This window comes from Macrobrachium rosenbergii, chromosome 49, assembly GCF_040412425.1.
Source record: "Macrobrachium rosenbergii isolate ZJJX-2024 chromosome 49, ASM4041242v1, whole genome shotgun sequence".
NCBI classification, from domain to species: Eukaryota; Metazoa; Arthropoda; class Malacostraca; order Decapoda; family Palaemonidae; genus Macrobrachium; species Macrobrachium rosenbergii.
Genome location: NC_089789.1, coordinates 806,045 through 950,223, shown reverse-complemented (window position 1 = coordinate 950,223; position 144,179 = coordinate 806,045). Strand labels below are relative to the sequence as shown.

General features: G+C 45.9%; 1 protein-coding gene, 1 non-coding gene and 1 pseudogene across 2 annotated transcripts; all 3 read right to left on the bottom strand.

Annotated features, from left to right (window-relative positions):
- Positions 1–54,907: 54,907 nt before the first annotated feature.
- LOC136832001 (zinc finger protein 585A-like) lies at positions 54,908–129,204 on the bottom strand. The gene is made up of 7 exons (XM_067092485.1): positions 127,363–129,204; positions 127,112–127,168; positions 74,710–74,883; positions 73,096–73,717; positions 72,602–72,845; positions 71,419–71,603; positions 54,908–57,255 (listed from the first exon to the last, which is right to left on the bottom strand). Exons 1-7 carry the CDS (start codon positions 128,553–128,555, stop codon positions 55,876–55,878), a joined length of 3,855 nt encoding a protein of 1,284 aa, XP_066948586.1. The 5' UTR covers positions 128,556–129,204; the 3' UTR covers positions 54,908–55,875.
- Positions 129,205–133,227: 4,023 nt separating this feature from the next.
- LOC136832465 (5S ribosomal RNA) lies at positions 133,228–133,349 on the bottom strand (annotated as a pseudogene).
- A 1,495-nt stretch (positions 133,350–134,844) lies between these two features.
- Positions 134,845–134,950, bottom strand: LOC136832456 (U6 spliceosomal RNA). The gene has a single exon (XR_010851221.1). It is a non-coding gene; the product is annotated as a U6 spliceosomal RNA (small nuclear RNA).
- Between the last annotated feature and the right edge of the window lie 9,229 nt (positions 134,951–144,179).

The window sequence follows — 144,179 nt, the reverse complement described above, 5'->3', positions numbered from 1 at the left end:
TAGATTCTAGGCTAGCTATCAGGCCTCTAGACCTACGGTAAATTTCAGTTTCTACGCCCTCACTCTCGGGCAAATGGGCTGGCAACTGTGAGTGCCCTACCACCAAAACTCTAATACCATGCCTCGCCTAACCTCCCATGGGGGACTAGCACTTGGGTTGATCTGGTTCAAAGGACCACTAAAATGTCGGGAATTTCCTCGACAGATGTCACTGATTTTCGTTGTGCCGATGGACTGCATGATCAACCCACGTACTACAGAAGTGACTTAGCCCCCATACAAGGATAAACGAGTCACGTACCAGGTTTTCTCAATTTATTTACAAAAATAAAACCTCAATCACCACCCTTACACAACAATCACACAAAACCTCCAACAAAAGTTCAGCAACGAACTTACAATCCATGTGCCCGCAACACGAAACACGTGGGCTACATGACTGCCTTCAACCTCAAGAAATCACTGAAATTTAATTACAATTAAAACAACACCGCAGAACACAAACGCCCAAAAAGTTATTCTCACCCAATCACTCTCATTACACACTACAAGTTACAACTATGTAGGAGCATTCACAGTTTCATACTTTACACCAACCTTTAGGAGCCCAAAATACACGTCTGTTCCTAATGGGATCTCTGGACTGACAAGTGAAATAATGGCGCGAGAGTCTCACTTCCCTGTCCAAGCAGGCGGTTGCTAATTGGGATAACTTATTTCTACACACTTGGTCTTAAGGACTCCAAACTCACAACAAACCACTCAAACAAATAACAAGATGAAACATGACGTTGCATACTGCGGCTGTATGTGCATTTCTACAAAATATGCAATAACAGTCGTGTTTATGACGTGCCTTGACCAGTAAGTTCCTGCCATTCTGTGAAACCCCGCAGAATCGGCGGGAGTTTGGAGCGAAAAAATCCTGTGCACTGAACTTTTTTGCGACAAAACCCATCATTTGTTGGAAAAGACGTTTCTTGAATATAGCCTAACCTACACTAGGGTATTCAGTACCATGTATACATATATGGTAGCCTAGCCTACACTAAAAAGTGTACTCTATACATATACGGTGTAGTAATTATTAATATCAGCTAATTCTGGGGGCTCATGGAGATTGACTTATGACAATTGAATACAAAGAGAAATTGAATAACAAACAAGAATTAGCTTAACCTACACTATGGTATATCATATACATATACGGTAGCCTAGCCTACACTATAGCCTACTGTACTCTATATTCACATATTAATATAGTATTGCACAAACGTCAACATAATGAATATGCATCTTTTCCATGGATCTTTTAAAATGTTATGTCTTAATTCAGTGTATCCCATAATATTGTATATATTCTTATATTGCTTGTATTATATAAATTGTGGTCATAGCGATCAATGTTTTGGTGTGGAAATCGATTCGCGGTAGGATTTATTTTAGTGCATTATAACTCAGTTCAAACACTTTTCTTACATCTAGTTAACATAAATGAATCTAGATACTTTATTTATATGGGACAAGGTTATTTTTCGTTATACAGTGTTTTTAAGTCGAAATATAACTTAAATACGTCTCGTTGTGAAATTAATTTAGCTATTTTTATCGTTAATAGATGACGTTGGCCATTTGGGGTCATGTTTGTTTTGTGAAAAAAAAATTAATTCCGTTCATTATTTTCACTTGATTTCATCATAATACAAGCTTTACATATTTATCTGTTATCGGCATGAAAACAGCAGTAAGATGTGTTCTTTCATGCCCAGTAGTTTTGATTAAAATACTTTCTCTCCACTTTTAATTACTGTTGGGTTTCTTCCATGTTGCCAGTGCACAATAATTTATGGTCATCAGCAGCTTGAACATTGTTTTCTCAGCTTCAGCTACAACTTGCACCTTAAATTTATCAGTATATTTCCTTGCCGATCTTTTATCTGTGAATAAGGTATAATGTAAAAGTATTATATCAGTCTATTCTACTTAATGTAATTTATGTATCAACTACAGTAATTGTTTACTAGCATACGATGGATTTGAAATGCAAGCTAGCGGCTGTTGTTAGTGATTCGGTTATAAGCAAAACAAGTTTCGTTTGGTTGTTTGTAACAATGCATTTACACAAGAGTATAACGTTACAGACAATACTTTTATCATTCTCTTTTACTTTTCAACTAGAAGATGGGGTAAAGAGAAGGAGGAAAAGAAGTCGATCTATTGTGATTTGGTCTCTCTCACTGCCTGATTGTACGCTGCTGCCTGCGCTTGTGGGAAATTTAAAAATATTTGATAAATATTGTCGTATTGGTATTAATTACTTACCCCATCGCAAAATCGAATTATCGCAAGGCTAATTATCGTAACTCGAGCACTACCTGGGTACCTGAGTATTTGATTAGTTTTTTCACAAAAAGTGCATTTAGCCATGAAAATGAGATGAAAATACAGTAATTAGTGAATATTTCTCAGTGAAAAATACCTCAAATGGGCGAATTTTCCACGAATAATGTGTATATATGTTCCATAGAGAAATCTGTGAATAGGTGAGTCCGCGAATTGTGAGAACGCAAATACAGGGTCGTTTACTGCATTCTTCAAATAGGCTATTTATTATGAAGATATGCCAATAATATATAAGGTAAAAAAGGTTTTATTACCCTTTAATTATCAGTTTATTTCATAATGTAAATCTTTTCACGCATGTCGGTCGTTATTGCATCTAGGCTGAGGCTAGCCTACCGATAAACATAACTTAAGATATGAGAAAAATGCTTCACTTTAAGGGACAATCGGCTGTAACGGACGACCTTCCCCCCCTTTAGTCTGCTAAAGCGAGGTTTCACTGTACATAATATATACTGTAATATTGAATTTTTAATTGTTTAACTATGCAAGTCACTTCATCTCTCTCTCTCTCTCTCTCTCTCTCTCTCTCTCTCTCTCTCTGTTATTGGCAACATATATATTTTGGAGGGTAAAATGTTCAAGATGACATTGAAATGATATTAACAATATCATTTCAAAGATTAATACAGTAATAGATAATAATTTAAGGTATATATTTGATGAGATGATACTGTATACATTTTGAGTATTTGAACTTTCAAGATAGAAAGCATTTTTAGAGGGGGTGTTTACTTATTAGTGGATTTTAACTATTCATAAAGGGTGGGGTTCTGGTGCATCCCCTACGAATACAGCAGGTTGACTGTATATATATATATATATATATATATATATATATATTGTAAGGAACCACAGATCTCATAGGTTCTCGGTATGTTCAGGTTCTTTTTTTCCTGATTGTTAACTCGTACCAGTATGATATTCGGTAGGCCACTGTCAGATAATAAACAATTCAAGGCAAAAATCTCAAAAAGGAGGAGGTCAAGAACACACTAGACGAATTAACAAATACGTTTATTACAATAAACCAACTTAAACTACAAAGAACTCCCCTTGAAAACTGGAACGAGGGAGGAAAAGACACTCGCAAAACATTACACAAACAACCACCATTCGCCTAGCTAACTTTCGCTCAAGATAAAGGGACAGGAATAAGTAGAAGGTAGAAAAAACAACAATTGCACCTGGGCGTAAGTGCGCTAACACGATAGAAGGAGAAGCAAGAATAGAAAATAATCATATGCCTAATTAAACTAATAACAAAAATACATTTACAAAACATACTTTAAACTTATTCTAATCCAAACTGGAGAGATATACATATATACGAATACATTGTCGATCAGTAAAATCGTCCATTCACAAATATAAGCAGCTGAGTGCTACAGTGGAGCGTCGTCCTTGAATCCAGTCCACACTTAAGGCGTGCACAGAGCATCCGAAAAAAAATAAAAAGGTATGAAGAGTTTCTTAAACACATTTAAGTGGATCTTACGCTTTTCTTTGGCGCTGGGAGGCCCCGTAACGATCCCAGGATGTTAGCAGGCTGAAGGCGAGGGCAGACGAAAGGTGCAGCAACACCACACAGGACACTCGGCAGGGCACAAGAGTAATGCTTGGCATAAGGGTGGGGGTGCCACCTACGACCAGAGTCAATAAATAAAGATGCCAACACAGCACACGGCTCATAGGGTGGCAAAGTAGTTTGCATCACCAATAGTCGTCTCCAAACAAGCAGTAGGGGTGCCAAGGAAGTGTCAGGCGTAAAATAAATATCTGCCTTCAGAAGAAAAAAGATGCTAAACATCCTCTAAGCGGGACCCGATGTACACACTGACTGGAGGCAACATCCAAAGAACTCCGCGTCAATTCCGAATTGGAGTCGGCAGCCGAGCGACAAGCGGCCAGACCATCACCAACAAGCATGAAAATAAAAACATTCTTACATGATGATGTATCTATAAGCATAAAACAACCGTTGAGGGGAGGTGAAAATACCCAAGTCCAGCCTTCAAGAGTCAAATGATAAACGAAAACAAAATTTTTAAAACTGGACAAAACTAATAATAAATGTACTTAAATTTAAATAAATGGGTATGCAAGAAATGAATTTACGTTACTTCATTATACCTCCCCACCAACAAAAAAAAAATAATTTATTTTTTTTAAAGTTAACATTTCAGATGAAGAAAAAAAAAATTGTTACTCTACAGAATTATATCAATAAAGGAAAATCAAAAAAACTCCATAACAAAAAGCCAAAGAAATAAAATAAAATGACATGAAATTAGTGTTTAAACCTTCTCGAATGAACGAGACAAGACATCTGGAATTATATTATCCCTCCCTGGTACATGCTCTATTTGTAAGTCAAATTCCTGTAATGAAAGACTCCACCTTAAAATCCTCATATTTTTGTCTTTAAACCGCTGGATAAACACCAATGGATTATGATCAGTATAAACTATGATAGGATAAGGAGTAGAACTCAAATAAATAGCAAAGTGATTAATAGCCTTTACTAGACACAGAGCTTCTTTCTCAATCGTAGAGTATTTCTTCTCCGCCGGTGTCAATTTCCTCGAGAAGTAAGCTACAGGGAGAAGGTTGGCGTCGTGATCTTCTTGCAGGAGTACAGCGCCGAGTCCAGTATCACTTGCGTCTGTACCTAACCTGAAAGGAATGTCAAAGTTTGGAGAACGTAATAGGGGATAACTAATTAAGGTGGCTTTCAGCTTTTCGAAAGCCGCCTGACACTCGTGAGACCAAATAAATTTCACGTCTTTCTTCAGTAAATTAGTCAGGGGAACGGCAACGTCCGAAAAATTCCGAATAAATCGACGATAGTAGTCGGCCATTCCAATAAACCGGATTATTTCTCTCCTATTACGAGGGGCCGGGAAGTTAGACACAGCCTCTAGGTTTGCTTTTTTGGGAGCAATATTGCCCAGGCCCACTTCGTGCCCGAGGTAAACAACTTTTGCCTGAGCAAAATCGCTCTTTCTTAAATTTACTACCAGACCAGCCTCTCGTAATACTTTAAATAGTGCCTCTAATCTTTGAAAGTGTGTTTCCCAGTCATCACTAAATATCACCAAGTCGTCTATGTAGACGACACATCCTTCTAAGTCTTGGGTTATGAAATTCATCAGCCTTTGGAAGGTGGCGGCCGCATTCTTCATGCCAAAGGGCATAACCTTACACTCATAAAGGCCGTCCCCTGTCGCAAAGGCTGAAATCTGCCTGGCCCGAGGTGAAAGACCGACCTGCCAATACCCTTTCAGTAAATCTAATTTCGTAATAAATTTGGCAGACCCTACACGGTCAATACAGTCTTCTCCCCTGGGCAACGGAAAGGAGTCAGTTTTAGTAACAGCATTTACCTTCCTGTAGTCAAAGCAAAGGCGATGTTGACCACCCTCTTTTTTGACCAACACAACAGGAGAACTCCATGGACTACAGCTGGGCACAATTAAGTCATTTTCCAACATGTACTTTACCTCTTCTTTAACAATGTCCCTCTTTGTGGGATTGAGTCTATAAGGACATTGCTTAATCGGTTTAGCCTCTCCGATATCGACGTCGTGTTCAAGGACCGTAGTCCTACCTGGTGTGTCATGAACAAGTCTTATACTTATTAATCAACAATTAGTGAGGAGGATTTTTCCTCGTTAAGGTGCTGAAATTTAAAAGGTAAATTATTTAAAATTTCTGAATTACTAGACAAAGTATCATGATTAACAGACAACTTATCACTAACTACAGTATCTACCTCTACATTAATTAAAGAAACAGGATCCGTATATACAACTTCTACACCATCTAAATTTCTACTTATAAAAGGTTTTAACATGTTAATATGACATATTCTTGTTTTCCGCCTTTTACCAGGAGTTTCAATAACATAATTAACATCATTACACTTTTTAAGTATTTTCCAAGGTCCCGAAAACTGTGCCCTAAGCGGATTCCCGGGAATGGGCAACAACACTAAAACTCGATCCCCAGGATTGAAGGACCGTTTTTGAGCACCAATGTCATAATTGGTTTTCATAACTACCTGATTTTTACATAAAATTCTCCTTTGCAAATCTGACTTTTTCTGCCAATTTCTCCTGGGACAGACAAATAATTCAAAACATTGACTTCAGGAGTCTCTCCTTCCCAGTGTTCTTTCAAAACCTCCAAAGGACCATGCACACTATGGCCGAAAACAAGCTCAAAAGGAGAGAAACCCAAAGCCTCGTTTGGTACCGAACGAATAGCAAATAAAGCGAATGGGACTTCCTTATCCCACTCCTTCCCTGTTTCAAAACAGAACTTTTTCAATACAGATTTCAAGGTCTGGTGAAATCGCTCCACCTGGCCTTGACTCTGTGGGTGATAAGGGGAAGAAGTCACGTGACAAATACCTAATTCACTCATTTTCTTCTTAAAGAAACGACTTGTAAAATTAGTTCCACAATCATATTGCAATTTCTTTGGTATGCCAAACTTTGTGAAGAAACCAATCAAAGCCTCCAAGACCTTTACACCACGAATACTTCTCAGAGGGACAGCCTCGGGAAAGCGGGTCATCCTATCAATTATAGTTAACAAATATTCATTTCCCCGCGCGTCCGCGGGAGAGGGCCCACTACATCTATGACCACCTCCCTAAAAGGCTCCCCAACTGACGGGATCGGGATGAGGGGGGCTTTAGGTATCTTTTGATTAGGTTTCCCAACAAATTGACAAACCCTACATGAAAGTACAAATCGCTTTATGTCGGAACGCATTCGGGGCCAAAAGAAATATCGAGCTATTTTCTGAAAAGTTTTTCTTACCCCAAAATGTCCCGCAAGATTGCTTTCATGATCTAAGGACATAATCTTGTACCTATAACTCTCAGGAATTACTAATTGTCGGGTTACCTCTACCTGGTCGGCAGGTGCATTCGACGACCTGCTAACCCTGTAGAGTAACCCATCTAATTTACAAAATACAGGTTTACATAAATCATCATAATTATTATTGATTTCAACACCTCCAAATTCTTTGTTTTGGGCTTCTTTAAGTGCCCGAAGATTCCATTTCACATCCTGTAAAACAATAACACTATCATTAAGTTAGTCTCACTGTCAGTCTTTTGTCCATTAATTATATCCGCGTCAAGTTCTACCTCGGCGAGGTCAATCTCTTTCGCCCGAGACCTCGTCACAACCGAGACAGGCTTGAAAAATTCTGAAATATGCTCGTGGTCGTTCGCCACACCGACCACAGTCAAAATAGGGAAAATAGCAGTTTCATTCTCAATAGACAAATCATTGGCAAATATCATATCGATACCAGGGACAGGTAGAACATCTACAACTGCCAGCCTAACCTCACCATCAAAATATTTAGTCTCTACATAAAATTTCTCTAGTGGGTAAGAGTTTACCGTATTCGGAAACCCACCTAGAATAACAAAGATGTCGTGCTTCAAATGCACAAAATCGGTGGGGACCGACCTCCGTATGCGACTGAGCAGTCCCAGTATCTCTTAAAACCTTTATCTTATGTCATTCCTTTTGTACTTTCAGAGGTAGAAAAACTGTTCGTCTGTGATATACCTTTCAGAATTTCAAGTCACTTAGGATCCTGCTCAGCAGGTTTTCTGCATAACAACATTGTGAGCTCTGTTTTCTATCTAAATATTTTGTTCTGTGAAACATTTCGCCTCGTGACCTTGGTTACAAACAGAAACTATGCCTGACTCCGGGCCTTCCCTGCTTCTACACATTTCAATTCTGCCTCGTTTGCCACTAAACTACCATTCTTATTACTACTGTTATTACCACTACTATTATTATCAGATCCGGGTTGTCACATTCAGTAGGCTACGTCTGTGTTGTGAAAACCTCATGCCGATTATTTCGGGGAGAACTGGTTGTGTGTGTTATTATTATTACCCACCTCGGATATATCTGCCTTAGACCAGCAGGTACTCGTCAGCAGCTATAGCTATTTCTTGGAGTGAGTCAAGCTTTAACTCTTCTAAATGTATTTTCAAATCCCTAGTTACCATTCGCTTAAATTCTTCTACCGAGATTATCTCCTTAAGTTTGTCAAAATTGTCAATTTCCTTCGATTTGAGCCACTCCTCAAAGAACTGTTCCTTGTGCCTAGCGAACTCTACAAAAGTCATATTTGTCTCCTTCTTGAAATTCCTGAATTTCTGTTGATAGGCTTCCGGCACTAAATCATAAGCCCTGAGAATAATTGCCTTAACAGTGTCATAATCACTAGATAAGTCCTCACTTAAGGTATTGTACACTCTCTGGGCCTTACCTTTAAGACGACACTGGACCATAGTGGTCCACATGTCCTTAGGCCAATTCAGCTTACGCGCTATCCTCTTGAAGGAAATGAAAAACTCCTGTACATCCTCCTCGTTAAAAATAGGAACTAATTTTAGAGCAGACATTAAATTAAACCCATCACCAACAGTATGCTTATTATCGCTATTATTATTCTTAAGCATTTGCAATTTTATTTCGTGTTCTCGCTCTTTCGCCCTCTCTTCGGCTTGAAGTTGCAAAGCCTTCAACTCCAATTCCTTAATTTTGGACTGCTCGCGAAGTATGCCGAGCCTTAACTCACTCACCTGATCATTACTCTCTTTACCTACTTCCGTGCTATTATTATTGACGTTGGCTTGTTCTTTCTCAGGAACAGTGTTTTTTTCCATGATTTCATAGTTAGTCTTAGCAAACTTCAAAACTTCCCGCAACAACTGACCCTTCCTAATTTCTGTAGGTAAACCTAAGTTAAAGAATTCAGCTAAGTACCATAATTCATCCCTCTTCAAATCAAATATATTTTCCTCCCAGTTAGGGTTCTCAAAGAATTCAGCCACCGCTAAATCTACCTGACCTTCAAAGAGAGACATGACTAACTAATAATGGCAAATTGAGAAAAAAAGAAAGAAAAAAAATAGACACCACACGACTTAAACGAATAGCAAAACTAACTCCCCCTTCCTCACGCTCCTTCCTTTTGAGACAAACCGAAGAATGTTTACTCTGTCAGCAGGATCCTGATACACGGTCGCCAAAATATGTAAGGAACCACAGATCTCATAGATTCTCGATATGTTCAGGTTCTTTTTTTCCTGATTGTTAGCCCGTACCAGTATGATATTCGGTAGGCCACTGTCAGATATTAAACAATTCCAGGGACAAAAATCTCAAAAGGAGGTCAAGAACACACTGGACAGATTAACAAATACGTTTATTACAATAAACTAACCCAAACTGCAAAAGAACTCCTTGAAAACTGGAGCGAGGAGGAAAAGACACTTTTATAAAACATTACACAAACAGCACACCATTCGCCTAGCTAACTTTCGCTTAAGATAAAGGGACAGGAATAAGTAGAAGGTAGAAAAAACAACAATTGCACCTGGGCGTAAATTACGCTAACACACGATAGAAGGAGAAACAGAATAGAAAATATCCTTAAGCCTAATTAAACTAATAACAAAAATACATTTACAAAACATACTTTAAACTTATTCTAATCCAAACTGGAGAGATATACATATATACGAATACATTGTCGATCAATAAAATCGTCCATTCACAAATATAAGCAGCTGAGTGCTACAGTGGAGCGTCGTCCTTGAATCCAGTCCACACTTAAGGCGTGCACAGAGCGTCCGAAAAAAAAATAAAAAGGTATGAGTTTCTTAAACACGACTGCAAGTGGATCTTACGCTTTTCTTCGGCGCTGGGAAGGCCCATGCGATCCCAGGATGTTAGCAGGCTGAAGGCGAGCAGGCGAAAGGTGCAGCAACACCACACAGGACACTTTCGGCAGGGCAAGTAATGCTTGGCATGGGGTGGGGGTGCCACCTACGACCAGAGTCAATAAATAAAGATGCCAACACAGCACACGGCTCATAGAATTGTAGCAAAGTAGTTTGCATCACCAATAGTCGTCTCCAAACAGCAATGAGATTTTGAGGAAGTGTCAGACAATAAAAATCATCTCTGCCTTCAGAAGAAAAAAGGTGCTAAACATCCTCTAAGCGGGACCGATGTACACTGACTGGAGGCAACATCCAAGAACTCCACGTCAATTCGGGTGGAGTCGGCAGATAAGCGGCCAGACCATCACCAACAAACATGAAAGATAAACATTCTTATGGGTGATGTATCTATAAGCATAAAAACAACCGTTGAGGGGAGGTGAAAATACCCAAGTCAGCCTTCAAGAGTCAAATGATAAACGAAAAAAAATTTTTAAAACTGGACCATTAATAATAAATGTACTTAAATTTAAATAAATGGGTATGTTACAAATGAATTTACGTTACTTCATTATAATATATATATATATATATATATATATATATATATATATATATATATATATATATATATATATACTGTATATATATTTCTTAAAATATCTTAAAACAAACCTACAGTACATGGCTAAAAGTGACTAAACAGAAAAGGTCAGACTACTTGAAAACAACTAAAATATATGGCTGAGAGAAATCACAAAATGAACAAGGTGTGTGAGGACGTCTGGGCATTTAACGAGGAACAGTGCTTTAATGAGAAAATTGACTCTAAAGTCGTAAGGCTCAAATACTCGTATTGGGCTAGGGCTATTATTTCGAAGTTTTTCATATCAATTTGCATTTTGCAGATTGCAGAGTGATTTCTCATATTTGATAATTCAGGCCTGGACAATCTGCATCCCGTCCTATAACTGACGCCCTGATGACTACAGACACGGACTTTCAGTAGCCGTCTCGTACATCCAACGTAGGTTCCCAGCTCGCACTTGGGACAAGTATATTTGTAAATGATGTTGGATGCTAGAGACAGGCACAGTGTATCCTTAGTCTGAAAAGAGACCCGAGCATTAAGGGTTTTCGAATAGGTTTAATGATATTTACAAACAGGAATTCTTTGCTAATGATCTTTATAACTTTTTGTGAAACTCATCGTTGAACAGGAAGGAAGTAGCGTAGCTATCAAGTTTGGGAACATCATAAATGACACGTGGCTCACTAAAATTCATATCTAACAACTTTCTCAAAATTCTGTAAAAGTGTTTTAGAGGAAAACAATTATTTCTAAAAAAACCTGTCAGGAATTATGACGAAGACTCTATGTTTCATAATTTTAATAAGTCTCATTTTAAACAGCTTCTTAACTTGGCCGTGCGGGACACGGTCTTTGTTTTTAATGGTACTTCCTTCAAATAAGTGGAAGGGATGGCGATGGGTAGTCCACTCAGCCCCACCTTCGCTAACATCTTTATGAACTCCCTGGAGGAGTCATTCTTAGATTCCTGCCCCTCCAATCTTTGCCCCCTATTTTATCGACGTTATGTGGATGACACATTCGTTCTTTTTAGACATGAATTTCAAATCACCTGTTTCTAGATTTATTAATGCCCAACACTCCAATATCAGGTTCACCATGGAGAAGAAAATACACAAATCCCTCCCTTTCCTGGACCTATGTATTTCGTGGAACTCGGAGGGTTCCATACTAATATATATAGAAAGAGCACCTTTACTGTGTTGGATACTAATGTTTACGGAGAGCGTTATTTTGATTTTAAATTAAACGCTATTTTTACACTCCTCCACAAGGTCTTTACTTTTTCTTCGTCTCGGCAAACCGTCCACGGGGAAATTGAGTTTATGACAATTTTTTTTTAGAAATAATTGTTTCCCTTCAAAAATTTTCTATAGAATTTTGAGAAAGTTGTTATACATGAATTTTCAGGAGCCACAAGTAATTTATGATGTTCCCAGACTGGAAATCTAAGCTAAATTTCCTTCCTGTTCAACGATATAGGTTTCTGAAGTTATAAGATCATTAGCAAAAGAATTCCCGTTTGTAAATATTAAACTTATTCAAAACCTTTAATGCTCGGGTCTCTTTTCAGATCTAAGGATACACTGTGCCCGTCTCTAGCATCAACATCATTTACAAATATACTTGTCCCAGAATTAGAGCTGGGAACCTACGTTGGATGTACGAGACGGCTGCTGAGTCCGTGTCTCTGTAGTCATCAGGGCGTCAGTTATAGGACGGGATGCAGATTGTCAGGCCTGGTTATCAAATATGAAATCCTCTGCAATCTCTGCAAAATGCAAATTGATATGAAAAACTTCGAAATAATAGCCTCAGCCCAATACGAGGACGAGCTTACGACTTTAGAGTCAATTTTCATTAAAGCACTCGTTCCCTCGTTAAATGCCCAGACGTCCTCAACACCCTTGTTCATTTTGTGATTTCTCTGCTGTTCTCTTTGTTTTCGAGTAGTTTGACCTTTTTCTGTTTAGACACTTTTTAGCCATGTACTGGGTAGGTTTGTTTTAAGATATTTTAAGAAATGTAATATATATATATATATATATATAGATATATAGATATATTATATATATATATATATATATATATATTTATATATATACTATATATATATATATATATATTTATATATATATATATATATATATATATATTTATATATATATATATATATATATATATATATATATATATTACCTGTCTACTTTATCAACCTTAATGTTCTGCAGTGGTCCAAAGGCTAAACAGAACCTTCTCCTAATTTTATTTACATTTTACCACGGTTTTATCAATTATCATCTTTCAATGCCAAAACCTAATTTATTTCCTACTTACAACTACAGTTTTATCAAAACAACCTCCTGTGCCCAACAGCTATTATACTACCAATAATCACAATGCAGTAAACCCCCATACTTGCAGTTACATTCCAAACCCTCCAGCGAATAGTTAAAATTTGCAAATACTTGCTACCCCCCCCTCTAAAAATACTTATAACTGCCTATCTTGAAAGTTCAAATACCAAATGTATACTTGAAGTAGTATCATCGTACATCAAATATACCTTAAATTATTATGCTATTACTGTATTAATCTTTGAAATTATATTATAAATATAATTTAAAGTCATCTTAAACATAGTATTACCATAAAAATACATCACGTGCTTCTATGCCTTCCAGCCAAAGCAGAGAGAGTTACCACTTCAACTTATATTCAACAAGGCTGGCTGAGGCAAAAGAAAGAGAGAGAGAGAGAGAGAGAGAGAGAGAGTTTATCTCTTTAATCTCTCTGACAACAAAAAATTTATGTTTTTTGTCTTCCAAAGATGTAATACCTTTACTACACATTTTTAAAACACTATGAACATACACACACACAAACAGCATCTTTTCCTGAGAGAGAGAGAGCGAGAGAGGAGAATAACTCCTTACTATATCAAAAGATTGAAATCCTTGAGCTTCTGAGGGCAACACTCCTTCCCCTCCAGCCAATATGTCAAACTGTTAAGTAAACTGACATTTACCCTCCCCCTCCTTTTTCAGGTTGAGCATAAAAAGACTGGGAACCACTATTTGTTTGTCTAAAATGTAAAAAATTTACTATAAATGCTTGGAATATATTATTATTATTATTATTATTATTATTATTATTATTATTATTATTATTATTATTATAAATCTTAATATTTGAAAATTAGTGCTTATTAGGTAAATCATTTATTTATCATACAAAAGAAACATACACACATATTACATGTCGGAAAAATTCTCTCATCGAAATAAGAGAGACAGAGGGAGAGGGAGAATTATTATTTTTATTTAATGTTATTATTTAATCATATTAAACTTAATATTAATATTTGAAAATTAGTACATACCGTAAATCATTATTTTATCATAAAATGCACCCTCTGAAAATGCTTATACTGCCATCCTGAAACACTTACATACCATTTTAATATAACTTCAATAGTACTTTAATATAATTTTAATATTTCATTCAATAGAATCATTTGAGCATCTATCTTTGCTTTGTGAATGGAGGAGAAAACTAACAGCTGTCATGCAGTGCAGACGTGGTTTCGGATCTCCTTGCCTGACTGTCATTAAGCTCTTATTATCCCAGTGGGATCTTAATGTATTTTTGTGTATATATTATGTGTGTTTGATATTTATTATTACAAACCAACGATTTGTGATAACCTTGCATAGCCGTCGTTCCCCTGCACTGTGTCTTGGGTTGACGGTCAAGGGCGTATTTAAAGGCGTATAACCGAGTGGTAATGTTTCTCTCCAGTAGCCATTTATTTACATACTGAAGGCGTTCCCTTGTACAGTCAGAAATATTAGATTGGGACGTAATATCTTCGCTCCCCTACATTGATCGGGATGTAAGAGTTCACTTCCCTTCTTGGTCTTCCGCCCTCCGTGTACAAGGGCATGACTACTTCCTTCCTACATGTGCTGAGTGTTGTTTTCACCGCCTGCGCTTAGGAGGTTGTGGGCGTCGTCTGTAAGTTACGCTTCCACGGCACCCTTGGTGGCCTCCCCTCTGTCCTTTTCTCTCCCCGTAGGTTCTTCCTTTCTCTCCTTCGGTAGAGATCTCTCTCTAGAGATCTCTCTCCTTCGCCCTCTTCGCTCGCTCGTCTGGCGAAGACCGTGAGGGGGGCGGTGTCGAGCGACCTCTTCTTGGGTACCTCCTCTCGCTGCATGAGGCAATGCCCTTCATAAGCGAGAGGGTTTCCCTCTCTAATCATCTTTGCTTTTCTTTCAGGTTGACAGTGAGCATCGCGGTGTACAGCAGTAGTTGACTGAATATCTCCAGGGGATATCTGCATGAAGGAGTCGCATGGATTCATTAGTGCTGCTTCAGTATCGACCACAATAACTGGCTGGATGACGTAATTCCATGTCAGGATCGTTCCGACTCTGTTTCCAGATGTGGATTGATCGCTGTCATTGCTGGCCTTCATGTATGCTGTGGCAATGCCTCTGGCATATCTGTGGTCCATCTGCTCCTGCTGTTCCCTGTGTTACGCTCCTGATCATGCCTGCTGCTTCTCCTGGTGGTCGTGCCCGGGGCCGCTTCTGTTGTGTTCCTGCCAGCTTCCCTGGAGGTTAATATGTCCGCCATCGTGTAGAAGATGTCAGCATAAAGGTGAAGGAAGTCACCTTGTGGAAGTGACGTTCCTGGCTCTTGCAGTAGCTCCTGCCTTCCGAACTGCTGCCGTAGCTCCTGCATTGGTTGTCCTGATAATGCCTGCAGCATCTCCTGGCGGTCGTGCCCAGGGCTGCTTCTGTTGTGTTCCTGCCAGCTGCCCTGGAGGTTACGATGTCCGCGATTCTGTAGAAGATGTCGCCGTGAAGGTGAAGGAAGTTGCCCTGTGGAAAGTGACGTTCCTGGCCGTTGCAGTAGCTACTTTAAGGAAAGTTTTCTCTCCCTTTTTTTGTTTATTTCTCATTATTCCAGCGTTACAGTTTTCTTCACGTCGAGACTAGCCGTGAATACTTGGTTTCCCTTCCCAACGGACTCCACTTAAAACCGAGAAGCAGTCTTGAAATCCCACCTTGAAAATGTGTCTTGCCTTCCGAACCGCTGCCGTAGCTCCTGCATCAGCTGTCTTGATCATGCCTGCTGCTTCTCCTGGTGGTGGTGTCCTGGGCCGCTTCTCTTGTGTTCCTGCCTGACTGCCCTGGAGGTTACCATGTTTCGTGTCCACCATCCTGTAGAAGATGTCTGAGTGGAGGTGAAGGAAGCCGCCCTGTAAAAGTAGCTGCCGTCTTCTTCATCTTATCTTCGATTTCGTCTTCTGCTGCGTCTTCCTTCCTCTCCCGAGGTCCAAGGGGTCCCGGGAATCGGACAGACCTCCATCGGCCAAAGGAGAGGAAGGCTGCTTCTTCCCCTTGATGCCCTTGGACGTCCTGGGACTGCCTCCTTCCGGAGCAGTGGGTCTCGTTAGCTCTTCGAACTTCGGTTAGGAGGCGATTCGCATAGCCCTGGGTTTTGTGTTTCCGGGGCAGCGGGCGCGCAGACTCTCGGTCTGCGATCGTTCCAGTCTAGAGGTTCTGCCTCTAAGGCGGGGGAGCTGCTTTGAGCGCTGGATTACATGACCTCCGAGTGCTGAGATTCTATGGAATATCAGTATCTGATCTGATCTGGAAGATATTCCTCGGCCTGTTCAGGAGCAGTGTGAGAGAAAGGGCCAAAGCACCAGGTGTCTCAGCCCTTCCGTAGCACCACAAGCTCTCGAATGCTTACCAGTGCTTGGTGGGGTTCCCAGCCCGTAGTGTCTCGATTCTGGCGGTTGAACACCAGAAGAAGCAGGAAGATTCCTTCAGAGGTCCTGTGGGACTTCTAAGGAGACAGCTCTCTTCCGGAGACAAGTTTCTCTCGTTGGCTCTTCCCGCCCTTGGGTGGGAACCGATTCACATTCTCCTGTGGGGTCTGGCGTTTTGAGGGCTGTGAGAGCGCGGCCCTCACAGCCCTTCTTGGAAGTCTGCGTCTAAGACTGGTTCTGTGCCTGGCTCTTTTGATCTCTTAGGAAACTGAAAGCAGCCATTCCCCATTTTTGGGAGTCTTGTGGGTAGCTCGAATTCTATGAATCACGAGCGCTCTCCTGACGAGAGGCACAGGACGAGAGAAAGTGCCAAGACACCCAGGTGTCTGGGTGCCTGGACGCCAGGTGTCTGGGTGCCGAGATGCCAGGTGTCTCAATACTACCTTACTTCAGCTTCGCCGGTTGCTTGGCAGGTTTCATTCTTGTGTCTTGAACCTTAGGGTTCAAGCATGCAGGATAGCGGACACAGAATTCCCCTTTGAACCTTCTTCTCGATGGGCCTCAGCAATAGCAATAGTTCATGGCAGATGAGTTCCTCCCTGTCCGGTTCTGATTGTGTTCGCGTGATTGGCTCGGCTCAGCTCAGCCCCTGGTCGCTCTTACAAGACTGGCTCGGCTAGGCTCGCTCGGCTTGCTCACCCCTCCTAGCCCTTGGTCTCGCTTGCGAGACTGGCTCAGCTCGGCTTGGCTTGCCCGCCTGCCTCCTGTCCACACGCATAATACCTCCCAGTCTGGGCGTGATCAGCTCGGCAGTGTCATGCGGCTCAGCCCCACTTGGTTTTTTCTGAATCGGGTTCTCGGCTCTGTTTGAATGAACTTTTTTGCTCTTCCCAGGAAAGTGCTTTGCCACAGCACAAGCCCTTTTCTCCCCTCGTGTAGCAGTAATCTCCTTCGGTTGATTATCGCTTATGGTCCACCTCTCCTGCTGGTTTTACTGGCATGACAGGTAGGGGTGCTCTTTCTCTTCACCTGTTCTCTTTTCCTCTTGGTTGTTCCGAGGGGCGCGAGACAGACAGAGAGAGCTCTTCAGAGTTTGGCTTCTTGGTGTGCTTTCGGTGTCGGTCCCCCGATTGTCTCATAGTACAACCAGGTAGCCAAGGAGGGTTTCATGGGATCTGTCAAGGCTCCCTCCAAGGGCAAGAGGCACAGGAGCTTCAAGCTTCAGAAGCAGCGAGGGTTTTCAAGTTGCGATTGCCCTCGTTTTTCGGAGAACTTCGTGACGATTCGTCAGCGCGAGGATCCCCAGGACAGGACCGCAACTCCCCCAATGAATAATCTTCATCACTTGCAACCCTTGCAGTTCCTGAGGGGCTGAGTGTTGAGGGCTGCTGCGGAGACTTAATATATATCATTTCATCCAGGAATCTGCAGTAGGAGAGCTTCCAGGTCGATACTTCTTTCTCCCTTCCCTTCTTCCCTCCTCCCATACGGGAAAGAGAGTGGAAAAGGCATGATTATGCACACGCACTTTCCTAGAGAGAAGGGTAGTAGAGGCCATGTTCTGCAATCTTCTATCGAAGCCTGGGACTTCTTAGGAGTTGAGGGGGGCTGGCTTGAACTCGAGGTTGAGTCAAGATGACTAAGACCCCAAGGTCTTGGCCACTGTCCAAAGAACAAGGCAGTGCCCTGGTACGAACCTTGGTTACTGAGGTATCTGGTAAATCTCTGCAAGAGAAAAGCAGAACCAAGTAGGTTAGTTCTAAAGAGTCGAAACCAACTCGGGACTTATGAGCAGGAGATCTGAATTGGGACAAAGTCCTTCTTCTTAGCACCAGAATTGTCCACAGAACTGCAGTCAGCCAGACCCTTCAAGGCAAGAAGAATTCGTATTCTGTAAAGGCAGGGGAGAAGCTTGGTGTCTTGACCTGAATGAACTCCTTCTCTGAAGAAAAGGGTTCATCTGGTTGAGAACGGCTCTTGGAGCAAGGACCGGAGCTGGCAGTGACATTGCCGAGACCTGGGAATGGTTTCCTTCAGGAGAAGTATCTATTTCCCTTAGGTCTCTGGAATTCTTTTCATTCTGCTTCCTTTCCCATGCTCCCGATTCAGGAAATGCCAGCACTGCTAGAGCTAGTGTCTCAGTATCCTGTCATCTTGAAGCTTCCCCATGGCAGAGAATGGAAGTCTGCTTCCCATTCCCCAATCCTTCTTTCCTCTTTGAAGCGTGAGGAAGGAGTTAGGCTAATGCTTGATTGAAGGAACCTTCGAATATGCTTGCATATTCCCTCATCGTGTGTCTACTTATGGATTAGCTGATTGAGAATAGGCACAGACCTGTAAGACTTTGTCTTGAAGGTGTGGGACAGACATTAGTACCTTCTCGGCATCACCATCCTGGGCTCAAGGCGGCCTTCTGGCCTCTGGTTTCAGGATGAGTTTTCGTACTCGGTAGTTCGTTGGACAACAAACCACAGTAGTGGCATTTGTCGACAAACAAAAGGGAATCGTTTTTTCCTCCTGTTCCATCTGTCGACATTTGCAGGTACTCGAGTGTTCTATAGCACACTCGACATCTCAATTAGCCAGATGCATCCCCGGTGGGGATGTATTGGCAGGTGAGCTTGGCCTCGGGTTTGAGTGATTGGGACAGAACGTGCTGCTCACTCAAAGATTCACGAAGAGATTGCTCGACTGAGAAATCCCTACCGTCTTTCTGTTGCCTCCCTGAACAAGTTGGTAGTTTTTTTCTCGCTCCTTCATACCAGACCCAGGGGCTGCTACAGCGTAGCATGATGTCTTTCTGGAAACTTGATATCTACATTTTTCCCTCTGTATTTGTCTGTTTCGCAAGGGGTTCTGAAGCATTGCTCAACCTGAGTTACAGACAAATGCGAAGGCTGCCTCTCACCTGACCTGATGCTTGAGCATCGAGAAAGTATGACAGCCTCCTGTAGCAGCTACACAGGCGGTTCTTTGGGCAATGCGTCCCGGTGTGTTTTGGGACTGGAGAGATCATCCAGCTTCCTTGCAAGCATAGGCTTTCGCCGAGTGGCAGCGGCTATAGCTGGATATCTCTTGAAGTCCTCTGCGATACTCCCAGGGACTGGAGCCGTCTTCGTTGGTGGCTTTCATTGCAGAACTCCTTCTCGGGTCAGAGTCGCTCTTCAAGTCTGGACTTCCTTGTCTTCTCTGCCGAGGGTTGCTTCTTTCCCTTTCATTTGTGAAGAACGTAGGCCCTTGCGACCTAGTCTTCTATTTGAGGTAGCCTTCTCCTCAGTCAAGATTTAGCTACGGATGAGAAGCTTCTTCGGTCTTGCTGTCCCAGGGAACTGTTCTCTGGGTGGCATGTGACTCTCGTTTAGGGTTCCTGTCCCATGCTGCATGTGCCCTTACAAGAGTCGTTGGTTAGAGATGTGCCCTTGTAGGACCATCTCTCATCTTGCTCCGGCCTTGGCATAGAAGATGGAAGAATAGGTGAAGGGGATCAATACCTTGACTCCTCAGATGTCGTAGGTGGACTCCGAATCCTTCGGCATCTATTGTCGGGTTCGAGTTGTCCTTGTCTCCCCTCCTCCTTGGACTTTCTATCGATGATCCAGATCATTCGTTACTTTTGTCTATTGGCAGCTGTGGTACTTTCTGAAAAGGCTCGACACTCCTAACCTGGATGTCGTTGACATTTTCGCTAGTACTCTCTCTCCCCTAAGGAAGAAGTGCCTAAGGACGCATCTTCCTCCTGACCTCATGAAGCGATTGAAGGAGGTACTCAACAGCTGACGACGACGATACCAGTACTTTCCACCCGAGAGCTCATGAAGCCGATGGCTTGGTCCATCCCTCGCATTCCGGAAGTTTCTGTCAAGCTGGAAACAAGGCGGTCTCATAGACCACACTCTTGTCTTCGTGTGGTCTTGCCCACAGGCCGCTGGAACTTTTTTCGCCAGCGCTGGTGGCTGCTCAACAAGTTGTGTTTTCTTACCCGGCTCCTTCAAGAGGACGAGTAGCATCTTGCCTAAGGTGTTGGTTCTGGAAGTGAGAAAGATACTGAGAGTGACTGGCCTCTCTTCCTCCTCCTTCCCCGTCCTTCTACTTCTCCTCCTTTGGGATAAGAATAGGACTCAGGCTAACAAGTGCTGGACCTGGTAATGATGTCAAGCACCCGTTCTATTTTTCTCCTAGAATCATGACAATTCTGCTCCTTCCTCTAGCAGGGGAGGAAGGAGGTCTGGCAATGAGAAACCCTATCTTGCTTTCCTTACTGCTCCGATAAAAGATTCTTCCAGCCTATTTGGTATGAGTCCCATTTCCTCCCACTCATGCGAAAAGGTCCAGTATCTGACATTTGATCTTGCAGCTCCTACATCTGATCAATATGTCAGGGGCTCAGGTACTCCTCCTTGCTCTTTCGATCGGAGGAGTAGCCCAGGTGTGTAGAACTCCAGTCAGTTCAGGAGACCCACTCAGATTCCTCCCTCCAACCAGTGAGTCTTCCCAATGTAAAGGACCGAGGGTTTGTATATCGTGTCAGGACAAATCACAATTTTTAAAAGTAAATTGTATTTTCTAATATACAACCTGAGGTCCTTGTCCCATATGCCCACCTCATGCCACCCCTCAATCTGAACCTGGACCAAAGGCAAACTGGAATGTTTACATCCCGGGCAGGCGGAGTATTCCGCCTACACCAAGCGTGAATTACTGCCTAGCCACCTTGCTCAACAGTTTAATGGCTGTTTCCAGCCTACACTGAAAGTAATTCCTAATGTCCACCACAGGACCCAAGGAAAAAGTGTCCAAGGACTTGTGTGCAACATCCCGGAGGTAGAAGGAGGTGAAGGTAGTCTGTTGGGACCACACACCCGCCTTCAGCACCTGTGGTACCGACATATTCTTCCGGAATGCGAGGGATGGACCAAGCCATCGACTTTGTGAGCTCTCGGGTGAAAGGTACCGGTATCGTCGTCATCAGCTGCCAAGTACCTCCTTTGATCGCTTCACGAAGTCAGGAGGAAGATGTGTCCTTAGACACTTCTTCCTTGGGAGAGACAGTACTAGCGAAAAACGTTGACGACATCCAGGTTAGGAATGTCAAACCTTTCGGAAAGTACCACAGCTCCCAATAGGACAAAGTAACGAATGATCTGGATCATCGATACAAAGTCCAAGGAGGAGGGGAACAAGAAGGACTCGAACCCGACAGTCGATGCCAATGGATTCGAGTCCACCTCTACGACATCCGAGAAGGAGTCGAGGTATGATCCCCATCCCTGTTCTTCCATCTTCTACGCCAAGGCCAGGGTAAGATGAGAGATGGACCTAAGAGGGCATATCTCTATCCGACGACTCTCGTAGGGCAATGCAGAGCATGGACAGGAACCCTAAACGAGAGTCGCATGCCACCCAGGAAACAGTTCCCTGGGAGATCATGACTGAAGAAGCTTCTTGTCCGTAGCTAACTCTCGACTGGGGAGACGAAGGCTACTTCAGGTAGAAGACTAGGTCGCAAGGGCCTACATTCTTCACAAATGAAAGGGAGAGAAGCAGCCCTCAGCGGAGAAGACGAGGAAGTCCAGACTTGACGAACAGCGACTCTGACCGAGAAGAAGTTCCGACAACGACACCACCAGGAAAGACGGATCCAGTCCCTGGGACAATGTTGCAGAGGACTTCAAGGGATATCCAGCTATATCCGTTGCCGCTCTGCGAAAAGCCTGTGCTTGCAAGGAAAGCTGGAAAGTCTCCCAGTCCTGAACACACAGGGATGTACTGCCTCAAGAACCGCTTCTTGTGTAGCTGCACAGGAGGTTGGGTCAAGTGGAATTCTTCTCGATGCCTCGGCAATCAGGTGGGATGAAGGTGAAGTCTTCAAGTATTTGTCTGTAACTCGGGGTGAGCAATGTTTGTGAACCACTAGCGAAACGGACAAATACGAAGGGAAAAAACGTCGATATAGAGTTTTCACCAAAAGACAGCATGCCTCAACAGAGCGGTCCCTGGTCTGGTATGAAGGAGCGAGAAAACACTACCGACTTGTGTGCAGGGAGGCAACAGAAGGGCGGTAGGGATTTCTCAGTCCAGCAGTCTCTGCATGAATCTTCGTGAAGAAAGAGTGAGCAGCATGTTCCGTCCCGATCACTCAAACCCGAGGCCAGGCTTGCCTACCAATACATCCCCACCAGGAATGCATCTGGTTAATTGAGCTGTCGAGTGTGCAATAGAACAACACTTGAGTACCTTCAAATGTCGAGATGAAAACAGGGGAAAAAATGATTGCCTCCTGTTTGTCGACAAATGCCACTACTGTGGTTTTGTTGTTCAATGAAACCAGTGAGTGCCTCAAAAACCCATCCTGAATTCTCGGACGGCCAAAAGGCTGCCCTGAGCCCAGGATGGTGATGAGAAGGTACTAATCGTCTCGGTCACACAAATTCAAGACAAGGTCTTACCAGTGTGCGCCTATTCCTCAATCTGTGAATCCGTCCGTAGACACAAGATGTGAGAGGAATATGCAAGCATATTCTTAAGGTTCCTTCAATCAAGCATTAGCCTAACTCTTTCCTCATACATCAAAGAGGAAAGAACAGGGAAAAGAAGCAGACTTCCATTTTCCACCATGGGGAAGCTTCTGCAAGATGACAGGGTACCGAGGCAATTAGCTCTAGACGGCTGGCATTTCCCGAATCGGGAGCACGGGAGAGGTGGTGGGATGAAAGTTCGATGGAAAGAATTGCCGAGACCTAAGGGAAATAGATACTTCTCCTGAAGGAATCCATTCCCAGGTCTCGGCAATGTCTTGCTGCCAGTTCCAGAGACTCGATAAGTATCATTTCATCCAGGCATCAGCAGTTGCAATCTTCTTCTGAAGCCTAGGACTTCTTAGCTAAGGAGTTGAGGAGGGGGGCTGGCTTGAACTCAAGGTCGAGTTGAGATGACTAAGACCCAAAGTTCTTGGCCATTGTCCAAAGAACAAGTCAGTGCCCTGGTGCGAACCTTGATTACCGGGGGTATCTGGCAAATCTCTGAAAGAGAAAGGCAGAACCAAGTAAAGGTTCATTCCTAAGGGTCGAGCCAACTCAGGACTTACAAACCGGAGATCCGAATTGGGACAAAGTCCTTCTTCTTAGCACCAGAATTGCCCAAAAAACTGCAGTCGGCAAGACCCTCCGAGGCAAGAAGAATTCATATTCTGTCAAGGCAGGGGTGGAAGCTTGGTGTCTCGACCTGAATTAACTCCTTCAAAGAAAAGAATTCATCAGGTCGAGAACGCTCTCGGAAGCCAGGACCGCGGCGGTCCCTGACACTCTCGGCCCCTCGGAAACTGCAAGGGTTACAAGTGATGAAGGTTATTCATTGGGGGAGCCGCGGTCCTGTCTCGGGGATCCTCGCGCCGATGAATCGGCCCAAAGTTCTCCGAGAACACAGGGGCGATCGTAACTTGAAGAGGAAGACCCTCGCTGTTTCCGATGCGTGAAACTCCTGTACGTCTCCCCTTGGAGGAGACCTTGACAGATCCCATGAAACCCTCCTCGGCTACCTGGTTATAATACGAGAATTGGGGGATCGATACCCAAAGCACGCCAGGCAGCCGAACTCCGAAAGAAAATTCCGTTGGAGCTCTCTCTGTCCGTCTCGCGCCTCTCGGAACAACCGAGAGGAGAAGAGAACAGGTGAGGAGAAAAGAGTATCCCTACCTGTCCTGCCAGTAAGATAAGCAGGAGAGGCGGACCGTGAGCGATAATCAACCGAAGGAGATTACTGCCACATGGGGAAAGAAGAGCACTTGTGCCATGGCAAAGCACTTTCCTGGGAAGAGCAAAAAGTTCACTTTCGAACATGCCGAGAACCCGAATCGGAAAAAACCAAGTAGGGCCGAGCCCTTCCGAGGCTGATCACGAAACGCGATCCAGCTGGTCGGTATGCGGCGGACTGGGAGGCAGGCGGGCGAGCCGAGCCGAGCCAAGCCAGTCTGACAAGCCGAGTCAAAGTCGGCTGAGCCAGTCTTGGCAAGCCGCACGACCGGGGGTCGAGCCAAGCCAGTTGAGCTTAACACAATCGTAACTGGGCAGGCCAACTCGTCTGCTGTGAACAACTGCTAGTTTCCCGAACTCTAAACTCCTTCGAGGCCGAGGCCCCGAGAAGAAGGTTCAAAGGGAATTCTGTGTCTGCTATCTTGCATGCTCGAACCCTAAAGTTCAAGACACAAGAATGAAGCCCAGCCGAGCAACCGAAGCAGCTGGCGGTCAGTATCAAGACACCTGGCGTCACAACATCCCAACACCTGGGTGTCCCAGCAACCAGACACCTGGGTGTCTCGGCACTTTCTCTCGTCCTGTGCCTCTTGTAAGGAGGGCGCTCATGATTCATAGAATTCGAGCTACCCACGAGATTTCCGAAAATCGGGAGCGGCTGCTTGTTTCCTAATAGATCGAAAGAGCCAAGCACAGAACCAGTCTTAGACGCAGACTTCCAAGACTGGCAACGAGGGCGTGGCCTCGAGAGCGCAGCCCCCGAAACGCAAGATCCCACAGGAGAATGCGAATCGGTTCCCGCCCTCGGGGCCGGAAGAGCCAATGAGAGAAACTTGTCTCTCTGAAGAGAGTCAGTCCCTTAGAAGTCCCGTAGGACTCCCAAAGTGAATCTCTTCCCTGCTTCATCTGGTGTTCAACCGACAGGATCGAGACACCAGGCTGGGAACCAACCGAGCACTGGCAAACACTCGGGAGCGCTTGCGGTGCTGGCAGGAAGAGGAGCCAAGACACCTGGGTGCCTCGGCCCTTTCTCTCCTGCACTGCTCCCGAACTGGGCCCAGGAAAATCTCTCCAGACCAGATCGGGATACTCGATATTCCATAGAATCTCGAGCACTCGAAGCGGCTCGCGAATGAGCGCCCAAGCAGCCCCATCTTAGAGGCGGAACCTCTAAGACTCGGGAACAGGATCGCAAACTGAGGTCTGCGAAAAACCCATTTTCAAAACACAAAACCCAGGGCTATGCGAATCGGTTTCCTAACCCGAAGGTCGGGAAGAGTCAACGAGAGACCCACTGCCTCCTCGGAAGGAGGCAGTCCCAGATGTCCAAGGGCATCAAGGGGAAGAAGCAGCATTCCTTTCCTTCGGCCGATGGAGGTCTGTCCGATTCTCGGGACCCCCTTGGACCTCGGAGAGAGAGGAAGGAAGACGCAGCAGAAGACGAAATCGAAGATAAGATGAAGAAGACGGCGGCTACTTCCACAGGACGGCTTCCTTCACCTCCACTCCGACATCTTCTATAGGATGGTGGATACGAAACATCGTAACCTCCAGGGTAGTCCGGCAGGAACACAACGGACGCCGCCAGGACACCACCACCAGGAGAAGTATGATCAGGACAGCCGATGCAGGAGCTATGGCAGCAATTCGGAAGGCAGGAGCTACTGCAACGGCCAGGAACATCACCTCAACAGGACCACTTCCTACATCTTCACGCCGACATCTTCTACAGGATGGCGGACATCGTAACCTCTGGGGCAGCTGGCAGGAACGCACGGAGCGGCCCGGGCACGACCACCAGAAGCGGCAGGAATGATCAGGACAGCCGATGCAGGCGCTACGGCACAGGTTCGGAGAGCAGGAGCTATGCAACGGACAGGAACGTCACTTCCACAAGGCGACTTCCTTCCCTTCACGCCAACATCTTCTACAGGATGGCAGACATCGTAACCTCCAGAGCAGCTGGCAGGAACACAACGGAAGCGGCCCCGGCACGATCACTAGGGGAAGAAGCGGGCACGATCAGGACATCCGATGCAGGAGCTATGTTAGCGGTTCGGAAGGCAGGAGCTACTGCAACGGACAGAATGTCATTAGAAAGTCACCAGCAGCGACAGGAGCGATCAGGCGGCTGCGGCAGGAGACCAGGAAGAGCAGCCCAGAGACTGTCGTCGAGTTGACAAGAGCATAACACAGGGAACAGCAGGAGCAGATGGACCACAGATACGCATACATGAAAACCAGCAATGACAGCAATCGATCTACATCGGCGGGAACAGAGTCAGAGCGATCCCGACGTGGAAATATGTCATCTAATCAGGTATTGTGGTCGATCCTGAAGCAACACTGAATGAATGTCGGGACTGCTTCATGCGAGATATTCTTGATGATATATCCAGCCAACTACTGCTGTGTCTGCGATGCTCACTGTCAACCTGAAAGAAAAAACAAAGATGATTAGTAGAGGAGGCTCCTCCCGCTACAAGGGGAACTGCCCTACGCAGCAGGAGGAGGTACTCTAGAAGAGGTTGCCCGATCGCTCCCACCCCTCTGCCCGGTCTTCACCCGACGAAGCGAGCAAAGAGGGGCGAAGGAGAGAGATCTACTAAAGGGGAGAAGGAAGAACCTACGGGAAGAGAAAAAGGACAGAGGGGAGGCCACCAAGGGCGCCATGGAAGCGGAACTTATCGACGACGCCCAAACCTCCCACTCAGCCCGCAAATCTCTAAGCGCAGGCGGCGAGTAACACTCAGCATAAATAGGAAGAAATTAGTGATGCCCCTTATACACGGAGGGCAGAAGCCCAAGAACGGAACTAACTCTTACGTCCCGATGGAATGTAGGGGAGTAAAGATATTGCGTCCCAAACTATATCTCTGAAAGTACAGGGGCGCCTTTAGTATTTACGTAAAGGGCTGCTGGAAAAGAAGCATTACCACTTGGTTACGCTTCTCCAGTTATGCCCTTGGCCGTCAAACCCAAGACACAGGCAGGGGACGACGGCTTATGCAAGGTTATCACAAATCGTGGTTTGTATTAATAAATATCAAACACACATATATATAAACAAAAATACAGAAAGATCCCACCGGGATAATAAGAGCTTAACGACAGTCAGGCAGAGAGAACGAAAAAACACGTCAGCAACGCATGACGGCCGAAAGCAAACTGGAATGTTTACATCCGGGCAGGCGGGTATCCCCGCCTACCTGGCGGTAGTTACTGCCTAACCACCTTGCTCAAGAGTTTAACGGCCGTTTCCAGCCTACGCCTGAAAGTAATCCTAATGTAAAGGATCGAGGGTTTGTATATTATGTCGGAACAAATGAAGGTAAATGATTGAATATTACTAGAATGTAAGATTTTTAGCTTACAATTTTTTTCCGACCATTTCGGTTTTCAAAGTTGACCAAAGGTTGAAATTTTGGCACATCGTGATTTATATGAAAATATTTCAAAGTTGATAAAAGCTACAACCATGATTTTTTTTTGTATACAACATGAAATTGCGCACATTATCATATATAAAACTTTATGTAATGGCTAATATAAACAAAAAAATTACGACAAAATGACAAAGAACTTTTTTTCGGCAAATCTGGTGGAAATGGAAAAAGTTTTTTCAAAAATTCACCATAAATCGAAATATTGTGCTGAGACTTCAATTTGTTTGCAAAATGAAGGTAAATGATTGAATATTACTAGATATAAGAGTTTTAGCTTACAATTGCATTTTTGACCATTTCCGTCGCCTCAAAGTTGACCAAATCACTGAAATTTTTGTGACCGTTTCTGTTAGCCAGCCCGAAGATTATTTTTAGTCTTTTTCACTTCCCATACAAGTCCAGTCAGCGTTTAAGGGTTAACAAGCATAACTGCAGGAAACAGCAGGAGCAGATGGACCAGGATGTGCCAAAGAATTGCAACAGCATACATGAAGGCCAAAATGACAGCGACAGATCCAATCAGCGGGAACATTGTTGGAAATCAAGAAAAGGAATTATGTCGCAAGCCAGGTATTGTGGTGATCCAAAAGCAACCCTAATGAATGTCAGGACTCCTTCATCAGAAGATATCCCCAGCTACTATCCAGCCAACCACTGCTGTGTCTGCAATGCTCACTGTCAAACTGAAAGAAAAAAGCAAAGATGATTAGAGAGAAACTCCTCTATTTGAAGAAATTGCCCTAAGTCATGCGAGAGACTCCCCACCCATGCCTGGCCTCACCCCTCGCGGTCTGTGCCAGATGAGAAGAAGGGCAAAGGAGAAAGGGAGAGAACCTAACTCTAAGAAAGGGCCGGAGGAGGCCAGAGTTAAAGGGCTGCATATCACTCCTGATAACACAGGCGACACAGATTCAGCCTCCCCTGCAAACTCTCTAAGTGCAGGCAAAGAAAACAACACTCAACATGTAGGGAAATTCATGCCCTTTAAGAGCTTTCAAGAAAGGAAGTGAACTCTTACGTCCTGATCAATGTAAAAATAAAATATTAAGTCCCAATATCACAATTTTAAAAGTAAATTGTATTTTCCTAACTATACAAACCCTTCTTTCACATTAGGAATTATTTTCAGCGTGGCTGGCAATGGCCATTGAACTTTCAAACAAAGTGGTTAGGCAGTTAACTACCCAATCCGGGGGCGGGGTACCACCTGCCCGGATGTAAACATTCCAATTTGCCTTTCGGCCCAGCTATCAGATTAGAGGGTGGCATGAGTGGGCATAAAATGTAAAGGACCTCGGGTTTTATAGTTAGGAAAAATACAATTTACTTTTAAAAATGTGATTTGTTCCAACACAATATACAAACCCTCGGTCCTTTACATTAGGAAGACTCACTGGTTGGATGGAGGAATCTGAGCGAGTCTCTTGAACTGACTGGAGTTCACCACCTTTTCTTCCCTTCCTGGTCAATAGAGCGAGGAAGGGAAAACTGCCACTCACAAAATGATCAGTTTGTAAAAAACTTGATCAGTTGTCAAACTTCTGGGTCCCATTGCATGAAAGATGAATCATCAGTTCATGCAAAGTAGGCTAGGAAGAACTTGGAGTCAGGATGACATTAAGGCAATCACAAGCATTGGGTTTGTCTTATAGTCATGGTCTCCTTCCCCACCTTGCAAGGGGAAGGAGTGGGGTTGCTTTTATCAACCTGAAAATGGAAAATAGAACGGGAGCTCCTGCTGGGTGTTTACCTGTATCGACCGCCAGATCCAGTACATAACGGTACATCCGCTCCCTGCCCGTGGGAAGAGAGCCAGAATGGGGAGAAAGACGAGAGGTCCAGTCACTCTGCATTCATTCTCCCAATCACAACCATACATCTTAGGTGAGATGCAACCTGTCCTGTTAGAGGAGCTGGATAAGTTACACAACTTGTTGAGCAGCCACCACAGGACCCAAGGAAAAAGTGTCCAAGGACTTGTGAGCAACATCCCAGAGGTAGAAGGAAGTGAAGGTGGTCTGTTGGGACCACACACCTGCCACCAGTACCTGCAGAACCGACATATTCTTCCAGAATGCGAGGGACGGACCAACGCTGTGGATTTTTTGAGCTCTCGGATGAAGCGTACTGGTTTCGTCTTCTCCTGCAGCAGAATACGCTCTCCTTATCGTCTCACGAAAGCCAGAAAGGGATCGTGTTCTTGGCACTTCTTTCTTGGTCGAGCCAATACTAACGAAAAGTCGTTGACACTCACCCCGGAGATGTCGAGTCCTCTTCAGATAGCACCACAGCACTCTAACAGGACACAAAAGCATCTCATCTGGTTCATTACCTACAAAGTCCTCTAGGGAGGGGATCATGAAGGACTCGAACCGTGCGTCAGGGACCGATGGATTCTGAGTTTTTGCTACGAAATCCAGGACGAAATCGAGCGTAACTGATCCCCATCCCCTCGAGTGTTTAACTTAGAAAGAAAGTCCGTGCAGTTTGCCAACTCTCTTTGCCAATGCCAGGGCCAGCAGGAAGACAGTCTTGAGGGTCAGATCCCTTTCTGACGACTCCCGTAAAGGCTCGTACGGTGCACGAGTCAGGCTCATTAGAATGAGAGTCACATCCCACAAAGTGGACCTGAGATCCCTGGGTGGGCAAGACCTTTTGAAGCTTCTCATCAGTAGGGAGATTTCAAAGGAGGAAGAGATGTCTACTCCTTTCAGCTGCAAGACTAGGCCGAGTGCAGCACAGTAGCCTTTCACAGCTGAAGGAAGAGATACCCCATCCACAACACCAACCACAAAAGACGGACCACTTTCCCTGGTATACTGCTGCGGAGGATTGCCTGAGGTATCCGGCCATCTCCGTTGCTGCACGACACGAAAAGCCTCTCGCTCGCAGGAGATGGTGAATAACCTCCAGCCATGAAGACACAGGGAATGCACTGCCTGGTGGTACCACTCTAAGTGGGGTTGACACGAACAGGTCGATGAATGGACGTCCCCACAGGTCAAATAGCCTTTCCATCACTTCCGAGTAAAGGGACCATTCAGTTCTTATCACCTGATTCTGGCAGCTGAGTTTGTCTGCCACGACATTCCTCTTGCCTGGAATGTACCTGGCTGACAGCTCTACCGAGTGAGCCATGGCCCACTTGAGCACCTGCATCACCAACTGGTGGAGCGAAAGGGATACTAGGTCCCCTTGCTTGTTGACGTATGCCACTACCATGGTACTGTCGCTCATCAGTACCACAGAGTGTCCTATCACTAGATCCCGGATGAATGGGTATTTGAAAATACGTATGCTTCACGTCCACCATAAGACTTAGAAGAGGGAGGGGAAGAGGAAGAGGAAGACGAAGACGAAGACAAGGATGACGACGACAGTGATGAAGAGGAAGGTGAAGACGGGGATGGTTGACGAGCACGTTTCATCATCATCTTTTTCTTGTCAAGTAGAGATAAGACCGCGTCCTCCAGTTTACCGAAAACAGACCAGGGGTCGATGGATACTGGGGCAGGAACAGCAACAGGAGCAACTGGTCAAGGTGACACGTGCTGAGAGCATCCGGTGTCAGGAGCATTAGGCAGCGCAGGGAACGTTGGGCAGTCTGGAGACAGCACTGGTAACGGTGGAAGCGAGGCAGGAGGCATGAGAGCATAGCCGGGAGGTGGCTGAGTGACTGAACAGACCGGACCGGACAGCATCGACACTGAGATGGCAGGGGTAGGAACTGCATATGCATGATGAGTGCCCACCAAAGTGACTACGCTCTTTGGCAGTACAGCAGTAACAGTGGTGGTCATAAGAGCCTCCACCATGTGAGTAGTGGGGGGAGGGAGCAATACCCCCGCCCATGCAGCAGAGCTGATATGCTCGAGGAGCGAAGGCAGATCAGGGTTGCCAACCATCCCAAGCGACTCTCACGCCTGACTCAAACCCAGCACAGAAACCAAACCTGAGGAAAACACAGGGTGGGCAGGGGCACCCCCCTAACCCAGGGATCAGGGACTCTGGGTGAGGTGGAGAACTGAGAGGGGTGTAGGCTAGGTCGACCAATCTTGCCTCCTTTGTGACCACGGATGCAGACACAGGGGACAGGGAGAAAGATTCCATCAGGGGTAGCAAGGGAAGGCCATCGGGACTCAGTAAGACTGAGAAGGGAACCACCATCGGAGTGGAAGGAGCCGAAGACAGCCCCTCCGACACCTTAGATTCCTTCCGTTTGTATCTGGGCCTCCGAGAGTACCTATCCCACTGCTCAGGGGACCAAAGCCTACACTCATCACAGGGGTCATCATCAGTACAGTCAGGGGGGTCGTTGCTCCCTTTACGACATTTTAAGCAAAGGGAGTAGGGGTTGGATTCCGTACTACAACGAAAGGCGCCACATTTCTTGTCCTTGCCAGGGCAAATCCGATGCACAGGCTTATCCAAGCCATGGGTTTGTAAAAGATCATCCATATTACAAACATGCACAAATACACGGGGAACAAGCCAAAATGAAAACAGGAACAAACACACCGTGAGAAGGTTGAAGCTTTAGCATCCAGGGAAGCCCAAGCAGAAAGTCAGGAAAACACGTCCGCTTCAGACGAGGCTGGAAAGTAAAGTGAATGCGTGAATCTGGGCGGTTGGTACCGTGGGCTTCCCACTATTACCAACCACATGCCCAGCTGGTAGTAATACCAACACATGCCTTATAAGTCTTTAGCGGCCAGTTCAGCTACGCCGAAAGTATTCCCCACATGTAAAGGACCAAGGGTTTGTATTTGTGTAGGAACAACAGGAATGTTTGCATCCAGGCAGGTAGGTAAAAACTTTAACCATAGAATCTTCTTGAAAATAATCCCAATATGTTTACCACGCCCAAAATACATAAGGAATATATCCTTGAACTATCCTAACCTAACCTAACCTAGAGGCATGACAAAAAAAAAAAAAAAAAAAAACCGAGGCAGCAGCCAACTGTCTGGCCGAACCATAATACAGCTGGGGAATATGCTTCCTGCCTACCTGGCAGTAGTAGTTACTGCCTAACCACCTTGCTCAAGAGTTTAAAGGCCGTTTCCAGCCTCCGCTGAGAGTAATTCTTCCTAATGTAAAGGACCTCAGGTCTGTATATCGTGTCGAAACAGTCCATAATTAGCAACCAAAAAACTGTAGAAAAAGTCAAGTTATAAGGAAATCGCCGCTGCGGAGCTACTACTTAGATCTACCAAATAAACTAAATAATGAAAACAACGGTTTAAATAACGGTCAATTAACATTGGCAATCGTCTCCTTAGGAGTCGAGAGACCGACAATGCCTATCTTCATTCAACCATATTTAACTCAAAAACTCAAATTTCACACAATTTTTAACTCACGAATTCAATTTAAATCATTGATTTACCTCTTTTTACCTCCAATTCGATCACTCAGTCAATATTTCCGGTCGAAATTGATTGATTTCTGTTGATCTCCGGGGCAACTATTCGAATTTCGACGACACCATTATTTGTTTGTTTACACTCACTCGACCACGTTCCACCAAAGATGATTAGGTCCTCTATTTGAGTCATTTTTGGGTTATTAATTATGTTTTATAACATTTTAGACTTATAGAAATGTAATAGATATAATTATATGATATTAATTTAATATAAAATTAAGTTAATTTACTTATAAATGTAATTTATGAAGCATTTTTGGCGATATACTTATTTTCTACCGTAGCTAATAAGTTTAAGTACCGTAAAAGTGTATCGCAAATATAGAAGCTTATTTTACTTATATTTATGGATTAATAGTAAGATATTGTAACATGCTGAACTGATAAAAATGTAATAAATACAATTAAATCATATTGTTTATGTTGTAAATCGAGTTATTTTATTGATAAATAATATAATCAATGAAGCATTCTTGGGGTGACCTGTCGGTCTCTTATTGTAGGTAATCAAGGGTTAAATGGGAAAAAAGCACGTTAAAAGAAGATGGGTTAAAAACTACGTCTTTTGACATGTTACATTAATATGAGTATAATAGACACAATCAATATGTATTACCATCTGCCTTTTCAGATTAATTTCTTGATTGCCTCATTTGTAAATACATTCAGTTTAACGTAACTTGATACTCACTTCCCATGGTGACCTTCCACTCCCTGATTAATTACTGATGATTAAGGTACGTCATCCCTCTTTTCCCATCCGTTTATTACATTCTGGGTGCTCTCTGTTGGCCCCGCAAGACAGTTCATGATAAAAAATCCCCATACATTCCTCCTACAGACCCCAGCACGTAAAAGTGGTGATTCCTTGCTAGGATTCCCAGTCGAAGTAGCCGATAATTAGCCTTGCTATTTGCTAAGACTAGGAGCGAAACGAACCAAGGACGATATTGTAAAGTCCCCGCTAAGCAAGTTTTCTTTGATGACGGCCCATTTTCTCTGTACCTACGATTCGTCACGGTGGCCGGGCTAGGTCACGAAAATTCAATTGTTTAAACTGTGTATGCAATTATTTATCTGTTCATCAACTATGTACTGTGTATTTCTTCTTTCGCAGGCGTCAAGATTATACTCAACTCTAATTCTGTCTATTGTTGCATTGTATATTGTACTCGTTCACTGTATTTATCTATTAATTATTATCGACCTCAGGTCACCCTTGCTTCCATTGTCTTCCGCGGCCCGACGCAAGTCGGCCGCTATATAAATTGATTGGACCTTGAATAAAGCAGCAGTAACTTTTACCTGCTTGTTTCTTTAGCACCTCTTATAGTGGTGACCCTGGAGTGGTTCCCGAAGCCATTAGCGGACCCATACGGCAACTCAGTCTTGGCTTCAGGAGCTTACTCTCGCCCTTAGCGGACTAATCACGGCGCTGAACCAGCGTTTGGGCGTGCTGACTCTCGTTGGCAAAATCACCAGCGTCATTAGCAGACTCACACGGTGTGCTCCCAAGTGCGTTTTGACGCGAGTACCCTACTCCATATAAGAGGGCAAAGAGCGAGTATGGACGCGGACATCCCCTCCCTCGTTCAATTAACCACTGACCTCGCGGACTCGGAGGTATACCTCCCTCCCATATCACCCGCGCCCATTCCCTCGCCGAGGCTCTCACACTCCTCCACACCCCTGCCCGCGCCCCGCACTCTCCCCAGCCCAGCGAGCCAATCCAGGGCCGCCCTATCCATAAAACTGCAGCCGTTTACGCAGGGGAATCCATCGGCGTGGCTCTACAGGGTCGAGAGCCAGTTCAGGAGTGCGGACCTAAACAACGAGGTGCTGCAGGCGGATATAGTACTCAATGCCCTGCCAGAGATCTACAGTAAGCTCGTCCCGTGGGTGTCTAAAGCATGCCCCTTACCTACCACCTCCTGAGGAAAACCCTCCTCCAGACATGCTCCCTCGACCTCGCCATCAACCCGCAGCAGGATCTGAGCGTTATGGAGTCATGTGGCATGATCCGAAACAACCACACCATCCCAGACACCGACGGCAGCAGAAAGAAGTGCGAGATAAGCCTATCGCGGGAGATCCTCCTCCGTCAGCTCCTCCCAGAGGTCCGCACACAAATCCCGGAGCCCTACACGATGTCCCTCGAAGACCTGATCATCTCAGCACAGCACTTGATGGACTCCGTAAAGGCAACAAAGCGGGTACCAGCGCCCACACTCCCAGTCAGCGCCATCCAGCAGGAGAAGGGTGCAGGGGAGGAGGTCAACGCTGTCATCAGGAGGCACCCAACACCTCCCAACAGGTGGAATTCCCCGAGTCTTTGCCATTACCACGGGTGGTTCAGCAAAGACGCCTGGAACTGCCTGCCGCCCTGTTCATTCGCCCGTTCAAAAAACGGAGGAGGCGGCAGGCAGCAGGACAAACCGCCATGGCAGCAGAAGAACCCAGGGGCCCAGAACCAATAGGCTTCTATGTCCGCGACACTGTCTCCGACAGGATGATGCTGGTCGACACGGGGGCCGTTAGATCAATCTTCCCGACATCTAGAGAGGACCGCAAGCGGGAACCGGCTCAGGCTGCCTCCCTGACGGCCGCCAACGGGTCCCCCATCCTCTCCTACGGTACCAGGCCCCTGTCGATCTCCATCCTTGGCTGGAGGTACTCCTGGGACTTTGTCGTTGCGGACGTTAGGACCCCACTCCTGGGTGCGGATTTCCTGGAGCACTTCAGGCTGGCAGTTGACGTCGGTCGGAAACGCCTCCTAGACACAGACTCCTGCCAGTCCCTCCCGTTGGCAACGGGACCCAAGGCGCCCACCATCTGCTCTGCCGCCCCCCACCAATACTCGCAGCTGCTGATGGAGTTCCCTGACATGTTCAGGCCCGAGCTCCGCCAAAAGTCTGGGACCCCAGCCAAACATGGCATATATCACCACATAAAAACAAAGGGCCCCCTGGCACAGGCTTCCCCTCGCCACCTTTCAGGAGGGGGCTTCCTAAAATGGAACAGATGGGAATCTGCAAGAAGGCCTCCAGCCCGTGGGCCTTCCCCCTCCACATGGTGCAGAAACCGGATGGTTCCTAGAGACCCTGCAGTGACTACAGGCGACTAAACCTGGCAAAATGGAAACATGCAGACCTCACGAATTCTATTTACAAGTTGGATCTCTAAAAATAAAAATTTTTTAAAGTAAATTGTATTTTTCCTAACTATACAAACCCGGTCCTTTACATTAGGGATTACTTTCTTGGAAAACCCGTTGAACTTCAAACAAGGTGGTTAGCAGAAACTACTCCGGGAGGGTTCCTGCCCGATGTAAACATTCCAATTTGCCTTTCGGCCCAGGTACAGATTGAGGGGTGGCATGAGGTGGGCATAAAGTGTAAACCTCGGGGTTTGTATAGTTAGGAAAAATACAATTTACTTTTAAAAATTGTTATCTGTTCCGACACAATATACAAACCTTCAGTCCTTTACATTAGGAGACTCAATGACTGGAGGGAGGAATCTGATAAAGTGTCTCTGAACTGACTGGAGTTCACCACCTTGTCTTCGCTCTCTGGTCGTGAGAGCGAGGAAGGGAAAAACTGCCTCTGACAAAAGATCGGGTTGTAGGAAACGCAGGATCAGTTGTCAGACTTCTGGGTCCCTTTGCATGAAAGAGGAAACGTCAGTTCATGCAAAGTAGGCTAGGAAGAATTTGACGTCGGATGACAATAAGGCAAATACAAGCATTGGGTTTGTCTCATAGTCATGGTCTCCTTCCTCCCCTTGCAAGAGGAAGGAGTGGGGTTGCTTCTATTAACCTGAACGGAAATAGAATGGGAGCTCCCGTTATGTGCTTACCTGCCTCGATCGACCGGTCCAGCTTGTAACGGCATGTCCGCTCCCTGCCCGTGGGAAGAGAGCCAGGATGGGGAGAAAGAAGAGAGGCCAGTCACTCAACATTCATTCTCCCAATCACAACCGTACAACATAGGCGAGATGCAACCAGTCCCATTAGGGGAGCTGGATAAGCTACACAACTTGTTGAGCAGCCACCACAGGACACAAGGAAAAAGTGTCCAAGGACTTGTGTGCAACATCCTGGAGGTAGAAGGAGGTGAAAGTAGTCCGTTGGGACCACACACCCGCCTTCAGCACCTGTGGTACTGACATATTCTTCCGGAATGCGAGGGACGGACCAATGCTGCGGACCTCGTGAGCTCTCGGACGAAGTGTACCGGTGTCGTCTTCTCCTGCAGCAGAGTACGCTCTCCTTATCGTCTCACGAAGCCAGAAAGAGATGGTATTCTTGGACACTTCTTTCTTGGTCGAGCCAGTGCTAACGAAGAGTCGTCGACACTCAGGCTGGAGGTGCCGAGTCCTCTTCAGATAGCACTGCAGCACCCTAACAGGACACAGTAGCATCTCGTCTGGTTCATTACCTACAAAGTCCTCTAGGGAGGGGATCGTGAAGGACTCGAACCATGCGTCAGGGACCGAAGGGTTCCGAGTCTTAGCTACGAAATCCGGGATGAAATCGAGCGTAACTGATCCCCATCCCCTCGAGTGTTTAACATCAAAGGAAAGTCCGTGAAGCTCGCCAACTCTCTTCGCCGATGCCAGGGCAAGCAAGAAGACGGTCTTGAGGGTCAGATCCCTGTCTGACGACTCTCTTAAAGGCTCGTACGGTGCACAAGTCAGGCTCCTTAAGACGAGAGTCACATCCCACGCAGGGGGCCTGAGATCCCTGGTGGGCAAGACCGTTTGAAGCTTCTCATGAGTAGAGAAATCTCAAAAGAGGAGGAGATGTCTACTCCTTTCAGCCGCAAGACTAGGCTGAGTGCGGCGCGGTAGCCTTTTACAGCTGAAACGGAGAGAAGCTTCTCTCGGCGAAGGAAGACGAGGAAGTCTGCGACCTGCTGAACAGTAGCTCCGACCAGAGAGATACCCCTTCGACGACACCAACCACAGAAGACGGACCACTTTCCCTGGTATACCGCTGCGGAGGATCTTCCGAGGTATCCTGCCATCTCTGTTGCTGCGCGGCACGAAAAGTCTCTCGCTCGCAAGAGATGGTGGATAACCTCCAGCCGTGAAGACACAGGGAATGCACTGCCAGGTGGAACCGCTCTGCGTGAGGTTGATGCAGAAGGTTGGGCCAGGGGGGGATCTCTCTCGGTGCCTCGGAGAGGAGAGCTAGCAGGTCCGGGTACCAAACGGCCTGGGGCCATTTGGGTGCCACCAGAGTCATTCTGAGATTTGGGGTGATCATCACTCGGCTGATCACTCGGCGAATCAGGCAGAATGGGGGAAAGGCGTAAGCGTCGAGATTGTCCCACGGGTGTTGGAACGCGTCCTCCGCAGCGGCCCATGGGTCCGGCACAACAGAACAGAACACCTGGAGTTTTCTGTTGTGCTGGGTGGCGAACAGATCGATGGCTGGACGCCCCCACAGGTCGAACAGCCTTTCCACTACTTCCTGATGGAGGGACCATTCGGTCCCTACCACCTGGCTCTGGCGGCTGAGCTTGTCTGCCACGACATTCCTCTTGCCTGGAATGTACCTGGCTGACAGCTCTACCGAGTGAGCCACGGCCCACTCGTGCACCTGCACCGTCAACTGATGAAGCTGGTGGGACACCAGTCCCCCCTGCTTGTTGACGTATGCCACTACCGTGGTATTGTCGCTCATCAGTAGCATGGAGTGTCCCATCACTCAATCCTGGAACTCCTGGAGGGCCAGGAAGGCTGCCTTGAGCTCCAGGATGTTGATGTGAAGGTGCTTGTCATCTCGGTGCCACACTCCCGAAGTCAACAACTCCTCCAGGTGTGCGCCCCATCCCTCGGTCGATGCGTCCGAGAACAGAAGCATGTCCGGAGGGGGAGTATGCAGGGATACTCCTATTAAGAGGTTCCTGTCGTCTAACCACCAGTGAAGGTCCTTTCTCACCTCCTCGGAAAGAGGAATGAGGAAGGACTGGGGGTCTTGGGACTGGGACCAATACTCCTTTAGTCTCCACTGGAGAGACCGCAGGTGAAGATGCCCGTGGGGTACTAGTTTCTACAATGATGACAGGTGACCGATGACGACTTGCCATTGCCGAGCTGGTTGCTCCTATCGTGACAGGAACAACTGTGCTGCCTGCCTGAACTTGCTGATACGAGAGTCCGAGGGAAAGACTTTTGCTGCCACCGTATCTATCAGCATGCCCAGGTACTTTGTCCTCTGCTGGGGGGTAAGATCTGACTTCTCCAGATTTACCACGATCCCTAGATCCTGGCAAAACTCGAGGAGACGATCCCTGTCCTGTAGCAACAGCGAGCGAGAGCTCGCCAGACTAGCCAATCGTCGAGATACCCGTGCGAGTGGGCCCAAGCTGACACGAGAGAGAAAACTCTCGTGAACACCTGGGGAGCGGTCGAGAGCCCGAAGCAAAGTGCCCTGAATTGGAAGACCGACTCCCCGAGGACAGTACTTGCACGAGGACGGATGGATGGGTATCTGGAAATACGCATCCCTCAAGTCCACCGTAAGCATGAAGTCGTTCTCCCTGATGGAGGCTAGCACAGTTTGCGCTGTTTCCATCGTGAACCGAGTCTGGCGAATGAAACGGTTCAAGGGAGAGAGGTCTATGATCGGTCTCCATCCCCCTGAGGCCTTCTCTATGAGAAAGACGCGGCTGTAAAAGCCTGGAGACTGGTTCGACATGACTTCTACAGCACTCTTGTTCAGCATGGCTTGCACTTCTTGCTGTAGTGCAGTGTCCTTCGACGAACCTGGTAGATATGTTTGGAGATGGACCGGAGTGTAGGTGAGGGGAGGCCGAGACTCGAAGGGTAGTAGATATCGTTCCCGAAGGACATCCACTATCCAGGTCTCGGCTCCGTGTCACTGCCACGTTGCCCAATGGCTCGACAGGCACGCCCCCACCTTCGGCAGCTTTTGGGGGGGAACGCCGCCCCAAGCGTTTCCCCTTCTTCTTCTTACCCTTGCCCCCTTTACCGGCTTGGAAAGAGGGCTGAAAAGGGCGGGAGTGACCTCCCTTCTCGAGGAAGAAGAAGGCTGGGTGTTTCCTCAGGACCCCTTCGAAGACTGGGACTTCTTAGGGGCCGAGGAAGTGCCAGCCTGGCCCAAAGACCTGGCTGCAGTGGGATGAGAAGACCCGGAGGTCTTGGCCACTGCCTGGTGAACAAGCCGGTCGCTGTCATCGGCACGGCGCTTGTCCACCGCGGCGTCCACCAACTCTCTAGGGAAGAGAGAGGAGGAACCCAGCAACGGTCCATTCCGAAGGGCGATAGCTGACTCGGGACCTACGGACCTGGCAAAGCGAGAGAGAACAGCGTCTCTCCGCTTTAGCACAAGGTTTGCCCACAGGTTTGCAGTCTGGTGGGCGAGGTAGGAAATGGCCCTACCTCCAGACTGGCACAGTCTCCCAAAGGCGGAGTCTTCCCCAGGTACGATAGCGCCTGAGGAAGCAGCTACCTTCGATACTGTGAATGACACAGATCGAGCCAGGAGACTGCTTGGAAGGCCGCCATGGCGGTGGCTTCAGGGTTGCAGCTTCTTGCTGAGAGAGGGATATGTTCTCTGCAGTCAATTGCTGCAACGACAGACCCGGATCCAAACGAGTCAGGTCCGGGTCAACCTGTTTGGTCAGCAACGCCCCTTCCGCTGGTGCGTAGAAACGCTTCTGACGAGGCAGAGGGGGAAGAAGCTTGTCCGAGCGGCTCGATCGAAGCGAACTGTCCTGCCCAGACACAAGACCGTTCACCTGATCGAGTACCCCCTCAGCAAGCGTGGACCACGGCAGCCCCACCAAAGACTTGGGTTCCTTCTTGGGTCCCCAGAAGGATTCGAGGCGCAACGAACGATCCACAGACGAGGCCGTGGTCCCTTCCCCGAGGTCATTGTGCTGACGAATCAGTGCGATAACCTCTGCAAAAGTCCTCTGTATTTCGGGGGTGTCCGCATCCTGGGGCAGAGGACCCTCGAGTCCTTCCAGAGTGCGGTCCTCCCAAACTACTCTCCCTGCAGGAGGGAGAACCTCGGCAGACCCCCGAGGACCTTCCTGAACTACGCAGGCATAGGACCTGGTCAAGCCAAGGACCGAGCCAGGTGCATACCCCCACGCAGTAGAACTCTGAGGAGAACAATCCCCAGAGTTCCTCCTCTCCGACTTGCGCCCCCTGGAAGAAACTGAAGAGGCGGAGGGGACAGGTGAGGAAGATCGGGCACTCCCACTGCCTTTACTGGCAGAACCAGCAGGGGCAGTGGGCCGAGAGCGGTCACCAACCCACGGTGATGACGAGCCCCTGGGTTGAGGAGACCGCTTCAGCCCAGGTGAAATGATCTCCCGAGGAGAGCGGAGCGGCTCGCGAGAGCCGAGCCGTGCACTCGCCTCCCCCGAACCAGGCTGGCCGCGTGGACGTGGCCGGGGACTGGGAGGAGTCGAACACGCGGCTGGCTGGCGCGAGCTTGCGCTGTCCTCTGGACGCGCCCCAGACTTCTTCGAGGCCGGAGCCTCTCAGGAAGACTGAGTAGGGGACTTCTTCCCTACCTCTCCTTGCGTTCGGCCCCGCGGGGCTGAAGCACTGTCCCGGGAACCTGACTTGGCACTTGAAGGAGTGCCAGCAGGAAGAGACGGAGCACCTGCATGCCCCGGCTCTTTCTCTCGCCCCACGCCCTGGTCCGTACGGCGAGAAGTGTCAACCGTATCAGACTGGGGTACCCGAGTCTCCTTGGAGACCCGGGTACTCGGAGCAACTCGCGAACGAGTGTCCGACACAGACTCGCTGGCCTTAGATGCAGGAAGTTTCTTAGGCGCAGCGGGGGGAGTGCCGACCTTGGTCTGCACACCCTTGGTTCCCGGTGCCCCTGGCCCAGAGGCCGGGGCAGCGGTTCCCTGATCCGCAGATCGGGAAGAGCCGACGAGAGATCCCACTGCCTTCCCTGTGGAAGGAGGCAGACCCTTAGAAGTCTCAGTACGAGGTTTCTTAGGGGGGGAGAGGCAGACTTCTTCTTCTTCGGCTGCGAAGCCTCGGAAGGAGAAGCGGAAGAAGCAGCAGACGAAGACGACGATGATGAAGATGAAGACGATGATGACACCTTCCTAGACCTCTTCTTCTTCTTCTTCTTCACCATCTGCTTCAGGCAGCAGTCAAATCCCCAAGCCAGGAAAGCGCGGCCGCCGACTCAGGAACAGCAGGAGGGGCTGCAGCAGAAGGCACATCCCGGGCAGCGACAGCGGAGCTTGGGCCAGCATTTGCCTGGGCGGAGAGAGCCGCGCGTCTATTAGGAACAAAAGTGGGAGGGGCCGGGAATGCAGGCACCGCCCATTCGGCGTGAAGATTCTAGTCGGGCCGCGCCAGGGTCGATGGAATGGGGATGGAAGCAGACGAAGGGCCGGGCTGGAAAGTCAGACGAGGAACTGTATCCGAGGACAGGCCATGGTCAGCAACGGGGCAGCGACAGTCACATATGGATATGATGACGTCACCATGTAGAAGGGGCCACCATGCGTGAATGGAGCCAGGAAGCCAGGCGGCAGTGGAACAGCGTGCTGTCCCGCGGATGACGCCGACACTTGGATGTCCAGGTGCGAAGCCACTGAAATCGGCATCTGGACGAACCTCGAGAAGGTGACGGTTGTCGTGGTGGCTGTCGTTGCCGCGTGGGTCGTGACTGGAGGGGGGGGCAGGGGAGCCAATCCCTCCAGTGCCGAGCCAGGTAGGCCCAGGTGTAGCCAGGATGTGCTGGGATTCAGTGTCTGGCTATCCAGTCCGGGACCTGAAGCAAGAGCCGGGTTAGAAAGTGAAGCCTCCACTCGCTCCGGAGGAAAAAACTCCCCTCCGGAATGGGAAGAGACTTCTGAGAGGATGTTGCGGTCCAACTCTCCCCGCGCCCCTCCACAAACGAAGAAACGTAAGAGGAAGGGGAGGGGGAGTCCTCACCCGAGGGAGAGGGAGCGAGAAGGGGAAGTTCGCCGGGAGGGAGAAACGAGCCTGACACATTCGCCACCAATGGAGTCGTCGGGGGCGTATTTCCCTCGGACGACTCCTTGGTAGGCTTATGACGGTAATGTCGCCTCCCTTCGAACTTGCCCCATTACTCGGAGGACCACAAACAACACTCACTACAAGTATCGTTGCGTGAACACACACGTCCCTTGCAAAATGTACAGAGGGCGTGTGGGTCCACGTCGACTTGAGATCTAAAAGAATTGCATTTCTTCCCCCCTACCCCGGGACACACACGCTGGGGATAGGAGGGCTTAGTTGGTTTTTCCATGGTTGAAAAGAAAAAACAAAGAATTTCCCACCAAAGAGAAGAAAAATTGCTGTCAGGCAGAGAGCGGCGAAGATCAACGTCCGAATGCTACGACGGCCGAAAGCAAATTGGAATGTTTACATCCAGGCAGGCGGTACTTCCGCCTCCTGGACAGTAGTTAACTGCCTAACCACCTTGTTTGAAGTTCAACGGCCGTTTCCAGCCTACACCTGAAAGTAATCCCTAATGTAAAGGACCGAGGGTTTGTATATTGTGTCGGAACAATCATATTTTCAGGTACCGGTCGCACCAGAGGATATACCAAAGACTGCCATCATCACGCCTTTCGGGTCCTATGTGTTTGCCTTCTCTACATTCGGCCTGAAGAACGCTGGGGCGACTTTCCAGCGGCTCATGGACAGCATCCTTGGGGACCTAAAGTTCTGCGTCTGCTACGTAGATGATATCCTTATATTTTCCAGGTCCCACAAGGAGCACCAGAAACACATCAGGGCAGTCCTGCAGCGCCTGCAGGAGAACGGCCTCGTCATACGTTTTGACAAATGTGCCTTCGGAGTACAGAAGACTGATTTCCTGGGCCACGAGGTATCCCCAGATGGTGTCCGTCCTCTCACATCCAAAGTCGCAGCCGTCACCAGGTTCCCTGTCCCCACCTCCGTCAAGGCCGTCCAAGAATTTCTCGGGATGATGAACTACTACAGGAGGTTCATCCCCGGGATCGCACACACCACGGCCCCTTTGACGGAGACCCTGAAAGGCCGACCAAAATCCTTGTTGTGGGGACCCAGTCAGCAGCAGGCCTTCTCCCTGACGAAGGCCGCCCTCGCTGAGGCAACCGCCTGGGCCCACCAAGATCCCAGCGCCCCCCTCCAGCTGACAACAGATGCCAGCAACGTCGCCTGTGGTGCTGTCCTGGAACAGGTAATAAACGGCGCCCCCAGCCCATCGTCTTCTTCAGTAAGAAGTTCAACCCCGCAGAGGCCCGCTACAGCACCTTTGACAGGGAACTCTGCGCAGTATACTGTGCAGTCCGGCACTTCAAGTTCCTCCTGGAGGGCACGCCCTTCACAATCTATACGGACCACCAACCGCTGGTACACGCCTTCACCAAGCAGGGGGATGCGTGGTCCTCCAGGCAGCAACGGCATCTCTTGGCCATCGCCGAGTTCACCTGCTCCATCAAGTACCTCCCGGGCAGAAAAAACACTGTGGCGGACGCCCTCTCCAGAGTCGAGCTGAATGCAGTGCAGCTGGGAATCAACTACAAAGACCTCGCCAGGGAGCAGGCCGCCGACCCAGAGACCCCAGCCTATCGCACCGTCATCACGTCCCTAAAGTGGAGCGACGTGCCCCTCGCCCCCGGAGGCCCAAATCTCCTCTGCGACGTCAGCACCGGTCAGTCCTGCCCCCTAGTGCCAGGTATTCAACATCATCCACGGCCTGTCACACCCCTCCGGCAGAACGACGGCCAAGCTGCTATCAGAGAAGTTCGTCTGGCACGGAGTGCAGAAGGACGCGAGGACCTGGGCAAGACAGTGGCTCAATTGCCAAATCAGCAAGGTGGGGCGGCACACCGAATCCGGGGTAGGCGAGTTCCCGCAGCCAGGGCGGTGTTTCAGCCATGTGCACATCGACGTCGTCGGGCCCCTTCCCCCGTCGGGCAGGTCCAGATATCTCCTGACGGTGGTTGACTGCTCAACAAGGTGGCCCGATGCCACCGCCAGTGCCTGCGAGCGCCGAAGCCCTATTCTCCAGGTGGATCAGCCACTTCGGCGTCCCCAACCACATCATGACCGACATATTCTAAGTTCCTGTCCGAATTGTGGTCTGCCCTAGCCCAGCTGCTGGGGACAGCTCATCACACCACCACGGCCTACAACCCAACTGCCAACGGCCTGGTCGAGCATTTCCACAGGTCCCTGAAGGCGTCCCTTATGGCCCGATGTACAGCTGAGAACTGGAAGTACCAGCTGCCGTGGGTCCTCCTAGGGTTGAGAACCGCCCCCAGGGCCGACAGCGCCCCTTCAGCAGCCGAGAAAACCTACAGCGAGCCCCTTGTGGTCCTGGGCGAACTAGTGACAGGGGATCGCCACATCCTATCGGTCCAGAGGCTTCGCGAAATCGTCGGCAAGTTCGCCCCCTACAAGAGGACATATACCGACAGGCCGGTCACCTTCACGCCGCCCCGGGGCTGGCCTCCACTACCCACGTCTTCGTCAGAGATGACGCCGTCCGCCTGCAACTGACCAGGCCCTACAGGGGGCCCTTCCGTGTGCTGGAGCGGAACAGCAAGGCATTCCTGCTCGCACTCCACGGGAGGGACGATTAGGTGTCAATCGACCGGGTCAAGCTCACCCTCCTGGAGGAAGACACAACCGCCAGCACACCGCACCCTCCGCCGCCGCAGCCACTGCCGCAGCCATCGCCGCAACCAGGCCCTCGCAAGAAGCGGAAGCGTGGCCGCCCCCGGAAAAGGCCACCCACACCCACATCCAGCCACCCTCACGCAGCCGGGGCACCCATCAATGCCCCAGCAGATTCGCTGATTAATCAGACATTACCTACATCTTGTGGGGGTGGGGGAGTATTTGTAAAGTCCCCGCTAAGCAAGTTTTCTTTGATGATAGCCCATTTTCTTTGTACCTACGATTCGTCATGGTGGCCGGGCTAGGTCACGAAAATTCAATTGTTTAAACTGAGTATGCAATTATTTATCTGTTCATCAACTATTTACTGTGTATTTCTTCTTTCGCAGGCGTCAAGATTATACTCAACTTTAATTCTGTCTATTGTTGCATTGTATATTGTACTCGTTCCCTGTATTTATCTATTAATTATTATTGACCTCAGGTCACCCTTGCTTCCATTGTCTTCCGCGGCCCAACGCCAGTCGGCCACTATATAAACTGCCTGGACCTTGAATAAAGCAGCAGTAACTTTTACTGCTCGTTTCTTTAGCACCTCTTATAATATTTAATTTATCAATTGTTTCACAAAGGCAATACGGGCGACCGAATTGAAGCAAGAGTGAACAGGTAAGGGTATTATCAAGTCTTGTAAAATTAGGGATACGTTAGGAAGAAGAAGATGGGGAAAAGTGTTATTATTAAGAAAATAAAAGGGAAAACACAATAAGAGAGGTGAAGGCTTCAAATTTTCCAAAAGCAGTTCTTAAGTGAGCGAGGCAGAGGAGGAGGAGCTGCCCGCGAGGTGCAAACGTTTGTCTCTAGAATAGCAGCTGTGCTGGGCTCCCAGATGACTGATCATTAGGAATTAGGAAGTGCTTTGCCAGGGATTTATTGCATGTGTTAGCCGGCAAAAGTTAGCTACGAGTGTTGTTCGGAAACAGTTAAGGCAGAGAAAGTGTACAATTTCTGTGTGGTAATGTGTAGGCCGAAAATTTGCAGTGTTAAAACACGCGTAGCGACCTCTGGCAGTCAGACACTGGACCAGTAGCTCCTCCCAGCTTGGCACATGCGCATATCAGAGTCCCCCCACCCCCAATCATTCAAAGAGCGTCATTCAATTCAAACTAGTATTCCATGTTAAGTAAAGTAAGGGCATTACTGATGTTCTAAGTTAAATACAGTAATTCTCTTTTGCGTTCAACAACCTGCTTTTAGTCAAGAGAGTTGAATGTTCCTTTTTTTTTAGATTTCAAACCCTCATTGTTGTCACTCGACTGAGAACACGAGTCTGCCATCAGCTGTTTCCTGCGTGCCTCAGTTCCACATCTCATTCACGCCGAACGAATTCCATTGCTTTTCGCCCTAACTTAAACCTAACAAAAATACCTTGATATTTTTTAGAATAATTTGAAAACCCTTTTCCACCATATCACTTGTCGTGACGGGAGCTAGCCAGTAAAATTACGTAAATATCAAAGTTCATTTGGAAAAAAAGTAACTTGGCTTAGTTTTGCACAACATAATTTATTGTAAGAAAAGGTAGAGTAACTTAAATCATAACGAATACGTTCCAATACAAATACGCTCTCAGAGAGAAAGAGAGAGAGATTTTCATTCATCATAACAAGGGGAATACTAAAATTAATAAATGAGTATTGAAAAATAAACCCACTAATTCATAAAGCCAAGTACAATAAGAATTTTCTTTTCAATTTACCCAACCTTTGTATTTTAAGATCCCATTCAATTATTCTTTTTACTCATTGACACATAGTGCGCAAATTTATATATTAATAAATGAGTATTGAAAACTAAACCCACTAATTCATAAAGCCAAGTACAATAAGAATTTTCTTTTCAATTTACCCAACCTTTGTATTTTAAGATCCCATTCAATTATTCTTTTTACTCATTGACACATGGTGCGCAAATTTATATTACGCGCCTGTGTCCACTGAATTGACTCCCATCTCCATTTTTCCATTGCGTGCTTCAGCTGAGGAGTGAATTCTCGTACGTTTCATAGAGCGAACGTACCACCATTTAATAACAGTTATCAACTGTCGTGCACAAGTAGGTATTCATTGTTCAAGACTTGCGTATACCACAAGCACCAAACACTATAACCTTCCTTTCCTCATGTCAGGAAGCAACCACTAGTTCTTAGGACTAGCCACCCACGAGTACAAGCCCAAGGGTTTCCCTTTCCACAGTGCCACTAATCTGAGGCACTGCCAGCCAATTAAACTACTGAAGCACTTACCTTTCTACTTTCCCTTTTACTCCGTACTCACATTCTGCCTCAGGCAGAGTGCCACCAAGACAAAGTAATCACATAAGCCACTGCACCTGCACCTGAGATACAGAGTGCCAACAACAGTGCATCCGCTCATAAGGACCTTAGCTCCTTCAGGATCACTCCCATTTTCCAAGTGTTTCCGCCCATAAGGAATATTCTACCTTCAGGATCACTTCCATATCTAGCAGTGTATCTGCCCCTAAGGACCATTCCTCCTTCAGGATCGCTCCATCAGTGTTACCTTCACATGGCACACTCAACCACAGTGCCACCTTATTGAAAGGTGCCACACCACTGAAGCGCCACCAAAGTATGGGACACTTCCCCTGTAAAGACGTCAGAAGTCTCTTCATTTCGCATCAATCACGTTATTGCATTGCATTTATTAACATGTCGAGAATCTCAGTAAATATTCATATGTAGAATTTCCTGGCCTTTCCACCGATATATGTTTTGTCATTGTATGTTAGTATGCATCTTTAAATTGCCAAATGTTTACCTGTCAACAAACACAAATCGCTCAGAGTGCAGGTCGCGGCAATCAGAGGCCGGGCACCACATTTCCGTCCGCACTCTGCTATGTCTACCTGTGCCCAGGGAATAAAAAGCCCACACCAAAATCACTTTCATGTATCATAATAAAGTTTTCATTAACCTGCCCATCTCACAGACTCATCATCAACATAGAGCTACGGGCTGCTCTAGAAGCAAGAGCCTGTGCCGGCACAAGGCCAGCTAAATCTAAAACAACAACAAGAATAAAAAGTTTAGTACCCAGCTCTCTCTTTGCCCTCACAAATCCTGTAATAATAATAATAATAATAATAATAATAATAATAATAATAATAATAATAATAATAATAATAATTATTTTGTATGTCAGTATGTTTTCACGTGACCTATTATCTATAAATTTAATATTTAGCATCGTCTGTTATATAAATATAATTCATTTCTTTATATAGGGAAATAAAAGAGGCCTATTTCATTATGCTCTATATGGTTATATAACAAAATTTACCTATGGTGATAATTAGTTTTATGTATTAAAATAACAAGTAAAAAATACGCCAAAGTTTCTTCGGCACAATTGATTTTTTTGTACAGCTGCTACAGTGTATAATCAAGGCCATAAAAAATAGATCTATCTTCCGATGGTCTCGGTATAATGCTGTATGAGCCACGGCCCATGAAACTTTAACCACGGTGGGGTTGTGGTCTATCCTATGTCGTTGGCAGAAGCATGGTCATGGCTAACTTTAACCTTAAATAAAATAAAAACTACTGAGGCTAGAGGGCTGCAATTTGGTATGTTTGATGACTAGATAGTGGATGATCAACATACCAATTTGCAGCCCTCTAGCCTCAGTAGTTTGTAAGATCTGAGGGCGCACAGCATAAAGTGCGGACAAACAAACAAAGCCAGGACAATAGTTTTCTTTTACAGAAAAATAAAAATCTTAGTGTATATACTATTAATATTTTAAAAATATCTTTTGAGTTATCTTTCTTTTTTACCTGTAATAAAATACCTAAAGTTAAATGAAATTAATTTTAAACTTGGATATAAAAATTTCTTTCAAATCATCTAATTTCAATAAGTCCGTGGTGTCATGTCAATGCATTGTGAATATAATTCACTCTGATGAATAGATCATGTTCATACTGAGCTAGGTCATAGGTCACAGGTCAACCTTCTAAATCACCAGTAGCCAATGCCTTCTTCCCCCAGGGTCTAATGTGGGGAAGGAATCACTGAGACTGCCTTATGTACGTTATGCTCTCCAGATCCCACAGAGGACTGAAGGAATGGTTTTAAATGAAGCAACAAAGGATAAAGAGTAATCATATGGGAAGTGACAGCAGGACCTTCTTGTCTCTTGATGGGACAAAGTCAAGGTTAGGTTAGGTTTTGTGAGATTTAGGCTGTCACGCAAGATTGAAGAAAGGAAACAGGAATGGAGGTGAAGTAAAAGGATAAAAATGGATGCAGAGAAAGCCTTAAGAGGTGCAAAAAAGACGAGCAGGAAAAAGGTACTGCTGCTTTATTGGTGACCCAGGCGGTTTATATAGCGGCAGACTGATCGTCACTAAACCAAGAATACGAGAACAAGGGTGACCTGAGGTCGATAACAATTAACAATAAATACAGTGAACGAATACACTTTGAGTTATAAAAATGGACAGAACTGAAGTTGAATACAATCTTGATGCCTGCGAAAGAAGAATACATGATATACAAATCGGAGACAGGTAAACAATATACAAATCGGAGACAGGTAAACAAATATATTCGGTTTAAATGATTGGATTTGCGTGACCCGTCACGCCAGGTGTGACAAATTGTAGAGGCAAAGAAAATGGGACGTCACCATAGAAAACTCGCTCGGCAGAGACTTTACAAGTTGATATCAGGAAAGAAAGGAGAAATTCATAAAAACAGAAGATAAAAGAGTCCCAAACTACAGCAGAAGATGAGAGAGAGAGAGAGAGAGAGAGAGAGAGAGAGAGAGAGAGAGAGAGAGAGAGAGAGAGAGGAATGAATTTGCTCCTCACTTAATCATCTGGAGATCATGAGATTCCACAGCTGCACTGTAGACAGACTATTTTATAGACATTTTAGTTGTAGCCAAGATGGGACAATTTCTCTTCATGGAGGAATATTTTCAACAATTTCTCTTCATGGAGGAATATTTTCAACAGTTTCTCTTCATGGAGGAATATCTTCAACAATCTCGTTCGTCGTCACCTTCGTAAATGTCTTGACATCAATCAGCAGCAGCTTTGCCCTGTTATAGGGTTACAAGCAACACGAGCTCTCACTCTCTCCTTTTCTGTCCTGCGCTCTTTCTATCTGCCTGAACTCCCCTACAGTCTACTGTAGGTGGCTCTTCTCTTTCTCCAGGATTTCACAAAGAAGGAAGGTTTCCCTGACCGATTGTTCCTCACCCCTTCTCAGAACAGGAACAGGGGCTGGAACATCAAATTTAGGCCAAAGGCCAAGTGCTGGGAGGGACCTATGATGAGGTCATTCAGGGCTAAATGGGAAACTGAGAGCAGAAAGGTTTGAAAGGCATAACTGGAGGAGGAGGAGGAGGAAAGACTTTTGCAGTAGTGTCCAAAAGCACAGAACTGGTTGGAGAGGAGGTTGCCAAAGTAGCTGGGGTCCACTGGGATAAGGAACTCTTTTGCAGAGACTAAATGTTTGTAGGTGTTGAACAAGGAAGCTTCTGCTGGGATGTCCAAGGAAGGCCACAATACATTCATAAGCTCCTTTATCTCCTGGGAACACCTCAGAATGAAGCACAGATGATGGCCATTACAGGAACTGACACTGTACTAATTACATAACCAAACAGTGTCCTCATGGGTTGCCATCTGGTCAGTGTTCACCCTCCCCCCTGCACCATACATGGGGAGAATGGCAGACACCATCCCCCTCCCCCCTGCACCATACAAGGGGAGAATGGCAGACACCATCCCAGCAGCAGGAGCTGGGATCAAGGTTGGAAAAGGTGTGGAAAAGGAGTTGAGAGAGGTATTGCGTTACCCTCTGAGGCACCAACAGTATCTTCTTTGACTTCATCGACGTCCTGGAATTCATGGCCTCTTTTTTTTAGTTCTACAAGAGTTTCAGGACAGCGTGATGGGGCACTCCATGGTGTTGACGAGCAACAACACCATGGTGGTGGCATATGTCAATAAGCAGGGAGGCGTAGTTTCCTTTCAGCCATGAGTTGGTGGTGCAGATGGGCGAGTGGGCAGTAGTGCACTCAGTAGCGCTGTTAGCCAGGTATGTTCCGGGGTCTTTGAATGTGGTGGAAGACAAGATCAATTGCCAGAGGCAGGTGACAGGGACAGAATAATCCCTACACTTGGACATTGTGGAGGGGCATACACCTTCCCTCCATTTCACCTAATTTGTCTGGTGATCAACAGGTTTATGATCACCCTGAATCTCACGTTGACTATGGTGGCTCCAAAGTGGCCACACGCCGAGTAGTACCTGGACCTGCTGACTCTTTCATCCGAGGTCCTAAGAGAGACTTCCCCATGGAACAACCTTCTGTGCCAGGTGCACGTCAAGAGGTATCACCAGGCAGTAGAAGCACTGGCACTTCAAGCCTGGAGACTATCCAGAGAGTCCTGTGAATGAGAGGGTTTTCTTGTGACACAGTTAAGGAAATGTCTGGATACCTGAGAAAATTCTCTGAGGCTGTGTACCAAGGGAAATGGGCCATCTTCTGTGGTTGGTGTCATCGACAGGGTATCTTTCTAGTCAGAGCTTCCTCTTCAACAGGTAGTGGACTCTTTTGTCTTCCTTCACCGAGAGAAGCTTCCCTCAGTTTCGGCCATTAAGGGTTACAGAGCTACTCTTGGCAAAGTCTTTCGGTTGAAGGGGGTAGATCTCTCGTCCTAGTGGGAGATCTCCATGCTTCTGAGAAGCTTCACACAGTTTTGCCCACCTAGGGAACTCAGGCACCCCCCCCCCCCGTGAGACGTGACTCTCGTCATGAGGAGACTGCCTTGTGCGCCATACAGGCTGTTGAGATAGCTGTCAAATAGGGATCTGACCTTCAAGACCTTCCTTGCTTGTCCTGGCTTTGGTGAGGAGAGTAGATGAGCTTCAAGGCCTTTCCTTCCATGTTAAGCTCTGAAGGGGATGGGGATCTGTTATGCTCGAACTGGTCCGAATTCATAGCGAAGACTCAGAACCTGTTGGTCCCTGATGCCATATTTGAGTCCCTTTCTATACCCTACTTAGAGGGTTTTGTAAGTAGTGATCAGGACAAGCTGCTACTTTATCCAGTTAGAGTGTTGCTGTACTACCTTAAGAGAACTTGGCAGCTGTGGCCTGAGTGTTGTTGCCTCTTCGTTAGTACTGGCTCGACCAAGAAAGAGGTGTCCAAAAACACATCTTTTTCTGCCTACACGAGATAATCAAGCAGGCGTATTCTTCATCTATCGAGGTAGACGGGAATCCGGTCCAAGTGAGTGCTCACAAGGTTAGGGCATTGCTCCATTCCTTGCATTCTGGAAGAACCTGTAGGTTCAGCAGGTATTACAAGCAGGCATGTGGTCCAACCAAACCACATTCACCTTGCTCTACCTATGGCATGTTGCCCATAAGTACTTGGACATATTCCTTGGGTCTTGTGGTGACTGCCCAACAAGTTGTGCAGCTCATCTGGCTCCCCTAAGGAGATAGGTAGCATCTCATCTAAGGTGTTCATTAAAAGAGAGAGAATGTGGGTGAGTGACTGGTCTCCTACCTTTTCTCTTTTACCTTTCTCTCTCGCAGGACAGAGAGGCAGGTGGTGAGTTGTCACCTGCTGGACGGACGAGTTACACAGGTGAGTGCAAGACAGGGACACTCTGTCTTTCATCTTTTAGTAGAATGATTAGATGCATGTTCCCCTCTCTCTTGACAAGGGGAGGGAGAGATTGACTGACAATAATCCGTTGGTTTTAACTAGCAAGTTTTATTTTCTCTGACACCATGGGGTTCATCCAAGCTTTCTTCAAGGTAACCATGCACACTCATTACTTCAGCCCAGAGGTCTAGCAATTGCAGCATCCCATATGTCCAACAAGCTACAGGTGTGGAATTCCTTCCTCAGCTCTTCCAGACCAGGAAGGCATTCTCTGAACCAGTTGATTTAGAGAATTCCAGACTCCCCCCACCAATAGGTAAGACTCCTCCATAAAGAACGAAGGTTTGTATTTGTGTAAGAACAAAAAGCAAATTTTTTGGTAATTTCTATTTTTCCTAACATACAAACCTGAAAGTTTTTACATTTATGGCCCACCTCAGCCACTCATCAGTCTGGTACCTAGGCCAAAAGGCAAAGTGGAGTACAGACCCATAGTAGTTAATGACCGTGTCCGAAGTTTAACAGCCATTCCAGCTCGTGTCTGCAAGCCGAATCCCTAAGTGAAGAACTTCAGGTTTGTATGTTAGGAAAAATTCAAACTAAATTAATAAAAATTTGCTATTTTGACTCCATCCTTTAGATGACAGTATTTCTCTGTTTTGAAAAACGTAGTTTTTATTACTTTCCAGGAAGAGCTCTTGAAAAAGACGATTATTTCTCAGGTTATGGGAAAATCTGTTTGTTTTCATTCAGTACAAGGTCACTTTAATGGTAGTAACTGGATAAACACCTAGTCTAACTGATATAAGACAACGACTTAAATTTACTTACCTGTTCTTGTGGTACTGTCCTCCTAAGTCAGTTCATGACCTTACAAACCAAAGAAAGACTTACAAGACCAACTGACAAACCGTAATTGAGAGCGCTTGCAACCTTCCGTCACCAACACAAACTCCTGACTCCCTCACTCACTGTTTGTTTTGTTTTCCTAACTCGCATCTTCTGTATATACGTCTTATAACATCACAACAACAACCATTGTGCTGCCATTCCAAACAGAATGAGAGGACTGGCTTTACATACACCCAATACAATGAACAGCAGACTTTGTCTCTATTTCTTAAACATATAACACCTCCACCTACTTCAGTAACCCACTTAATGAAAGTAACAAAATACAGTAATAATGATTAAATGGATAAAACTACTCTACATAATATTAGAACTGAATTACCTGCCCCCTATTCACCTGAATAATGAGATTTCAGAACCAACAGATAATCAGTTACAAGTAAATAGTAGTACACCATATACTGATACTGCTACTTCAATATTTACTTGAAATGGTAAAAAAAATTACTTCAAAATATGTAGGGTTTATTGATAGACCAACAATGTGGCGGGAGTGTACAAAAATACAATTGGTTTGATACAAAACATAGGAGAATGTTAGCTTATCAAATGCCCTCAGGTAATTCAAATAGTATCCGATACATATGTGAGAAACATAAGCAATAGAGGCAGCCCCAAGTTACGATGGAGATCTGTTCCTGAGGCAGCGACTTAAGTCAGACCTTAATAATAATTCATTTCAACTCACACAATCTAGATACAGAAGATAAAGTGATAAAAATGATAATTGGCAATAAATACAGTACTTAATATGAATAAATACAGTACTTAATATGAAAAAATTCTAAAAATGAAAAAAGTGAAGAATTCTTAGCGTTGTAAGATCAGATCGACGAATGTCGAGACTGTCATAACCCAGGGACTCCCTGTACTGTAGATGGTAACACTGAAAACTGATCAAGTTGACAATACAAGACTTCCCATGCCGAGGAGTTACATAAGTTCTCTAGTGCTTACATACCAGACACACACGCTTACTTTCTGCACTGATCAGCTACATAAGATACATACCATCACTAGGGCTTACATACAAGACATGCACAACAGTCACTGGTTTCTTTAGTTAATGGACTAAGTGAGGACTTATGAAACAAATGTCCAAGAAATGACCTTGTGTTGTAATGATGTATGATACATAACGCTGTTCTGTAATGACAATGTGTTCAACTGGCGACTCTTAACACAAACCTATTTACATATGATTATTCAATAAATCTGTTATAAATTAAGTACTACAATATCTTGAAGCACTACAACCAGATTTTATTGCTGATGTACGAATCTAATATTCAGAACAGATTTTACTTGTTGCTGTAATTTGTAAAGTAGGAGTACAATAATTCACTGTTGTCTCTGCGTTTATTAGGCTACTCAGAAAAGGAAAGTTAAAGTGCACAGCATACCATTATACATACATATCTCAATACTTCTCTCCAGTATGTACTGTCATATGATTTGTAAGACCTCGTTTCCTGGAAAATGCTTTCCCACATTCCTTGCACATGAATGGCTTCTCTCCAGTATGTACTGTCATATGATTTGTAAGATCTGCTTTCCTGGAAAATGCTTTTCCACATTCCTTGCACATGAATGGCTTCTCTCCAGTGTGAATTCTCATATGACGTGTAAGAGGTTGTTTCTGGGAAAATGCTTTCCCGCATTCCTTGCACACGAATGGCTTCTCTCCAGTATGACTTCTCATATGAACTGTAAGATCTCGTTTCCTGGTAAATGCTTTCCCACATTCATTGCACATGAATGGCTTCTCTCCAGTATGTACTGTCATATGATTTGTAAAATCTGGTTTCCTGGAAAATGCTTTTCCACATTCCTTGCACACGAATGGCTTCTCTCCAGTATGAATTCTCATATGAACTTTAAGATCTGATTCCTGGACAAATGCTGTCCCACATTCCTTGCACATGAATGGCTTCTCTCCAGTATGAATTCTCATATGAACTCTAAGATGTTGTTTCCTGGTAAATGCTTTCCCACATTCCTTGCATATGAATGGCTTCTCTCCAGTATGAATTCTCATATGATCTGTAAGATAATATTTTCTAGAAAATGCTTTCCCACATTCATTACATATGAATGTTCTCTCTCTGGTAGGATTAATTTTCTTGTAAAATGCTTTCTCACAGTCAGTGGATCTGAAAGGCTTCTCTCCATTCTGACTATTCCTTGTTTCTTGTTTTACTTCCTTTTTGCAAGTTAGTGGATCTTTTTCATTTACTACTGAATTCATTTCATAAGAATATTCATCTTCATTAGACTCACAGAATACCTCTGGCTCTATTTTGATGTCCATCAATGGATCCAGAGACAAAGAGTCATCATTACTGGTTTCACTAAAGGCAGCCATGTTGCTGTTTTCTTGCTTTATGGAAGGTAGTGGTAATGCACCTTCAGTTTCACTTTTCAAAGGAAATTCTAAAGAATGTTCTGTATTCATTCTTGGCATGTGTCCTTCAACATTCAAAGCATTTTTTTCCCGATACGCTACAGTTGGTGAATCTTTTTCAATCTCTGCCGAATTCCTTTTACATGAATATTCATCATCTTCATTAGACTCACAGAATACCTCTGGCTCTATTTTGATGTCCATCAATGGATCCAGAGACAAAGAGTTACCATCACTGGTTTCACTAAAGGCAGCCATGTTGCTATTTTCTTGACTTATGGAAGGTAGTGATAATGCAACTTCACTTTCACTTTTCAAAGGTAATTCTAGAGAATGTTCTGGGTTCATTTTAGCCTTTTGTCCATCAATGTTCACAATATCTTTCCCCCCAGTAAGCTACAGGTTGATATTACTGTACTACTGCTTTAAACACTTCTTCAAACAAACTGAATCACATTAAAATACATCGACCTCTTTATATTTTCAGTGAATACATAATGCTATGCAAGAATGATACATAACCCTGTTCTGTAATGACAATGTGTTCGATTGACAATTCTAACACAAAACTGCTTACAAATGGTTATCCAATATATCTGTTATAAATTAAATACTTGAAGGACTACAACCAGGTTTCATTGCTGATGTATGAATCTAATATTCAGAACAGATTTTATTTGTTGCTGTAATTTGTAAAGTAGGTGTACAATAGGTCACTGTTGTCTCTTACACTTTACGAGCTGCTATTGGTAATGTTACATGTAGTACCATCAAACACACAAGCATTCCCAAAATCTTGATGCTGCTCAAAACTGACAAAGGAAGGAAGGCTCTTCTGAGGGAGAATCTGAAATCAAAGAATGCAACAGAGTTAGGAAACATAATACCACAACTGAAGCAAAATCACAATTTTTAAAGTAAATTGTATTTTTCCTAACTATACAAACCCGAGGTCCTTTACATTAGGATTACTTTCAGGCGTATGCTGGAAACGGCCGCTGAAACTTCAAACAAGGTGGTTAGGCAGTTAACTACTGTCCGGGAGGCGGGAGTACCGCCTGCCCAGATGTAAACATTCCAATTTGCCTTTTGGCCCAGCTATCAGATTGAGGGGTGGCATGAGGTGGGCATAAAGTGTAAAGGACCTCAGGTTTGTATAGTTAGGAAAAATACAATTTACTTTAAAAATTGTGATTTGTTCCAACACAATATACAAACCCTCGGTCCTTTACATTAGGAGACTTACTGGTTGGAGGGAGGAATCTGAGTGAGTCTCTATGAACTGACTGGAGTTAACCACCTTGTCTTCCCTTCCTGGTCGTGAGAGCGAGGAAGGGAGAACTGCCTCTGACAAAATGATCGGGTTGTAAGAAATGCGGGATCAGTTGTCAGACTTCTGGGTCCCTTTGCATGAAAGAGGAAATGTCAGTTCATGCAAAGTAGGCTAGGAAGAACTTGGTGTCAGATGACATAAAGGCAAATACAAGCATTGGGTTTGTCTTATAGTCATTATTACGATCTCGCCTCTCGAGATCGACAGGTTCTAAACGAAACAAGCAATTGGGCTGTAATGATTGACGAGAGGTGACAAACAAAGGAGGGAGGAGCAGAACAAATACAAAAAAGGTTACCTTAATATTAGTTTATTACAAGTTAGTTATATACATATTTACAGTAGAGTCAGGTTCAATTTAAAATTACCATTACTAACAAAATTAATTACTTAACAGCAGTAAAATAAAATACAAGTAATTTAAATTTCAAATTAATAAACACTTGAGCAGCAAAATTAATTAATACATAGGCAGCATAACAATTAAACCTCAAATAGATCAAAAAAACACTTAAACAGCAAAATAAAATAATACAAGTAGCATAATATGAAATACAAAAGCAATATAATAAATAATACTTAAACAGCATGCTACTAGTTACATTACAGCCAGAGTTACATAAACAACCTCAGACGAACTCAATAGAGCCGTCGAAACAGCCCCAAGCTGCTTGACAGGAACACTGCAGGACAACAAAGACAGAGCCGACACGACAACCATCTCATCCTCAAGCACAGTGCTGACGTCCTCCTCCAGTACCGACGACCATGACAGAGCCGACACGGCAACCATCTCGTCCTCCAAGAAACGTACTGACGTCCTCCTCCAATTACGACAACCATGACAGAGCCGACACAGCAACCATCTCGTCCTCAAGAAACTCTCCGCTGCTCTGCTGTCAGGACCTGACTCTCAGGTACGGATACCTGCTGCTGCTACCCCAACTGGCTTGCTGCTACCTTCAACCTGAGTCGTTGCTGCTACGAACCTGACTTGATGCCGTTACGAACCTGACTGGCGAAGTCTGACGCCATTCAACAGACGTCAGCTCGCCAGTAAGAAAAACAAACAAAAACAAAGGAGGCAACAACCCACTAAGGGAACAACCGGCAATCGATTGTTCCTAACAGTCATGGTCTCCTTCCCTCCCTTGCAAGAGGAAGGAGTGGGGTTGCTTCTATTCAACCTGAACGCAAATTAGAACGGGAGCTCCCATTGGGTGCTTACCTACATCGACCGCCAGATCCAGCATGTAACGGCACGTCTGCTCCCTGCCCATAAGAAGAGAGCCAGGATGGGGAGAAAGAAGAGAGGCTAGTCACTCCACATTCATTCTTCCAATCACAACCGTACATCTTAGGCGAGATGCAACCTGTCCTGTTAGAGGAGCCAGGTAAGCTACACAACTTGTTGAGCAGCCACCACAGGACCCAAGGAAAAAGTGTCCAAGGACTTGTGAGCAACATCCCGGAGGTAGAAGGAGGTGAAAGTAGTCTGTTGGGACCACACACCCACCTTCAGCACCTGCGACACCGACATGTTCTTCTGGAAGGCGAGGAATGGACCAATGCTGTGGACCTCGTGAGCTCTCGGATGAAGTGTACTGATGTCGTCTTCTCCTGCAGCAGAGTACGCTCTAATTATCATCTCACGAAGCCAGAAAGAGATGGTGTTCTTGGACACTTCTTTCTTGGCCGAGCCAGTACTAACAAAGAGTCGTCGACACTCAGGCCGGAAACATCGAGTCCTCTTCAGATAGCACCGCAGCACTCTAACAGGACACAGTAGCATCTCGTCTGGTTCATTACCTACAAAGTCCTCTAGGGAGGGGATCGTGAAGGACTCGAACCGTGTGTCAGGGACCGAAGGATTCTGAGTCTTCACTACGAAATCCGGGACGAAATCAAGCGTAACTGATCCCCATCCCCTCGAGTGTTTCACATCGAAGGAAGGTCCATGAAGTTCGCCAACTCTCTTCGCCAATGCCAGGGCTAGCAGGAAGACGGTCTTGAGGGTCAGATCCCTGTCTGACAACTCTCGTAAAGTCTCATACGGTGCATGAGTCAGGCTCCTTAGGATAAGAGTCACATCCCACGCAGGGGGCCTGAGATCCCTGGGTGGGCAAGACCTTTCCAAGCTTCTCATTACTAGAGACATCTCGAAAGAGGAGATGTCTACTCCTTTCAGCCGTAAGACTAGGCCGAGTGCGGTGTGGTATCCTTTCACAGCTGAAACGGAGAGAAGCTTCTCTCGGCGAAGGAAGACGAGGAAGTCCACAACCTGCTGAATAGTAGCTCCAACCGGAGAGATACCCCTTCGACGACACCAATCACAGAAGACGGACCACTTTCCCTGGTATACCACTGCGGAGGATAGTCTGAGGTATCCTGCCATCTCTGTTGCTGCGTGACGCAAAAAGCCTCTCGCTCGCAAGAGATGGCAGATAATCTCCAGCCGTGACGACACAGGAAATGCACTGCCTGGTGGTACCACTCTATGTGGGGTTGACACAACAGGTTGGGCCAGGGAGGGATCTCTCTTGGGGCCTTGGAGAGGAGAGCTAGCAGGTCCGGATACCAAACGGCCTGGGGCCATTTAGGTGCCACCAAAATCATCCTGAGACTCGGAGTGATCATCAATCGGCTGATCACTCGGAGAATCAGACAGAATGGAGGAAAGGCGTATACGTCGAGGTTGTCCCACGGGTGCTGGAACACGTCCTCCGCAGCGGCCCATGGGTCCGGCACGACAGAACAGAACACCTGGAGTTTTCTGTTGTGCTGGATAGCGAACAGATCAATGGCTGGATGCCACCACAGGTCGGACAGCCTTTCGCTACCTCCTGGTGGAGGAACCATTCGGTCCCTATCACTTGATTCTGGTGGTTGAGCTTGTCTGCCACGACATTCCTCTTGCCTGGAATGTACCTGGCTGACAGCTCCACCGAGTGAGCAACGGCTCACTCGTGCACCTGCATTGTCAAGTGGCGAAACGGGAGGGACACTAGGCCCCCCTGCTTGTTGACGTATGCCACTACCGTGGTATTGTCGCTCATCAGTACCACGGAGTGTCCCATCACTCGATCCCGGAACTCTTGGAGGGCCAAGAAGGCTGCCTTGAGTTCCAGGATGTTGATGTGAAGGTGCTGGTCGTCTCGGTGCCACACTCCCAAAGTCAGCAACTCCTCCAGGTGTGCGCCCCATCCCTCGGTCCATGCATCTGAGAACAGTAGCATGTCCGGAGGGGGAGTATGCAGGGATACTCCTATCAAGAGGTTCCTGTCATCCAACCACCAGCGAAGGTCCTCCCTCACCTCCTCGGAAAGAGGGATGAGGAAGGAATGAGGGTCTCGGGACTGGGACCAATACTCCTTTAGTCTCCACTGACGAGACCGCAGGTGAAGACGCCCATGAGGTACTAGCTTCTCCAATGACGACGGGTGACCGACGATGACTTGCCATTGCTGGGCTGGCTGCTCCTGCTGTGACAGGAACAGCTGTGCTGCCTGCCTGAACTTGCTGATATGAGAGTCCGAGGGAAAGACTTTCGCTGCCACCATGTCTATCAGCATGCCCGGGTACTTATCCTCTGCTTGGGGATGAGATCTGACTTCTTGAGATTCACCACGATCCCTAGATCTCGGCAAAACTCGAGGAGTCAATCCCTGTCCCATAGCAACTGCGAGCGTGAGCCCGCCAGGACTAGCCAGTCGTCAAGATACCTCAACAGACGTATCCCGTGCAAGTGGGCCCAAGCTGACACAAGAGAGAAGATCGTGAACACCTGGGGAGCGGTCGAGAGCCCAAAACAAAGTGCCCTGAATTGGAAGACCATCTCCCCGAGGACAAAGCGGAAGTACTTGCGAGAGGACGGCTGAATGGGTATTTGGCAATACGCATCCTTCAAGTTCACTGTAAGCAAGAAGTCGTTCTCCCTGATGGAAGCAAGCACGGATTGCGCTGTTTCCATCGTGAACCGAGTCTGGTGAACGAAATGGTTCAAGGGAGAGAGGTCTATGACCAGTCTCCATCCCCCTGAGGCTTTCTTACGAGAAAGACACGGCTGTAAAAGCCTGGAGACTGGCCCGACACGACTTTTACAGCACCCTTGCTCAGCATGGCTTGCACTTCTTGCTGTAGTGCAGTGTCCTTCGGAGATCCTTGGACATATGTGCGGAGATGGACCGGAGTGTAGGTGAGGGGAGGCCGAGGCTCGAAGGGTAGTAGATATCCTTCCCGAAGGACGTCCACCATCCAGGTCTCGGCTCCATGTCGCTGCCATGTTGCCCAATGGCTCGACAGGCAAACCCCCCATCTTCAGCAGCTGTTGGGGGGGAACGCCGCCCCTAGCGTTTCCCCTTCTTCTTCTTCCCTTTGCCCCCTTTACCGGATTGGAAAGTGGGCTGAAAAGGATGGGAGGAACCTTCCTTTCTCGAGGAAGAAGAAGGCTGGGTGTTTCCCTGGGACCCCTTCGAAGACTGGGACTTCTTAGGGGCCGAGGAAGTGCCAGCCTGGCCAGAGGTCTTGGCCACTGCCTGGTGGACAAGCCAGCCACTGTCATCGGCCTGGCGTTTGTTCATCGCGGCATCCACCAACTCTCTGGGGAAGAGAGAGGCAGAACCCAACAACGGTCCACTCCTAACGGATATTGCCGACTCGGGACCTACAGACCTGGAGAAGCGAGAGAGAACGGCGTCTCTCCGCTTCAGAACCAGGTTTGCCCACAGGTTCGCCGTCTGGTGGGCGAGGTAGGAGACAGCCCTGCCCCAAGACTGGCACAGTCTCCCAAAGGCGGAGTCCTCCCCAGGTACGATGGCGCCCGAGGAAGCAACTACCTTCGATACTGTGAAGAATCACAGATCGAGCCAGGAGACTGCTTGGAAGACCGCCATGGCGGTGGCTTCCAGGGTTGCAGCTTCTTGCTGGGAGAGGGAGATGCTCTCTGCAGTGAGCTGCTGCAACGTCAGACCCGCATCCAGACGAGTCAGGTCCAAATCAACCTGTTTAGTCGGCAATGCCTCTACAGCTTGAGTGTAGAAGTGCTTCTATCGAGGTGGGGGAAGAAGCTTATCCAAGCGGCTCGACCTAAGTGAACTGTTTTGCCCAGACACAAGACTATTCACCTGGTCGAGGACCCCCTCGGCAAGCATGGACCACGGCAGCCCCACCGAAGCCTTGGGTTCCTTCTTGGGTCCCCAAAAGGATTCGAGGCGCAAAGGACGATCCACAGTTGAGGCCGTGGTCCCTTCCCCGAGGTTGTTGTGCTGACAAATCAGCACAATAACCTCTGCAAAAGTCCTCTGTATCTCAGGGGTGTCCGCATCCTGGGGCAGAGGACCCTCAAGTCCCTCAAGAGTGCGGCCCTCCTGATCTACTCTCCCTGCAGGAGGGAGAACCTCGGCAGACCCCCGTGATCCTTCCTGCACCACGCAGGCGTAAGACCTGGTCAAGCCAAGGACCGAGCCAGGTTCATACACCCACGAGGTAGAACTCTGAGGAGAAATCTCGCCAGAATTCTTCCTGTCCGACTCGTGCCCCTTAGAAGGAACCGAAGAGGCGGAAGGGACAGGCGAAGAGGATTGGGTGCTCCCATTAGCCTTGCTGGCAGAACCAGCAGGGGCAGCGGGCTGGGAGCGGTCACCAACCCACAGTGGTGACTGCAGCCCGGGTCGAGGAGAGTGCTTTCACCTAAGCGAAGCAGTCTCCCGAGGAGAGCAGAGAGGCTCATGTGAGCCGAGCCAAGCGCTTGCTTCCCCTGATCCAGGCTGGCTGCGAGTACGTGGCCGGGGACTGGGAGGAGTCGAGCATGCGTCTGGCTGGCACGAGATTGCGCTGTCCTCTAGACGCACTCCAGTCTTCTTCGAGACCATAGCCTCTCGGGAAGACTGAGCAGGGGACCTCTTCTTTGCCTCTCCTGGCGTTCGGCCCTGAGGGGCCGAAGCACTATCTCGGGAACCTGACTTGGCACTCACAGAAGTGCCAGCAGGAAGAGACGGGGCACCTGCATGCCTGGACTCTTTCTCTCGCCCCACGCCCTGGTCTGTACGGCGAGAAGTTTTCTCCCGTATCAGCCTGGGGTGCCCGGGTCTCCTTGGAGACCCGGGTACTTGGAGCAACTCACGTACGAGTGTCCAACGTGGACTTGCTGGCCTTAGATGACAGCAGCGGGGGATTGCAGACCTTGGCCTGCACGTCCTTGGCTCCCGATGCGACTGACCCAGAGGCCAGGCCAGTGGTTCCCTGATCCGTGGATCGGGAAGAGCCGACGAGAGATTCCACTGCCTTCCCTGTGGAAGGAGGCAGTCCCTTGGAAGTCTCGGTGTGAGACTTCTTGGGGGTGGGGGGAGAGGCAGACTTCTTCTTCTTTGGCCGCGAAGCCTCGGAAGGAGAAGAAGAAGAGGCAGCAGACGAAGATGATGCCGATGATGAAGACGAAGACGAAGATGACAACGCCTTCCTAGACCTCTTCTTCATCATCTTCTTCACCATCTTCTTCAGGATCGCCGTCAAGTCCTCAAACCAAGCAGGTGCAGCCGATGAATCAGGAGCAGGAGGAGGGGCTGCAGCAGAAGGCGCATCCCGGGCAGAGAACACGGTGCTCGGGCCAGCACTTACCTGGGCGGAAGCAACTGTGTGGCAGCCAGGAACGTAAGGATGCGGGGCCGGGAATGCAGGCACAGGTGGTGCGCAGGCAGCCAGGCCGGGCCGCGCCAGGGTTGAAGGTATGGGGAGAGAAACAAACGAAGTGCCGGGCTGGACAGAGAAGCGAGGAGCCGGAACCATTGTGATCAGGCCAGGGTCAGCAACGGAGGCAGGGACAGTCATGTAAGGCAGAGTAGAAGTCACCATGAAGGAGGGGCCCCGGTCGTGAGAAAAGAAGCCAGGAACCTATGAGGCAGCGGTACTGTGTGGTGTACGGCAGGGGCAGCCAAGAACTGGGTATCCAGGTGTGAAGCCACCGAAAAGGGGAGCTTGGCAAAACCTGACATGGTGACCGGGGTGGTGGTGAGAGTCACTGGAGCGCTGGACAGATGTGGCACCAGACCCTCCAGTGATGGAATGCCAGGTAGGCCCAGGTGTAGCCACATTGATGATAAGTCTGACCCAAAACCTGAAGCAAAAGTCGGGTTGGGCTGGGAAGCCTCCACTCACTCTGGAGGAAAAAATTCCCCTCCAGAACGAGAAGATCCCCAAGAGGATGTCCCGGTCCACCTCTCCCCCACGCCCTTCCACACACGATGAAATGAATGAGGAAGGGGAGGGGGAGTCCTCACCTGAGGGAGAGGGAGCAAGTAGGGGAAGCTCGCCAGGAGGGAGAAACGAACCCGACACATTAGCCACCACCGGAGTCATCAGGGGTGTATTACCTTCAGACGATTCCTTGGCAAGCTTACGACAGTAGCCTCTCCTCCCCTCGAACTTCCTCCATTGCTCGGGGGACCAAGAGCAACACTCATTATAAGGAGCGTCACGTGAACACACATGCCCCCTGCAAGATGAGTAGAGAGCCTGTGGGTCCGCGTCGACGCTAGATCTAAATGAGTTACATTTCTTGCCTCCTACCCTGGGACATGCACACTGGGGATAGGAAGGCTTACAAGGCTTGTCCACATTCATAATTATAGAAAAAACAAAGATTTCCCACCAAAAAAGGAGAAAAGAGGGCAGTCAGGCAGAGAGCGAAGAAACAACATCCGCAGTCTACAAAGGCCGAAAGTAAATTGGAATGTTCACATCCGGGCAGGCGGTACTCCCGCCTCCCGGACAGTAGTTAACTGCCTAACCACCTTGTTTGAAGTTTCAACGGCCATTTCCAACCTACGCCTGAAAGTAATCCTAATGTAAAGGACCTCGGGTTTGTAGATTGTGTCGGACCAAATGATATTTCTATAATAAAATCAAGTTTTATATATACTTACCAAGTAATTACTTAGCTAGCGATTATGCTCGCACGGCATCCTAAATTCAATTATTATCATTATTATTATTAAAGTAGTTTAACCAGACCACTGAGCTGAATTTCAGCTCCCATAGGGCTGGCCTGAAGGATTAGAGTAAAATACTAGGGCCAGGCCTGAGGCCAAGCACTAGGACCCAATAGATCATTCGGCACAATGATGAATGACTGAAACACATACATACAATAAATACATTTACTCAGACTTCCTTACATACATACTAAGAAGGTATATTAAAATTCAGAATATAAATTAAGCAACATTTTAAAATTTTGCCCTTTTTCTTAAATTCAACAAATGTTGAAAGGGTTTTGGTGTTTTTATTTACTTATTTTTATATTTTATTAATTAAATTACAGCTCTTCAAGAACATCAAAACTGGAACAACTGAAAATGTAAAAGATTCTGACAAAATTTCTTTCATTGATCTATTTCCAAAAGTTGACAATCATTGTTGGTCATACTTTGGACACTCGCATAACACGTCTGACTGTTATTATTACCCTGCACTCTGAGCACTCGGGAGCCGGGCCATGTGGGCTGCTCGTTAAGTGCCCATGTGTCAGACAAGTATGGCCTATTCTGAGACGTGTTAAAATTACTTGGGCGTGTCTCTCTCTCTCTCTGATATGATGAACTCCATTTATCAGGTTCTTCACCCCATATATATATATTGCCATTTATTTATGATACCCATTTTTATGTGAGTTACATAATCAGTAACAGGGATATTCACATTTGATCTTGTCATGTGGGTTGCTTCTTTGGCTGCTTTGTCTGCATCTTCACTTCCTTAGATCCCTACATGGGCAGGGATCCAACATTTCTACATTTTTCCATTCTTATGATAAGTTATGGAGATATAATTTAATTTGTTGTACTATATTATTTTTTGATTTGTAACTTTGAATAGCCTCTATAGCACTTCTCGAGTCACTAAAAATCACAAATTTATTGCATGATGATTCTTCAATCATTTTTATAACTGATGCAATTCCATACAATTCTGCTGTAAATACGGAAGCATTATTAGGAAGAGAGAACTGATAAGTTTTGTCTCAGGACACTGCAGCATATCCCACTCCGTGTTCTGATTTAGATCCATCTGAATATATTGTGTAATATATTCAGATGGAATCTGTGGTCTAGCCCTTAAGAATAGTTCCGCCCTTGAGCTACCAATCTGATAACTCTCAGGTCTGAACATTCTCGGGCAGTTGATGGTTCTACCACAGTTCTCACTATTTAGCTTCAGATATAAACCAATTCCCAGCTATGATATCTTTTCGATGAAGTACTGGCAGGAGGTGAAGAAGCTTCGACACCTTCTCTCGTCCTGTGCCCTAACCAGACCAGGGAACAGATTCTCCAGTGCTGGTTTGGGGTACTCGAGGTTTCGGTGAACCCTGAGTACTTGGAGTGATTCGATCCTGTTGAGCACCCGTATCTCATCCCACCCGAGTGACTGAAGAAACTTGGGAGGAGGCAGGCACGGCACCAGTCTTGGAAGTGGACTTCCCAGAACCGAGTGCGGGCCTTAGAGACTTGCACACTGAGGCTCCCGTCTTGCAAGACCTTGGCAAGGTACGTGAAACAGCCCCCAAGTCTGAAGACTGTTATTATTATTAAAACAGTTTAACCAGACCACTGAGCTGACTATCAGCTCTCATAGGGCTGGCCCAAAGGATTTGCAAGAAATACCAAGTCTAGGCTAGGTCATTCAGTATGGTGATGAATGAATGAAAATTAAATTTAAAACTGCACAAAGGAACATGCTCTCATACTGGAACATACACACAAAATAAATACATTTACTTATGTTTCAATATATACACACTAAAAAGGTACAGTCATACTCCGAACTTACGTGAGGTTAGGTTCCAGAACCCCTCGTGCAGGGTGAATTTCCTGTAAGTTTGGCATGGTCTCTCAAAATGCTAATAAATGTTTATTTCTAAAGTTTATACACTAAATATGACCCTAATCATGCTCCTAAATTATTAAGTTAACTTTCAAATGAAATTAAAGTTACTGTAATTTCATTTAAAAGTTAGCTTAATACATTGCCCTTAAAAAAGAGAAATAAATGGTTTACATAAAAATTGAGATTTGTAAGAGAATTTCTCTCTCTCTCTCTCTGTCCTTCCAACCCATCTATTTTTAGAATTGTCTCAACCTCTTTTTAACAACTTCTTTATTCTGCATCTCTTTCTCTTTGTTCTGAAATGCTTTTTCATGAATAAACAGTGTTTTATATTTTGACTAATACAACTCTGAGTTATTATGTCTCTATGTTTTGGAACATATTTGCAACACTAGTGCATTTACACTTCGTAGACGATACAATTCAAATTAGATCAATTTAAACTATCTACTGTACAGGTAAAGACGTACAGAGAATTAATAAGTTGTAAAAATGTGTGAGCGCTAACTATGAGAGAGAGAGAGAGAGAGAGAGAGAGAGAGGACACCAACACGAACGGTAAGGAATCGCCTGGTTCAAGGGTTGTCCTTACTTAAGAGAGTGAAATTATTTATCAATTATCGTGGAGACTGAGAGAATAACACACGAGAGAGAGAGAGAGAGAGAGAGAGAGAGAGAGAGAGAGAGAGAGAGAGAGAGAGATTGTCCTTACTTGAAATGTCAAGTTATATTATTTATGAATTATTACGGAGAGAGAGAGAGAGAGAGAGAGAGAGAGAGAGAGAGAGAGAGAGAGAGAGAGAGTTAGCTTAATACATTACCCTTAAAAAAAAAATAAATGGTTGACTTAAGAATATAGTGTGTCACTCTCTTCCCCATTCCACTAATCTATTTTTAGAAGTCTTCTCAACCTCGTTTTTACAAACTTTTTTATTCTGTCACTTTCTCTTTGTTCTGAAATGCTCTATGTCTCTGTTTTAGACCTGTGCATTTACAGTTTGTAAACAGTACAGGTAAAATTAGATCAATTCAAAATTATCTACTGTACAGTTAAAGACATACAGAGAAACAGTACTGTAATACGTAGGTTGGCTAACTTCGAACGAGAGAGAGAGAGAGAGAGAGAGAGAGAGAGAGAGAGAGAGATAACAGTTGTCCTTACTTAAGAGAGTGAAATTTTCTATGAATTATTACGGACACACACACAGAGAGAGAGAGAGAGAGAGAGAGAGAGAGAGAGAGAGAGAGAGAGAGAGAGAGAGAGAGAGAGAGAGAGAGAGAGAGAGAGAAATTTGACCACTGATTAGCAACACTCCCATTCTTGTCATGTTAAATGACATGTCTGACAGCTTCTGCCTTCCACCTTCTTACAAAAGATGAGGGAAGAATTTGTTTGTTCAAGATAATACGAATTTTGTATTACAGTTTTATTATTATTATTATTATTATTATTATTATTATTATTATTATTATTATTATTATTTGAAAATTAGTACTTATTATTACGTAAAAAGTTTATTTATCATACAAATAAACATACCTGTATACATGAACCATAAAAATTCATCTCACTAAAAGAGAGAGAGAGAGAGAGAGAGAGAGAGAGAGAGAGAGAGAGAGAGAGAGAGAGAGAGAGAGAGAGAGAGAAATTATTACTTTTAAAAATATTTAATGTTATTTAAATTACATGTAAAAGCTAAAAAACTTACAAATTACATAAAAAATTAAACAAACACTTTTACAGGGTTTCTCAATGTTTGGAAATGTTCACGTGTCTGTGAAAAACTCGTGTATGACCAGTAGTTAGGTTCCAATGAAAAATTTGTGTGTCTGTGAATTCGTGCAACTTAAATCGGGTAAGTTCGAGGTATTACTGTATATCAAAATTTAAATAAGTAACATTTTAAAAAAAAAAAAAAAAATTCTTTATACAGTGAAGCCCCCGTATTCGCAGGGATGCGTACCACACGCCCCCTCAAATAGCTAAAATTCGCAAATACTTAAAACCCCTCTAAAAACACTTAGAACTGCCCATTTTGATAGTTTAAACACAAGAAAAACCCTGTAAAAATGCTTATATCCGAGTATTTTAATAGTTTTATCACAAAAAGTGCCTTTATTCATGAAAATTATATGAAAATACAGTAATCAGTGAATATTTCTCAGTGAAAAATACTGCGAATGGGCGAATTTTCCGCGAATAATGGCTAGATATGTTCCGCAGAGAAACACGCGAATGCGTGAGTCCGCGAATCATGAGAACGCGAATACGGGGGTTTACTGTATGCCCTACGGGTTTTCGTATTTTTATTATTTACTTATTTTTATATTTTATTAATTAAATCACAGTTACTCATAAGCATGACATTTTTATCATAAAGTTTTATATATACTTAGCAAATAACTACATACCTATTGTTTCTACTTTACGCAGCAGCTCAAAATTCGGGGAAGGATAGGTGCAACACAGGCAGTCCCCAGTTTACGATGGGGGTTCCGTTCTTACACCACTTCGTAAGCCGAAAATCGTCATAAACCGAAAAATCATAGAAAATCGTCAAAAATCGTAAGAAAACCTTACTTTTCATGCTCTGGGTGTATTGAAAACGATGTAAACTGCATTTTTATTGAGTTTTTCAACAAAAAAACCTGAAAATTTTTATTACTGTCGTTTTGGAGTCATATTTCTTCCATCGGATCGGCGTATGCCCGTCATAACCCTGGAACATGAGTCATAACCTGGGAAATCATTTCTGATGAATATATCTGAAAAGTGTCGCAACCTCGGAACGTCGTAAGCTGGACCCGTCATAAACCGGGGACTGCCTGTACTTAGCTCAATCTGTGCAGGCCAGAGCTTCCAACCATTCCGAGGCAAAACTCTCTTGAAGTGATGAGCAGTCCTCGATCTTCTTTGCTAATGCACCCATGGTCCAATCAAGGAAACTCAGAACCTCGAAAATCTTAAAAATATCTTTCAGCAAATGGTCCAACTCCGAGGAGGTAAACAAAATCCTGGCGGACGAAAAGGCTGACCGACAAGTATCATCAATGAGACAGGAGAAGTCCCCTTGACAGGAGGCAGAAACTCCCAAGGATGGAGCTTCCCCAGCAGAATCGGACAGATACTTCTACCGTATCAGACGAGAAGGAGGCGAACAGAACACCGCTTTACCCATGTCCCTCTTCTCTGACAACCATACGTCGATGCATGCAAATGCTTTCCTGGAGGAGGAGGACATAACCATACACGGCAACCTAGCTGCTCCTATTGGCTGTCGCATCATAAACGCCGAACCTGGAGAAGAAGGGGTGGCTGGAGAAAAGAAGTCCAGTTAGCACACCAGGAAGAACCACAACAAAGTTGCATAGTTCGACGTGGGAATGTCATCTTCCACAGGCTCCTCCTCAGAGGAAATTGGGGACATCAGAGGATCCGAGGGAGCCTGAGTTGCTGCAGATGGCTTCTGCAACAGGTTCAAGATGCTATCTAAGTGTCCCTGAACAGGGACTAAGGAAGGATCCTGAACTGCAAGAGGAGAGGCACAAGACACACCACAAACAGCAAGTCCCACCAGTGGCACCGGACGAACGCTAGAAGGCAGACAAACATCAACATTGATGCCCACTAACACTGGACACTCGGCCCTTGTACGTCTGCTCACTGATCTAGTGGACAGATCTGATGTCTGCAACTCGGACACTATGTGCCCAAAGGGAGGATGCTCGGGAGTTGGGCGTCCATAAGACGGACACTTGGACACTTGATGTCCAAGAATAGAACATTCCAATAATACACGATCACGGTTCTAGGTAATTTGACTCCCGGTAATTTGACTCCGGTATTTTGACTCCCGGTATTTTGACTCCCAGTAATTTGACTCCCGGTCATTTTCATTCCCGGTAATTTCACTCCCACTTTTTCCTTTCTTTTTCCGTTGAATATACTTTTAATCTTTCTTGTTTAGTTAAAAAAATAGTTTTTTTTTAAGAAAAACAAGTAGATACATATTAACTAAAAATGAAAGAAAAACGAATAATACTAAAAGCCATGTTAACATCTTTTATTAATACAAAGCATGTAGGTAATATCTAAAATGGATAAAATGTAATCATACCAAAGTATAAGATAAGACTATATACAAAATTGAAACCATAAAAAATTAAAAAATTCAATAATGATGCAGGTTATGAGCTATTGCTCTCAAGAATTCCAGTTTATTTTGGTCGCTGTATTGCTCAATGATTATCTGCAGTCGCTTGTTTATATCTTTATACTTCTTTTTTTCTCACAAATCTCGCCACCATCAAATTGAATCTTTTCAATTGCGCCAAGTGCTCTTCCTTTTTAATGCAGTAATCAACTTCCATATATTTGGATGGGTACAACTTAAAGAGCTTTGCAAGGCATTGTGATAGCCCTCTAAATGGTTATTTGTGCGAGGCATCTCGAATCCGTTCTTAAGTGAACATTCCAAATATCTATAGGAAACAAAGGAGGTGTTCTGCGTTGTCTAACTCCTCTACCTCGCAAACATCCTATGTACGATATTTCAAAATAAGACACTAGTTCTTGAGGAAGATCGTCATCGTCAACAAGCTCTTCGAATCCATCAAGCACATCACTTGGGGGAAGAAAGGCTAACGCATAAAAACATCTTATCTTAATGCTGAACTCATTGTCATGATGGTACCTATCTTTGAAGCCAATTTCACATACTTTTCTGTACACACTTTGAGATAAATGAAAAGACAACATGAAACGGAAGCACTTGGAAACACAGATTTGAAACTATTAATGTGTGCTTTTTCAAAATCCATCATGATGCTTACAGGGTTCAGTCCTGGCCATAATTCCTTAAGCTGGTTAAAAAGGAGGTTGTAAGATTTTTGCTTCTTGTTTGGCAGCAGTGCAAATAATCGTGGAACACTGAGTGAACCCACTGGAATATGTAGCGTGTACAACTGATAGAATATAGATGGGGAACACTTGAAGGTTCCATCCCCGCCCAGTGTTTTACATTAACTAAGTCATCAAGGCCTTTATTTGTTGCAAACACAAGTAGTCTATCTTTATCAGATTGCCCACTATCAAACTGCAAGAAAAGTTCACTACTATCAAGGAACTTGTATTCATCAGGTATCTCGTAACTATATCGAGTGTGAGGGATTGGAGGAGCGCTTACTTTTGCTTGACGCCAGTTCCTTAAATTACGACTTACACGCACAGTTGAGGGCATAAGAGCCATTTCATTTTCATCAAGCTTTTCACAAAGAGACGAAATTAATGAACGAGAAGATTCCTGGCAGGCAGATGCCTGTGATTTTAGTTCAGCTAAAGTTTTACGCACTTTCGGTTTAGAAGCACACGAACTGTGATGATGTTCACCGACGTTCTTGATTATATCATAATCTTCATCATGCGTCATAGTGTGGACTCGAGCTTTGCAGGACTTGATTTCACATTTCCAGTAAGTCTTGGATCCGTCAGCATTTAGTTTATGTTTCTCATATATATAGTTCATGTTATCCACAAGTTCCTTTCCTCCCCGGGTGCTGTTAAAAACATAAGGCATGGTGACCGTATATTTCCTTTTAAAGTAATAAACAAAGAAGTAAGATGTTGATGTGGACTGGTAAACCCTGAAGAGTCGAAATACAAACTACAAAGTGGTAGAGATAGTTTCAGTTAGTCTCCATAGAGCGATAATTTTAGTCAACTACCTAGCGTGCATGTAAACAAGCAATTCTATTACTAAAATTATGTACTTTTTACTTGTTTCCTGTTTCATAAATTTTTTGTTTTGTTTTTCTTCTTCTTTTATCTATTTAATTTTTTTTTAGACGGTAAATGATGATGATTATGAAACTGAGAATTAACAGAACCTTTTTTCTGAACTAAAAAAGAAAGATTAAAAGTTGTATATTCAACGAAAAAAGAAAGGAAAAAAGTGGGAGTGAAATTACCGGGAATCAAAATGACAGGGAGTCAAATTACCGGGAGTCAAAATACCGGAGTCAAATTACTGGGAGTCAAATTACTGGATGTCCACTTGTTGGAAGCGTGGACAACGGATACTCTAACGACTGTCGCTTGGACACTGATTTCTCAAAATTGGGAACTAAACTCTCGGACTCTAGGCATTCGGACACTTTATGTCCATACGTTGGACTAACTAGCACTTTCTTAAGACACTTTGTGGCACTTGGTGTACAACGAAAGGGAGCGAGAAGCTTTAGGAGACTCCCAAAAACTACAGGAGGGGAGACGGCTACGAGCCCTATCCGATAATGCTCGCTTACGAGACGGGGAAATGTCTTCGTCCACTGGGGTGCCAGACCTTTTCAATGGTCTCCAAACATTGGCAAATCGCCGACTGCACTTATATGCGCCAGAGTCCGAGTCACTGGGAGATAAAGCATGCACATCCAATCGGATGCCTTTCTAACGGCGATCCTCCGAGTCCTGGGATGAGTGGATAACAGGCTCGGATGAGGCGACGACTACTCATGGGCAAACCCCACCGACCTCCCTTGGACTGCCAGTTTGCTTCCTCCCCAATGAGCAAGAGGAGTTTAGCAGGGACCTTAGTCTAGGAGCATCGGTGGGACGAGTAGCTGCCCCCTTCACTGACACTGCACTAACACTGTTGAATCTGTCCATGAGGACACGCACAGAGTTCTCAATCTGGGAAACGGTGTTCACTAATATATCAAATTTCTTATCAACACGAGCTTCTAAGCTGGCAATGGCATTTGGATCAGAGGAATGAGAACCAGGGATCGAAGTTGCAGGGAAAGTCAGAGGACTTAAGATAAAGGGAAAAAGCTGTCCCAGGTGTTGCAGGAACAGGTAAATCAGCCACATCAATCCCCAGAGACAAAACCTGACTAACGGAAGCCTTCCCTTCATCCCTAGCAGTAGCTTTCCTAAGCCTGTCATGCTTTAACTTTTCTAAATATGCATTCAGTCTTCCACTTCCCTTTTCCCAGTCTTTACATTCGTCACAGCAAAGTTCAGGAGAGCAAACTTGCTCCCTTCATGAACTACACACAGCAAAGTTCAGGAGAGCAAACTTGCTCCCTTCATGAACTACAAACAGCGTGATTGTCATATTTGGCTGAAGTCAACCTATTCTTACAGCCTTTACTACAATACCTGACTAGAAAGGCTAGAATCTGACATGATCAAAATCGGCAAAGTTACAAACTGAGAGTTCTGAATTAGTTAAGCTAATTAACAGTAGTGTGCTACCAAAAAGAACAAAGTACTTCACCAAATGAGGAATATCTGCAGCCATCCAGTGACAAACCAAAAAACCAAAGCTGCTCAATATCCAAATGTTTAGTCATTCACCGGCAGAAATAAATTGAGTAGGGCAGTCTACCTACAACCAAAACAAAACAGCCCTACCACGAATTTTGAGCTTTGAGTTGCTGTGTAAAGTAGAAACTACAGTAATAGCTATGTGATTATTTGGGAAGTTACTTATATAAAATGTGCAGTACCGTGATAGCAGCAAAAAGCCATGACATACCAACAAGCGCCAATCCCCAATGGTGACAACAATTCTGACAAGAGCTTAAACATTCGAAACACACCTGGTGGAGAACAGGTTGATTGGTGGGAGCCCCCAAAGATCGAATAGCCTATCACTTGACCCCGCCAACTGACCTTGTCTGCCACTACATTCCTCTTGCCTGGAATGTATCAGCTCTACCAAGTGGGCTACTGCCCACTCATGCACCTGCATTATCAACTGGTGCAGCGAAAGAGACACTAGGCCTCCTTGCTTGTTGACATATGCCACTACTGTGGCATTGTTGCTCAACAGCACCACCGAGTGTCCCATCACTTGATCCTGAAACTCTTGGAGGGCCAGGCAGGCCACCTTAAGCTCCAGGATATTGATGTGAAGGTGCTTGTTGTCTCGGTCCTACACCTGAAATCAGCAACTCTCCCAGGTGTGCGCCCCATCCCTCGGTTGAAGCGTCTGAGAACAGAAACATGTTGGGAGGGGGAGTGTGCAGGGACACTCTATTACGAGGTTCCTGTCATTCAGCCACCAGGCTAATTCCTGTCTCACTCTGCAACAGGGGGATGGGAAAAGATGGAAGATCCCCTGCCGGAGACCAGAACTCCTTCATTCTCCACTGGAGAGAACGAAGGTGAAGCCACCCATAAGGACCAGCTTCTCTAAGGGCGACAGGTGACCGAGAACGGCCTCCCACAGCCGTGTTGGTTGTTCCTGCTGGGACAGGAATGTCTGAGCTGCCTTCCTGAACCTGCTGATACGAGAGTCTGAGGGGTAGACTCTTGCTGCTGCTGCATCTATCAGCATGCCCAGGTACTTTATCCTCTGCTTGGGTATGAGATCATACTTCTTGAGATTTACTGCACGCCCCCACCCTTCCCGTCATGGCATAACTCGAGAAGACGATCCCTGTCTTGGAGCAACTGCAGACGACACTTCACCAAGACTAGCCAGTTGTCAAGATACCCCAACAGACGTATCCCATGTGAATGGGCCCAAGCTGACACAAAGGTGAACACTCATATGAACACCTGGAGAGCGGTCAAGAGCCCGAAACAAAGTACCCTGAAGTGGAATACCATCTCTCCAAGGACAAAGTGACGGTACTTGCAAGAGGACTGATGAATGGGTATTTGAAAATACGCATCCTTCAGGTCCACCATAAGCATGAAATCGTTCTCCCTCATGGAAGTGAGCACCGAACGGGACGTTTCCATCTTGAACCGATCTCGACAGAATATGCTTTACGGGGCAGAGGACCCTCGAGTCTTTCCAATCTGTAGTCCTCCCTCAAAGTCCTCATGGTAGGGCTGTGACCAGATACAGAGTCCCAATCATGGACCCTTCTGTCTGCCTCGAGATTCCCAGTAAACCCCAATGAAGTTGAAGGAACAGAAGAGAGGGAGCGAGTACCTTTACCTGTCCTGTTGGAACTGATGGTCCCAACAGGACAGCCAGGCTGCGAGCGATCACCAACATGCTGTGGTGATGGCTTCATAGGTCTAAAGGAGCCCCTCCTGTCGCCCGAATGCAGGGCTGGGGGGGGGCTGTCCCAAGGAGAGAGCAGAGGCTCATGTGAACACATGTGTAGGCTCTCCGGAGTCGAGCGAACCCATTTGCAAGAATGCGATCAGAAGCCGGCCCTGGGAGAGCAGTTGCACACACTTGGGCGTCAGCTTGCCCCATCCTCATGACATAATCCAATCATCTTTGAGACCAAAGCCTCCTGACAAGAAGACGACTGTAAGGAGGACCTCCTCGAAGTGACTCCCGGTGAGTGGACCCTTGAGTCAGCAACGCCTTCACGGGAGCCTGGCTGCGTACTCGGGCGAGTAGCGGCAGGGGGGAGAGGAAGCACCTGCATGCTTGGACCTCATCCTCTCTCACGTGCCTCAACCAGGACGTGAAGCTGACTCTATGTTACTGGTTGAAGGAACTCGAGGTTTCATGGAAACCTGAGCACCCTCTGGAAGTCCGGTTCCAACTCAGTACATAAGGTTCATGGAAGACCTCTTCTCCTCCAATGTCCAAGGGTCCAGAGTGCAGGCACAAATAAGGACTGTCTTTGGAGTGACCTCCGAGCAGAAGTGTCGAGTGCTTGGATCTCCTCAGAGGTCTGCGCATCCTCAGCTCCCCAGTTGACAGGCCTCAAAGAGACGTGCGATGCAGCCCCTTATCCCAAAGACCGGGGAGAGCCAGCAAGAGATCCCTGTGTCTCTCTCGGGGAGAGAGACACATCTTTGGAAGACCCAGCTCGGGCCTTCTTCCGGGTGGGAGAAGCGACCTCCCTCTTCCTCCACTTGTGGAGTTTGGAAGAGGAAGAGGAAGCGGAGGCGGCGACAACAGATGCAGGAGATGAAACCTTCCTGGACCTCTTCTTGGACTTTGACTTCTTCGCCTTCTTCAGAAGGGCGTGGAGGATCTGCTCCACGAGGTTGGAAGAAGACTGGCACAGACTCCTGGGGAGCAGGGACGGGCACCATAATGGACAAAGCAGGGGTGTGAGACTTGTGTAACACTGTTGGGGTCGTTATAGTTGGGTGCGTAGAAATACCTGGGGGCATCAGATAATTTGTGGTCACAGTGACAGGCGAAGTGGTGACTGTCGTGGCAGAGTGAGTCAGTGGAGGGAGTGCAGGGGCATGAGCAGCTGGCAGGTGACTCAGAATGCCCCTCATTGAGAGAACTCCTTGGAGGCCAAGGGACTGCCAGGTCTCCTGGAGTTCCTCCTCCACATCTGGAAACAAAATTGGGTTGGGGGGTAGTCTCCATTCGCACTGAGGGGGATTCTTCCCTGCCCCCACCACCCCTGCCTGCGCCCCCAGCGAACAGAGGCCACCAAAAGGAGGTTGTCCTTTCTTCCAGTCCCCCAACGACGATCTTCGCCTGACGAAGCGAGCTAAGATGACAAAGAGGAAACTTCTCCCGAAGGAGTAGTAGCAAAGTGGGGAAGTTCTGCTGGTGGGAGGAAAGTATCTGAAGGATTAGCCACCAAGGGAGTCATCTGGGGCGTTACCCTCAGATGATGACTTGGGGAGCTTCTTCTGATACTTCCTCCTCAGCGAATACTTCGACCATTGCTCTGGAGTCCGGCCACGGCACTCCTCACACACAGAATCAGGATTAGAATCATACCCCCTACACAATGTGCAAAGGGTATGAGGGTTAACATCAAGGGCTGAACAGTAATGGCTGCAATCCTTCTCAGTGGTAACAGGGCATTTTCTCATTGGTGCGGTCTTCTGCTCGGACCACTCAGATGATTTATGGGTTTGCTTATCCATAGCAAACACACAAACATATAGACACAAGGAAAAACACAAAATGACACAATCCCCCCTGGAAAGGAAGCGATGTTCACAGTAGTAAACACAGTGAAAACAATGGCAGCAAGGATGAGGGCAGCAGAGCAGCACAAACTCACCACAGCACAGCCGAAGGTAAAGTGATGCTCTACCGATTGGGTGGGTGGGACTCCTACCTGGTCGTTTGGTAGTTAACTGGGTCGTTTGGTAGTTAACTACCAAACCAACTTGTTAAAAGTTTAACAGCTGGTTCCAGCAGTGCTAAAGGTAATTCCTATGTAAAAACAAGGGTCTGTACATTGTGTGGGAACAAATAAGGACTCTCTGGGGGTATAAAATAATGCCTAAGGAAAATGTTTATGCAAGATTTCAAATGAAGAAGACTAGGTTTCAGCAGACCCTGGCCCCACTTCACTCTATCAGTTAGTAAATCTTGGCAGGCCCCATCTACCCAAGAGCTACATCTGTGAAAGGCAATATTATACTTCACACACTGTCTGAGAAATTACTAATCAAAATACAACACTCATTCCAGTGTCATTTTAAATCAGATTACTGTATTTCTACTTTGTGGTATGTTAACATTTAAAACAAAGGGTCAAGTAGCAAGCTGAAATCTGCCAAAAATGTCAGTCAGTGCATCATGAATAACTCACAGACTGGGTTTTGACCAATGCATTTGTCTCATTAAGTGACTGAAGATTCAATATAGCTGATATTAAATACTAGGTACATATAATTTATATATGTACTTCACTTTTATATCACTTACCTAGAGTATATTACTGAGGAAAATCAGCACAACACTGAAGAAAACACGTTCCTTCACAGATTACCAGTGATCATCCGTAACAACAGAGGTTATCTGTGGCAAAGAGATGTGATCTCCATTAGCACATAAACATTTTCTATACACAATACAGTACCAGTGAGATTGTACACTAAGCACTTGCAGATTCAATGCAAATGTGAGACCAATGCAGTGCAAAACGTGTGTGAAAAAATGTCATTTTTCCCAATCCTGTCTTCTGTGTCCCTGTATGAACCTGCAAACACAAGTTCTGTACAGGTTCAATTTTAGTCCTGTTAATGTTCTGGGTACTTCCACATTAATATGAGCTAAAAATAGAGCCTTTAGAAGGCTGTGGCCTATAGCCTAAAATTACCATAAGACTTTAAATCATTTATATAATATCTGCCATTTAGACTGTCTTAGGTTACAGTAGCTGATGCCACAGGCTACAGTCTACAGGATACAGGCATCCTGTAGCCTACAGTAATGAGACCCTATAGAAGCCTATAGCCTAAACTTAACATTAACCTATGAGTAAATTATTAAGATGATGTAAAATATGTCATTCATTAAGACAGTCTTAAGTTACAGTGGGCCAGGCTAGGCTATAGCCTACAGTCTACAGGCTGCCTGAAACCTATGTAACCAGACCCCATAAAGGCTATGGCCTATACAGTACCCTAGGAGTACCATAACTCTATATGTTAATTATAAAAATATAATTGAAAATATTAATTTAGACAGGTTTACAATACAGTCTACGGGCTACAGTCTAGACTATATAAGGAAGACACATTAGAAGGCTGTATCCTATAGCCTAGAGTGACCATAAGCCTCTAAATCATTAAAATATCCATTTAAACAGGTTCAGGCTACAGCTGAGCAGTCTGCAGTCTATACAGTCTAACTGTAACCAGACCCCTTACAAGCTTAGGCTGCAGTAGGGTAGCCCTGCCTATACAGTCTCTAAATAGGCCTGCCAACTACCTGATCTAGAAATGTGGGAGACGGCGCACGCACACACACACCACAAAATTCCTTTTTATTGCTGCATCCCAACTTCCCTGGTGCTGCTGCTGCTGCTGCCATCTTTCCTCTTTGTCTGTTTCTGGTTAGAGAACTTTGACTTCAATCACGTGATCACCCATTCATTCATTCAGGTGGGACTTGAATGTTGACTGCTGTCTTCTCTATCTGTCACGTAATCATGTCTCGTGTTATGATATTATGTTATTTACATTACACACACAAAATAATTACAATCTAAATAATGTGTTAGTGCTATACTGTTCCTATACTCCATTTCAGGCCCAGTAAATATTCTTGTATGGGCAGAAAATGTTATTTGCAACTTGCAAACAGTGTTCAACGTTTGAGATCCCTGTGACACTGAAGTAGAGGAGAGAAAAAAACCTGAATACTGCAAATGTCAAAAAAAAAAAAAAATAAATAAACGAAATAAAATAAAATAAAGACATCACAGATGCAAGATTCTACCAAAGCTTACAAAAGAAGGGAATTTGCTGTGAAGCAATTTCATTGTGGATCCTTTATATTTTGTTCAATACTATTTTTGCTGTAATTTCAATTATTTCTTTGTATCTACTGAGACTGTTTGTCATCTAGCGCTTTGTATTTGTGAGCTTTATTTATTCAGACTTGATATGCAAGTACAATGGATGAGAGCAAAAGATCACCACAAAGTGATACATTACTTAAGAAATATTTCATTTATCTGAATGCTATATTTGCAAAAGCTGTCATCCATTTGAAAATAAGGTGCAGAATTTTTCATCATTAAATAAAACAAAATTGTTTTTATTTAGGAACAATACAGTGAGAATAACGAAACTAATATATACATTATACATACATACATACATATATCATTCACTAAATAGAAAGGCTTTCTCATTGTTAATCAGGTTTTTTGTTATTGCTTCATATTTTCTGACTATTTTCTTCACTTCACTGTTTAGGTTACTGACAGAGACGTTCAGGTAATGGGGTTCTTCCATTTACTTCAGTAATTATGCACGCGACAGCTGTTTCGTCAACCTATACGTATTGACGTTACCAAGCGTACTAATACAAAAGCTGTTGTTTCAGATTTAGCTGGCCTTGTGCCAGCACGGGCTCTTGCTCCTAGAGCAGCCCGTAATATACAAAAGCGGGAACGCATGCGTTTTGTGCTGTCATGAGGACGGAAAGGCAGATTCCTGTTGTACCGGGTAGCCAACAGGTCCACTATTGGAAGCCCCCACAGGTCGAAGAGCCTGTCCGCCATACTCTTGTGAAGTGACCACTCGGATCCCACCACCTGATCTCGACGGCTGAGCATGTCCCCCAGAACATTCCTCTTGCCTGGGATGTATCTGGGTGACAGCTCCACAGAGTGGGCTATTGCCCACTCATGCACCTGCACTGTCAACGTGTGGAGAGCTTGGGAGACAAGTCCCCCTTGCTTGTTGACCTATGCCACTACGGTCGTGTTGTCACTCACCAACACCACCGAGTGTCCCATCAAATGGTCCCAGAAATACTGAAGGGCTAAGAAAGCTGCCTTCATCTCCAGGACGTTGATGTGAAGGTTCTTGTCGTGATGGTCCCCCACGCCTGAAGTCAGCAACTCCTCCAGGTGTGCACCCCAGCCCTCCTTCGATGCGTCTGTGAAGAGCAACATGTCCGGAGGCTCAGAGGACAGGTGCATCCCTCTGCAGAGCTTCCTGTCGTCCAACCACCAATCGAGATCGTCCCTCACCACCTGAGAGATGGGTACGAGAACTGACTGGGGCTCCCGAGACTGATCCCAGAAGTCCCTCAGTCTCAACTGGAGAGACCAAAGGTAGAACCGACTGTGCGGTATGAGCTTCTCCAATGACGACAGGTGACCGATCACGACCTGCCACTATTGAGCTGGCTGTTCCTGCCTCAACAGGAACTGCCTTGCCACTTTCCTGAACATGCTGATTCGATCCTGTGAGGGAAAGACTCTGCCTGCTGCCGTATCAATCAGCATGCCCAGATACCGAGTCCTCTGTTTGGGAATGAGATCCGACTTCCCGAAGTTGATCATGATACCTAGTTCGCGACACAACCCGAGGAGGCGATCTCTGTCCTGTAGCAACTGCAAGCAGGAGCTTGCCAAGACTAACCAATCGTCGAGATACCTCAGAAGACATATCCCATGCGAATGGGCCCAAACTGACACCAAGGTGAACACTCGCGTGAATACCTGCAGAGTGGTCGACATCCCCAAACACAGTACCCTGAATTGGTAGACCACTCCGTCGAGGACAAAGCGAAGGTAACGACAAGAGGATGGATGAACTGATACCTGGGAGTATGCGTCCATCAAGTCCATCGTCAGCATGAAGTTGTCCTCCCTGATGGCTGACAGTACCGTTCACACCGTCACCATCTTGAACCAAGTCTGGCAAACGAAATGATTCAGGGGGGAGATGTCGATTACTGGCCTCCACCCGCCGGAAGCTTTCTCCACGAGAAAGATCCTGCTGTAGAAGCCTGGAGATCGATCCTCGATGACTTCGATGGCTCTCTTGCTCAACATAGTTTCGATCTCCTGAAGTAGGGCCTATCTCTTCTGGGGGTCTTGAAGGTAAGAGGGGAACTGGACCAGTGTGTCGGTGAGGGGAGGCGGTGACTCGAAGGGTAGAGAATAGAGAATATCCCTCCCGGAGGACATCCACTACCCAGGTCTCCGCTCCGTATCGCTGCCAAGTTGCCCAGAGGCATGATAGGCACCCCCCACTGATGGCAGCATCTGAGGGGGCTCGCCATCCCTAGTGAGCTCCTCCCCTCTTCTTCTTTGCCTTACCTTTCCTCTTGGGGGGGACAGGTTGGCGAAAGGGACCCTGCAGTTCCTTCCGTGGAGGTGAAGAAGAAGAGGTCTGGACTTTCCCCCAAGCGCCCGTTGAAGCACCAGACTTCTTCGGAGCTGAGGTGCTAGCCTGGCTCACAGTCCGGGCTGCAGGAGGAGAAGGCACCTTTCGTCACTGCCTGGTGGACAAGATGGTCATGCTCATCGGACTTTCTCTTGTCCACCGCAGCATCCACCTCTCCTCTGGGGAAGAAGGAGGTGGCGTCCAGAATTGGTCCATTGCCCAGGGAGACTGCAACTTCGATGCCCACTGATCTGTAGATCCAGGACAACACCGCATCCCATCCCTTCAGTACCAGACTCGCCACAGGTTTGCAATCTGGTGGGTTATAAACGAAATTTGCTTTGAGCAGACAGAGCTGTCCCCTCCAAGGCGTTCAGCTCAGCTTGTGTAAGAGGCGAAGGTTCCCCAGTTAGCTGAGCTGAAGTTACACCAGGAGCTAGACGGGTTAGACCCGGTTCCACTACCTTCTGCTGCAGTGCTTCCTCCAAGGGCACGTAATATTTCTTCTGTCTCAGGAGAGGGGGAGGCAACAGCTTGGTGGAGCGAGTCGAGCGAAGGGAAGATGCTGGTCTGGAGACCAAGTCGTTCATCTGCTCGAGGACACTATCCGCCAAAGGAGACCACGGTAGACCAAGGGAGGGTTTCAGCTCCTTCTTGGAAGCGTAAAACTCCTCCAACCTGGACGACCGTTCTTCCAAGGAGTCGGAAGTGGTTTCTCCAGACCTCAACAAATGCTCTCTGCATTTCCTGAGTGTCAATCTCTTGGAAGAGGACCTTCCGAGAGACGGTCATCCAGAAAGGCCCCTCATGCAGAAGAGCCCGAGACAGACCCCGTCTCTCTGCCCCGTACAACAGAGGCGTATACAACAGAGGTGTGTGACCTCTCACTCGGTTGGAGTGAGGAAGGACCGGATACCCCTGACGCGGATTGCAGAAGAGCCTCAGCCCCAGCAATCCTACCAACGCCCTGTTTCCTCCCAGAGAATCCCGAGGAAGTTGAGGGGGTGGGAGAGGCAGAGCAAACACCACCGTTGCGTCCACTGGTATAACCAGTGGAAGCCATGGACCCCTCACGATCTCCAACCTGCGGTGGAACGTTGTGAGAGGGCCTAGACGGACTTACTCGTCTGGGCAAGCAACCATCTTGACGATCAGGGGACAGCCTCCTCACAGCTGATATCCACGCTCCGATGCTGGATGATCCTCCACACTGGAGCGTGTAGAGGAGACCAACGCAGGGGCGCAGACTGCCGATTGGAGGCTGCTGTCCCTATCGTCCAGGTGTGTTCCAGCCTTCTTCAATGCCGAAACAGACGAAGAAGGCTGCAGGGACCCCATTCTTGGTTCCTCCCAACGTCTTCGAAGCAGAGACGTCCTTGGGCACCTTCCCCGATGATCCTTTGTCCGACTTGGGCAAGGATGACGGTTTAGGCGGAGGAGAAGCCTTAAGGCTCTTCCCCTTCTCCCGTTCTGTGCCTGAGCTCGCTACAGGAGAGGAGAGGTCCGAGTCTGCACGGTCTCTCGTAGGTGACCGTGCCTTCGGCGACGCTCGCTTACGAGGTGCCGAAACGGAACCAGTTCGAGAGAATGAAGCCCCTGAACCGTCTGAGGAGGGTACCGATGTAACCTTCCCAGCGATCTTCCCCTGAGGGGAGGACTGCATCCCCTTAGAAGAGCGAGTCTTCTTGGGGGGGGGGAGGATCCACCCTCCCCTTCTTAGACCAATTGGACTTAGAAGAGGGGGGTGAAGAGGCAGACGAAGACGAAGATGAGGATGACGAGGACGAGGATGAAGTGGAAGACGAAGACAGGGACGGCTGGCGTGCTCGCTTCTTCTTCTCAATCAGCGATAACACCACATCCTCCAGCTTACTGAAGACAGACCAGGGGTCGACGGGGGCGGGGCAGCAACAGCAGATGGCACAAGAGTCCGAGGACCGGCACAACGGGGCAGAGGCAGGCAACACTGGATGGAACATCTGGAAAACAGGCATGGGCAACGGTGGAAGCGTGGAGGGAGGCGCAGGAGCGTAGCCAGGTGAGGGCGGGGTGACCGAGCAGACCAGCCCGGCCACCGTCAACACTGAGACGGCTGGAGTAGGGACGCACCATAGGCATGGTGTGTTCCTACCATGGTCATCACACCCCCCGGCAGCACAGTGGTGATGGTAGTGGTTGTGAGAGCGTCGACCGTGTCGTAGTGGGGGGAGGGAGCAGTGCTCCTGCCCATGCAGCAGTGTTGATGTGCACGAGGAGCGAAGGTAGATCAGGGCTGCCAACCATCCCAAGCGACTCCCACGCCTGTCTTAAACCCAGCACAGATGCCAACCCTGTGGAAGACAAAGGCGGGTAGGGGACACCCCCCTAACCCAGGGATCAGCAACTCTGGGTGAGGGGGAGAGTTGGGAGGAGTGTAGGCTAGGTCCACCGATCTCACCTCCTCTGTAACTGCAGATGCAGACACAGGGGACAGCAAGACAGACTCAGCACTGTGAATTGGCAGCAAGGGAAGGCCTTCGGGGCTCAGATACGATTGTGAAGGATTAGCAACCGTCGGAGTCGAAGGTGCCGAAGACAGCACCTCCGACGCCTTAGTCTCCTTACACTTGTACTTAGGCCTCCAAGAATACCTATCCCACTGCTCGGGGTACCAAAGCCTACACTCATCGCAAGGTTCATCAACAGTACAATCAGGAGGGTCCTTGCTCCCTTTCCTACATTTTAAGCAAAGGGAGTGAGGATCTGAGTCCGCACTACAGAGGAGGGCGCCACATTTTCTATCCTTACCAGGACATACCTGGCGCACAGGCTTGTAAGAGCCCGACGCTGTCTCTTCCAAACACGTGGGTGTTCATGCGTTCGTCAATCGTCATCCATCGGAGTGAACAAGACAACAAGAGCATCTCGTTTTCTTTCTCTAAAGGAACGCGATTTCAACCATACAATATTGCCGTCTGTTTCTCCCTAACCATTGTTGTCTTGATTTATATACAATCACCACTACTTGCATTGCCATGCAAGCACTCTAATCATGTACTCATAATGTTCCACCGAATCTTCTGTATCAAACTGTATGTGTGTTTCTGTTTGTGAAGACGCCAAACGTCTCTCCATTTTGCATATATTATGCTACTGCATTGTATTCATTAATCTGTCTTGAATCTCATGCAATTGGCCATATGTAGAATTTCCTGGCCTTTCCATTGATATATGTTTCATCACTGTATGTTAATCATGTCTATCAATATCGTCACCTGTTTGTCTGCCGACAAACACAGATGTCTGAGTCTGTGTCTGTTTTGCTCTGTCTGTGTGTAGATGCTACGTTGCGGTCCGCACTGGCCAATAACATCTCCGCAGATTCTGTACGTTTATCTCAGTAAGGAACTACCAATAAACTAGTAAACACCCAGCCAGTATGTCACTCAATCCCCAGTCCTTACACTGGTGACCCCGGAGTGACCCGAAGGACCCGGCCGACCCAAGATGACGACCCACGCGCCGACAGACCCTTCGCTGCTTCCCGCCATCCCCGAGTTCTCAGTAGAAGTCCGGCCCTCCGAGATGACCCACCTCACCACCGGAGCCCTGGATGCCTCCTCCAGGAAACCTGAAGCCACCCCTGCACTCGTACTGGACGAGCTGACCAACAAAGGACCAGCCAACGTCATCCTTCAGCCTGCTGCTGCCACCCTCGAGCTGGCTACCAAGGATCAGCCGCCGTCATCCTTCAGCCCTCGAGCCGGCCACCGAAGGATCATCTGATGTCACCCTTCAACCCGCTCCCGTCCTCCTCAAGCTCCTGCCGGCCAGTGCCGCCCTTCAGCCTCCTACCCACCCCTAGCCCAAGCCCTTCGAGCCAACTACAATTGTCAGCAAGACAATTTCCGCATCGATGCCTCGCTTGGGTGAGGAGTATTGTAAGAGTCCGTCGCCCCGACGCCATCTCTTCCAAATACAACCGCACCGCACCCTCCGCCTGAGCAGTCATCTCTGCAGCCAAGCCGATTAATCAGACGTTACCCACGTCTTGGGGGCGAGTATTTGTTAGAGCCTGACGCTGTCTCTTCCAAACACATGTGTGTTCGTGTGTTCGTCAATCGTCATCCATCGGAGTGAACAAGACAACAAGAGCATCTCGTTTTCTTTCTCTAAAGGAACGCGATTTCAACCATACAATATTTCTGCCTGTTTCTCCCTAACCATTGTTGTCTTGATTTATATACAATCACCACTATTTGCATTGCCGTGCAAGCATTCTAATCATGTACTCAATGTTCCACCGAATCTTCTGTATCAAACTGTATGTGTGTTTCTGTTTGTGAAGACGCCAAACGTCTCTCCATTTTGCATATATTATGCTACTGCATTGTATTCATTAATCTGTCTTGAATCTCATGCAATTGGCCATATGTAGAATTTCCTGGCCTTTCCATTGATATATGTTTCATCACTGTATGTTAATCATGTCTATCAATATCGCCATCTGTTTGTCGCCAACAAACACAGATGTCAGAGTCTGTATCTCTGTTTTGCTCTGTCTGTGTGTAGACGCTACGTTGTGGTCCGCACTGGCCAATAACATCGCAGATTCTGTACGTTTATCTCAGTAAGGAACTACCAATAAACCAGTAAACACCCAGGCAGTATGTCACTCAATACCCAGTCCTTACAGGCTTATCCAAACCATGGGTTTGTAATAGTTCATCCATAATTACAAACACGCACAGCTATACTGAAGTAACAAAGAAAAAACAGGAACAAACACACTGTGAAAAAGGTGAAGCTTTAGCATCCAGGAGGTCCGAGCAGAGAGCAGGAAAACATGTCCGCATCAGACGAGGCCGGAAAGTAAAGTGAATGCATGACGCCGGGAGGATGGTAGCCTGGGTTCCCCACTACCACCACCCAACTACCAGGCCGGTAGTTATACCACCGCACTGCCTTGTTAAGTCTTTAGCGGCCAGTTCAGCTTCACCGAAAGTAACCCCATATAAGTAAAGGACCAAGGGTTTGTATTTGTGTAGGAACAATAGGCAGTTATAAGCGTTTTTACAGGGGTTTTAAGTATTCACGGATTTTAGCTATCCACCACAAATACCGGAGTCGACTGCACAGTATCGTAATGGGTACTGTATCTGCCACACTAGCGCATTTACAGTAGGCACATACATATACTCATGTTACCCCTAATTCATGGGATGCCATTTTTTTTCACTCACAGAGTAAAAGAAATTTTCTTTGTGTCACTAGGTAAACTTTACAAGTCACAGTCACAATGAAGGTACACAATTCAATAGAGCACAGAAAACATGTACGTAATGTTTGCAGAAGGTAAAGCTAAAATTCAATACATTCAAAATTATGTACTTACAAGTGAAGATGTACAGAGAAATAATAAGTTGTGAAAATATGTGTGAGCGCTAACTACGATCCAGAGAGAGAGAGAGAGAGAGAGAGAGAGAGAGAGAGAGAGAGAGAGAGAGAGAGAGAGAAGAGATATGCACATTAAAAATATTAAGACTGTAATACAAATTTTCCATACATATGTTTCTATACATATGTTACTTAAAAATTGAACAGTTCTGCAAGGGTATTATCTTTCAAAAGAGCAGTACCTTTGCAAATGGATATCACATCTTGTAAAAGTACACTAACTGCACTTGCTGTAATTACCTTTGTATCATTTATGCATGTACATTTTTTCATACAGATTTCACACGTAAAAGCATGCAAACTTGTAAATTACTTCAAAAATTAAACAAACACTTCTGCAGGGCTTCTCGGGGATTTCGCTTCTGTGAAAAAATCACGTATGCCAATTAGTTAAGGTAAGGTGCCCAATGGAGATGCATTTCGCCTGGATTTTTTGTTTCATTACTTACAGCTCTTTTGATTTTCCATATTTTTTCAAGTTCTTTTGTTTCATTACTTACAGCTCTTTTGATTTTCCATATTTTTTCAAGTTCTATGTCTTGATTTATTCATAAATGATTGTATTTTCATATGTTTCAATCAGAATTGGATTATCATTAATAGTCTTTGAGATATTTAAGCAATAAAGTCGGTGCGTCTGCATTATGCACAAGGTCTCATGGAGAAGCAAAATTGTCAACCCCATGTAGATTGCACCTGCATCAAAGAGCCTATATCAGAGAAGGAAGAAATTAAGCAAACACCATGAAAGTTTAACTTTTAATATGTAAATTAAGTACGAAAAATATTACTAAATACAAAAATAGACAACATATTAATACTGTCACTGACCTAATGGATTAATTCCTTAAACGCCGAGCCTCTATTTACAAAAGCGTCTCCCGTATGCCGGCGGCGTTTGGGAGTGAGCGCCGAAGCTGAAAAACAGTTTTTTTTCAAAAAATCACAGCACGCTTAGTTTCTAAGATTAAGAGTTCATTTTTGGCTCCTTTTTTTGTCACTGCCTGAAGTTTAGTATGCAACCATCAGAAATGAAAAAAATATCATTATCATATATAAATATTGGAATGTATGACAGCACAAAAAAAAATTTCATATATAGTTGTATACAAATCCCGCTGTGAGCAAAACGGTTAAAGCTAATGAGTAATTTTTTCTGTTGTATTGTACACTAAATTGCGATGATTTTGGTATATAACAAATTGTAAAACGATCAAAGCAACACAGAGAAAATATTATGACAAAATGATGCATGAATTCGTAACGTGCGGACGTAAAAATATTTTTTTTTTCCAAAAATTCACCATAAATCGCAATGTTGTGCTAGAGACTTCCAGTTTGTTGCAAAATGAAGGTAATTGATTGAATATTTACTAGACTGTAAGTGTATTAGCTTACAATTGCATTTTTCGACCATTTCGGTCGAGTTAAAGTTGACCGTAGTTCGAATTTTTTCTATTTATCGTGATTTATATGAAAATATTTCAAAACTGATACAAGCTACAACCATGAGTTATTTTTTGTTGTATTCTACATGATATTGCCCACATTTTCATGTATAACACTTTATGTAACGCCTAATATAAAACGGTGCGAAAATTACGACAAGGTGACTCAAGAAATGCTGAGATTTTCAGCAGAGTTACCGCGAGCGGAGGGAAGGAAAAAGTTTGTTCAAAAATTCACCATAAATCGAAATATTGTGCTAGAGACTTCCCGTTTATTGCAAAATGAAGGTAAATGATTGAATGTTACTAGAATGTAAGATTTTTGGCTTACAATTGCGTTTTTCGACCATTTCGGTCAAGTCAAAGTTGACCGTAGGTTTACATTTTGTCACTTATCGTGACTTATAAGAAAATATTTCAAAACCGATAAAAGCTACAACCATGAGTTATTTTTTGTTGTATTCTACATGAAATTGCGCACATTTTCATGTATAACACCACTTTATGTAATGCCTAATATAAAACGGTGCGAAAATTATGACAAGGTGACTCAAGAAATTCTGAGATTTTCAGCAGAGTTACCGCGAGCGGAGGGAAGGAAAAAGTTTTTTTCAAATATTCACCATAAATCGAAATATTGTGCTAGAGACTTTCCGTTTGTTGCAAAATGAAGGTAAATGGTTGAATGTTACTAGAATGTAAGCGTTTTAGCTTACAATTGCATTTTTTTACCATTTCGGTCGAGTTAAAGTTGACCATAGGTTTAAATTTTGTCACTTATCGTGATTTATATGAAAATATTTCAAAACTGATAAAAGCTACAATCACGAGTTATTTTTTGTTGTATTCTACATGAAATTGCGCACATTTTCATGTATAACACTTTATGTAACGCCTAATATAAAACGGTGCGAAAATTATGACAAGGTGACTCAAGAAATTCTGAGATTTTCAGCAGAGTTACCGCGAGCGGAGGGAAGGAAAAAGTTTTTTCAAATATTCACCATAAATCGAAATATTGTGCTAGAGACTTCCCGTTTGTTGCAAAATTAAGGTAAATGATTGAATATCACTAGAATGTTAGATTTTTTGCTTACCAAAGAAGACCCAAATATAACAATTTTTAAAAGTAAATTGTATTTTTCCTAACTATACAAACCCGAGGTCCTTTACATTAGGAATTGCTTTCAGGCGTAGGCTGGAAACGGCCGTTAAAACTCTTGAGCAGTGGTTCCCAAACTGGGGGGCGCACCCCACTAGGGGGGCGTGAGGATGATACAAGGGGGGCGTGAAGTCACCTGCTCGAAATTACTTGTTTAATAGAATAATAAAATCATTAAAACAAATAAAAGGGACTTTGAAACAATGAAGTTAGAAGAGTTTTGGGTGAAATATCTCCCCATGTACCCAAAAGTAGGTGAAGAAGCACTTCGTGTGATTCTTCCCTTTTCTTCTACTTATCTTTGTGAAGCAGGATTTTCAGCTCTTGTTGTTCTGAAAACAAAACAGCGCAACCGACTTGATGTAGGAAATGACTTGCGTTGTGCGCTGTCATCCTTCAATCCTAAATTTCTGATCTTGTGAGGAAGAAGCAGCAGCATCCATCTCATCTCACTAAATTTGACCAGAAATTGTGCCTTAGTCTCATAAGTATTTCCATATATTATATGCCATGTTTTCAAATTATCTATTCTTAAAATTGCAACACAATTTTGCCAATTTGCTGTTCAAACTTTTTTTTTTTTTTCACTTTGAACCAAATGTTTCATTTTTAGTTACTGGAATGTACTATTATTTGTTTGAGTGGCTTTCATTTATTAAAATAATACAAACAGAAATCTGTTTTCCTGTACAATGCTAAGAAATAAATGTAAGAATCATTTTGTATAAAAAATATGAAAATCATTTTATATAAAAAAAGAGAGGAGTATACAAACCGGGTCTACTGGAAGCAAAAAGGGGGCATCAGGTAAGATAGTTTGGGAACCACTGCTCTTGAGCAAGGTGGTTAGGCAGTAACTACCTCCAGGTAGGTGGGGATACCCGCCTGCCCGGATGTAAACATTCCAGTTTGCCTTTCGGCCCAGGTACAGATTGAGGGGTGGCATGAGGTGGGCATAAAGTATAAAGGACCTCGGGTTTGTATAGTTAGGAAAAATACAATTTACTTTTAAAAATTGTTATTTGTTCCTACACAATATACAAACCCTCGGTCCTTTACATTAGGAGACTCAATGATTGGAGGGAGGAATCTGATAAAGTCTCTCTGAACTGACTGGAGTTCACCACCTTGTCTTCCCTCCCTGGTTGTGAGAGCGAGGAAGGGAAAAACTGCCTCTGACAAAAGATCGGGTTGTAAAAAACGCAGGATCAGTTGTCAGACTTCTGGGTCCCTTTGCATGAAAGAGGAAACGTCAGTCCATGCAAAGTAGGCTAGGAAGAATTTGACGTCGGATGACAATAAGGCAAATACAAGCATTGGGTTTGTCTCATAGTCATGGTCTCCTTCCTCCCCTTGCAAGAGGAAGGAGTGGGGTTGCTTCTATTAACCTGAACGGAAATACAACGGGAGCTCCCGTTATGTGCTTATCTGCCTCGATCGCCCGGTCCAGCTTGTAAAGGCATGTCCGCTCCCTGCCCGTGGGAAGAGAGCCAGGATGGGGAGAAAGAAGAGAGGCCAGTCACTCAACATTCATTCGCCCAATCACAACCGTACAACATAGGCGAGATGCAACCTGTCCCGTTAGGGGAGCTGGATAAGCTACACAACTTGTTGAGCAGCCACCACAGGACCCATGGAAAAAGTGTCCAAGGACTTGTGTGCAATATCCCGGAGGTAGAAGGAGGTGATGGTAGTCTGTTGGGACCACACACCCGCCTTCAGCACCTGTGGTACTGATATATTCTTCCGGAATGCGAGGGATGGACCAAGGCATCGACTTTGTGAGCTCTCGGGTGAAAGGTACCGGTATTGTCGTCGTCAGCTGCCAAGTACCTCCTCTGATCACTTCACGAAGTCAGGAGGAAGATGTGTCCTTAGACACTTCTTCCTTGGGAGAGACAGTACTAGCGAAAACGTTGACGACATCCAGGTTAGGAAATGTCAAACCTTTCAGAAAGTACCACAGCTCCCAATAGGACAAAGTAACGAATGATCTGGATCATCGATACAAAGTCCAAGGAGGAGGGGAACAAGAAGGACTCGAACCCGACAGTCGACGCCAATGGATTTGGAGTCCACCTACGACATCAAAGGAGTCGAGGTATGATCCCCATCCCTGTTCTTCCATCTTCTACGCCAAGGCCACGGTAAGATGAGAGATGGACCTAAGAGGGCATATCTCTATCCGACGACTCTCGTAGGGCGAGTGCAGAGCACGGACAGGAACCCTAAACGAGAGTCGCATGCCACCCAGGAAACAGTTCCCTGGGACAGCATGACTGAAGAAGCTTCTCGTCCGTAGCTAACTCTCGACTGAGGAGGCGAAGGCTACTTCAGATAGAAGACTAGGTCGCAAGGGTCTACGTTCTTCACAAATGAAAGGGAGAGAAGCAGCTCTCAGCGGAGAAGACGAGGAAGTCCAGACTTGACAAGCTACACTGACCCAAGAAGAAGTTCCGACAACGACACCACCAGCGAAGACGGATCCAGTCCCTGGGACAGTGTTGCAGAGGACTTCAAGGGATATCCAACTATATCCGTTGCCACTCGGCGAAAAAGCCTGTGCTTGCAAGGAAACCTGGAAAGTCTCCCAGTCCTGAACACACAGGGATGTACTGCCTCAAGAACTGCTTCTTGTGTAGCTGCACAGGAGGATGGGTCAAGCGGAATTCTTCTCGATGCCTCGGCAATCAGGTCGGATGAAGGCGAAGTCTTCAAGTATTTGTCTGTAACTCGGGGTGAGCAATGTTTGTGAACCCCTAGCGAAACGGACAAATACGGAGGGAAAAAACGTCGATATTGAGTTTTCACCAAAAGACAGCATGCCTCAACAGAGCAGCCCCTGGTCTGGTATGAGGGAGCGAGAAAAAACTACCGACTTGTGTGCAGGGAGGCAACAAAAGGACGGTAGGGATTTCTCAGTCCAGCAGTCTCTGCATGAATCTTCGTGACGAAAGAGTGAGCAGCATGTTCCATCCCGATCACTCAAACCCGAGGCCAGGCTTGCCTACCAATACATCCCCACCAGGAATGCATCTGGTTAATTCAGCTGTTGAGTGTGCAATAGAACAACACTCGAGTACCTTCAAAAGTTAAGATGAAACAGGAGGAAAAAATGATTGCCTCCTGTTTGTCGACAAATGCCACTACTGTGGTTTTGTTGTTCAACGAAACCAGTAGGTGCCGCAAAACCCATCCTGAGTTCTCGGACGGCCAAAAGGCTGCCCTCAGCCCAGGACGGTGAAGAGAAGGTACTAATCGTCTCGGTCAAACAAATTCAAGACAAGGTCTTACCAGTGTGTGCCTATTCCTCAATCTGTGAATCCGTAAGGAGACACAAGATGTGAGGGGAATATGCAAGCATATTCGAAGGTTCCCTCAATCAAGCATTAGCCTAACTCTTTCCTCATACATAGAAGAGGAAAGAACGGGGAAAAGGAAGCAGACTTCCATTTTCCACCATGGGGAAGCTTCTGCAAGATGACAGGGTACCGAGGCAATTAGCTCTAGCCGGCTGGCATTTCCCAAATCGGGAGCACAGGAGAGGTGGTGGGATGGAAGTTCGATGGAAAGAACTGCCAAGACCTAAGGGAAATAGATACTTCTCCTGAAGGAATCCATTCCCAGGTCTCGGCAATGTCGCTGCCAGTTCCAGAGACTCGATAAGTATCATTTCGTCCAGGCATCAGCAGTTGCAATCTTCTTCTGAAGCCTAGGACTTCTTAGCTAAGGAGTTGAGGGGGGCTGGCTTGAACTCAAGGTCGAGTTGAGATGACTAAGACCCAAAGTTCTTGGCCATTGTCCAAAGGACAAGTCAGTGCCCTGGTGGGAACCTTGATTACTGGGGTATCTGGCAAATCTCTGAAAGAGAAAGGCAGAACCAAGTAAAGGTTCGTTCCCAAGGGTCGAGCCAACTCAGGACTTACAAAACTGGAGATCCGAATTTGGACAAAGTCCTTCTTCTTACCACCAGAATTGCCCAAAAACTGCAGTCGGCAAGACCCTCCGAGGCAAGAAGAATTCATATTCTGTCGAGGCAGGGGTGGAAGCTTGGTGTCTCGACCTGAATTAATTCCTTCGAAGAAAAGAATTCATCAGGTCGAGAACGCTCTCAGAAGCCAGTGTCCCTGACACTCTCGGCCCCTCGGAAACTGCAAGGGTTGCGAGTGATGAAGGTTATTCATTGGGGGAGCCGCGGTCCTGTCCCGGGGATCCTCGCGCCGATGAATCGGCGTGAAGTTCCCCGAGAACACGGGGGCGATCATCACTTGAAGAGGAAGACCCTCGCTGTTTCCGATGCGTGAAACTCCTGTACCTCTCCCCTTGGAGGGAGACCTTGACAGATCCCATGAAACCCTCCTCGGCTACCTGGTTATAATACGAGAGAATCGGGGGACCGATACCCAAAGCACGCCAGGCAGCCAAACTCCGAAAGAAAATTTCGTCGGAGCTCTCTCTGTCCGTCTCGCGCCTCTCGGAACAACCGAGAGGAGAAGAGAACAGGTGAGGAGAAAAGAGTATCCCTACCTGTCCTGCCAGTATGATAAGCAGGAGAGGCGGACCCTGAGCGATAATCAACCGAAGGAGATTACTGCCACACGGGGAAAGAAGAGCACTTGTGCCGTGGCAAAGCGCTTTCCTGGGAAGAGCAAAAAAGTTCACTCGAACATGGCCGAGGACCCGAATCAGAAAAAACCAAGTAGGGCCGAGCCGAGCCGATCACGCGCACACAATCCAGCTAGTCGGTATGCGGCGGACTGGGAGGCAGGCGGGGCAAGCCGAGCCGAGCCGAGCCAGTCTGGCAAACCGAGTCGAGTCGAGCCGAGCCAGTCTGGCAAGCCGAGTCAGTCTCGTCGAAGCCGACCTGGCAAGCCAAGCGAGCCAATTGTGCCAGAACACAATCATAACTGGGCAGGCCAGACTTGTCTGCTGTGAACAATTGCTAGTTTCCCGAACTCTAAACTCCTTCGAGGCCGAGGCCCCTCGAGAAGAAGGTTCAAAGGGGAATTCTGTGTCTGCTATCTTGCATGCTCGAACCCTAAAGTTCGAGACACAAGAACGAAGCCCAGCCGAGCAACCGAAGCAGCTGGCGGGCAGTATCGAGACACCTGGCGTCGCGGTGGCGTCGCGGCACCAGACACCTGGGTGTCCCGGCAACCAGACACCTGGGTGTCTCGGCACTTTCTCTTGTCCTGTGCCTGTGTCTACCAAGGAGAGCGCTCGACACCTGATTCATAGAATTCGAGCTACCCACGAGACTTCCGAAAATCGGGGTGCGGCAGCTTTGTTTCCTAATAGATCGAAAAGAGCCAAGCACAGAACCAGTCTTAAATGCAGACTTCCAAGACTGGCAATTAGGAGTGGCCTCGAGAGGTCTTAGATGCAGACTTCCAAGACGCCCCAAAACGCAAGATCCCACAGGAGAATGCGAATCGGTCAACGAGAAACTTGTCTCCCAGAAGAGAGTCAGTCCCTTAGAAGTCCCGCAGGACTCCCAAGGTGAATCTCTTCCCTGCTTCTTCTGGTGTTCGAACTGAGAGGATCGAGACACCAGGCTGGGAACCTGACCGAGCACTGGCAAACACTCGAGGAGCGCTTGCGGTGCTGGCAGGAAGAGGAGCCAAGACACCTGGGTGCCTCGGCCCTTTCTCTCGCACTGCTCCCGAACTGGTCCCAGGAAAATCTCTCCAGACCAGATCGGGATACTCGATATTCCACAGAATCTCGAGCACTCGAAGCGGCTCGCGAACGAGCGCCCGAAGCAGCCCCCATCTTAGAGGCGGAACCTCTAAGACTCGGGAATGGGATCGCAAACTGAGGTCTGCGCGCCCGCGGCTTCCGAAACACAAAACCCACGGCTATGCCAATCGGTTTCCTAACCTGAAAATCGGGAAGACCCAACGAGAGACCCACTGCCTCCTCGGAAGGAGGCAGTCCCTAGACATCCAAGGGCATCAAGGGAAAGAAGCAGCATTCCTTTCCTTCGGCCGATGGATGTCTGTCCGATTCTCGGGACCCCCTTGGACCTCGGGAGAGGAAGGGAAGACGCAGCAGAAGACGAAATCGAAGATAAGATGAAGACGGCGGCTACTTCCACAGGACGGCTTCCTTCACCTCCACTCCGACATCTTCTACAGGATGGTGGACACGAAACATCGTAACCTCCAGGGTAGTCCGGCAGGAACACAACGGACGCAGCCAGGACACCACCACCAGGAGAAGCATGATCAGGACAGCCGATGCAGGAGCTATGGCAGCAATTCGGAAGGCAGGAGCTACTGCAACGGCCAGGAACATCACCTCAACAGGACGACTTCCTACATCTTCACGCCGACATCTTCTACAGGATGGCGGACATCGTAACCTCTGGGACAGCTGGCAGGAACGCACGGAAGTGGCCCTGGGCATGACCGCCAGAAGAGGCAGGAATGATCAGGACAGCCGATGCAGGAGCTACGGCAAAGGTTCGGAGAGCAGGAGCTATGCAACGGCCAGGAACGTCACTTCCACAAGGCGACTTCCTTCCCTTTCACGCCAACATCTTCTACAGGATGGCAGACATCGGGGCAGCTGGCAGGAACACAACAGAAGCGGCCCGGGCACGACCACTAGGAGAAGAAGCGGGCACGATCAGGACATCCGATGCAGGAGCTACGTTAGCGGTTCGGAAGGCAGGAGCTACTGCAACGGACAGAATGTCATTTGAAAGTCACTAGCAGCGACAGTAGCGATCAGGGCGGCTGCGGCAGGAGACCAGGAGAGCAGCCCACAGACTGTCGTCGAGTTGACAAGAGCATAACACAGGGAACAGCAGGAGCAGATGGACCACAGATACGCAGGAAGCATTGCAACAGCATACATGAAAACCAGCAATGACAGCGATCGATCTACATCGGCGGGAACAGAGTCAGAGCGATCCCGACGTGGAAATATGTCATCTAATCAGGTATTGTGGTCGATCCCGCAGCGACACTGAATGAATGTCGGGACTGCTTCATGCGAGATATTCTTGATATATCCAGCCAACTACTGCTGTGTCTGCGATGCTCACTGTTAACCTGAAAGAAAAACAAAGATGATTGGTAGAGGGAGGCTCCTCCCGCTACAAGGGAAACAGCCCTACGCAGCGTTAGGAGGTACTCTAGATGAGGTTGCTCGGTCCCTCCCCAATCCCTCCCCATCTTCACCCGACGAGAGGCAAAGGAGAGAGATCTACTAAGGGGAGAAGGAAGAACCTACGGGAAGAGAAAAAAAGGACGGAGGGGAGGCCACCAAGGGCGCCGTGGAAGCGGAACTTATTGACGACGTCCGTAACCTCCCACTCGGCCCGCAAATCTCTAAGCGCAGGCGGTGAGTACCACTCAGCATAAGTAGGAAGAAATTAGTGATGCCCCTTACACACGGAGGGCAGAAGCCCAAGAAGGGAACTAACTCTTACGTCCCGATGGATGTAGGGGAGTGAAGATATTGCGTCCCAATCTATATCTCCGAAAGTACAGGGGTGCCTTCAGTATTTACGTAAAGGGCCGCTGGAGAGAAGTATTACCACTTGGTTATGCTACTCCAGTTATGCCCTTGGCCATCAAACCCAAGACACAGGCAGGGAACGACAGCTTACGCAAGGTTATCACAAATCGTGGTTTTGTATTAATAAAAATCAAACACACGTATATATAAACAAAAATACAGAAAGATCCCACCGGGATAATAAGAGCTTAACGACAGTCAGGCAGAGAGAACGAAAACACGTCAGCAACGCATGACGGCCGAAAGCAAACTGGAATGTTTACATCCGGGCAGGCGGGTATCCCCGCCTACCTGGAGGTAGTTACTGCCTAACCACCTTGCTCAAGAGTTTAACGGCCGTTTCCAGCCTACACCTGAAAGCAGTTCCTAATGTAAAGGACAGAGGGTTTGTATATTGTGTTGGAACAAATATATATATATATATATATATATATATATATATATATATATATATATATATATATATATATATATATATATATATATATATATAATATATATATACTCATATATATACTGTACATATACATATATATATACATATATATTATATATATATATATATATATATAATTATATTTATTATATATATATATATATATAAATATATATATAACTAAATTTATGCAGGTGAAAAAATTTTTTTTTTGCATAAAAAACGAAATAATATACAAAACACCAATAAATACATATATAAAAACTTGTAATAAATATAAAACTAAATATAAAATCAATGCAGAATACTCACTCGCAATCCTCACTCTTTGTTCTGTTCTTGTTTTCTCCCTCCTCCACTGAAGAGTCTTGCATTTTTTTTCTCTCGACATGATGAGGCACAGGTGGAGGAGGGAGACGCGCACTTACTGCAGATGGGCCGCCCTTGACCATGCGCCCAACAGTGTCCCTTGGGTAGGCGCACTCCAATATATGACCGCAGTGTGGTACTTGCGGTCACACTCCCGAACCTGCAAAGTGCTACCTTGCAGGTGCGACAGACGTGCAGGTGTCTCTTCTTCTGCCATTCATATGGTACACCCGGCACTGTTTCTGCTTAAAATTCTAGGAGCTCCAGTGTGTGATCCCCTGCCTGCAGCTGACACACAGGGTCCACTACCCGACAGGACATTGGAATGTGAGGGAGGGCGGCAGCAGGGGCGGTGGCATCATCAAGGGTGGCAGCAGCAGGGGCGGCATCATCAGGGGCGGCAGCATCAGCAAGGGCGGCATCATCAAGGGTGGCGGCTGCAGGGGCGGCGGCAGCAGGGGCGGCTTCAGCAGGAGCAGGAAGATCGAGGTTGGCCCTCCTAGCGACATCTGCCCTATCCTCTCGGGGCAGATCTAGAGCTCGGGGCAGGGGGGCGGTGTTGGAAGGCCACTCCTCTGGATTAAAGTTTATGAGGGCACTCCCGGCCACCTCAAGAAACTGGATGTGGGACAACCTCCGGGTGTCCGAATTGTACCCACAGTAGAGGATGTAGGCATTCTGGAGGGCCAACTGAAGGAGGTATTTGAGGAGCTTCTGTGTCCACCTCCTGGTTCTCCTGGCGAAGGGATAATACTGGATGAGTTGATCAAAGAGATCATCTCCTCCCATGTGCCTATTGTAGTGCCCGATGACAGTAGGCCGTTGGACATGAAACTCCTCATACGTAACTTGGCCCTGCCGACGTGTCCTCTTCCGCTGAACGATCTCTTCTTGGATGGGCTCATGACTCGTCGTAATCATGGGCACGAGTCGGACCCCCTTCCAACAGATGACGAAGACATCTCCCTTCCGCTGCCACTCTGTCTCTCCTCTTGCCAGATGTTGTGGGTGGCTAGCGAACCTCTTGAGGACATTCGGGGCCCCACGCACCAACCAAAGGGTACCACTGATGTGCACACCTGCTTTATACAGTTCCTGGGCCAGGGATACCAAGTTATAATAATTATCCATAAACAGGTGGTATCCCTGGCTACGGATACGATCCACAAGACCGAAGACAGTGTCACGCAGCATGGAGAAGACCCCAGAATACACCGAGAAGTCCACGACGCATCCAGTGTTGGATTCCTTAATAAAAAATAACTTCACACCATATTTCTTTGGCTTCTTGGGGTTGTACACTTTTATACTTAGACACCCTTTGTATGGCATCATCCCCTCATCCAAAGAAAGGTTCTTGGAAGGAACCACGAGAAACTGGCACCGTTCACGAATCTAGTCCAACACTGGGCAGACTAAGATGAGGCAGTTGGGGTTATTCTGGGGTATGGCCCTTCGGTTGAAGGCGTTGAAATACCTGTCCAACGCCAGGAAACTATCACGGGGCATAATGCCGGGCACATTGGGCATACTTAAAAAAAAATTCCGCTTCCAATATTGCCTGACGTAGGCAGTAGGCAGCAGGCATCATTCCAAAAAAAATGTGGAGCCCCAAAAAATGCACCATGTCCGTGAGGTTGCAGCCCTGCCAGCGATACAACAACGTCGTCTGCAGTTCCTCACGGCAGTACTGAGCGTAATCCGCCGTCTCTGCAACGAGGTATTCCAGCAATTCCCGCGTCAGGAAGAGCTGAATGAACCCCAGTGCAGTGAGAGGCACAGGGACGGTCAGTCCAGGTGCTGCCGTGAATGGGTGCATGTTAGGTGGGGTGGGGTCCTCCAACCATCCCCCATCACTTTCAGACGAATGGCCTTCACCCAAGCTGTCGTGATGTTGCGACCTTCTACGGGCCCATGCGCGGGCACGACCTCGCACTCCCACCCTCCCCACTGGCCCATCTCCCTCACTTTCACCATCACTTTCTGTCTCGTCCCCACCAGCCACAATCGGTGCCTCCTCCTCCTCCTCCTCAGACTCTCCCTCATACGCACTGAAACCACTAAACTCCAGTTCACTTTCCTCCCGTGGCTCCCGTATGGACATTGGGGGCAAATACTCGTCATCACTGACGTCGGGCGTGATGTCCTCGTCACTAGATGACCAACTGCCAACAAAATGAGGACTTTCCACCTGCTCTCGATCGCGCTCCAACAAGTACTCATCAATGTCCTTTTGTTGGAGGGCTCCCAAATGCTCAAGACACCCCGATGCTTCCTAGGGGTTGTAAAAGGCACAGGATGTGGTCCTTGGTCCCCTTCGGCCACACAACATGGGTGCTTGGTCCCTCTCCAGCATCCCAATCTAAAACTCGCCTCACACGCTCATTACCGACAGGCAATACACGCCTTTCACGGTCCTGACAACATTGGGACATCTCTGCATATGTCCTGTTGCATCACAAATACGCCAACACAAAAGTTCTGCAAAACTCGAATAATCTCAAAAGTTCTCATGCAACTGATGCTTTCAAGGAAGAAATTGGCACATTTGCGCGGCTAACGTCAAAAAACAGCGTGATCCGTGAACTCCCAGCATCCCTCGAGGCGTGATTTAAAACCTTTCACCCTAACCTATAATTATTTTTCCACGAATATTTAAAAAAATATTTTGTAGTTTGACGTCCATCCACTAGGCACCCAACAGACAATTTTAGTCGACGTACGATATGTCCAGTCGGCATTTAAGGGTTAATATGAATACTTTTGTACATTGCTTGATAGAAATAGGTATATATTTGACTTTAACCATTTAAAACAAAAGAATTTATGTTTAGAAACATGACATTCATAGAATTAATACTGAAGAGACCTGCATAGCTACTTCCCTGAGCTTATGTGAGCGATAAAAAAATGACTTTTTTTTAAGAACTTAAATTCTACTTTGTCCAATGTAAATGACTAAATTTAGGGGCAGACATTTAAGCAGATGAACTAGTTATACTAAATACTGTACAGGAAATACTGATTTAGGACAGACAGTATTGCAGATTTAATACTAGTGTTACATTTAAACCCAAATTTTTATGGTATATTGCTTATATATATTGTTTATACTTTGGGTATATTGAAACATTTCAATGTGTTTTTCTGTGTCTCCCTAATGATATACCCACTTATTCTTGCTATGCAGCCTTATTGACTTGTTTTAGCCTGTAATAAAACTTTGAGCCTTTCACCTTATGTATCATTTTACTTGCTTTCTTTTTTGCCTTTTGTAATGCACACAATGCACACAAATCCAACACATTTCTTCTGGGCATTTGTTTTTGTATTCTGTTTTCCTTATACTATCACATAACTGGAGATAGAGTTGGAGGGATTCCGGATCTCCCCCTCCAACTGTTCTGCTTTTTGACATCTTCTCAACCTCGTTTTTAAGAACTTTCTTCTCAGATGTTCTTTTTCTCCTTGTTCTGAATGCCTTTTCTGAACATGATATTTTTATGATAAAATAAAGTTTTGTACATACTTACCCGGCAGATATATACTTAGCTATAGTCTCCGACGTTCCCGACAGAAATTCAAATTTCGTGGCACACGCGACAGGTAGGTCAGGTGATCTACCATACCCGCCGCTGGGTGGCGGGAATAGGAACCATTCCCGTTTTCTAATCAGATTTTCTCTTCCACCTGTCTCCTGAGGGGAGGCTGGGAGGGCCATTCATCGTATATATCTGCCGGGTAAGTATGTACAAAACTTTATTTTATCATAAAAATATCATTTTTGTACATGCAACTTACCCGTCAGATATATACTTAGCTGATTGGCACCCTTGGAGGAGGGCAAGAGACAGCTAATAACTAAAAAACGGGAAACAACATATGTTGTAGGAAAAAACAAAAACCATGGTTCTTACCTGATTGGGCAGAAGACTTCATGGATACTGTCTATGAGTCTGCATGCCTCAAGAGCTTCAGCGAGGAAGTGACCTATGACTGACAGCCCTTCTGGATCATATCAATGGGGAAAGACCCACTTACATGACAGAGCCTGTTATGGATCGTGTCAATGGGGATTAACCCACTTACAAGACAGAGCCCTCTACCTGAATCATATCAATGGGGGCTATCCCTCTTACATGACAGAGCTAGGTAATAAAAACTACAAGGAGCTAACAACAACAAAACCCAACCACCTGACCAAGCCTAACCTTGTTAGTGATACGAGATGAAAGAGAGAGTCCCTCAACACTCTCTTCCAGCCGACCATAAAAAACACAACAAATCATTAAAAGCAACAACCAAAAAACTAGACTAAAAAGGATTAGCTTCAGCTCCTTGACCCAGCACCGAATCCGCGGATACGTAAGCTCCTAGAGAGAAGCACTTCTCATATGTCACACCTAACATCTCTCAAATAATGAGAAGCAAACACTGAGTTACATCTCCAGTACGTAGAGTCCACAATAGACTGGAGGGACCAAGACTTGTGGAAAGCCAGAGAAGTAGCTATGGCTCTCACCTCATGAGCATTCACTCTTAGGAGCTGTAAATGTTCGTCTTTGCAGGAAAGATGAGCCTCCTTGATAACATCCTTAATGAAGAAAGCCTGGGCATTCTTAGAAATTGCTCTTGAAGGATCCTTGACAGAGCACCAAAGACTTTCAGTGTTACCTCCGAGCTGTTTCTTTCTCTCCAGATAATATCTAAGGCTTCTTACTGGACAGAGAGTGTGCTCTAGCTCCTGTCCTGAAATAGCAGAGAGTCCCTTGACCTCAAAACTCCTAGGCCAAGGTTTTGAAGGGTTCTCGTTCTTTGCTAAGAAGAGAGGCTGAAAGGAGCAGATCGCAGAGTCCTTCTTAAAGCCGACAGAACCTTCCAAAGCCTGTAATTTGCTCAATCTTTTGGCAGAAGCAAGAGCAAAAAGAAACAACGATTTCCTGGTTAAATCCCTGAAAGAGGCAGATCGAGGAGGCTCAAATTTATCAGACATTAAGAATTTTAAGACCACGTCCAAATTCCAACTGGGAGGTCTAGGGGACTTGTTTTTAGAAGTCTCAAAAGACCTTATAAGGTCGTGAAGGTCTTTATTATCGGAGATGTTAAGACCTCTGTGTCTAAAAACTGAGGACAGCATGCTCTTATATCCCTTGATGGTGGAAACCGCCAGGTTACACTGCTCCCTTAGATAAAGAAGGAAATCCGCTATCTCCATTACAGAGGTACTGGAAGAGGACACTTTCTTAGTTCGACACCATCTCCTAAAGACTTCCCACTTCGACTGGTAGAGGCGCAAGGTAGAAGATCTTCTGGCTCTGGCGATAGCCCTTAGCAGCCTTGCGCGCGAAAATCCCTTCGCTCTAACCAGTCCTTCGACAGTCTGAAGGCAGTTAGGTTTAGAGCGGGAAGGTTCTTGTGATATCTGTCGAAGTGGGGCTGTTTGAGAAGATCGCTCCTGAGAGGGAGCGACCTGGGAAAGTCTATCATCCATTCCAGTACCTCTGTGAACCAGTCCCGGATGGCCAAAAGGGAGCGATCAGGGTGAGCTTGGTGCCCTTTGAAGAAACGAACTTTCTTATCACCTCCCTAGAATCTTGAACGGGGAAAAGCATAGCCGTCTAGACCCTCCCAATCTAGGAGAAGGCCGTCTATTGCTACTGCTCTGGGGTCCGAGATTGGGGAGCAGTAGTTCCCAATCTCTTGTTCCAATGGGTGGCGAAGAGGTCGATATGAGGTCTCCCCACAGGAACCACAGCCTTTCGCAAACCTCTTGATGAAGAGACCATTCCGTGGGAAGAACCTGGTCTTTCCTGCTGAGCAGATCCGCTCTCACATTCCTTTCTCCCTGAACAAATCTGGTGAGGAGAACAATGTTTCTCTCCCCGCCCATAACAGAAGGCTTCTTGCTGCAATGTACAGGAGAAGGAATGAGTCCCTCCTTGCTTCCTGATATAAGCCAGGGCTGTGGTGTTGTCTGAATTGACAAGAACTACTGACCCCTTGACCAGAAGTTCGAATCGGGCGAGCTAGATGAATGGCTACTAGCTCCTTCATGTTGATGTGCCAGGACCTCTGATCTGTGTCCCAGGTGCCTGACACTTCTTCCGAGCCTAGTGTTGCTCCCCAACCCGACTCCGACGCGTCTGAGAACAACACTAGGCGAGGTTCAGCGGTTGCAGAGGAATTCCTAGACCCAGTTTCTGGGGGTCTAACCACCAACGGAGATGTTCCTTTACTTGATATGAGATCTGAAAGGAGTCCGACAACTCTTGGGACTTCCGATCCCAAGATTCTTTCAGGAAGAACTGTAGAGGTCTTAGGTGAAGCCTTCCTAGAGAAACGAACTGTTCCAGCGAGGAAATGGTCCCCAGCAGACTCATCCATTCCCTTGCCGAACATCTGTCTTTCTCTAGAAAGTCTGTCACCTTTTGAAGGCAGCGTTCCCTTCTTTCCAGGGAGGGAAACGCTCGAAAACCCCGAGAATCCATCCGAATGCCCAGGTAGACAATTTCCTGCTGAGGAATCATCTGAGACTTCTCGAGGTTCACAAGAAGTCCTAGAGACTGGACCAGATTTAAAGTACGAGAAAGGTCCTCCAGACAACGGTTTTTCGAATTGGACCGAATTAGCCAGTCGTCGAGATACAAGGAAATCCTCACCCCCTCCAAATGCAACCAGTGAGCTACATTCCTGAGAATGGTCGTGAACACTTGGGGAGCTGTGGAAAGTCCGAAGCACAGAGCCCTGAACTGAAAGGTTCTGCCGCCTACCATGAACCTTAGGAACTTCCTGGAGGAGGGATGGATGGGAACGTGGAAGTAAGCATCCTGAAGGTCCAGGGACACCATCCAATCTCCTTGACGAAGTGACGACAGAACCGAGGACGTCGTCTCCATAGAGAACTTTTTCTTGATGACGAACGAGTTCAGGGAGCTCACACCCAAGACCGGTCTCCACCCTCCCGAAGATTTTGGCACTAGAAAAAGCCGGTTGTAAAATCCCGGGGAGTGAAGATCTTGTACCGGTTCTATGGCAGCCTTTTCTAGCATTTGTTCGACGGCTAGCAGAAGGGCTTGCCTCCGCACAGGATCCTTGTATCTCGCCGATAACTCCCTCGGAGTTGTTGTCAAGGGAGGATTCGAGATGAAGGGAATGAGGTAACCCTTCCTCAAGATAGAGAGGGACCATTCGTCCGCCCCCTTCTGTGCCCAGGCTTCGGCGAACTTCAGAAGTCTGGCACCTACTGGAGTCTGGAGGACTTGCTTCTCACTTGGACTTCCTGGTAGGGAGTCCTGAAGGTCTAGATCTTCTTTCAGGCCTACGCCTCCTGATAGACCTGGATCCTCGAAAGGGCTCCTGAAAGGGGGCCTTCTCCTTCTTAGCAAAGGGAGCAGTAGGTCTCATCCTCTTAGACGACTGCGCCAGCAGATCCTGAGAAGCTTTCTCAGACAAAGAACGAGAGACCTCCTTCACAGTCTCTTGCGGGAAAAGATGGCTAGACAGAGGAGCGTACAAGAGGGAAGACCTCTGGAGAGGAGAAACCGATTTGGAGAGGAAAGCACTGAAGACTGACCTCTTCTTAAGCAGGCCAGTGCCGAACAGGGAAGCGATCTCCATAGAGCCGTCCTTAACAGCCTTGTCCAAGCAAGACAACACACTGCTGAGGTCCTCCATACTGACTGAGTCCTCTTCAAGACTCCTCTTAGCTAAGGCCCCTAGAGACCAGTCCATAGAGTTAAAAACTTCCAGCACACGGAAAAGGCCCTTGAGGAAATGATCCAATTCACAAAGTCCCCAAGAAGCCTTGGCCGAATTAAGGGAGAGTCTTCTGGAAGAATCCACAAGCGAAGAGAAGTCTGAGCCAGCCGATGAGGGGAGGGCTAACCCCATCGGTTCCTTAGTCTCGTACCACATTCCCGCTCTGCCCGAAAGCCTAGAGGGAGGCAAGGAGAAGACAGTCTTGCCGGCATCCTTCTTCGAAGAGAGCCACTCTCCGAAACCTTTAAGCGCTTTCTTCATCGAGATCGTAGGACGCATTTTAACCAAAGAGGAAGACTTCGAGGCCTTGGTGCTCGAAAGCATGGAACCAGGAGAAGGAGGAGAGGCAGGCTTGAGGGAATCTCCATACTCCTGAACCAGTAAAGCTGTCAACCTCTTGTAATCAGAAACGTTGATATCCTTGGGGGATTCGTCCTCCGATAACGCCTCCAGGCCAGAAGGAGGAGGAGAACGTCTGGAAGTAGAAGGGCACTTGCCAGGAGAAGAGCGCCTAGAAGGAGAGGAGCCTTTGTCCACTGGAGAACGACGATCCGGAGAGAAGCGCCTGCTAGATGACTGGCGCCTGACAGAAGAGGCTCGAACGGAAGAGGAGCCCTTGCTGGGAGAGGGGCGCCTAACAGAAGAGAGGGAGGCTGGAGAGGAACTTCTACGAGGAGAAGAACGAGACTGACGAGCAGAGCGTTTGACTGGGGAGAAAGCATCTCCAACAGGAGAAGACCGACGACGACGAGGGCGCGAGCGCCTGGGTGGAGAGGCGCTATCCGCCGACGAAGAGCGCCTAGGAGAGAAGCGCCTACAAGGAGAGGAGCGCCTACCAGGAGAGGAGCGCCTAACAGGAGAGGAGCGCCTACCAGGAGAGGAGCGCCTGGAAGGAGCGGAGCGCCTGCAAGGAGAGGAGCGCCTACCAGGAGAGGAAAGCCTGGAAGGAGAGGAGCGCCTGCTGCTGGAGGGGCGCTTAACAGGAGAAGAACGCTTCACAGAAGACGACTTGCTGGGAGAAGAGTGTCTCTTGGAGGACTTGATCGGAAGAGAGGCATCCTTCCGACGAGAAGAGCTCTTTGATAAAGAGCCAGCAAGAGCAGCGAGCTGAGCCTGGAGGCCCACCAGGATCTGCTTGGTGGACTCCTGACCACCAGAAGAAGAGGAGGGAGATCTTCGAGTTCTCTTCTTTGCAACAGGAGAACCTTCAGGGAAGTGCTCAGGGCTAGAGTCCAATGCGTCTCCTCTAGGAGCCTTCCAAGTCCTCTTCAAAGGGCGCGACTCCTCAGCCGAACTCCAACCACGCTTAGGTGAAGAAGAAGCAGAAGACGAGAAACACTTCTTCAAGATCCCTTTTCTACGGCGATCTAAGGCAGCCTGGGACGCGTGAACAGGAGCTGCCGAAGGGACGCCTGACCGTTGGGAGCGCTCTTCATCCCCCTTGCGGCTGTCAACATTCCTCCTCCACTGGGTCTGGGAGTTTGGAAGAGGTCTAGGCCTAGGAGCGATGCGGAGCCGGTCAGACGCCCCCTCCACTACACTGGGGACACTACTCACATCACTATCACTTCTCATTTTCTTTTCCTCCAAAGCACGCATCTGCAACTGCATCTTGCGGATTGTAGCCTTCATTGCAGCCATCTCCGACGACGAATCCACAGGTTCGACGAAGGGTGAAGGAGCTGAAACAACTGGAGTGACAGGCGAATCTGGAAGAGTGTTAGGTTCTAATTCTACCTCCTTAGAAAGAGACCTACTTGAGCTTCTAAAAGAAGCCTTCCTAACTCTATCCTTCTCCAACTTGCGTACATAAGAGTTCAAAGCCTTCCATTCCAGATCAGTGAGATTCTCACATTCAACACAAGTGTTCTCAATAGAGCAATCATTCCCCCTACACCTCGAACACACAGTATGAGGATCTACCGAAGCTTTCGGTAGTCTCACCTTACAATCAGACCTAACACACACACGAAACACAGGTGCAACACTCTGATCAGACATTCTTACAGAAAATACCAAAGCCGAAATCAAAATCAATCCACAAAAGCGTATGCCAAGCCAAAGATCCAATACGTCACCAAAGGTCAGTCCAAAATAATCCTCAGCAAGCGAAAAATGAAAGTCTAAGCAGAAGGAACCAACAACAGATGTTGCCGGAACCAGCGACAGAGAAAATCTGATTAGAAAACGGGAATGGTTCCTATTCCCGCCACCCAGCGGCGGGTATGGTAGATCACCTGACCTACCTGTCGCGTGTGCCGCGAAATTTGAATTTCTGTCAGGAACGTCGGAGACTATAGCTAAGTATATATCTGCCGGGTAAGTTGCATGTACAAAAAATGTTTTTTGTTTTGACTACACACGTGATTTAGCCCTGATTTGAATTTATCGTTTGTTTTATATGAAAACTGTTTGTTATAACCTGTATTTATATAAAATGTACAGAAAATTAGACTTGAAAAATTCATTTCCAGAGGGGGGCCCATGGAGATGCAGAGCGCATGGCCCAGTGGAGATGCGCGTCCCCACTTGGCTTGCACTCCACGTCTGCATTGGGCCCCGGGTTTAAGGGTTTATTGCTCTTCTAGGGAAAGCAGTTCTGAGTTCTAGTTCATATGGGTAAAAGGTCTATTATTCTTCCTTTTGGTTTTTATTAGCCCTTTCTACTGCATCTTTGAAAATTTGCGTCTCCACTAGGCCACCTCAATTCCGCTGGCCCTAAGGACACACACCTTCATTTCCCCTCAACTACTGACAGCCTAATCATTCATTTGTCTTAATACTCAATGGACATCATTTCTAACCACGAACATAAAAAGTAACATCCTTAAGAATAGCTATGAAAAATAACAAAAGGACAAAATGGTACATTTTTGTTCATCAACAAGAAGTTATGGCCATATCATCATTTTCATATTTTCAGTGTAAATAGAACATGTTCTGAGCCTTATTTTCCGATATGGAACACATTCCTAGGATTCTTATTTTCAAAATCATAAATTTTTAAAGAGAATTGTATTTTGCATAACTATGCAAACTGAGGTCCTTTACGATAGGAATTACTCACAGTGAAGCTGGAAATGGCCATTAAAACTCTTGAACAAGGTGGTTAGGCAGTAACTGCTGTTTGGTAGGTGGGAGTCCCGCTGCCCAGATGTAAACATTCCAATTTGCCTTTTGGCCACAGTTTCAGATTGAGGGGTGGCATGAGGCAGGCATAAATGTAATGTAAAGGACCTCAGGTTTGTATAGTTAGGAAAAATGCAATTTACTTTCAAAAGTTGTGATTTATTCCTACACGATATACAAACAATCGGTCCTTTACATTAGGAAGACTCACTCGGAGGGAGGAATCTGAGCAAGTCTCTGAACTGACTGGAGTTTGCCACATCTGGGCTACTTGCCCTGGTTGAAAGAGCAAGGACGAGTACCATGCCTCTGACATAGTGATCACAGTATAGGAACTGTGAGATCAACTGTCAGACTTCTGGGCCTTCTTGAATGAGTGAGGAAACGTAACTCATAAGAAAATAGGCTAGGAAGAATCTAAAAGGCTGGAGGAAGTAAGGCAAAAACCAGAAAAGGGTTCGTCTTATTGCCAGGGTCTCCTTCCTCCCCTTGCTAAAGGAAGGAGCGGGACTACTTGTATGATTCTAGGAAAGAAAAATAGGATGGCTGCTTGATGTGTAAGCTTACCACATCTGACGACAGTTCCAGCAAGTGTCGGTTCGAGTCCCATTCTCTGCCCAAAGGAAGAGAAGCAGGGGGACAGGGGAGGAGGAGGAGAGGCCAGTCACTCTTGTAATCCCTTTCACTTCCAGAACTGTACACCTTTAGGTGAGATGCCACCTGTCCTCTTGTAGGAGCCGGGTAAGAAAACACGAACTTGTTCAGCAGCCACCACAGGTTCAAGGAAAGGGGGTTCCAAGGACTCATGGGCAAAAACCCAAAGGCATAAAGTCATAAATGTGGTCTGATGAGACTACATCTCTGCTTTTAGACTGACAGAAACTTCTGGAATGCGAGGGATGGACCAAGCCACTGACTTTGTGAGCTCTTGGGCAGAGTGTGCAGGTGTCGTCAATATCAGCTGCAGAGTACACCCTTCCAATCGTCTCACGAGGCCAGAAAGAAAGATGTGTCCTTGGACACTTCTTTCTTGGGTGAGTTAGTACTAGCGCAAAGTTGTCGACATCGAAGAGATGTTGAGACTTCTTCAAAAAGTACCGCAGAACCCTAACAGGCCAAAGCAGCAACTAATCTGGATCATCAACTACAAAGCCCAAGGGGGAGGGGATCATGAGGAACTCAAACCTGGCAACAGGTGCTGACGGGGTACGGAGTTTGCTACGATATCCGAGACAGAATCAAGCTACTGATCACCATAACCTTGAATGCTCACAGCAAAGAAGGTCCATGAAGATTGTCAATCCTCTTCTCCAATGCCGAAGCAAGACGAGAGATGGTCTTGAGAGCTGGAATTCTATCTGACGACTCTTGCAAGGGCACATGTGGAGCATGAGACAGGAACCCTAAACGAGAATCACATGCAGTCCAGGGACCTGGGGTCACTGGGAGAGCAAGACCGATAAAAGCTTCTCATCAGTACCAAAATCTCAACTGAGGAGAAAAGGGCTACTTTCAGGTGAAAGACTAGGCTGAATGTGGACCTAAGTCTTCGCAACTGAACCGGAGAGAAACAACTCTCGGCAAAGAAGAGGAAGAAGTCGGCAACTTGCTGAAGAGAAGATCTGACCAGAGAAAAAAGTCCCGTCAACGACACCAACCAGCGAAGATGGCTCCAATCCCTAAGTACTGCTGTAGGGGATTGATAGAGCTATCTAGTTATCTCCGTTGTCGCTCGGCAAGAAGCCTATGCTTGCAAGGGAAGCTGGGTAGTCTCTAGTAGTGAAGGCACAGGGATTGTACTGTACTGCCTGAGGAACCGCTTCACATGTCCCTAACACAGAAGGTGGGGTTAAGGAGGAACTCTTCTTGGTGCCTCAGAAGCAGAGCTAGGACAGGCAAAAAGTGAAGTCTTCCAGCATTCATTTTCATTCGGGGTGAACGACACTTCGCTGAACACCTTGCGAATTAGACAAATACGAAGGGAAGATGAAGACATCGAGGTTGTCCCACCATGTCAGCATGCATCACTGTAGCAGTCTATGGGTCTGGTATGATGAAGCAGAAGACCTGCAGACTTCCGTTGAGCCGGGAGGCAAACATAAAGACAATAGAGAGCCCTCAAGTCGAGCAACCTCTCTGTGAAGAATTGATTGAGGGGAGCGCTCTGTCCCCGTCACTCAATGCCAGAGGCTGAGCTTGCCTGCCAATACATCCCATTGCCTGGAATGTATCTGGCTGACAGCTCTACAAAGTACACCACAGTTCACTCGAGCACCTGCAAAGTCAATTTAAGCAACAGGAGGGAAAGAGACCCTCTTGTTTGTTGATATTTGCCACTAATGTGTCTAACAACACCCCAGGGTATCTCAAAAAATGATCCTGAAACTCTCAAAGGGCCAGAAAACTGCCTTGAGTTCCAGGATGTTGATGAGAAGGTATTTATTGTCTTGGTTGCACACCTCGAAGGCAACAGTCTTACAGGTGTGCACCTCTTCCCCGGTTGGTGCATCTCAGAACAGAAGCATGTCGTGAGGAGAATATGCAGGCATACTCATGAAGAGAATTGAAGGCGAAGCTGCCCCTGAGGGGACAGCTTCTGCAGCGACGACAGGACACTGAAGATGACTAGCTCTAGCAGGGCTTGTTGCTCCCAAAGTTGGGAACTCGGGAGAGGAGATGGAATGGAAGTTTGATGAAAGGTAACCGAGACCCGGAAGAAAAAGATACTTCTCCTGAAAGATATCCACTGCCAGGTCTCGGTTATGTTGCTGTCATGTACTGTAGTCCAATAACTTGACAGTCACTCCTTCACCCAGGCACCAGCAAGAGGAGAATGCCGCTCCAAGCGTTTTCCCTTCCTCTCCTCCCTCTGCCCTCTTCCTGATGGAGAGAGGGTTGAAAGAGACACACATATGTGCACTTTCTAAGAATAGCATGAGGAAGGCTGGGTGTTCTGCGAGCGCCCTTGAAGCCTGACACTTCTTAGGGGTTGAGGAAGGGCTAGCCTGCCATTGTCTGGAGGACAAGGCAGTTGCCTTGGCACGTTCCTTGATTACTGCAGTATCTACCTACTCTCTGCAAAAGAGGGAGGCAGAACCAAGTAAAAGTCCATTCCTGAGGGAATGTGACGACTTGGGACTTACTAGACTGGAGATTGGAATCAGGACAGCATCCCTCTTCTTAGCACCAGAATTGTCCACAGGTTGCTGTCTGGTGCTGGGTAGGCAAACCCACCCCAAGACTGGAACAGTCTCTAGAAGGCAGAGACCTCTTCAGGAATGATCGCATCTGAGGAGGCAAAGCCTTGAAAAAGTGAAGGATCACAGATTCATCAAGAGACTACCTGGAGGGACACCATAGCAGTGTCCTCCAGGCTCACTGTCTCTTGCTGCAAGAGGGAACACCCTTCACGGCAAAGGGAAACAGTGAGAGATCCGAGTCCAGACAAGCCAGAGCCAGGACAATCTGCTAGTCGGCATAAGACCCCCCCGAGGCAATGCATAATGCAGAAAACCACCCTCGGCTACTCTGAGCTGATCCAAGAACAGAGCCTGAGACATAGATCCTTGTAGTGGAACTCCGTTAAGAAACAAAACTCATCACGAGTCATCTCTATCCGACTTGCATCCCCCGGCAGCAACCGAAAGGGTTTGCAGAAAGAGGAGAGAAGAAAAGCACTCTTACCTGTCCTGCTAGAAAAACCAGCAGGAGGCTGACTGCAGGTGATCATCAACCAGAGGTGATGATGGTTGCACAGAGGAAGGAGAACACGAACGCCACAGCAAATCGCTAACCTGAAGAGAGCACAAGTTCACTTGAGCTGAGTCTCCTGAAGGAAGGAGAACCTCGACAGCATTCGGTTCGCCAAACTGAGCCGTGGGGGCTGGGAGTGCAAGCCAAACTGCACGAGCTGAGCGAGCTGAGCCAATCACATAAACGCAATCAGGGGCCAGGCAAGCAAGTCAAGCCAGTCTCAAAACGCAATCAGGGGCTAGGCGAGGGGTCCGAACTGATCCAAACTGATCACATAAACATGATCGATGGCTAGAGCAAGCAAGGCTGAGCCTGGAGAGCTCAGCTGTGAACTAGCGCTGTCCTCAAAATATACCTCAATCTCCTCTGAGGCTGAAGCCCCTCAAGAAGGTTTAAAGGGGATTCTTGTCTGCTAACCAAAGTGCTCGAACCCAAGGGTCCAAGACATGAGTTTCGGAACTGATCGAGCACTCAAAATGAAGCAGGCAGGAGGTGCTGATTCGGCACCTTCTCTTGCACTGTGCCTAAACCAGACTAGAGAGCAAACTCCCTACTGGCTTGGGGAGTGCCCGAGATTCCACAGAATCCCAGACACTCGACGACTCGCTAGTTGAGCGCTTGCAGTCCAAAGGAGTCCAAGCGCTCGAAATTCCAAGGAGTCTGAGTGCTTGGTGAGACTCCCGAATCTCTTTAAGAATAATCAATGGTAGTAAGCTCCTCTTGGCTTCCAAAGAAAACCAAGAAAGGACAGACTCAGAGTCAGTCTTAGATGCAGGCTTCTAAGAACTGGAATCGAGAGAGCAGCCTCGAAAGGTCGCACATTCGAGGCCCCCAAGGCACGAGAACCCAATGGGGAATGCGGATCGGTTCCCAACCCCAAGGGCCGGGAGGAGCCACACAAGAGAACGCACTGCCTCTCCAAAGAGAGGTACTCCCTCAGAAGTCATGCAGGACCTCTGAAAGGAACACCCTCCTTGCCTCTCCAGGCTCTCGAACCCTTGGGACCGAGACACCGAACTGGGAACCTGACCGAGCACTCTTTCAGAAATGACCGAGCACTCAAAACTCAGTACTGGCAGGAAGAACCAAGACACTTGCATGTCTTGGTTCATTCTCTCGTCCTGTGCCTGAACCGGGATGATGAGAGGTCTCTCCAACACTAGTTAGGTATACATGAGACTCCGAAGATTCTCGAGCACTCAGTGTGACTTGACAAAGTCGAGCACCCGACAGCACCAGTCTAGAAGCAGAACTCCTAGACTGGCAATGGGAGTGCAACTGAAGTCTGCACGCCCGCGACTCCTGAAACACAGAAACCTAGGGTAAGCGATTCAGTTCCCCAGGCCGAAGGCAGGGAAAGCCGACGAGATCCCACTGGCTCCCCATGAAGGGAGGCAGTCCCTTAGAAGCCCCATGGCGGGACTTCTTAGGGGAGGGAGAGGCAGCCTTCCTCTTCTTCGGCCGACAAGCCTCAAAAGAAGAAGGGGAGAAGGCAGCAGAAGACGAAGTTAAAGATCAAGCTGAAGAAGACGACTACATCTCACAGTACTTCTTCCTCGATCAGGAAATACAGAAACCGCCAGGGCAGCTACATCAGGAAGTGTAACGGGAGTGGCCCAGGTGACAGGAACACCAGGAGAAGCAACAGGAGCGACCAGGGCAGCTGAGGCAGGAGGCATGACAGGAGCGGCCCAACCGGCAGGAGCTTCACGAATGTCAGCTGTGTCTTTCGATGCTTGCTAATAAACTCGAGAAAAAAGCAAAAAAGATTAGTAAAGGGAGACTCCTCTCGCTCCAAAGGGGATTGTCCTATGAAGTGAGAGGAGGCCCCTGATAAGAGGTCATCCGATGGCCCCCACCCCACGGCCGATCTTCGCTTGATGAGCGAGCGAAGAGGATGCAGGAGAGATCTCTCCCAAAGGAGGGGAGCTACCGGAAGGAATGAAGGGGTAGTCACCAAGGACGCCACTGGAGGCGAATAACCTTCCAATGACGCCCAGCAACCCCCTCCCAATAAAGTTCCTTCCGGCAAAGCTGCCCAAGGGGCAGGTGGCAAAGTGCAACACTCGCACAAGACAGAAATTTACAGCCACTCTCCCGAACAAGTAGAGGAGGACGTGAGGCCCAGACGATAGGGGAGCGAAAATTTACACCCCTGGCTGCCGAACCCAAGAAAAACATGCTGGGGAAAGATGGCCTTACTGCAAGGCTATCAAAATCATGGGTTTGTATATTAAATAATATCAAACACACAATATATACAAAAAAAAAAAAAAAAAAGACCCCTATGGGAGAGAAGAGCTTAATGACAATCAGGAAGAGAGCTCCAAAAAACACATCTGCACAGCATGACGGCCGAAAGCAAATTGGAATGTTTACATCCGGATGGTAGTTACCGCCTAACCACTTTGTTCAAGAGTTTTAACGGCTGTTTCCAGCTTCGCTGAAAGTAATTCCTAATGGAAAGGACCCATGGTTTGTATATCATATAGGAACAAATTACTGTATTGTTAAAAAAAAAAAAAATTGCATCTCTACTGGGCCGCACTTTCCCATTGGGACCTTCACCCTAGGTTCGAATGAAAAGCTCGCATCTGTGAATTCGCCAACCATGCAGCATTTTTTCTGCCATATCCACAAATTTCCCATTTCCACAGGAGCCTTGGATATATTACAGCAGATAGTTTACTGTAAATGGCTACTTTCCAGTATGAATTCTCTTTTGAATTCTAAGATGTTTCCTGGAATATGCTTTCCCACATTCCTTGCACATGAATGGCTTCTCTCCAATATGGATTCTCATATGAGCTGCAAGATCTTGTATCTCGGAAATTGCTTTCCAACATTCCTTGCACATGATTGGCTTCTTTCAAGTATGCATTCTTATATGACATGTAAGACCATGCTTCTGGAAAAATGCTTTCCCACATTCCTTGCATGAATGGCTTCTCTTCAGTATGAATTCTCACTTGAGCTGTAAAATGTGATTTCTGGGAAAATGCCTTCCCACATTCCTTGCACATGAATGGCTTCTCTTCAGTATGATTTCTCATATGGATTGTAAAATTTGGTTTCAAGGAAAATGCTTTCCCACATTCCCTGCACATGATTGGCTTCTCTCCATTATTAGTATTAGTAAGATAGTTTAACCAGACCACTGAGCTGACTATCAGCTCTCATAGGGCTGGCCCGAAGGATTAGGATGAAATACCAGGTCTAGGCCACAGGCCTAGAACTGGGACCAAATAGGTCATTCGCATTATGATGAATAAATGAAAATGATGTTTAAAAGAAAAAACTGTATAATGAACGTGTTTTTACACTGAAACACATGTATACGATAAATACAATTACTCGTTTTCATACATACCAAAAAAAATTAAAGATTAAAAAGAATGAAATAAAATTTCAAAAAATAAAAAATTAAAATTCAGAATAAATTACAATTTTTTTTATTCATTAAACGCCCTACGGGCTTCTGTATTCTCATTATTTACTTGGTTTTATATTTTGTCTATTATGTTACACTTCTTCATGAATGTTAAAATTGGGATGACTGAAAATGTATACGATTCTGACAAAATTTCCCCCATTGATTTCTTTCCAAAGGTCGATGCTCGCTGTTGAATATATTCTGGACAGTCACACAGCACATGTTTGACTGTTATCAACACTGCATTCTGGGCATTCGGGAGGAGGGCCATGTGTACTGTTCATCAAGTGTCCATGTGTCAAAGGAGTGTGGCCTATTCGCAGACGCCTCAGAATTGCATGTGTGCGTCTCTCTCTCTGACATGATGAGCTCCACTTTCCAACACTGGATTTTATGTTCCAATTTATTATTTATAGGTTCCTCATTCCATATATTTTGCCATTTATTTACAATGTTTGTTTTTATATCTCTAATGTAATCACTAATTGGGATTTTTACGTCTGCTCTTGCCATGTGGACTGCTTCTTTAGCTGCTTTATCAGCCTCTTCATTTCCTTTAATCCCTACATGGGCAGGGATCCAACATATTTCAATACTTTTTCCATTATCATACAATTTATGGAGTTCATATTTAATTTCCTGTACAATATTATTTTTTGAATAGTAACCTATAGCGCTTCTTGAGTCACTAAAAATGATATTTTAATGATAAAATAAAGTTTGTTCATACTTACCTGGCAGATATATATATAGCTGTATTCTCTGTTAGTCCGACAGAATTTCAAAACTTACGACACACGCAGTGGGAGATCAGGTGGTTAGTACCCATTCCCGACGCTGGGAGGCGGGTATCAGGAACCATTCCCATTTTCTATTCAGATTTTCTAGTGCCACTGTCTCCTGAGGGGAGGTGGGCGGGCACTATGAATATATATATCTGCCAGGTAAGTATGAACAAACTTTATTTTATCATTAAAATATCATTTTGTTCATGAGACTTACCTGTCAGATATATATATAGCTGAATACCACCATTGGAGGTGGGTAAAGACAGAATAGGATTTTGGAAAACACACTACATGTAGGTGAAAGATAGTTTGGTTCCTTACCTGTTAGCATAGCTGACTTCGTGATTACTGTCACCCAAGTCCGCTTCTGCTTAACTAGAGTCTCCAGCAAGGGTGTGACCTGTATAGCTGGTGAGTTCTAGATGATCTGTCAACGGGGGCGTGACCACAATGTGACTAGACCATATTGACCATACAATGAGGGCAAACGAAGTAAAAACCAACCACCTGACCAAGCCTAACTAAGTTAGGATAACGCAACTAAAGCTAACGATTGGGAAGTCCGCCACAGGCAGTCGACCCAACAACCATAAAAACACTATCCAACCATTTTCTATAGGATAGGATGAGTGTCATCCCCTGCCCCCAGGAAAGTATCTGAAACGTATGGTCCTAGCGAGAAGCAGTTCTCATATGTCGTCTTCACATCTCTCAGGTAGTGTGAGGCGAACACAGAGTTGCTACGCCAAAATGTGGCACCCAGAATGTTACTGAGTGACATATTCTTCTGAAAAGCCACTGAAGTCGCAACCGCCCTCACCTCGTGAGCATTGACTTTCAGAAGTTTAAAATCAGTGTCTTGACAGCATGAATGGGCTTTTTAATCGTATCCCTCAGAAAGAAAGCCAGAGCATTCTTTCGACATAGGTAAGTCCGGTCTCTTTACGGAACACCATAAACTATCTGAGGGACCTCGACTTTCCTTCGTCTTGTCTAAGTAGACTTTGAGAGCCCTAACAGGGCAAAGGACTCTCTGGCTCTTGAATTAGGATTTCAGCCATACCCTTGATTTCAAAGCTCTTGGGCCAAGGGTTAGACGGGTTCTCATTTTTCGCTAAAGGAAGGGCTTAAAGAACAAACTGCGTTATGTCCTTTAAAGCCTATATGTCTACTAAAGGCTTGCAGTTCACTAACCCTCTTTGCAGTTGCTAGAACGGTTAGAAAAATAGTCTTTCTAGTAATGTTCCTCAATGACGCAGAACGAAGAGGTTCGAACGAACTGGACATCAGGAACCGTAACACAACATCCAAATTCCAAGAAGGAGTCCTTAGCCGAGGCACCTTCGAGGTTTCGAAGGATCTGAATAGATCGTGAAGGTCTTTGTTGTTAGACAGATCCAAGTTTCTATGCCTAAAAACAGATGATAGCATACTTCTATATCCCTTGATAGTCGGGACTGCAAGTTTAACATCACTTCTCAGAAATAAGAGGAAGTCTGCTATCTGGCTCACAGAGGTCGTGGTAGAGGAAATGCCCTTCTTTCTACACCATCTCCTAAAGACGGTCCACTTCGATTGGTACAAATTACTGGAAGAGAGTCTTCTCGCTCTGGCAATAGCTTTCGCCACTGGTCTAGAAAAACCTCTCGCTCTGGCCAGCTTCTCGATAGTCTGAATGCAGTTAGACACAGAGCGGGAGGTTTTTGTGGTACCTCTCAAGTGGGGTTGTCTGAGTAGATCGACTCTCATGGGCAGAGATCTCGGAAAGTCTACTAGGAAGGACATGACCTCTGTGAACCATTCCTCGAAGGCCAAAACGGGCGATTAACGTCATCCTCGTCCCTTCCGACGACGCAAACTTCCTGATGACTTCTCCGATGATTTTGTACGGGGGAAAGGCATACACGTCCATCCCCGACCAATCCCAAAGAAGAGCGTCCACTGAGAGCGCTCCTGGGTCGAGAACAGGGGAGCAGTAAAGAGGAAGTCTCTTCGTCTTGGAAGTTGCGAAGAGATCTACCAAGGGACGTCCCCAAAGCTTCCACAGTCCTTGACACACCTCTTGGTGTAGGGTCCATTCGGTCGGGAGCAGTTGTCGCTGCCGACTTAGAAGATCCGCACGGACGTTCTCTACGCCTGCAACAAACCTCGTGAGGATCGTAATATTTCGGGCCTGAGCCCACAGAAGGATGTCCTTTGCTAAGGCGAACAGGGACCGAGAGTGAGTTCCTCCCTGTTTCTTGAGGTATGAAAGGGCCGTGGTGTTGTCCGAGTTGATCTGGACAACTCGGTTCGTGACTCGTCCCTCGAAGAAAAGAAGGGCCAACTGAATCGCCCCCAATTCTTTGAGGTTTATGTGCCAGGACACCTGTTCCCCTCTCCAGGTGCCCGACACTTCTTCCCTCCCCAGTGTTGCTCCCCACCCCGAGATGGACGCGTCGGAAAACAACACTAGGTCGGGGTTCTGAAGTTTGAGAGAAAGGCCTTCTGCCAACTTCGATGGATCGAGCCACCACCGAAGGTGATTCTTTACCTTTGGCGAAATACTCAGAGAAACTTCCAGATTCTCCTTGTCCTGCCAGTTCTCTGCAAGGAAGAATTGAAGCGGTCTGAGATGCAGTCTCCCCAGGGAAACAAACTTCTCCAGTGATGAAATGGTCCCCAGCAGACTCATCCATTCCCTCACCGAGCATGTTTCTTTCCTCAGGAAGGCTGAAACTTTTTCTAAACACTGTAGTTGTCTTTCTTGAGACGGAAATGCTCGAAAAGCCACTGAATCCATCTGAATCCCCAGATAAACGATGGACTGAGTCGGGGTCAGATGGGACTTTTCGAAATTCACCAGAAGTCCTAGGGACTTCGTCAAGGTCAAAGTCGTGTGAAGATCCTCCAGACACCTCGTCATTGACGAGGCTCGAATGAGCCAATCGTCCAAATAAAGAGAGACTCTTATTCCTCCAAGGCGAAGCCATCTCGCAACATTCCTCATTAAGATCGTGAAGACCATAGGAGCTGTGCTGAGCCCGAAGCAGAGGGCCCTGAACTGGAATACCTGTCCCCGCAGGACAAATCTCAGGTATTTCCTCGATAGAGGATGTATAGGGACGTGAAAATAGGCGTCCTGGAGATCGAGAGAAACCATCCAGTCGCCTGGTCTTAGGGCTCCCATGACCGACTGGGACGTCTCCATTACGAACTTTTCCTTCAGAACGAAATGGTTCAACTTGCTGACGTCCAGAACTGGTCTCCATCCCCCTGACTGCTTCGGTACCAGAAACAGCCTGTTGTAAAAGCCCGGGATTGTAAATCTGAGACCTGCTCCACAGCTCTCTTCTCGAGCATTTGCTCGAGCAGGTCGAAGAGAATCTGCTGCTTCTCCTGTTGATAGGATGGCGACAGATCTATGGGATTCGTACTTAACGGAGGCAATACGAGGAATGGGATCTTGTATCCCTTTTCGATGACTTGGAGGGACCAGTTGTCCGTCCCTCTCTCTCTCCAGGCTCTTGCAAAAGAAAGGAGCCTGGCTCCTACCGGTGTCTGAAGGTCCACGGAGTCATTTCTTGCCCCTGGTCTTAGAAGGGGCTCTACCTCTTGAGGGACCTCTTCCTCGAAAGGACGATCTAGAGGAGGGTCCTCCACGAAAGGGCTTCTGAATCTTGGAAGCCTGCCCAAGGGAAGAAGTCGAAGGGGCTGCAGGACGTCTAGAAGACTGGGCCAGGAGGTCCTGAGTAGCCTTCTCTTGCAAGGTGGCGGCCATATCCTTGACTAAGGGTTGGGGAAAAAGATGGCTAGAAAGCGGAGCGAACAACAATTCTGCCTTCTGAGTAGGAGAGACCGACTTCGCCGTGAAGTTGCAGTAAATGGCTCTCTTCTTTAAAAGCCCCTGCACAGAAGTGGGCAGCCAGTTCTTCGGAGCCATCCCTAACCGCCTTGTCCATACAGGATAGGACGCTAAACAAATCTCCCAGACTAATGGAGTCAGGGCTACGAGCCTGCAAGTCCAGGACTCCCAGGCACCAGTCCAAAAAGTTAAAGACTTCTAAAGACCTGAATAGGCCTTTCAGATGGTGATCGGTCTCAGATAAAGACCAGGACACCTTCGCTGATGAAAGGAGAGACCTTCTGGGAGCGTCCACAAGGCTGGCAAAATCCCCTTGAGAAGAGGAAGGAACTCTCCAACCAACCTCCTCTCCTGTCTCGTACCAAATTCCTGCTTTTCCACTCAATCTTGATGGAGGCAGGGCGAAAGAAGTCTTGCACTGGGCCTTCCTGGAGTCCATCCACTCCTGAACCTTGTTAAAGGCCCTCTTCGTAGAGAGAGACGTCGCCATCTTCACAAAACCAGAAGACTTTTGTGATTTAGACGAGGTTAGCTGCGAGGGGGGAGGGCGAGGAGCAGAGGGTTGAAACTTGTCCCCAAACAAGTCCTTCAGCAGCCTAGTCAAGACTTGGTAGTCTGCAGAAGCTGAAGAAGAAGAGGACTGATCCTCAACTGCAGGATCCGAAGCGCAAGAAAGCTCTCCTTCTTCCACAGGAACAACCAAAGGGGCAGGAGAAGAACCGGGAGGACGAAGTCCTTGCAGACCAACATGCAAAAGGGACTTCTGCTTGGAAGAAGTCCGAGAGGGGTCGCGAAAGTCTCGGGCAGAAGAGTCAAAATGAGAGTCCCGACGAGCGTCCTGACGAGAATCCCGACGAGCTTCTTGACGAACGATCCGACGAGCGTCCTGGTGAGAGCGAGCAGCGAGGGAGGCGTCATGCCTCGCAGCAAGAGAGGCGTCGTGCCGAGCAGCAAGGGAGGCGTCTTGCCGAACTGCAAGGGAGGCGTCTTGCCGAGCAGCCAGGGAGGCGTCATGACGAGCAGCAAGGGAGGCGTCATGTCGAGCAGCAAGGGAGGCGTCTTGCCGAGCAGCATGAGAAGCGTCATGCTTAGCAGCATGAGAAGCGTCATGCTTAGCAGCATGAGAAGCGTCATGACGAGAAACAAGAGGATCGTCGTAACGAGGGGCGTCAAGCCTGGCAGCATGAAGCGCATCAGAAAGCGGGAAATTGCGATCCCTGCCGAGACCAGTAAAGCGCTGAGCAACAGGACTTCTAGCGGGCGGCGAAGCATGAGACGACGACGAACGTGGAGAAGGAGAAGGGGAAGGTTTGGACCTCTTGATCGGCAGCCGGGAATCCTTCCGACGACGACACGCATCAGTCTCCTTCTGGGCCATTAACGAAGCCAATTGCTTCTGCATGCCTAGGAGCAGCTTACGAGTAGGAGAAGATTCCTCCTCAGGAGAAGGGCTGATCCTGTGAGAAGAAGAGGGGCGAGGGGATGCCTTCTTCCTTCTCACAGGGGAAGCAACAGCCTTCTTTCTGGAGCGAACGGAGCGCTCAAAAGCGTCATCGTCTGATGACGTCCTGGTCCTCTTCTGCGGTGGGATGGCGTCAAAATCCTCCGGAGAAGAGCGAAGAGCGTCACGAGAAAAGGGACGTGAAGCGTCCCCTTCTTTGAAGCTTCTCTTCAAAGGGCGAGAATCCCGAGATTTCCATTCCCGACGCGGGGAGGAGGAATCGGGGGAAGAGAAGCAATCCTTAAGGATTCGTGCCCGAGCACGATCCTTGGCAGCCTGGGAAGCGTCATCAGGACATGCCGAAGGGACGCCAGATCGGTGGGGGGTCCGCGTAACCCTCTTGCGGCTTTCGACTTGCCCACTCCCTGAGTCCTGGGAGTCCGACAGAGGTCTAGACCTAGAGGCGTTATACGGCCGATCTGACGCCCCCTCCACAACACAAGGGGGACAGACACTATCACTGCACTTCACAGCACTTTGAAGAGCGAGCATATTAGCTTCCAAGGTACGAATGGAAGACATAATAATCGCCAGGGCATCACCATCCGCAGACACAACCCCAGGGTTCGGGGGCAACACCACAGGGTTAGGAAGAGCTACGTCTACAGGAGGGTTAACAGGTGAAAACACACTACCCTGACTCCTACCACTTCTGGAGGAAGACCTCCTGATCCTATCCCGCTCTAGCTTTCTCACATACGAATCATAAGTCCTCCAACTAGCATCAGACAAAGATTCACACTCCTTGCATCGGTCATTCAACAAACAAACATGCCCTCTACAACCCGAGCATACAGTGTGAGGATCTACCGAAATTTTCGGTAGCCTCACCTTACAGTCTTGCACACGGCAAACTCGATAACTAGAAGAACTAGATTCAGACATCTTAATCCCAGGAAAAACAAAGCCAAATCCAAAACAATCCACAATAGCGTATGCCTAGCCACAAGTCCAAGTCAAAAACCAAAATCAAACAAATACTCAAGTGACAACCAAGTTTTATCCGAAATCCAAGACGGAGGTACTGAAAACAAGTGTTGACAGTACCGCGACAGAGAAAAATCTGAAATAGAAAATGGGAATGGTTCTGATACCCGCCCCAGCGGCGGGAATGGGTACTAACCACCTGATCTCCCACTCGCGTGTGTCGTAAGTTTTGAAATTCTGTCGGACTAACAGAGAATACAGCTATATATATATCTGCCAGGTAAGTCTCATGAACAAAATAACAAAATTATTGAATGAGATTTGCTTTATAATTTTGATGGCTACTACGATTGCACACAACTCTGCTGTGAAGACTGGGGCATTATTAGGCAAAGATAACTGATATGACTTGTTCTGGGATATAGCTGCATATCCTACTCCATGTTGTGATTTAGACCCATCTGTATAAATTGTGTAATGTGAATGTTATTGTCTTATGTGATCTATGGTTTTTTGTCTATGGTGTTCTGGGGTATATGAGGAACTTTTTGATAAATATCTCAACTGTGTGCAAGTCTTTACTTTATTCATGGTCCAATGGGGTGGTAACTTTACTACTGAAGGTACTTGTACATCTATGTTCAGTGACTCAAACAATCTATTAGCTCTAATTGGGAAAGGAGATTTTTAGTTGGTGAATCACTTGTTTTGATTCTTAATGCACTTTTCATTGTTATGAACTCTCTATGGAGGAACAGTGGCAGTTCACTATATTCAACTTGTGCTGAGGAGACTGGTGAGGATCTAAATACTCTTGTGCACATTCTTAGTCCTTCATTGTGAATTGGATCTAATATTTTCAGTGCTGCTTCTGACACTGAACCATATATTTCACTTCCGTAGTCAATGACTGATAGCACTGTTGTTTTTTTATACAGTATGGTAAGAGTATGTCTATCAGCTCCCCAATTTGTGTGTGATAGTTTTTTAATTAGACTTAGCGTCCTTTTGCATTTTGATTTTATGTAAGTTATATGAGCTTTCCAACTCAGGTGTGCATCAAATATTAATCCTAAAAAGTTTGCAGTTTGGCTAATTGGTATATTATGGTTTCTGATTTTCAATTCTGTTTCTTCACCTTTTTTCCAACTTTTATTTTTATAATTCATCTATTTTTATTATGGTTTTATTGATCATTCGTTCTGCTTGCTTTATGTGTGACACTGTATAATACAGTAAACCCCCATATTCGCATTCTCATGATTCGCGGACTCACGCATTCGCGGGTTTCTCTGTGGAACATATCTAGCCATAATTCGCAGAAAATTCGCCCATTCGCAGTATTTTTCACTGAGAAATATTCACTAATTACTGAATTTTCATATAATTTTCATGAATAAATGCACTTTTTGTGATAAAACTACTAAAATACTCAGGTATAAACATTTTTACAGGGTTTTTCTTGTGTTTAAACTATCAAAATGGGCAGTTCTAAGTGTTTTTAGAGGGATTTTACGTATTCACGGATTTTAGCTATTTGTGGGGGTGTGGTACGCATCCCCCGCGAATATGGCAAAATCATCCATATACAGGTTACTTTTAATTCCGACCGGCAGCATGTTACTGATATCATTAATTGCTAATGTAAACAGAGTACCACTAAGGACACTTCCTTGTGGAACTCCATTTTCAAGTGGAAACGTCTTGGAACAAACATTATCTATTCTCACCCGAAAAGTGCGATCAGTCATAAATTTTTTAATAGACTTAGGAAGATGGCTGTGTATGTTATTATTATGTAATGATTTTAATATTGCATACCTTCATGTAGTGTCGTATGCCTTTTGGATGCCAAAAAGAGACAGCTAATGTAATTTGCTTTCTTTCAAATCCTCTACGTATGTGGTCTTCCAAATTAGATAGAGAATCTAATGTAGATCGATTACATTGTGAGCCAAACTAGGGAGGAGTTAAAATTTTATTTTCACGTATGTGCCATGTAAGTCATGCATTCACCATTTTCTCCAACAACTTGCATAGACAACCTGTTAAAGAGATTGGTCTTTAATTGTTCACATTACTAGGCTCTCTCCCTGGTTTCGGTATAGGAATTATTATGGCATTTCGCCATTCATCTGGAAACAAGTTTCTGAGCCATAAATGATTGTAAAGTTTTAATAAGTATGATTTTGCCAAAGGTGCTAGGTGGCAAACCATTTCAAAGCAGGAGCAGATTTATTGCTGTTCAAGAGAGTGGCTTCTCTCAGTATGGATTCTCATATGAGTTGTAAGATGCGATTTCTTAGAAAATGCTTTCCTACATTCCTTGCACATGAATGGCTTCTCTCCAGTGTGAATTTTCATATGACCTGTAAGATTTGCTTTCTGGGCAAATGCTTTCCCACATTCCTTGCACATGAATGGCTTCTCTCCAGTATGGATTCTCATATGAGCTGTAAGATGTGATTTCCTGGAAAATGCGTTCCTACATTCCTTGCACATGAATGGCTTCTCTCCAGTATGGATTCTCATATGAGCTGTAAGATGTGCTTTTCTGGAAAATGTGTTCCTACATTCCTTGCACATGAATGGCTTCTCTCCAGTATGGATTCTCATATGAGCTGTAAGATGTGATTTCTCAGAAAATGCTTTCCTACATTCCTTGCACACGAATGGCTTCTCTCCAGTATGAGTTCTCATATGACCTGTAAGATTTACTTTCAGGGAAAATGCTTTCCCACATTCATTGCACATGAATGGCTTCTCTCCAGTATGGATTCTCATATGATATGTAAGCATACTTTTCCAGGAAAATGCTTTCCCACACTCCTTGCAAATGAATGGCTTCTCTCTGGTAGGATTTGTGATGTGACTTGTAAGATTAATTTTCTTGTGAAATGCTTTCTCACAGTCAGTGGATCTGAAAGGCTTCTCTCCATTATGACTATTCCTTCTTTCTTGTTTTACTTCCTTTTTGCAAGTTAGTGGATTTTTTTCATTCACTAGTGAATTCATTTCATATGAATATTCATCATCTTCATTAGACTCACAGAACACCTCCGGCTCTATTTTAATGTCCATCAATGGATCCACAGACAAAAAGTCACCATTACTGGTTTCACTAAAGGCAGCCATGTTACTGCTTTCTAGTTTTATAGAAGGGTGTGATAATGCATCTTCAGTTTCACTTTTCAAAGGAAATTCCAAAGAATGATCTGAATTCATTCTTGGCATGTGTCCTTCAACATTCAAAACATTTTTTTCCCGATATGCTACACTTGGCGAACCTTTTTCAATCAGTGCTGAATTCCTTTTATATGAATATTCATCACCTTCATTAGACTCACAGAATACTTCTGGCTCTGCCTTGACATCCATCAGTGGATCCAGGGACAAAAAGTTACCATCACTGGTTTCACTCAAGGCAGCCATGTTACTGTTTTCTTGATTTATGGAAGGTAGTGATAATGCACCTTCAGTTTCAGTTTTCAAAGGTAATTCTAAAGAATGTTCTCGATTCACTTTAGCCTTTTGTCCTGTCCTGTTCTATAATGACAATGTGTTCAATTGACAACTCTTTTAACACAAAATTGTTTACAAATGATTACTGTATCCAATAAATCCGTTATTAATTAATTACAATATCTTGAAGGACTACAGCCAGATTTCATTGCTGATGTTTGAATCTAATATTCAGTTTAAACTAGGAGTTCAATCAATCACTGTTGTCGCTTACACTTAAGAATTGCTATTGGTAATGTTACATGTAGTAACACATGCGTTCCCAAAATCTTGATGCTGCTCAAAACTGACAAAGGAGGGAAGGTTCTTCTGGGGGGAGCATCTGAAATCAAAGAATGCAACACAAAGTTAGGAAACAATGCCAGAACTGAAGAAGCAAAATAATAAAATTTAATTCAGGTTCCTATCAACATCACAGGCTAATTAACAAGCAGTGTATTTGACAATATCACAATTGTTAAAGTAATTTTTTTTTTTTTTAATATATAAACCTGAAGGTCTTTACATAAGAATTTCGCTTGCGATGCGAGCTGCAGCGACTGTTAACTTTAGAAAATGGTCGTTATTATAAAAACAGTAGGGGAAATATACCCACTCGTAGTCTGCACTCCACTTTGCCTTTCAGCCCAGGTATCAGAATAAGGGTGGCTGACATTTGTATGTTAGAAAAATACAATTACTTTAAAATTTGCAATTTGTTCCTTCACAAATACAAACCTTCAACCTTTACATAGGAGGCTTACCCTTTGGAGGGTGGATCCTGGGTAAATCTCAGAACCAACTGGAAGCTCTACCCATCCAGGAATATCTTCCTGGAAGAAGTCCCATGCCTCTGATCTGTTGAACATGTGATGTTCAACTGCCAGACTTCTGGGCTTTCAATGAATGAGTTTGTCATTATTTCAAAAAAGGCTTGGATGAACCCATAGTGTTGGAGACAATAAAAGGGTAATAAAACCAACAGGTGTGTTTTATTGTCAAACCCTCTCTCCCCTTGCTAGAGTGAGGGGAGAACTTGCATCTTGTATCTACTCTAGATATAGACAGGGTACTCAGTTATCCAAACTCACGTGCATGACACACCAGTCCAGTATGTGACGGTTCACCACCTGCCTCTCTGCGCTATGACAGAAAGGTACAAGAGAAAAGGGAGGAGGCCAGTCACTCGCACACATTCTCTCTTTTGGTACCGTAGACCTTAGGTGAGTTGCTACCTTTCCCTCTAGGAGGAGTCTAGGACAATTACCCCCCCGAGGACAACTACCCCCCCTAGGACACCTACCCCTAGGACAATTACCCCCAAAGGACAATTACCCCAAAGGACACAGGAGGACAATTACCCCTGAATTTTAGTAGTTAAAAGAGGTTATGATGTTAACCACTCTTGGAATAGTAATTTTTCAAATGAGCTTTTACTAAATATATATCTTACAATCGTCTTATTTTAAAATACCAGATATTTGGAAGAAGGTTAAAGGAAAACTAAATATAAGTAATAGATTATTTTGAAGACTGTATTCAATAGAAAAATATAAGAGCTTGACATAAAATTGAAAAATGATATTTTAATGATAAAATAAAGTTTGTTCATACTTACCTGGCAGATATATATATAGCTGTATTCTCCGAAGGTCCGACAGAATTTCAAATTTCGCGGCTGCACGAGTGGCCGGGTCAGGTGGTTAGTACCCATTCCCGCCGCTGGGAGGCGGTATCAGGAACCATTCCCATTTTCTATTCAGATTTTCTAACGCCACTGTCTCCTGAGGGGAGGAGGGGAGGGCAATATAAATATATATATCTGCCAGGTAAGTATGAACAAACTTTATTTTATCATTAAAATATCATTTTGTTCATGAGACTTACCTGCCAGATATATATATAGCTGAATACCACCTTTGGAGGGGGTAGAGACAGCCAAGAATTAGGAAAAAACCAATTATTGGTAAAATTATTTTGGTTCCTTATCTGATAGCGTAGCTGACTGAGTGGTTACTGTCACTCTAGTCTGCTTCTGCTTTACTAGAGACCCCAGCGAGGTAGTGACCTATATAGCTGGCGACTTCTAGATGATCTGTCAACGGGGCGTGACCACAATGTGACTAGATCATAGCCCATACAAAGAGGACAAAAGAGCATTACTAACCACCTAACCAACACCTAAAGCGTTAGTTTGCAAGGGATTGGGAAGACTGCCTCCAGTAGTCGACCCAACAACCACAAAAACACAATTAAAAAGGGGATAGGATCAGAGTTACCCCCTGTCCCCAAGGTTGCTGAAGCAGCAATGTATGGTCCCAGCGAAAAGCAATTTTCGTATGCTACCTAAACATCTTGCCAAGAGTGTGAGGCAAACACCGAATTGACTTCGCCAAAATGTGGCACTAAAAATGTCACTGAGTACCATATTTTTCTTGAACGCCATGGAGGTAGCAACTGCCCTCACCTCGTGAGCGTTAACTCTCAACAACTTGAAGTTGGAGTCGTCACAACTAGAGTGTGCGTCCTTAATGACGTCCCTAATGAAGAATGCCAGTGCATTCTTCGACATAGGTTTAACTGGTTGTCTCACAGACCACTATAAAACATCCAATGGACCACGAGTGTCCTGTGTTCTTTTAAGGTAGTACTTGAGAGCTCTAACTGGACATAGAACTCCCTCAGGTTCCTGTCCAATAAGGTCTGCTAAACCTTTAATTTCAAAGTGTCTAGGCCAAGGGTTAGAAGACCTATCATTCTTAGCCAAGAACTTAGGGCTTAAAGAATAGACAGCATTGTGTTCCTTGAAGCCCACATGACGGCCTCCTCGAACTTCTCTCACTCTCTTCGCCAGAGGGAATGCCGTTTTTGAGTAACATCCTCAAGAGATGCAGAGCGGAGAGGCTCAAAAGGACTAAACATCAAAAACTTGAGCATTACGTCCAAGTTCCAAGCAGGGGAAATCAGCTGAGGAACCTTGGACGTCTTGAAAGAGCTCGTAAGATCGTGGAGGTCCTTATTGTCAGACAAAGCTAATCCTCTGTGTCTGAATACAATCGAAAGCATGCTCCGATAACACTTGATAGTCGGAACTGCTATATCGAGTTTTTTCTCTTAAGTAAAGGAGAAAATCCGCAACCTGGCTCACAGTGATAGAGGAAGAGGAAAAGCCCTTCTTTCTACACCAACCTTTGAAGGTTGCTCACTTCGCTAGATATATCCTTTAGATGAAGAACTTCTGGCTCTAGCGATGGCCCGTGCCACCTGGCCAGAAAAACCCCTTCGCTCTGACCAAGTTTCGATAGTCTGAAAGCAGTCAGGTTCAGAGCGGGAGATTCAAAGATATCTCGTGAAGTGGGTTTGTATGAGCAGGTCTGCTCTCATAGGAAGGGTCCTCGGAACGTCTACCAACCAGAAGAGAAACTCCGAGAACCAGTGGTTCGAAGGCCAAAACGTGGGGATGAGAGTCATCCTCGTCCCTTGTGAGGCCGCGAACTTGCGTATGACTTCTCCCAGAATTTAGAACGGGGAAAAGGCATAAACATCTATTCCCGTCCAATCCCAGGAAGAGCAACTATCGCAACTGCCCCAGGGTCGAGTACAGATGAGCTTTATAGAGGAGCCTCGCTGTTCTTGAGGTCGTGAAAATATCCACAAGATGGCGACCCCAAAATTTCCAAAATCTTGGCAAACCTCCTGATGAAGGGTCCATTCCTTCGGCAGGAGTTGATGGCGCCAACAGAGCAGGTCTGCTCGAACATTTTCGACCTCTGCAACAAAACTTGTGAGAATCGAAATGTTGCAGCACAGGCTCAAAGAATAATCTCTCTTGCAAGGCTGAACAGGGAACAAGTAGTATTGTCCGAGTTTGCTAGAACTACACGATTGCAAACTTGGACCTCAAGAATTGGCGAGCTAAAAATAGCCGCCAAATCTTTGAAGTCGATGTGCCAGGACACCTGTTCCTCTCTCCAGGTTCCTAACACTTCCTCTCCCTCTAGTGTTGCCCCCCAACCTGTTGACGACCCGTCGGAAAAACAACACTAGGTTGGGGTTCAGAAGCTTGAGGGAGATCCCTTTCTGCAATTCCGTTGGATCGAGCCACCACCACAGATCTTCTTTATATAAGGAAGAATTCTCAATTCCTCTTTCAAGTCTTCCTTGCTTTGTCAGTTCTCCAACAAAAATAACTGAAGAGGCCTGAGATGCAGACTCCCAGAAAACAAACTTCTCCAGCGAGGAAATGGTCCCCAGCAGACTCATTCCTTCCTTCACCTAGCATGTTTCCTTTTCCAAGAAGGCCCCTTTGACTTTTTCGTACATAGAAGTTGCCGTTCTTGCGACGGAGACGCTATAAAAGCCGCTGAATAGATCTGAATTCCCAGACACAATGGACAGTGAGGGGATCAGCTGCGACTTCTCCACAGACCAGAAGTCCCAGGGACTTCACGAGTTGCAGAGTCAACTGAAGGTCCTCCAGATACCTTCGCCGACGGCGCCGAAGCAACCAGTCGTCCAAGTAGAGTGAGATCCTGACGTGCGACAGATGCAACTGCATCGCAACGTTTTTCATGAGACGCAAACACCCTCGAGCAAAATGTGACGCCAACAGCATCTGGTGTTCCCAGGCGGTCAACCATCCAAGTACTGACCAAGCTACCCAACGTTGCTTAACTTCGCTGATCGGACGAGAAGCGGTGTTTTCAACGTGGTATGGCCGTTGTGCAGAGTCCAAAGCAGAGAGCCCTGAACTGGTACGTCTAGTCCCCAAGACAACCTGAGATACTTCACCGAACGTGGATGAATTGGGGCGTGAAGATAAGTATCTTGGAGATCCAAAGATACCATCCAATCCCCGGGATGAAGGGCTCCTAGTATTGACTGCGAGGTCTCCATCTTGAACTTTTCCTTCCGGACCAAGTTGTTCGACCTGTTGACGTCCAAGACGGGTCTCCAGCCTACTGAAAGTTTCGGGACTAGAAACAATCTGTAGTAAAATCCCGGGAACACCGAGTCAAGATCCTGTTCCACTGCTCTCCGCTCGAACATCTGTTCGAGCAGGTCAAACAATTTTCTGTTTGACAGGAAGGCAGTTGGGAAACAAAAACAAAAGAGGAGACAGGAAGGAATCAAGTAACCTCTCTCTAACAGTAGGAAGGACCAAACGTCTGCCCCTCACTCTTTCCAGGGTTGTGCAAAATGAAGCCTGGTTGCAAAGGGAGTCTGGAGATGAAGGGAGTCACTTGCTACCTCTCTTGGAAGTGACATTCCTTCGGGAAAAAAACTCTCTCTCGTGGTGCGGGTCTCGTGTTGCTTCCCATGGAAGCCCCTTTGTTATGCAAACATTTAGCTTTCGTTTACTTTTTGTATCTGAGATCGGTGCAAGCGTTATGAAGGAGATGCAGTTTGAATGTCGATAACTTTAGTTTTGAGAAAAACGATATTTTTTTTTTTTTTTTTCTGTGTATTTATTTGCTTGCCGTTACACAGTTTGATGTTTTTATGACATAATGAAAAGCCAAAAATAGACCTGCAAAGTAATATAACTTCGCTAAATGAAGCTAAATGAAGCGAGTGTCAAACACGGCTGAGGTTGGCCAGCGACGTATTACTTAGTCAAGCTCTGAGCTGCTACTGACTGACTGCCACTGACTGCCCTGCGGCAATCCTGTCTTTCGATGTGTACTATGTCCACAGGGTTGCCATAGATCGCATTAGATATTATTTCATAGCTAAAAGGAAATTACCACCGATATACTGACAATATCATTACATTATATGAAAAATGTAATTTGACTATGATAGGTTACTGTTTTGTTTATAACTTCTAACTGTGGCGAACTTTTAAATAAAACTTTCTGAGAAGATAGTCAGGATATGTATGATGCCATAAATAAAATATCCCAGAAAATTTTATTTCCGATTTTTTTCGTCAAAACGCTCCCCTTAAGACAAAGACAACTGCGAAGGTGGAGAGAGAGGAGCCGAAGGTTGAAAAGTCTCAGGAAACAGATCCTTAAGAAAAAGCCAGAGTCTGAAAATCAGAGGAAGAAGAAGACGAAAGAAGTTTCTCTTCATACAAAGGCTGTGACGAAAGAGGATGTTCTTCCGCAGCTGGCGGGTCTTGGGTGAGTGGTGAAAGTAGTTCCGATTCGCGATACGTAAGCGGGAACTCCCACGAACGAAGAAGACGTCAACTAGAGTCTTTATAGTAAACATAAAAAATGTGGAACGCTTCACGATTAGCGTGTCATCCTTGCGCAGGAGCCATGCTAATCTTCTCTGTATCGTTCCAATTTTAGTATATGTACTGCCGAAGCAAGTACTGGCTAAATTAAGGACATCAGATGTTGAAGCGGGTAGTTGTGCGACATGATGAACAACTGGAGCGGCGTCAACACAAGACTTGAAGCTATACGGCGAAGCGAAAGGACGGGAAGTCATGGCGTGACGCTAATTCGAGAGGCTTCGTGGCAAGTACTAGAAGAGAGTTACAGCGTGTGGCGCAAACTTTCACGTCATGGCTATCTAGCCGAAATGCGTCAAGGTGAGGCGCGCGTGAAGCGTGAGAAGTGCACGAAGAGCAAGACGCGCTCCTGGCGCGAGACAAGAGAAAAGGCCAACACCTCAACTCGGGAAGACGAATAGGAAGCCACTAAACACTCTCTCTAGACGACAGACGCTCTGTATCGACTCCCGAAGCAGGAGACGAAGGTGAAAGTTTGTACCTCTTAACAGGCAGATTCGAATCTTGAAAGGTTCATGAGAGCATCCAGCTGTTGTTGCAAACCCAACAAAATCTTACGCGTTGGAGAAGCCACTCTCTCGGGAGAAGGGATGAACCTGAGAGAAGGAAAGGGGTGAGAGACGTATACTTCCTTCCACAGGTGAAGAAGCTCTAGCCCTTGCCTTAGCGCGACAGGGGGTCGAGTAGAGTGATCATTCGAAAAACACTTTATTCTCTTCTGCAGAGGAATATCCACGCAACTTTCGGGAAGAGTACAAACGTCTAGAGGAAGAGGACGTGAAAGCGTCCTCTCCTCTAAGCTTCTCTTAAGAGGGCTTTGAGTCCAACCGAGAGCTCCAACCCCGTGGCGGGAGGACGTGTCGGAGGACGAAAGCAATCCTTCAGGATGCGTGCCTGAGCACGATCCCTGGCAGCCTGGGTAGCGTCATCAGGACCTGCCGAAGGGACGCCAGATCGGTGGGAAGCCCCCGAACCCTCATGCGGCTTTCGACATGCCCCCTCCCTGGTCCTGGGAGTTCGACAGAGGTCCAGGCCTAGAGGCATTATAGGGCCGATCTGACGCCCCCTCCACAACACTAGGGCACTAGCACTAACACTATGCGTTTGAATTGCATTCACTTTAGTTTCAAGAGCACGCATTGACTCCACACGAGCCAGGGAATTACCTTCTGCAGCAACAAACTACAGGGTTAGTAATAAATTACTACAGGGTTACTAGTAGGAGAAAACCCTGACTGTCCAACTAAGGATGCACTCTAGGAGGAAGATTTCCTCAGCCTATCACGCTCCAATTTAAGCATATAGGCTTCATATTTCTTCCACTCACCCTCAGACAATCCCACACATTCATTACCGATTATCATAGAGCATTGAACACCCTTACATATCATACATAAAGAGTGAGGAACTATCAAAGTCTTCGATAGCCTCACCTTACATTCACCCAAGCTACAGACTCAATAGCTAGAGGTAAGACATCTTAATTATAAGAAAAGTCAAAAGCAAAATCAAAAACGGTCCACAAAGAGCGTATGCCAAGTCACAGATCCAGTCGAATACCAAAAACAACCAAAATACTTAGTGACAACAAATTTCGAAATAAAAGAGGAGGAACTGTCAACAGGTGTTGACAGTCCGGCGACAGAGAAAATCTGAATAGAAAATGGGAATGGTTCCTGATACCCGCCTCCCAGCGGCGGGAATGGGTACTAACCACCTGGCCAGCCACTGCGTGTGCCGCGAAATTTGAAATTCTGTCGGACCTTCGGAGAATACAGCTATATATATATCTGGCAGGTAAGTCTCATGAACAAATTTATTTTGAAGACTGTATTCAATAAAAAAAATAAAATTGCTTAACATATAATTTAAAACATTATGTTGAAGACTGTATTCAATAAAAATAAATAAAAGGACTTGATTTTTTATCTAAAATTGTAAATTGTATGCAATTCTACGTAAGTATTCTAAAACATCTTGATTTTCATAATTGTTAACAACTGATATAATTCGCTTTGAAACATCCAAATAATTTTTCCTAGAAGGTTCTTTATCAAAACCTGCTGCACATTGAGCCAGCTTTATTTGTTGTAAAGATTGTTCTTTTTAATACATGTTAGAAATTTCCAAACGTTTGGGTGACAGCAGCCAACACTTGCTAGAAAGCTCCTGTGCCAACCTTCCATGGAATTGTTTGTTCTCGGAAGTTCCTCTGAAGCCCTGTCATACATATTCCATAAATTAGGTTCAAACATAGGTTGACGTCGTCCTCGTCTGCATAATCGTCCGATATATGTATCTTCAAAATAATCCTGTAATTGGTGGGTTTCTGGAGGTAGTATTTCGCACTGCCGTTCAAAAGCCATTTCAACATCATGTGATGGGACAAAGGCAATAGCAGCTATCATTTTCATGTTAACCGAAAACTCTTTATCATTTTGATAACGCTGCTGAAATCCACAAATCTGTAGCTTTCTGTAAATGTTCTGACTCAAGTGAAAAAACAACTCTTTATTTGAGTTTGAGGAAAACCGTGCAGACTATTGATCATAGCAATTTCATAATCAACCATGACAGTTTCTGGAGTTAGCTCATTTATTAAGTTTTTCAATTGTTCCAGCACAGCAGTGTATGTTGCTTGGCTTTTGTCGGTTAAAAGAATGTAAATCAATGGTACTGTTTGACCATTAATAAGTGCATGAACTGTATAAAGTTGCGAAAAATCCTAGGCACAGTTTTAAACGTTCCATCTAAAAACCAATGAGATGCTTCCCTAGATATTTTAAGTTTTTATTTGTACCAAACATGAGTATTCTTTGGTCGAATGGTCCAGAATCATACAATATAAACTCTTGGTCATCAAGTGTTCTCATATGCACATTTGTTAAGGTCAGTTCTTGTGCACTTTGTGGAAGGGTCTTGAATGGCAAGTTTTCTGCCTTTGACGCCTAATGTTGCGTCAGATATGGTGAACTGGGGAAGTTTTGCACCTATTTCTTCAGTGACTTGTGAACATGCTTCACCAATTATTTGTTGTGCAGTTTCTCTGTACTGGTTGCTTTCATTTTCATAATTTGCCAAGTTCGAACAGCTTCAATTTTTGCTGCATCTGGCCCATGAGTATGATCATGCAATCGACCAACAACCGTATTTGTTCAACTATCCACTTTGACTTTAGCTTTGCAGTTTCTTTTATTTCTACGCTCATCACACTCATATGACACAACACTGTTGGCTAAATTCTTTTGCTTAACATACAGGTATCCTTCATACACTAACTTTTCTTTTCCTCTTTCACTTTTTATGAATTCCATATTTCTCTTGGGATGTAGCTTCTGTAAAATATTCAAATAAGTTTTCGAAAATGATCTTAGTTTAGAGAAAGTCGATATTCTTATACGCACTCAGCAAATGATAAACAGAGAATTAAGTTATCTTAGTTTGGAGCAAGTCTAAGCAACTTTTAACTACTAGTATTAACATCATAACAACTTTTAACTACTAGTATTAACAGCGTAATAACTTTTAACTAATAGTTTTGAATTCAGAAGCTAAAATTGTTGAATAGGGGTAATAGTCCTATGGGGGGTAATTGTCCTAGGGGGTAATTGTCCTAGGGGGTAATTGTCCTAGGGGGTAATTGTCCTACAGGGGTAGTTGTCCTTGGGGGGTAATTGTCCTGTAGCGCATTATTTTGCACCTCTTACAGTGGTGACCCTGGAGTGACCTAGGCTTGTGGGAAAGGCACTGCAGAAAATGGGAGGTTCACCACAGAAAACCTGTTGAGCGGGGACTTTACAAGCCTAGTAAATGTCATAGGACTACCTGATAAACCAAACTGCATCCGCTGAACTCATAATTACCCTTTGGCAAAGAGAAAGCCGTATACTTTCAACTCTCCTCGCTAAGCAGTACTTGCACGTACCCTTGCATCGGATCAATTGAAGAATAAATGTTCTTGCCCCCAATCTCAACAAATAAATCTGGCAAACACGCCACAGGGTAACAATCAGGAATGGTTTTCTCGTTCAGCTTCCTAAAGTCCACACAAACTTGGATCGACCATCCTCCTTAGGCACTGCTAACAATGGGAAATTTAAAAGGCGAGGAACTGGGCCTAACACTGCCTTCCTCCTTTCACTTATTAACCTATTGCTCTCTAATCTTAAAAGGAATCCTATATGAAGGGACAAAAATAGGCTTAGTCTTTTCCTTTAAATGAACCTTCTGTTCTAACTCATTTGTTAACCCTAACTTATCCCCTTTAAGTGCTACTATGTCCACAAACTCAGCTAGAACATCCTCCACACCCTCAACATATTCTTTAAAATCAGCATTAGCTAAATGATCCCTAAAAACCTGCCTCCTAGCCTGTAAATCTGCTTCCAAAAATCTATACAATTCTCTATGACAGTAGCAACTGAATTATCTTCATTGACCCAGTCAACAAAATCGACTGCATAAGTACCCTTCTGATAATTCCGAACTGGATCATTACAGTTTAGCAATTCCACTCAAGTAACCCCTGAACATGATACATTGTTTATAGAACCTGTACACACTACCCCATTCAGTTGTTGCTACACTCATCCACACACACCTTTCTGGACTTATGCACTCCTTTCACTCGAACTTTCACCACAGAAACCATACCAGGATCAAGAACCACATCATCCGACAAAACCCCCTTATAACACTTCCTACCCACCAAAACATGTTCAGAATCCACCCGTAGATTCTCATGTACTACACCCAAACCATTACCATCATCCACTCTATTCACATCCATTCCCTCGTAAGGCACAAAAACACCAGGTACTCCCACAGTTATACCACATACCCCTGTATGAACCAAGATTTTGTCTCTCCAACACGCTGGATGACCCAGTAACAAAGTATTCCCCAAAGCAGCCTCGTTTAACCAAAAATAGTTCTGTAAAAGTTCTACCCCCAAGAGATAAATTCACATCTACATAACCCAAAACCCATAACCTGTTTGCTTGAACATGACATATTGTCTCTTTAGCAAGTCTCAAAGAACGATCGGAAAACATTGATCGGAAAACATCGATCGGAACAACTTTTAATTCATCAAATTAACAGCGGCTCCTATATCTATAAAAATACTCACACCCACCCCATACACAGGCCCTTTTATCACTGGCTTCGCTTCTGAGTGTTCCCCCAGAAGTCCTGTATTACAAGAAATAACCCCTTTTATCTCTTCCCTTTTTGCTTCTCGGTCCACCAAAAATTTTGCCGGCCTCTAGAGGCTCCCGAAAAACCCCCTCGATGAGTTCTCCTACCTGCCAGACCAGCGCTCTGAGGTGAGCTTCTAGACTCATTCTGTTTAAGAAGTGGGCAAATCCGCCAACCGCGATATGCAGACTTGCAAGTGCCACAATATTTCACCCTACAGAACTTCCAAGTATGGCCCTGCCTATTACAATTATAACAACACCATTGGGATACTGAACTCGCAGAAGTCTTATCATCCTCTGTCTAGGCATATAACCTCATAATTGTGGAGTCAGACTTACTCTGTGTATGATGCTTTGGAATAGCCCTGGAAGATTTCGGCATCCTGTCCATAAAGAAGCTATCTACTGTAGGACATTTTGTCAAGTGCTAACGAACCGGAGAGAACGGTAAATTCTCATCCGACCCCCTTTCTATTTCCTTGTCAGAACTATTTACAATAGCATCAGGGACATCATTCAGGATCCACACATATTGCAATAGCTTCTGAAGATTCTCTATCATAATAGAGCCTCCATTTACCCAACCAGATTTTCTCAACTACTTCGAAAAATCCCTCTTAGCATCAAAACATCAAGCACTAAACGTGACCAGCGAATCATGGCCTTCACAGACCTTGAAAAGAGCTCTGAGATCTCGACCTACATCGCCAGCTTCAGCTGTTCTGTATGATGCTCTCAAAAAATCCTTAAGATCATACCAGATCCTACACTTCAAAAAAGTGATGACTCCGGCAATATCGTCCGATATCCCCTTTATCTAAACTAAAGAAGCCTTTGGCTTCACTGAAAGCTTCTACCTCATCCATTATTTTCTTAACGACTAAAAAATTCGTCACCCCTGTATAAAAATTCGAGGGGGAACTGGAACACCATCAACCAGCCAGGGAAACGGGCGAACCCCGGTGTTTACTGATGTAAATTTATGCAACATTGTTACTTTATCCTTATCTTCGTTAGCCTCTGCCATATTATCAGAATGGATAATTCTCAAAGTTCCAAGAACTCGACCAGATCTCAACTTCATATAACTCCCAAAGGCAGAAAGAGAAATAAAAGAAAGGAAAAAAAGTTAAAGATTCAGCAAATTCCCAACACTAATGCAAATGCGAGCCATTAAATTAAATTCTAAAAGCCAAGTGCAAACAATAAAGTAGCCCTAACCACAGATGCAAACCATAAAAAAATTCAAAACGCCAAATGCAAACGATGAAGCAGAAATAATTCATTCCAACCACACAGAGAAAACGGGCTCACAGAGAATGGGATAGCAGAAGGATAACTTCATCAACTCGCTCTCAATGACATCACCAAGTTGTCAATGCCCACTAACTCGATAGCAGTGCGACATCGCTTTGACTGCGCAAAAAAACTTTGTCACCAAAGAGAACCCATATATCAGCCAAAAAGACACACCCAGCTGTTAACAGTCTTAATTTCCTCATAATATAAGTCTCTTTGGAGTGTACCTATACTATTTTACCAAGTGTAGTCACCCGCTAAGCCACCGAAGCTCTGACTAACATGCACACGCAATCGAAAGAACACTCAATCACCCTTGAACTGGCTTATTCCCCCCTCTAATTCCTTACTACAACTATCACAAAGAGAACACTTACGTAATAAACCCTCTCTGTCTTCAATAACCTGTGCTGCAAAAGTACCTAGAAACAATTCCCAATCTGAAATAGAAAAAAATACACATACGCACATCTTATGACCCATAAACACACAGGCTTATCACACCAGACCATTCGTAACTGATCGTGTGTTGCCGTGTCTCCCCCAAGGTGATTGAAAACACCTAAGTCAACAACCAATGCTACCATCCCAACTCTTCCCAGATTATTGGAACACGCCCTATTACGTCCTACACGACCTAATTTCCCTGTCACCTGTCTCTCTCTAAGGGCTTTCAGAGGTCCCTGATGAGCTGCCACCAAATTACTGTAGCTCAGTTTGAGGTAGTTTCATTGCTTACCTGTTACTACAAAGTTGAGACGTCCCATCTATTGGAAGCCTTGGTAGTGGCCGCACAAAGGCTGCTGGTGGCCCATCTCAGTACCCACTCTCTCTCTCTCAGGTCTACAGTGAAACAAGCTTTACCCAAAATAATTTATTTGACAAAATCTAACATAACTAGATTGCAAGAAATATGAGATGGATTAAAGATAATGTAATATTTAAAGTTCCCAAAGGATCATCCACATTATAGTCTTGCACTGTAACTTGCAATAGGTCAAAATAAGTCAAAGTCCAGTACATTTCCAGTGAGTACATCTTCAGCCCCTTTCCCAGCGAAACATCTGAAGAAGTCAATTGAATTCCTCATTAATCCCAAAAGCATAAAAATAAAGATACGGGAATTCCTCCCATGTTAATCATAAAATATATATACATCATACAATAAATGCTTAACAAAAAAAGACATTATAGAAATGGAGTAAAACAATCTACAGTACAGTTTGGGAAATTGAATGTGGTTCCTACCTCCAAACGGCATTGTCCAGTCTTGAACGATAAATCACAAACCACAAAGTCTTCACTTGAAGACTTCTAATAATGTTCAATGCTGGCCGTCAAATGGTTCCTTTTCCCATATCTAATCCCTTCACACCTTGGGACTCCACCCAAAAGAAACGCACGTTCACACGTTTCCCACCGGAACTTGGACATTTCCGGCGAACGCACATACGAAGTCATGTGACCTGTTCCCTCGTCTCGAGAAACCTGACGCCACAATTTTACCTAGTTCGGAAACGCGTCAGATGATAGCTAAACATTCTCTCCAAGATTCTGGGAGAGTTCTCCTCCCCACTTGTTAATTAAACATTCACTGTGTATTGTAATTTATAACATACTTGTGACCTTTAGGGTTTTCATATATATATACTGTACATTTTCGTGTCTGATATAATGCGAGATGGACTCCCAAGACCAACTTCTAATTTAAAAATATTACGAGTTTCAAAAGGCAGTCTTAGAATATTGACCATGCCAAGTGCAGTAACTAAGTTAAATGCAAACATAACATATGATATCAAAATCAAATTTCCGAGCAGTTTACACTTTTGTATTCGTATGTAGTCTGGCACCTTTCCTTTTTCTAAGCTTTATGTTCATAACCCTGGCAGGATAGCAAAGAAGTCGCTGCTCAGGTAGCCAGGTAAGGCTCTTTAGTTATGAAGGTGACTTAGAGAAAAATGCCATATGTAATAATTATCTGATAGGAATTATGACCACTCAAGATTTTGTTTTATGAAGGATGTTGTTATGTAAGATAAAACTCAAGCAGATTTTTTTGAAGTAATTTGTGTAACTGATTTGTTGAAAGCAGTTAATTTTGCCCTTTTTAGTGTTGGGTGGATTTCAGTTAAAATATAATAGATTTTTATTTTTTTTTCCATCATCTACCACATAAAGCGTGTTGTATAGACTCCACTTTTCTGTTACTAGGCCTATAAAGTTAAGTATACCTTAGTGGCCTATAGATGTCCATTATGAATAATTACAAGAATGATAATAAAAAATCTGCCTTTGTTATTAAACTAACGAATCTGATATTAAAATTCGAATATCCAGGAATATCGAAAATTTCCTTTGAGCCTGACGTAGTGAAATATTCCTTTCCTCGTCTTCACGACTTAACTCCGAACAAGTGCATATACGAGTATTTACTTTTTCGTATTTCAGCCCTTCACTTCTTTCAACCATCAAATTAAATGAAAAACGATAGAAAAATGTGCACATCATTAGCATTAGCATCAAAACAAATGACGGTTATCTTAAATGAAACTGGCTTGACTGAAATGAGCAAGAGTTTGGGTTGTCTCAAAAAGGGAGATCTGCAATTTGAAAGTATGTCATTACAGATAAAAACGTATTTTTATGGGTATAGTGGAATGATTAAAAGACATATTCAAAGACTTTACAGTTTTCTTCACAACTTAACTTACGCCACGTAACTTACGCCACGTTTCTGTAAGCAAGTAAAATTTCACCAGCAATTGACATCTTCCATGTCAGATCTGTCATTTCCATATAATATCA

What these genes read in the sequence shown, in the direction of transcription:
- LOC136832001 (XM_067092485.1), bottom strand. Translation starts at nt 128,555, where the DNA reads ATGGCTGCCTTGAGTGAAACCAGTGATGGTAACTTTTTGTCCCTGGAT. An exon ending in ATGACTTACATGGCACATAC is followed by an intron (nt 74,884 to 127,111) that starts GTGAAAATAAAA and finishes CTTTATCTTAAG; the next exon opens with TCCTCTGACTTTCCCTGCAA. An exon ending in CTTTGTTGTGGTTCTTCCTG is followed by an intron (nt 57,256 to 71,418) that starts GTGTGCTAACTG and finishes ATCAACCTGTAG; the next exon opens with CTTACTGGGGGGAAAGATAT.